At 49.0% G+C, this 122,721-nt stretch overlaps 4 protein-coding genes and 2 long non-coding RNA genes across 11 annotated transcripts; 4 read left to right on the top strand and 2 right to left on the bottom strand.

The window, feature by feature from the left end:
* Window positions 1-35,310: 35,310 nt before the first annotated feature.
* On the bottom strand, window positions 35,311-40,248 carry LOC115615168. The gene is made up of 4 exons (XR_003993974.1): window positions 39,842-40,248; window positions 39,489-39,580; window positions 36,061-36,176; window positions 35,311-35,470 (listed from the first exon to the last, which is right to left on the bottom strand). It is a non-coding gene; the product is annotated as an uncharacterized LOC115615168 (long non-coding RNA).
* Window positions 40,249-40,754: 506 nt separating this feature from the next.
* SLC32A1 (solute carrier family 32 member 1) lies at window positions 40,755-45,118 on the top strand. Its single transcript, XM_030503025.1, has 2 exons — window positions 40,755-42,145; window positions 42,801-45,118. Exons 1-2 carry the CDS (start codon window positions 41,768-41,770, stop codon window positions 43,986-43,988), a joined length of 1,566 nt encoding a protein of 521 aa, XP_030358885.1. The 5' UTR covers window positions 40,755-41,767; the 3' UTR covers window positions 43,989-45,118.
* Window positions 45,119-48,820: 3,702 nt separating this feature from the next.
* On the top strand, window positions 48,821-69,930 carry SGK2 (serum/glucocorticoid regulated kinase 2). 5 transcript variants are annotated; one of them, XM_030503023.1, is made up of 16 exons: window positions 48,821-48,897; window positions 52,566-52,688; window positions 53,191-53,293; window positions 58,880-58,949; window positions 60,158-60,215; window positions 61,060-61,109; window positions 61,706-61,763; window positions 62,366-62,449; window positions 62,761-62,892; window positions 64,346-64,458; window positions 64,992-65,028; window positions 65,598-65,684; window positions 67,369-67,464; window positions 67,836-67,991; window positions 68,372-68,461; window positions 68,680-69,930. In XM_030503023.1, the coding sequence occupies exons 5-16, from the start codon at window positions 60,180-60,182 to the stop codon at window positions 68,833-68,835; spliced, it is 1,095 nt and encodes a 364-aa protein (XP_030358883.1). In that variant the 5' UTR covers window positions 48,821-48,897; window positions 52,566-52,688; window positions 53,191-53,293; window positions 58,880-58,949; window positions 60,158-60,179; the 3' UTR covers window positions 68,836-69,930. The 5 variants fall into 5 exon arrangements, with proteins under 5 accessions (XP_030358883.1, XP_030358879.1, XP_030358882.1 ...); XM_030503019.1 differs by having other exon boundaries at window positions 53,191-53,343; XM_030503022.1 differs by lacking the exon at window positions 67,369-67,464 and having other exon boundaries at window positions 53,191-53,343.
* A 427-nt stretch (window positions 69,931-70,357) lies between these two features.
* IFT52 (intraflagellar transport 52) lies at window positions 70,358-84,528 on the top strand. Of its 2 annotated transcripts, XM_030503017.1 has the most exons (13): window positions 70,358-70,664; window positions 72,116-72,203; window positions 72,450-72,579; window positions 73,514-73,589; window positions 73,672-73,743; window positions 74,650-74,776; window positions 78,050-78,136; window positions 78,907-78,975; window positions 79,691-79,845; window positions 80,826-80,913; window positions 82,149-82,257; window positions 82,776-82,921; window positions 83,467-84,528. In XM_030503017.1, exons 1-13 carry the CDS (start codon window positions 70,546-70,548, stop codon window positions 83,512-83,514), a joined length of 1,314 nt encoding a protein of 437 aa, XP_030358877.1. In that variant the 5' UTR covers window positions 70,358-70,545; the 3' UTR covers window positions 83,515-84,528. The 2 variants fall into 2 exon arrangements, with proteins under 2 accessions (XP_030358877.1, XP_030358878.1); XM_030503018.1 differs by lacking the exon at window positions 82,776-82,921 and having other exon boundaries at window positions 70,362-70,664.
* A 5,926-nt stretch (window positions 84,529-90,454) lies between these two features.
* Window positions 90,455-106,098, top strand: MYBL2 (MYB proto-oncogene like 2). Its single transcript, XM_030503375.1, has 14 exons — window positions 90,455-90,550; window positions 91,216-91,309; window positions 92,425-92,496; window positions 92,861-92,953; window positions 95,015-95,235; window positions 95,395-95,551; window positions 96,317-96,586; window positions 97,831-98,214; window positions 100,373-100,512; window positions 101,493-101,592; window positions 102,229-102,342; window positions 102,881-102,997; window positions 103,424-103,570; window positions 105,346-106,098. The coding sequence occupies exons 1-14, from the start codon at window positions 90,531-90,533 to the stop codon at window positions 105,472-105,474; spliced, it is 2,058 nt and encodes a 685-aa protein (XP_030359235.1). The 5' UTR covers window positions 90,455-90,530; the 3' UTR covers window positions 105,475-106,098.
* Window positions 106,099-113,968: 7,870 nt separating this feature from the next.
* LOC115615257 lies at window positions 113,969-118,133 on the bottom strand. Its single transcript, XR_003994000.1, has 3 exons — window positions 116,592-118,133; window positions 114,746-114,857; window positions 113,969-114,345 (listed from the first exon to the last, which is right to left on the bottom strand). It is a non-coding gene; the product is annotated as an uncharacterized LOC115615257 (long non-coding RNA).
* Window positions 118,134-122,721: the final 4,588 nt, after the last annotated feature.

Raw genomic sequence — 122,721 nt, 5'->3', positions numbered from 1 at the left:
AAAATCCACACAGGGACACAAACACCCTCCATTTCTATTGGTTTTCTTCCTCTTTTCCTTCTTTATCCCCTAGGTAATCACACCTTCAGCTTCACCAGCCTAGCAAGTATGAACAATCAAGAGGGTCAAATAGGTGAAAAAAATCACCATATCATCACTTATGAAGTTCCCTTCATAAAACGGTCTGGGTTGGAAGGGACCTTTAACTCATCCAGTTCCAACCCCCTGCCACGGGCAGGGACACCTTCCACTAGAGCAGCTTGCTCCAAGCCCGTGTCCAACCTGGCCTTGAACACTGCCAGGGATGGGGCAGCCACGGTTTCTCTGGGCACCCTGTGCCAGTGCCTCAGCACCCTCACAGGGAAGAACTTCTGCCTAAGAGCTCATCTCAATCTCCCCTCTGGCAGGTTAAAGCCATGCTGTGTAAGAAAAGCACAGTCAAATTTATTTCAGATTAAACAGATTGTTTAAAAAAACAATCCCTCAGGACTTTAGGGGACTGGTGCTGCCTAACTTGGTGAATCGTCTTTGTCCTGTCCCTTTTCACGTATGCCCATGGGTAGGCTTGTCCTTGCTGTACCCACACCCACAAGCAGCTGTGGTGTGATAAGGGTATTACACCTGATGGGTAAATGGGAACCGGAGGACGTCTGGCTTGGTCTGTAATGCCTGCGGCTCAATGCTTCGGAGGGCCTCGTCATCACCACCCGTTTCATGGTGTGCGTGGCTGCCCTTCGTTCTGGAGGCCAGCTGCATCCGTCAGGTGTTCTGCTGCTCTTCTCTGAGCCTGTCCATCGCTCTCCGTTGGGCATTTCCTCCATCCAGATCCGGAGACATCCCTGGCTGGAGGGGACAGCGAGTCGCTGCTGTAACTGTCACACACATGCAAGGAAAACCCATGTTGACCTGTTAAAGGCAGAGCCAAGAGCATTTGAAAGCTTCATTAGCCTGGCTTTGTTCTGACGGTGCAGTCAGGCGGGGAAATAATGCGGAGAGTGTTATCAGCCATGTGCAGGAGGTGGTTGCGTAGCAACCCTGATGGGGGCTCCGCGCTGTTCGGAGAGGAGAAAGAAACACTCATTTTCTTCAATTTAGAGCCATTGCAAACAGGAATTCATTACTGAAAAGGATTCACTTGGCTTTTACATCTTGTAAAGAGATGGCAGACAGTGTTGGCCTCGTTTTAGCATCATGTAGGTGCAAACTCACCATTAAATGGACCCGGGACAATCCAGGGTTTGTATGTGTTTTCAGATGCTGTTTTTCATCCTTTTGTCCTGCTGGGGTTCAAAACAGGGTGATGACTAGAAAATTCATTGTTGCTTCTAGATCCGATGTAAAGGCATCTCTAGGGAGCCTTCCTTGGTATCATTGATTATTACAGGTGAGAAGGGTGACTGTTTCCCTCTTCCATCTGAGCCCTGTTTAAAGAGTGAAGTGCAGAAGGAGGGTGATTCTGCTACTGCATCTCCATCTCAAGCTGAAGAAGTGGTCAAGTTTCAGAGCCCCTTCAAATCTGCAATACCTGTGAGGCTGTTAAGGAGCACTGGATGTATGGATAGGAAATAGGTTCACCAACCTGCTTCTTGTCTGGGATCCTAGATGGTGAGATTGAGGTAAACAGAGACTGTCCAGGATTGTTTTGAAGAGCGGCATGACTATGTGGCACAAGAATTGCATGCAACATAGAATCCCGGACTGGTTTATGTTGGAAGGGACCTTAAAGCTCACCCACTTCCAACCCCCTGCCACGGACAGTGACACCTTCCACTAGACAGGCAATCCTCTCCCTCGATCTGCTGCTCACGCTCTGGGGGTGCAGCCCAGCACACGGGGGGTTCTGGGCTCAAGCGCACACTGAAGCCAGGTCATGGGGAGCTTCTCCTCACCCAACACCTCCAAGTACTTCTGCTCAGGCTGCTCCATCCAGTCTCCCACAACTTGTGTTTGTGATGGGGATTGCCCTGACCCAGGGGTTGGACCTTGCACCAGTGCATTCCCAACACTGAGGAATGGGATTGCCAAGTGCGCAGGTAGGACAGGGTATCCCACCATCTCCCTATCCTGCTGCAGCTCCATCCATTTCACACTGAAGGTGCACAAAGACCATTTTCAAACTTCAACTTTGGTGTACCTTGTGTAATAGCAGTGGTGGGGCAGAAGCACCTGAAAGAGGAATTGGTCTGCTGAGACATTGTGTGGGCATTCCTAACAAATCTCTCCAGGTTTGGTGACTAGGTACAGGGAAGCAATGGCGCTCTCCATGTGCCATTCATCTGGACAATGTGTCTGGTTTTCCAAACAAACCTGCATGGACTGGAGCACCTACCATTGTACACTCCTCTCCGGGTGCTTAAGGCAGTGCTAGCATAGGAAGGGAATGCCTGAATGATTCCAGGGGAAGTTATTAAATAGAGAACTAACAACTACAGAATATTTATTGTGGTTGTGTGTCTCTGTAGAGTAATGTGGAAATTACTTTTATTTTTGTTCATCTGCTAATATCTGTACTGCCAGATAGCAGGTATGTGTGCAGGCAACAGCAGAAGGATGTTGACACTGGCAGTGGGTTTGGGATCAGTGATGGAGGAGACCTGAAACATCCTCTGTGCTGTCTCACCTACTGAGAAAGTGGAGGCATTTTCTTTCACTGATTAGCTCATACATCAAATGACAGCAAGCCAAAAGAATGGCATTTGTATATTGTGCAACTCCTTTCTTTGATCTGTCCTCTAACTCCAGTCTTTCAATATTGAACAATAATACATCTTCCTTTCTCATTAGCAATTCAGTTTGCAGACTGATTCACGTGAACTTGGACTCTTGCTGTATTAAACACTTTAAGAAAAAAGCATAGGAGCTGAGGATGTTTATGAAAAGCAATTTCCTCAGTGCCAGGCAGTTTAATAACTCTACAGCTGTGGCATTCAGGCTCATTTATTTTAAGCTATGTTTCCAAACTCTGATGGGTCAATAATAAATAAGGCAGTGTGGCAGATTTTGCATAGAAGAGAGCTCATTTCAAAGCAAGAACACAGGCAAGGTCAGTCAGGAGTGCAGAGAATAATGTAGCTTTAGGTCTGCCAAATTAAAGGCTCATTTGAGAAACCAAATCTTCTTATATTCAATATTTCCCTGCTGAACAGGGAGTTAAGATTTGGAGATGTATAAGGCAAAAGGGAGACAATGGTGCTGCTCTCTCATCCAAACAGTTCTGTTTCTTGTAACAGTAAAATTGTTGTTCTCCGTATCGGTCTGAATTTTTCCTTTTATCAAGTTCTCACTGGAGAGAGGCATGTAGCCCCAGGCAGTGTTTTGCACCTGAGACCTCAGACCTATTCAAGCAATAAATACACACATCAGTGTGTTTCAAAGGACTTGTTAAAAATATTGGGAATCAGTATCTTGTAGGAAACAAAGTGGGTTAATGCTATTTGTTGAAAACACCTTTTGCAAACCGCGTGGGACATTCAGCAGGTCAACTGGAATGTGTAACAACATTCACCGATCTCCTGCTTGCCCCTGTGAATATTCAAGCAGAGATCTCAGTCGTTTTAGGTTTTATTATCTCCCTTTGAAGCATGGAGTAGATTTAGCATTAGATGAGCTCTTAGGCAGAAGCTCTTCCCTGTGAGAGTGCTGAGGTGCTGGCACAGGGTGCCCAGAGAAGCTGTGGCTGCCCCATCCCTGGCAGTGTTCAAGGCCAGGTTGGACACAGGGGCTTGGAGCAACCTGCTCTAGTGGAAGGTGTCCCTGTCTGTGGCAGGGGGTTGGAACTGGATGAGCTCTAAGGTCACTTCCAACCCAAACCAGTCTGGGATTCTATGGAGCATGCTGAAGAACCAAGCTGAGTTGCTTTGCTTTGTGCCTGCTCCACTTACAGAAACTTTGGGCTCTCCAGCTCAGGAAGATCTTTTCTTACGTATCTACCATCTTCAGGGGAGCAGATTCACAATGCAAATAAGTGTCAGAAAGTTGGACTAGACAGGCTGTTGTTAATATACAGGGATTGGGAAATTGGTTTCTGGTGGTGAAGTTTCCTTTTGGATTACTCCCTGGTAGAAGGATACCACCTTCCTTTCCCTGTGGAGCGCAAAATGATGTGCTAATAGAAGTTCCTTGCTAATCAAAATTCTGAGCTTGGTAAAAGCGTTATCTGACTCAGTAATCTGAAATATGAAATATGGGGTGACTTGTGTGACTGAGCAAGTAGATTGTTGCCATTCCTTATGACCCCCGCCGGGAGGTTTTGCTGTGGCCGGCCACGGGCTGAGCTGGCTCTGCTTTTATTTTGGTTGAACAGTAAGTTTATAAATCAGCTGCCCAGCATGAATGTCTGTTTAAGAGTCCTGACTCTTCATCCTGTTCCTGAGAGCTTACTTATTAGAAGCTCACACTATGAATCTCCTGGAATTCAGGAGATGTTTTATTTATCTGTGTCATTTCAACAAAGCTCCCAAGTCTGCAGAACCAGAGTAGATGTACTGCTGCTGAGCAGGCTGCCCATGTGAACCACCTTCTCCAGCTTGGCAGAAAGAGCTGCACCAACATCTCCGGGTCTTTTGCTTGTTGATGAACTTACTGGCACAGTTTCTTATTTGGAATGGGCTTCAGTGGTACTTGTGGTGACACTGTCTCCGGTGGTTGTGTGGATAATGGTAGGAGCTGTGATGGGCTGGCCCTGGCTGAACACCAGGTGCCCCCAAAGCCGCTCTATCCCTCCCCTCCTCAGCTGGGCAGGGGAGAGAAAACATAACAGAAGGCTGGAGAGTTGAGATAAGGGCAGGGGGAGATCACTCAGCTCTCCCCCTGTCACAGGCACAATGAACTCAACTTGGGGAAATTAATTTATTACCAATCAAATCAGAGGAGAGTTGTGAGAAATAAACCCAAATCATAAAAACACCTTCCACCCTGCTTCTTCACAGGCTGAACTTCCCTCCTGATTTTCTCTACCTCCTCCCCACAAGTGGTGCAGGGGATGGGGAATGGGGGTTGTGGTCAGTTCATCACACATTGTCTCTGCAGCTCCTTCCTCCCCATGGGAGGACTCCTCACACTCCTCCCGTCCTCCAGCATGGGGTCCTTCCCGTGTGAGATAGTCCTTCACAAACTACTCCAGCATGGGTACCACCACTTTCAGTTCATGACTTTATGTTATCACAAATAATATGGGGATGTTTTTCATGGTGGACAGTGGTCTGCCAGTGACATTCAGTGTGTCATTACTCCACAAGCAGGGGTGCCTACAAACACTCTCAGAGCTGTAGCGTTTCGATAAGGCTGCTTCCGAGGCCAAGACCTGGATCTTTAAAGAAACAAACCCTGAATCCTGACCTTCAAGAAAGGTCAAGTATAAAAATATCTTCACCCCCGCCTTTTTCCTCCCCTCTGTCCTAAGGCCCATGATGTCTATGACCCAATGAATCAGGAGTCTTGGTAAGTATCTCTGCCATCAGAGTGCTACAGCTTGCAGGCTAATGAGACAGAAATATAAGCCTCATTCTCTCACATCCCCTCCACTGCTCCTGCTCAGTGCACACATCTTAGGTGTGGGCATATGCACATGTGGATACCCATAGCAGGGTGCAGATGCAATACACAGGGACAAATATTGCTTCTCTGGTGATTAAAGTATTATAATGATAATTAAGTGCTGTAGCCTGCTTGCACGGGCAAAGATGAAATGGGAAGAAAGTGTTATGCCTCATCCTCCCGCAGTCCTATCCACAAGGATGTCTCTGTTCCCAAAGCCATTTCTGAGTCATGGATTGATGGATTTGGCTGCAGGGTCATTGACTAAATCTCCAGCCTAGTCTGGGGGTTGCATTGCAGTGTACAGTGAAGGGATGCCTGTGTCACCACAGGGAGCATGCACTGCTGACTGCTGCTTGCCTTTTTTTATTCCTTTGATGTAAAGGCATTCTGCGAGTGTGTGGGGGTTCATTTTGCTTAGATATGCTACTTACAGAGTTGTAGAGAGCAAGAACTGTCATCAGAATTGTCTGTAATATTTTCAGGCATAGCCTCTGGTTGTGGGTGCTTCTGTTTTTCTTTTCTGTTCATATTTTGGCTCACAGAATATGAACAGAATGCTTTGCTTTCTATCTAGGTTTGGAGGGATGCGACTTCTTTGTCTGATCTTCCTTCCCATATATCCTGTCTACTGCAAACTGAAGGCTGTGGAAAACTTCTATCTGAAAAACTGAATTTGATTTAAGGCTTCCCTGCCTTAATCTCTGGCCAGGTAGCAGGAATCATATGTAAAAACGATACAGAAAGGAGGTAGTCTGCCAGCTTTAACAGTGTTCAGCTCTGGTGGTGGCGTCCCAGCTGATTCCAATCTTCACCTCGCTAGGGAACCCATTTCCATGATGAGAATCATTTGACAGCTTTTAATCTTCCAGTGCAGATGTGTCAAAATAGTTTCATAATCTGCTCCTGCACATCAGGCTGCTCACTTCTGTTCCTGGAGATCTGTACTGACTAACGTATGGCTTTGCCCCACGGTGTCTGACACAACTGCACCAGCTGGCACTGCTTGAGTCAAAGGGCTGTCATGTTACAGCAAATGCCTCCAGAAGGTGGGTGTGTTGTAAATGCATCACTGTGATTTTTTTTAGTAGAGTTGAAAACTTTTAGCAAAAAGCCACAAAATCCCATGGGTAGAACCCTGAAAAGCTTTGGTATCAATCACTGTAAATAAAAGTCAATGAAGTGTAGTAACCAGGGAAAGAGCAGATGAGGGAAGTTCCTTGTGCTACCATGCTGCAGCATGACCATTCTGAGTAGTGTTAGAGGGAAGGAATGCTCCCCTTCTACTGTGCTCTGGGGAGACCGCCCTTGCAGTCCTCATCCAGCTCTGGGGCAACAGCACAAGAGGGACGTGGAGCCGCTGGAGCGAGGCCAGAGGAGGCCCCGGAGCTGCTGCGAGGGCTGGAGCAGCTCTGCTCTGGAGCCAGGCTGAGAGAGCTGGGCTGGGGCAGCCTGGAGAAGAGAAGGCTCCTGAAGGGGAGGCCTTAGAGCAGCTCCAGTGCCCAAAGGGGCTGCAGGAAACCTGGAGAGGGGCTTTGGACAAGGGCCTGTAGGGACAGGACAAGGGGAATGGCTTTAACCTGTCAGAGGGGAGATTGAGATGAGCTCTTAGGCAGAAGCTCTTCCCTGTGAGGGTGCTGAGGCGCTGGCACAGGGTGCCCAGAGAAGCTGTGGCTGCCCCATCCCTGGCAGTGTTCAAGGCCAGGTTGGACACAGGGGCTTGGAGCAACCTGCTCTAGTGGAAGGTGTCCCTGCCCATGGCAGGGTGCTGGAACTGGATGAGCTTTCAGGTTTCTTCTGCCACAAACCAGTCTGTGATTCTATGATCTATGGGCTTCAAGCCAAAAATAGGAAACAGTGAGTCACTCCTGCTCCAAAAGGGCGCAGAACCGCAGGCAATAGCGTGCTCCACTCTGCCACAAAGGTTCCAGTTACTCAAGAAATCCCCAGAGACGTTTCTGTGAGTCATTTGCTCAGGGATGATGTGGAACAATTTGAACATTGTGTCTCCAAGGTGTGCTATGCTACAAAACCTGTGGGAAGGGGATAAAGCATTAAGATCTAACAAAGCTGCATCAAGAAGAATGTGTGGGAACATCTGATTATACATCTGAATGTTCCACTATAACTTGCAGATGTGATCATTTTACTCTGCATTGCATATATATTTGCACCAACAGTACACTCGTTTAATCTCATTAAAGATGACTGAAAGAATGACCAGACACATATCCCCAGTATCTACACATTCACTTGTTCCTAAATGACCAAGTGCATTCGATTAGAAAATAATTAAAATTTCCATAGGTCTCAGCGTATGGATATCCTCACATTCAGATGAAACATGGCTGAAATATAACCAGTATCTTGATCAATCCTTGACTTTATTTTTCGGAAGTGGCAGTGAGCCCTATGGGGGAAAAAATGACAGAAAAAGAGACCTTTTTCTCTTCAGACCATACCAGATTAAACAAGAAAGTTGATTGATAGAAAGAAAAAGTAATTTCACTTGTGCCTAATGAATCTACTGAAAAGACTGTGAAATATGTGCACAGAAGGTTGTGATAAAGAATCCATCATTTGTTTTACTAATAGTAATAATACTTAGATAGAGGTAAAGATGGAAATTAGACCAAAGCTGAGTCCGGTGTAAATCCCATCATTTATCATCTGTATTCTTTTAGAAACAAGAAATGACTGACATACATGCTTAATTCAAACTAAATAGCTTATAAAACAAGTTCCCCAAGGCTAATAATAATAATATCAGGAGAAATGAATATAAGAATGATTGAATACAGGATACACTGAAGAGTGAATATGGAATATAGATACATATCATGCCAGCGAGAATGTGCTGGTGTTTATGGTATGCTTGAAAGTCCAATCCATCATCTGACCAGAAAATGTAATGCAGTTAGAATCAAAAAAGATGCTTCTGTTCGAAGCAATACAGGCACATTATAAACCAGCAAATGCAAATAATCAATCAAAAGCAGCAAGCAAGCAAAAGGGGAATATCATCAAGTAATAATTCAGATCACAGCTGTGATTATGAGAAATAACTTTAAAATCTGTTATTTAATTAACATTAAGCTTCTGACACCCTCCAGGATGGGGCGTAAAAACCTTCTCAGGCTAATATGGTAATAGTAAGAGAAGATGTTATGTTCCTTAGACATTTAAGAAAGTGAATTAAATTCTCCATTCTGCCTGGAGAAGAGAAGGCTCTGGGGAGACCTTAGAGCAGCTCCAGTGCCTAAAGGGGCTACAAGAAACCTGGAGAGGGGATTTTGACAAGGGTCTGTAGGGACAGGACAAGGGGGAATAGCTTTAACCTGCCAGAGGGGAGATTGAGCTGAGATCAAGCATCAGAGCCCCCACTTCACACTGGGACAATAGAACAGGCACAGTGCCCCAGTCATGGCTGGGGTCTCTCATTTTGTGCTGATCCAGGGCTGCTGCGTGGCCTGGTCTTTGCTCCCCAGGGAAGAAGAGAGAGCACCTGTATGACCCTGCTGAGCGTGACTGGCTGCAGCTGCTCTGCTTTCAAGGCTGGTGATTGAAGTTTGGCTGCCTTAATGTAGGATGAAGGTGCTCAACTGAAATACTGAGCTTCAGAAGAGATGACCAGTTGCCAGGTGTACATGTAGAGAAGTGGCTCCCACCTGCTACCATAGCCTGGATGTTCATCCACATGCAGATCTAAAGAATGGAGCTTCTTCTAGGTGAGTGCACTGGCTGTGGATAGATATATCTTTGTAGTAAGATTGTAGATTTGCATCATTCATGGAGTGACTGTGATTCCCAAACTGGGATTCAAGCAGCTTCCATCCCCTTCCCCTGTTTTGTGAGTGTGTGTGTGTAGTAATGACCTTTGAAATGAAAATATTAACAGAAAAGGAAAACATGATTGTAATTTATGAAATGTTAGCCCAGATTCCTCTAGGGCAGAATAGACCTTTCAGTCTTGCAAGCTGATACATCACTGGAGTGCCTGCATTGACACAGGTGCATTTAAAGAGTCAATTAAGGGGAATCTGTGTATTTACACAGCCCGGATTAATTTCATGTTTTGGCAACTTTCTTTTTAAACAGTTGACACTACTGATATTGCTTAAAGAGGTTGCTTGTTCAGAAAGTACTGGAGAAGGTACCAAAGGAAAGAGGTGAAACACAGACCTCTGGTAATGAAGCACTTAGGTGGACATTTCAGTGTGGGAGAGTATCAGGCTGACAAGACACAGCACGTGCTGGAGCAATCCTTGATGATGGGATTTGGGCTCTTGGATGAAAACAGTGTTGGCAAATGAATCCAAATAATTGTCAGATTTCCAGGAGTGTTATCTCAAGGAGAACAAAGAAAGCAGGTACTCTCCAGTTTCTTTGTGCACTTCAATTTTTTGGGTAAAAGCTCTGAGTTTCTACATTTATTACTGGCCAGGTGCATCCACATAGGGCTACAAAAACCTTAAAAGGCTCTTTCTGAACTTTGAGGCAGATCCATACAAAATGGAATGGGGGAAAATTGTTTATTGCTGCAGAAAACACAGCACTGTAAATAATAAGGAAGAAATTGCAGCTGAGAGCTCAAATTGAATCTCTATTATGCACATGATTAAAGATAATGTGCTAGGAAAAAGGGATTACAGAAAGGTTTGTGTGCTAGGCTGGATGGATGAAAATGTGGTGATTTTGGCTACTGAGTCCTCATTGGCCTGGGCTTGGTATCTAAATTATAGGGCTATTACACAGAAATGAGCTGTCTGAAGTGCAGAGCCCCTCTGCTGCCCAGCTGGCTGGGGAGACTGGTCCTGCTTGAAGCATGGAGCTCTGTGTCTTTATTTTCATTGACAGCTAAGGGTTCGTAGAACTTTGTGTAACCATGGAGCTGGTAGGGCTCCTTTGTCCAAAGGCAGTGGTGATCAGGAGATGAGCTTGTGTGATGCAGGAGAGTAGTTATATTCTCAGTGCTGATCAAACCCCTTCCCAAGCTGCCTGCTTCTCTCTGGTTTCTTGGAACTGAGCTGGTGCCTTGCCAAAGCACCCTTCGGGGCTAGAACTTGAATTATCTGAATTGTTGCTTTCACAGAATCCCAGACTGGTTTTGGTTGAAGGGACCTTAAAGCTCATCCAGTTCCAACCCCTGCCACGGGCAGGGACACCTTCCACTAGAGCAGTTTGCTCCAAGCCCCTGTGTCCAACCTGGCCTTGAACACTGCCAGGGATGGGGCAGCCACAGCTTCTCTGGGCACCCTGTGCCAGCGCCTCAGCACCCTCACAGGGAAGAGCTTCTGACTCAGAGCTCATCTCAATCTCCCCTCTGGCAGGTTAAAGCCATTCCCCTTGTCCTGTCCCTACAGGCCCTTGTCCAAAGCCCCTCTCCAGGTTTCCTGCAGCCCCTTTAGGCACTGGAGCTGCTCTAAGGTCTCCCCTTCAGGAGCCTTCTCTTCTCCAGGCTGCCCCAGCCCAGCTCTCTCAGCCTGGCTCCAGAGCAGAGCTGCTCCAGCCCTCGCAGCAGCTCCGGGGCCTCTTCTGGCCTCGCTCCAACAGCTCCACATCCCTCTTGTGCTGTTGCCCCAGAGCTGGATGAGGACTGCAGGGGGGGTCTCCCCAGAGCACAGCAGAGGGGGAGAATCCCCTCTCTCAACCTGCTGCTCACTCTCTGGCGGTGCAGCCCAGCACACGGTGGGGTTCTGGGCTCAAGCAATTGTTCCTTGAAAATCTCAGAAATACCAAGTCAAAGAAAGGGGAAAAAACTGAAACCTGACATAGCTCAGACTCACGAGATCTTCCCCCAGCAGGACCAGCAAGCTGAGGAAGGGGAGGAGAACCGTGTGTGGAGTGACTGGGATGTGGCTGACAAGCTGCAAGGAATGGACTTCATTTTGTTTTATTATGGACATCATTACCAACTTTGAGTACCTCACTGGCCCTCTCCAATACTGTGGGTAGAATAGGATAACAATATTCCTTTGATGTATTTTGGACTGTGCAAATTATAAGATCTTTTTCAGGAGTGTAAAGGGGCATCAGATTTTGTTGAACTTTCTGGACTGAAATAAATGACAATTACAGGTACAGCAGCCTTGGGAAGAAACAAGAAGTGACAGAGACACGTGGGTCTACAAGTAAACTGCTTCATTTGAACTTAAAACTTCACACTAAAGCTCTTTTTTAAAGCAAAAAACAAACAAAAAAAAAGGCTAAAAGAATCAACTGCTTCGAGGTTCTTACCGTCATCTGCACACACCCCCCCTCCCCCCATGTAAACCACCAGAGTTCATGAGTGACAGCTTTGGTTTAAAACTGGAAGCTTTTTTTGTTTTAGTGAGGCCTGCGCCCCTTTGTTGGTGAGGGCAATGGATGGGGAGGCAGTGCACATTTCCAAGAATAAACTTGTGTGAAGCAGTAAGTGATGGCTGAGGAGTCGTTACGTGGCGAAGCTGATTACATTTGAAATGTATCTGGGTTGAATTTGGGAGATGCTGCTTTCTGATTAAAACAAAATGATTTTCTGGGATGAGAAGAAGATTTCAGTGACATGTTTTTATTTAGGAGGCTCAAGGCACTTTTCACAAACTTCAGAACCATTCAGCATCACAAGCCATTTTCTCTGGGAAATCCTTCCTGCTCTGCATCTGCAGCCCCCACGAGCCTTGATCTGGGAATTGCTATCAGCTGCCTGCAGTGTTCTACTCCTGGCTTATCTTCTGACACAGAAAGGACACCGTCAGCTGCTAATCAACCTTGAGCCCACAGATCTCCCAGGAACATCAACAGTATCTGCACTGTCCACTCTTCTTTCTTTCCTTCTCATCTTACTGGGGGGGAGCATCCTTTGCTCTCTGCGATTTCCCTAAGCTTAGAAATAGGAGTATAATTTATTATGCTCATTAAATTATTACATTGACATTTAGCTGAACCTTACTTTTTAAGCACAGAGCTACTTAAATTTGGAGTTACGTGGCACACAGTTATCCTCTTATTCTCCCAAGAGACCTCTCTCTGGCACCAGTAACATCAGCATTTGTACCATGGCACTGGGTGCTGTAGTTCTACTTCCACCTTGGCTTTGTCACCCCTCTAGGGCATGTGCTGCAGATCCCCTGCCCTTGGAGCCCCAGGCTGGTTGTTGGATGCTTAGTGTCACCGCTGGGTCACCCTCCCTGTTAGTGCTGAGGTTCTGGGATGTGGGTGCCCTTCAGAACTCAGTCAGCACCTCTGCAGGTGCCAACAGTCTGGGATGACAAACTGTAGTTCCTCAGCAAAGGACAAGAGTAAAGATGGTGTGGTGAGAACTACATCTTCCGCAGGAGGACAGGCCAAACTGTAATTTGGCCCATCACCCACACAGGTATTTTGAGCTGGAGTATTCAACTTTAGCATAGTGCACCCTTTCAAGCCACTGTTTACCTTGATGTTCCCTGGATTATTTAGTTTAAAAATAACAAGCAAAACTCAGCTTTTCTTTTGGTATTCCTGTGGCCATTCCTATTTCTTCTGTTGCACTGGCTGCCTTTACCTGGAACATTAATATCACACTTGTCATCATTGTGCCAAAATGTGATGGGAACAGCAAGCATTTCTGCAGGAGAGGCCTTGGGGTCCTGGGGACTGGGGGTGTCCAGGGACAGTATGGCTGATGAACCTAAGTGTGTGTTTGATGCTTCTGTGATTTTACAGAGAAATCGGGTAATACGTATAGGTAAACCTCAAGCTCTAGGTTCTGTGCAATTTTTACTGTCTTTAAAGGAGGAAAAATGGATGGAGGTTTGCAGGTGCAGCCTATGGTGTTAGGCTGTAAAGGCTCCAGGCACTCATGAGCAATGCAGCACTGTTCAGTGTGGTTGAAGACCTGTGGTCAGATGCTGCTCAGCTCCACAGTGAGGACAAGGCAAAGACATCTGCTTTGGTTTATGGGTCTTGTGTGACTGATTCCTATGAACTTTCCAATATGCCTTTGTAGTTAATGAAAATCAGTGTTTGCCCATGGTGAGGTTTAGCCTGGCTATGCTAGACTCCAGCCACTGCCTTTCCATGTCTTGTTATTTAATGTGAATGAACATGGTCAGAGGTACAAGAACTACCCCCTCCTTCTTTCACAGTTCTTCTGCTTTAATCTCTTAAGAGCCAATCATGTGTGAGATCAGGCGAAGGTTAAATTGTAAGGCTCTCTTAGCCAAGGAAAGCTTTGACTCCTAGCCTGAGGCAGGGATATCTAACGTGAGCTGTTACATTGCTTGTTAGATTCTGATTTTCATAAATAAAACATATCAACAGCTTAACCTCACCACTCTTGTTTGCTGCAAGGAGTGAAGCCTTTTAGTTAATATGTGTAAACCTGATCAAAGACACCCTGGTAACATGTTGTCCACAACCCATCCAGTTTTGCGCTGCCAAAAAGTGGGTGGCATTGTACTTTTACTGACTCATACCATCAAGAAGCGGTTTGTTTCTCTGCATCTAGTGTCTGGTGAGTAGGAACTGGGAATTATTAGATGTCTTTTCAGATTTATGTCACTGCAGATGAACAAGGCTTGTGTTGTGTGTGTATATGGGACACAGAGCTGAGTTGTGCCATGGCCCTGAGTGCTGGCTGCTTGCCTCTGCTTTGTCAGGAAATTGAGAAAATTTAACTTCCATTACACCAGTTCACTCACACTGAAATATGTACAGATGCAACCTGAAAGCATATTGCTGCAAGCACCTTAGGTGGCAGCTCTGCTTGGGTGGCCGGACAGGCTGAGGGAGATCCCGTAGCTGAAGAACGCCACAGTTATTCAGTTATTGCTGGTCCTGATGAGCCTTTCTATGGCTTTTCGTATAAAACCAAAATGAAATTGCAGCACAGTAAACTGCCTTAAAACTGCAATGTGGGACCATCCGTATGGACCATCTGGCAGATCCAACCGAGCTGCTGAGCCTGCAGAGCTCTGTGTCCAGTGTCAGGTGGAGAGAAGCCATGCAGAAACAAAAGCATTGCTCATTTTATCAGCAGGAAAAGTGCTTAAATATGACAAAGGAATTTCATAGTGAGAGTCATCTTCTATGAAATCTATTGTAGTTAATTTTTCTTCATGGTGATATAGGCAGACCTCTTCTCTACAACATGCTTTATTTTTCTTGACCTTGAACAAATGCTGCTGTACTCCATTTTCTGGTCCCCTTTCTCATGATGAAGGTAGTGGTTTTTCTACATGATCCTTCCAGAGTGCCTGAATATGGATTAGATTTGTAACCAGGGAGGAAAATTGCAGTAAGTCCAACAATGTTGCTAAAGTCTCAAATATTTTGAGGGCAAAACAGACATGGCTGTTTTCTTTTTGCTTACTCCTTCTAGGCATGCCTGTCCAACTAATATATTCACAACATAGATATGTTGATTATCAGTCCCCACATACAGACTAGCTCCGGGCTTCTTTTAAAAAGCTGTAAGACCCATTTTTGCAATGATGGTGCAGTGGAAGGACAGGCTGTGGTACAGCCGCAGCGGGTGGGGGTGAAAGCCCATCCCTGTTTCAGCTGAGGCTGAAGCCTTGATAACCACCCTCCAGGTGAATTATTGCCTTTCGGTTGCCAAAGTAAAATACTTGGGAAACCAAAGGAACCAGAATTTAAGGCAGATTGAAGCTGTCAGCATCTAAGGTGAATTTCGGAAGAAAGAATGGTTGACCTTTCTTTCCTTTACATGGACTGCTTATTTCTCTGGTGTCTATACAACATATGCCCCCACAGACAGAAAACAATCTTTGCTTTCACATTGGGATTCAGATAAACAAAGGCATCATCAGCTTCCCCCAGAGAGGCTGGGCTGTAATTGACGTTATTAGCTTTGCTATTTTTCAGAGCATGGAGCAGGCTGGCAAGAAGCCAGCCCCTCGCCTGTGCTGACAGCATCTCTGCTGCTCCTATAACCGCTGCATTAAACACCTCCTGCATCCCCCTGGTCTCCACCGCCCCTGCCCCAGACTGCCAATCCCCCTCTCACCAGGAGCCTTGGAAATGACAGAGTGTCTGATTCAAAATAAAATGAAACTTTAATGACTGCAAAATACACTCCCTTTCCACCCAATTCCCTCTGGAGGAAGGGGCGGCTTGGGAAGTTGGGGAATGTCTAAGAGCTGACGCAGGGGTGAATGACTCTCACCTGCTTTACTGGGGGGTGTGGTGGGAGGGAGGAGAAAAGAAATCGAGCAGGTATTTTAATTAACCAAATTATTTTTTATAAATAGCCTTCAGTGTCAGTGATGGAGAAAAGTGACTCAATAATCACTTGTTTGACTTGGGAGTGGCATGCACAGGCAACTGACTCTGCTCATATGGTTGTGGTACAACTGATGCCTGGACACAGAATGGTGCAGGGATTTGCAAACTCCAGCACTTTCTGCTCGAGGTTGATAAAAGGCCTTTCCGTGCCCGCATATCCTTTCTCCAAAGGTTCTAGAATCAAATCTGGAGCATCTGCCCCAGAGAAGAATAAACAGCTGTAGCCAGTTCTGCCTCCTGCACCACTGGCTCACTCAGCAGAGCTGCTGCTGTCCCATGGCCAGGATAGGGCGGCCAGGGATGAACTGTGGTGAGGCTCCCTAGGAACTGAACCTGTAGCACAGCTCATCATGATGGTTACTGAGGAAGGCATAGGGAATTCCAGAGGTTACCCAGCCTCCACAGCCACTCCTCTGCCAGGTACATACTGGCACATTTCAAAGGCTGCAGGACATCACAAGCCTTGGACTATGGAGGGACCAGTAATCACAGAATCCCAGACTGGTTTTGGTTGAAGGGACCTTAAAGCTCACCCAGTTCCAACCCCCTGCCACGGGCAGGGACACCTTCCACTAGAGCAGGTTGCTCCAAGCCCCTGTGTCCAACCTGGCCTTGAACACTGCCAGGGATGGGGCAGCCACAGCTTCTCTGGGAAAAGTCTGTGCCAGCGCCTCAGCACCCTCACAGGGAAGAGCTTCTGCCTAAGAGCTCATCTCAATCTCCCCTCTGGCAGGTTAAAGCCATTCCCCTTGTCCTGTCCCTACAGACCCTTGTCCAAAGCCCCTCTCCAGGTTTCCTGGAGCCCCTTTGGGCACTGGAGCTGCTCTAAGGTCTCCCCTTCAGGAGCCTTCTCTTCTCCAGGCTGCCCCAGCCCAGCTCTCTCAGCCTGGCTCCAGAGCAGAGCTGCTCCAGCCCTCGCAGCAGCTCCGGGGCCTCCTCTGGCCTCGCTCCAGCAGCTCCACGTCCCTCTTGTGCTGTTGCCCCAGAGCTGGATGAGGACTGCAGGGGGGGTCTCCCCAGAGCGCAGCAGAGGGCCAGGATCCCATCCCTGAACCTGCTGCTCCTGCTCTGGGAGTGCAGCCCAGCACACGGGTGATAATCACATTACCTGAGTGGATTCCCCACCTTTCTCTACAAAACACCCATTGTCAGCAACCACTTTTTCATCCTGTGTTTGCTCACAATCAGAAAAGATAAAACCACCATTGTTATTTTTATGTGCTCTGTGACTTCATAGATTATTGTGGCATTTCTGACTGCTGTAATTTGATGAGGAAAACAAGGTATTAGCATCTAGAAATTAGTGATGGGCGCTTTACAAATGTCTGGATACCTAAAAACAGCTGCTGAAGACAGTGCTGCTACTACATTTTAAGCATGAGAATGCTCAACAAAAGCTTTCCTGGAATTGCTGAAGGGAATAGCAGACTTTTTGTTTAATGCTGATTAAATACATAGGTTATGTGAGGACCTGATGCAATCCCTATTAGAAACTGCTGCATATACATGAAAATAGCATAACAACCAGTTGTATGTGAGGGAGAGCAACAATAAATGCTATTCTTGACGCAGTTGCTCTGGATAAATTGGTGGCAGATGCATTATGCTCCTATTTGGTTAAAAGGGCTGTTTTCTCGCAGATGAATCAGTTTATGAACCACAGTGAAATGTCCTTTGTCAAAATAATTGATAAAGTCTGAGTCATTGATACTGGGTATTTCATTTGTGTTTCTTTGGTTTATTTATCCTGTGCTTAATTTACATCTATATATATGTGCGAAATGTACATACTCTTGTAATGACTTTGCTGTATGAATAGAGTTGCTGAAGCTGCTATCAGATCCCCGTGGTTTACTAAGCAGTCACATTGGTCCTGTGAGTTGTGTAAGTTGAATATATTTAACTCGGCTCTTTTTCTGTGCTGGAGCAAGGGATTTGCCATACCGTGAGGTTGGCTGTTTATTAGCATAACTTAATGGCTGGTTATAAAAAGAAATAAAGGTAGGTGCAGAGATCTTCCTGAGCTATCTCTTGGGTAGTTGCCTGTGATCATCCTTTTTTACTGATTTATTCCCACCCCCCCTTTCCACAGTGATAAATAGTTAAAAGGCAATTACAATGTTAAATTGTTGTGTTAATGTGCTACTGCAGGAAGCCAAAGGGAACAGCACTGGTGAGCAGAGAGCCAGTCAGTTCCCATTAACCATCCAGGCTGCCAAGGGAGTCCTCCACCATGGAGAAATATGGAAATACAATCAGGGTCTTATCAAGTCTGACACTGAAAATGATGCAATCACATTCAAGTGTCCCAGAAGGACCACGGCACTGAATAAAGATAAAGCCACTCAGCCCTCTCTTTCTTCACTGGTGTCATTGGGAAGGGAAGGATGTTATTAACCAAGCCATAAATCTCACTCCTGAGGCTTCTAGTTTTGGTTTTCTCCTCTGCAGCTCCTCAGTTGTGCAAGAAAGGGGACGGCACCCAGCAGACCCTCTTGTGCTCTCATGAAGGGTCCTCACCATGGCTGTGAGACGCTGAGTGCAGCGGTCACACAGTGAGCATCGATGGGAGAAGTGTGCCACATCATCCCTCCACAGTCGATCTCTTCCAGCTTTGCTGTTGCCTCTGCCTGTGCTCATCTATTGCTGGAGCATTTCCCACAGAGACCAGAAAGCAAAAGGTCTTGTCTCATCCCGTTCTTGCTGGCAGTGAGCCATAGTGTACCTGCGAAGAAACACCAAAGCTTTGATACCTTTGAAAAAGGCATCAAAAAAGCTTTTTTAAGAAGGCTCTGGGGACACCTTGTAACAGTCTTCCTATACTTACAGGGAGCCTACAAGAAATCTGGAAGGGCCTCTTGTCTAGGGTCTGTAGGGACAGGACAAGGGGAATGGCTTTAACCTGCCAGAGGGGAGATTGAGATGAGCTCTGAGGCCGAAGTTCTTCCCTGTGAGGGTGCTGAGGCGCTGGCACAGGGTGCCCAGAGAAGCTGTGGCTGCCCCATCCCTGGCAGTGTTCAAGGCCAGGTTGGACAGGGCTTCGAATAACCTGGTGGAAGATGTCCCTGATTAGGAGAAAACAATCCTCTCCAGACTGGGAGGAGGAAACTGGTGAAATAACTTGTTCTCCTCTGGCTGCAGTATGGCTGAAGAGAGCTACATCATTCCTTCAAGGAATGGTACCATCTTTTTATTCAAGGGCAGAACAGCAAGTGACTTGCAGTGGCTGCAAGATCTCCATGCAAAAACAGCTGTTAACAGAGTCTCCTCTTGTGCACATCAGGAATCTCTTTGCCTAGCGAAATGTTGGTGGGGACATCAATTTTTCTGGCTTCACATTTTTAAGCAATAAAGAATGGGACTCTCCTACTGCTAAATGTTCAGAGAGAATTAGAAAAGGGCTGTGTGTCTTGTTCCCCTGAGATTGCCTTCTCCTCTGGTCATCCCTTACCTAGTGATGTCCACTGAAATCATTTGGAGTAGAATCTTGACTGAGCTTGAGATTAACGTCAGGTAAAGAGCCCAAGTTGTGTATTGAAATCTGAAATTTTATTCTTGGCTTTAGTGTGGACCAAGACCTCGCTGCTGTACTTGTAGTTCCCAAACCACTTGTTGGGGTTTTTAGTGCTCTGAGCATATGAAAATTGCTTATATATCAGGGTAGTAGGAAGTAGTAGGAAGGCTCAAATTATGGCCTTCAGCTATTATATTTATTCCATTCCACCTATCCTTCCTTTTGAATGTTTACAAAGTCAAACCTGCTCCAGCAGTATTCCTTATAATTTTTTTTTTTAATGACAAAATACAGCCTTAATCAAATGCTTTTTGGTCAGGACATACAGAAATACATAAACCAGTCTCCAAAACAAATGACTATGTAGTAATAGAAAAATCCCTTTTTACTGAAGTAGCTGACCTTCCAAGGAATTAGAACTCATTAGTCTCTCCCATTTAGAAAAAAGATGGCTTTTAAACATCAATTTAGAATCCATTTACAAGTGCTCTCGATGTCCTGTGTTATCACTTGGATCCAGTAAGATGTTTTTCTAATAAACAGCTGGAAAGTGCAGAAAAGCAGTAGAGGAACTGGAATTTCTGAAATACTTTCAATTTTGGGGGGTACTAAAATAATCAATTACTAAATTAACAGCTTAAAACAAATCAAACACCACAAACAGAAAAACAAACAAAACCAAAGAAAACCTACACAAAAAAACAAACAAAAAACCCAACAAAGAAAAAACAAACAAAACAAATCACACACACAAAAAAAACCCAAAACAAAACCCAAACACAAAATCCCCCAAACTTCCACTGGTCTTTTAAAGAGCAGAGAAATAGAAATTCACTGCCAAAATATGCAAATGATGTGAAGTTTGAAGAGGAGAAATGGCACATTCCTGCTCATCTCTGCCTGGCCTGGCATAGTGCTGAGTGCTTGCACTGCCTGTTCCCCAGAGGGGATTAACCAAATATGTTGGTATTAAAATAAGTCTCATCAAGCTAAAGAATATTTATTTTTCACAAATTGCTCGTTAAAGAATACATGCAGAGCTATGGTAATATTTCACCATTTGACACTCTGAGACCTGATTTTCAGTTGTCCAGCTCCTCCAGTCTGCAATTAAAGTGATTAGGGTTCGAATTTTGAAGACACTGGTTGCTAAAGAATATTAAATTCCACTGGAAAAAAGGATACCCCGTGTGTTTCAAGCTGACTATACAATCAAGCACTGTACTTCGTAGGTAAGGCAAGAATAATCCTGCTGGATTGTTGTGTAGATATATTTATTAGTGCTTTAAAAATCTGAGTGCTCTATTAGCCATGAAAAATGGCCTGTGGGGAAACAAACACTCATACATTCAGAATAGCATCTACCTCTATGCAGTGAATGAAGCATGTGGCCACAGCATAAACAGGGAAGATGAATGAAAATGTTGCTATTTCTTCTCTTGTGGAGTCTTACCCTTTCCATGTGCAATGTGAAGCAGGACCCATAAAGAAGTGTGTTGGTTGCAAGGCTGAATTTTGGATCTGCTTAAAGATGCTAAATTAAGGTTGTAGGAATACGTTCAACTCTGATGATATCAGTCTCCTGCATGGTCCACTTTGCAGTGGTCACCAGTGTCTGTGGATATGGTGTGTGCAGGTATTTTTGTTCAGGAGGCAGCATGGCTACTATTTAATAATCCTAATACTCTGTGAGGTCTTGGCTCTATATAACTTAGACGAGGTGCAGTTTTTTTAAAAGCATTTCTATTTTAAGAAGTAAAATGAATGCTGTAGATGTGTGAACACATCTTTGCCCCTTGGGATAACTGATGAAGACGCTGCAGAGAGGATCCTGCTGTTACACATGAGCCAACAGGAGCAGAGATTAGATACTAGAGTATCCTGTGCATCAGGATACTCTATCATGGATACACAGGATACCTGTGTATCATGTCGCAACCCAGAGTATCCTGTGCTAGCTGTGGTGCTACTAAATGTTGTGTGCTATGCTAAGGTGTCGCAGGTGGTGGATGAGGACAAGGGACCATGGGAACAGTCCAGCTGAAATAAACCTTGCCATAGAAGAATATAGGGCATGTGACAGCTTTCCAGGGAGAAGAGGTAAAATTAAGTAAAAAATCTAGACTGAATATATAAATGTGTCAGCTAGTGTTTAAAAAATATTAGTAAGGACTATCTGTGTCCCAATGAAATCTGCAGAAGTAGGATTTGCTCTTCATAAAGTAGCCTGAAAAGAAGAGCAGTGTAAACACATCAGTACATTCCTTGTTTTTACAAAGACATGTAGGGACAGCACAAGATGGGATGGCTTCAAGTTGAAAGAGAGTAGATTTAGATTAGATATTAGGAAAAAAATCTTCCTTGTGCGGGTGCTGAGGCGCTGGCACAGGGTGCCCAGAGAAGCTGTGGCTGCCCCATCCCTGGCAGTGTTCAAGGCCAGGTTGGACACAGGGGCTTGGAGCAACCTGCTCTAGTGGAAGGTGTCCCTGCCCGTGGCAGGGGGTTGGAACTGGGTGAGCTTTAAGGTCCCTTCCAACCCAAACCATCCTTAGGTTCTATGATTCTATGCTTTACAAAGATGATGTCTTGAGATAGCTTCATATGTCTATTCTTTCCCGTTATACCTCATTTTGATGCGTTGGATCCTCTTCACTCTAATATCATCACACTGATGAGCTTATGCTGCTCATACTGGTTCTTTACATACAGTGTCCGAAAGCACCTTGTAGGCAAGAACTTAAGACCAAGAGGTTAAAAAGACCCATCCCATTAGTGAACTTAATGAAACTAGTGACTGCTAACACAGTGTTAATATTTTCCTACAGAAGTGTGTACAGTCTGAGTTGTAGCTGAAGTGGTGGTGATGGGAGGTAGCTGTTGCCTATATCTCTTCTTGTATTGGGCCAAGGGTTTGGCTGCACATATGCAACAGCAGAACAAACACAGCACCAGGTTTGACATTTTTCTGGGGTATATAATAATAAACAGTTGGCTGACTCCAATATGGTGCGATAAACACAGTGTTTAGGACAAAAGTAGATATGACTTTGTAACTCTGGTTTAGTTTGGCTGGGCAAAAGAAAGTACAGGGTCAAACTATGATGTATTTCATATAAATCTCTGTCATAAAATCCTATTAAATGCTGGTATATCAGCATAGTAGAGGAGCAAGTTATATCATTTAGCTATTATTTTTAAAGAGTATTTTCCTCTTTATGTAAACACTTTGCTATATTTGCCAAGACAGACAGACTGTTAAAGGCCAGAGAAACCCTCTCCCACTTGACACTCCTGGGGCTACAGAGCTGGTATGAATTTTAATATCATAATCTTCAATTAAAAAAAAAAAAGGCCAATTTTAGGAAAAAAGTAAATAGTCAGATTTTTCCACAGAGCATGACTCATCCCCCTGCTCTTTACGATGTTATAAATAGAAAACATCATCAACAAACTCCTTCACTGTGCAAGAGCCTAATTTCTTCCTTTCCACTGGGATCTGGTGTGTTTTTCAGAGTCTGTCATTAATTGTGCTGTATTGTGTGCATTTTCTGCTTCACTAGATAGTCAGATAGGCAGCAAATGGAGTCAGCTCTAGGTCAGAGAACACAAAAAGCCAACTCCTGCTGCCTCCCAATCAGGTAGAGATATTGAATCGGGCTTCACATAATTGAAAACATTAGCAGGCCGGACAATAAGCCAATTCTTAAACACACGAGCCTGAAACACAGAACAGAGACAAGGTCCGAAATTCCCAATGGGCTTGATCTGTGTCCCCCTGAAAGCAATAGAAATTCTCCTGCCTCTTGCAATAGGATCAGAGTGCATAGAAAGAAATACTGAGGGCACAGTGATTTAGAGGTAGAGATAAAAATATTTAACTTCCCCAAAATCTGTAAATAAAATAAGGTTTAGTGTTGCTGTTTCTTGAACAGGCATGCTGAGACAGAGAAGATGTTGGGTGTTTAGCCATGTTTTTTAGTGAGAACAAACATGGACTTTTTCTTACCTATGAATAATCAGGCACATCTTATTTGTCCAGAGTTTTTCTTTTCCTAATTTGATGTCTAGAAGTTGCTTTTATTCTATTTCCAACAAAGAGGAGAGCTTTGGAAGGCAGAAAATATCCCACTGTTACCTGGTGTGCATTTCCCCAGCCATCAGCTCTAATTCAAATGAGACTCGGACCTCTAACTTTCCATTACATTGTCATTTCACCCTGGGCTCCGTTTTTAAAGCAAGCACAAAAGCTGAGGGCTGTCTCCCAACACTGCAGATGCTGACTTTGATACATATGCATTTGCTAACCAGGGTCTTCAGCCCAAGAAGAGCCACACTTGTGAATCAGACATTGGCCACTAATTGAGCTGATGGAAACTCCTTTGCTAGTCTCTCTCATTTCCAGCTGAGGAGATATCACACACTGACCCTTTGTTTTCCTTGATATTTTGCAGCTGAGTGGGAAACAGGGACTTTTAGAAATAGACACTTAGAAATAGACCCCAAGTGATGCAAGACAGACACCTTCACTGGGTCCAGTCACAATCTGCACTAGCTGACAGTGTTTACCAGCAGATCCTCCATAGCAGTGGATATTTTGATGGCCCTAGGAAAGTGAATATCCTGCGTAAGCAGGTAAATATTCCCATGTGTATGTGTATAGAATAAGGTTTCCATATGCCCATAGCTATAAGGATTTGACCTTCCTTTTCTTAGCTTGCTTTTTTATTTTCGATGTCTGAGTCTGTGGTGATGAAGATCATCTTGGCCATAGGAATGTGCAAGAGAAGAGGTTACAGTACCCTAAAATGTTCTGCTATTTATTTCTAGTATAATGCAATTGCAGGAGGAAGCCAGAGGCTTCAGCTCAGACTGGGATGTGTTGCAGGTAGGGTAGAGAAACCAGTGCCCTTGAGGTTGGGCTGCTCTGTAGGTAGCATCTCAAAATGCCTACACAAAGTCTCACATCTGCTATTAAAATTGGGGAAGGGAGAGACAGGGAGGGAGACGTGCACCGTGCCTTTTTGTGCAGGCAGTTTTTCTGGGGTAATTGTCATATCGCTTCCTACCAAATACTGTATGCAGCCAGGCTGAGAAAGTTGGGGCTGTTCAGCCCGGAGAAGAGAAGCTGCATGGACACCTTAGAGCAGCTTCCAGTATCTGAAGGGGGCTACAAGGATGCTGGAGAGGGACTCTTCATCAGGGACTGTAGCGATAGGACAAGGGGGAATGGGTTCAAACTTAGACATAGGAAGTTCTGTAGTTGGATATAAGGAAGAAGTTCTTCCCTGTGATGGTGCTGAGGCGCTGGCAGAGGGTGCCCAGAGAAGCTGTGGCTGCTCCATCCCTGGCAGTGTTCAAGGGCAGGTTGGACAAAGCCTTGGGCGACATGGTGTAGTGTGAGGTGTCCCTGCCCGTGGCAGGGGGTTGGAATTAGATGAACTTTAAGGTCCTTTCCAACCCAAAACATTCTATGATTCTATGATTCTATGATGATGGCATTCACCATAAATTGGCATGTTAGCATAACAAGCCTCCATCTTTGGTCTCAACTGTGAGTTGCTGTGACACCAGCAACCACTACATACATTTTAATTACATTTAGTTGCATGTGCTTTCTTACATATCTTCTTCCATCTAAGAAATGAGAATAACAGTTGTGGCTATGTAAAGTATGCAAGGAAAGAAACTGTACAACTGTATGTGATGGAGCTCCTTATCAGGTGAGCAGCACTGGCATATGCGTCCCTCTGGGACCTGCCGAATCGGGGAATGGCAGAAATGATGACGTATGCTGAATGAAGGAGATAAGGCAAGGAATAATTCCCCATTGCCTCCTGCTGCTATCTACACGATCGCAACCCCTTGGTCTGTGTACAGTGAGCTTGTGGCGGTCCCTCACAACAATACCTGCGCAGCATATCAGCAGCACAGCAAAATGTTCTGGGTTCATTGCTCTGAATCTACTGTTGTGAAAGGTGTGCATTGGAGCTGGCTGCTCCTCCAATACTGGCCCCCAAAGAGCAATGTAATTCCCTGAGCAAAGGGACAGCTGGAATCAGCATGGACGGATGTTGATGAGTGGCTGTACCTCCAGCACCTGCCCAGTAACCTACAGAAAAGTGCCCTGGTGAAAATCTAAGGGCATAAGACAAATGAAATGCATCACACCCTGCTGTAACTCCATGGGAAAGAAGACAACTTACTGTGGCCACTGTATTTGTATATACAGCAGTTCCATCCACAAACAGGGCATACCCATACATTTTGCCACCAAAGGGTGTGTGCCCATTCAGAACTGCCTCTTTACAATCTCAGGCATTTATTTCTAATTTTTTTTTGCTGGTGCAAATCACACATTAGAGGCATTGTGCAGCAGCTCCCCCATATCCCTCGTGAGCATAGGAAAGTGCTGGGTTGTGCAGCTGGATGCACGCCGCGACACACTGCATGTCTGTTCAAATGTAGGAAATGTACCGCGGGTCATAAATTCAAAGCTGATGAAATCTGTGAGAGGTGTTAAATGTTCAAACAGTAAAACACATTATAGCTTTGAATTTTTTTCAATAGAACTCTAGAGAGTACCCCCAATCTGTATTACAGTTTCTGATAGTAGACTGCTGGGGAGGAAAAGGGGGAAGCACTGCTATTCTCCAGGTAAGTATATTCGTGCTATTTAGCACACGAGCAGAAATCCCTTGAACGCAGTGATAGAAGGAGGGGGGGGGAACATCTGAAAGTAGCTTCCTGGGATGCTGCTACTCTCCACACACTTTCATGCTGCTGTTCCACGGATTATACAGCTACATGGCTTGTGAGGGTCACAGAAAAACAGCTGTTTGCAAGAAATGTGGACATACAGGTCACCTTTAGTAAGTTTCAGAGTAAATACCACATAGGGTGAAGGCAGTTCACAGTGCTCAAAAAACAGTGAAAGAGATTACTTTTAGGCTCTGCAATGATTTCAGAATGAAGAAAATAAATCTCTACTTTGACCCAGCTGCATGCTATAAACTGACATCAACAGAGTGTTTGTGGGTCAGGATCAAAGGGAGAACAGCAATGGGGGACATTACGGTGGGGGTCTGTTACAGGCCGCCTTATCAAGAAGGCTCTGTGGATGAAGCACTTTACAGGCAGATAGGAGCAGCCTCACGCTTGCAGGCCCTTGTCCTCATGGGGGACTTCAACCATCCTGACATCTGTTGGAGGGACGGTACAGCCCAGCAGAAGCAATCCAGGAGGTTCCTCGATTGTGTGGAAGACAACTTCCTCTTTCAAGTAATAGAGGAGCTGACAAGGAGAGGTGCCGTGCTTGACCTCGTGCTCACCAACAGGGAGGGACTGGTTGGAAATGTGATGCTCCAGGGCAGCCTTGGCTCTAGTGATCACAAGATGGTTGAGTTTGAGATCCTCAGGACGGTGAGAAGAGCATGAAGCAAGCTCACTGCCCTGGACTTCAAGAAAGCAGACTTTGGCCTCTTCAGGAACCTCCTTAGTAAGGTTCCATGGGATACAGTTCTAGAGGGCAGGGGGGCCCAAGACTGCTGGTCGATATTCAAGGATCACCTGCTACGTGCTCAGGAGTGTTGCATCCCAACTAGAAGGAAGTGCGGCAGGAGGGCCAGGAGACCTCCATGCATGGACAAGGAGCTGCTGAGGAAACTTAGAGGGAAAAAAGAAGCTTATAGAAGGTGGAAGCGAGGACAGGCGGCCTGGGAAGAATATAGGAACATTGTCCAGGAAGCTAGGGACCAGGTTAGGAAACCTAAGGCCCAGTTAGAATTAAATCTGGCAGGGGATGTAAAAGATAACAGGAGAGGATTCTATAGATACATAGCAAATAAAAGACAGACTAGGGACAACGTGGGCCCTCTCCGGGAACTATAGGGAGAACTGGCTACCACGAATTTGGAGAAGGCTGAGGTTCTTAATGACTTCTTTGCCTCAGTCTTCACTAGCAAATGCTCTGACCACACCATGAAAGTCTTGGAAAGCAGATGCAGGGACTGTGAGAATGAAGACCTTTGGCCCACTGTAGGAGAGGATCAGGTTCGAGACCATCTTAAGAACCTGAATGTGCACAACTCCATGGGACCTGATGAAATCCATCTGCGGGTCCTGAGGGAGCTGGCAAATGATGTTGCTAAGCCACTGTCCATCATATTTGAAAAATCATGGCAGCCAGGTGAAGTTCCCCATGACTGGAAGAAGGGTAATATAACCCCCATTTTCAAGAAGGGGAAGGTGGAAGACCCGGGAAACTACAGACCAGTCAGCCTCACCTCTGTGCCTGGCAAAATCTTGGACCAGTTTCTCCTGGAAAGCATGCTAAGGCACATGAAAAACAATGAGGTGGTTGGTGACAGCCAACATGGCTTCACTAAGGGGAAATCCTGCCTGACCAATTTGGTGGCCTTCTGTGATGGAGCCCTGGAACTGATGGACGGGGCAGAGCAGTTGACGTCATCTACCTGGACTTGTGCAAAGCATTTGACGCTGTCCTGCATGACGTCCTTGTCTCTAAGTTGGAGAGACATTAATTTGATAGATGGATGACTCAGTGCATAAAGAACTGGCTCAATGGCCGCATGCAAAGAGTTGTGGTAAACAGCTCGATGTCCAGTTGGAAAACTGTAACGAGTGGTGTCCCTCAGGGGTCGGTGTTGGGACCGGTCCTGTTCAACATCTTTGTCAGCGACATGGGCAGTGGGATTGAGTGCGCTCTCAGCAAGTTTGCCGACGACACCAAGCTGTGTGGTTCGGTTGATACGCTGGAGGGAAGGGATGCCATCCAGAGGGACCTTGACACGCTTGTGAGGTGGGCAGATGCCAACCTTATGAAGTTTAACCAAGCCAAGTATAAGGTCCTACACCTGGGTCGGGGCAATCCCAGGCACTGCTACAGGCTGGGCGGAGAAGAGATTCAGAGCAGCCCTGCAGAGAAGGACTTGGGGGTGTTGGTTGACGAGAAGCTTAACATGAGCTGGCTTCAGTGTGCGCTTGCAGCCCAGAAAGCCAACCGTATCCTGGGCTGCATCAAAAGAAGCGTGACCAGCAGGTCGAAGGAGGTGATCCTGCCCCTCTACTCTGCTCTCGTGAGACTCCCCTTGCAGTACTGTGTGCAGTTCTGGTGTCCTCAACATCAGAAGGCCATGGAGCTGTTGGAGTGAGTCCAGAGGGGGCCGCAAGGATGGTGAGGGACTGAAGCACCTCCCGTATGGAGACAGGCTGAGAAAGTTGGGGCTGTTCAGCCTGGAGAAGAGAAGCTGCATGGAGACCTCATAGCAGCCTTCCAGTATCTGAAGGGGGTCTATAAGGATGCTGGGGAGGGACTCTTCCTTAGGGACTGTAGTGGTAGGACAAGGTGGCTTCAAACTTCAACAGGGGAAGTTTAGATTAGATAGAAGGAAGAAGTTCTTTCAAGTGAGGGTGGTGAAGCACTGGAATGGGTTGCCCAGGGAGGTTGTGGATGCTCCATCCCTGGTGGTGTTCAAGGCCAGGTTGGACAGAGCCTTGGGCCACATGGTTTAGTGTGAGGCGTCCCTGCCCATGGCAGGGGGGTTGGAACTAGATGATCTTAAGGTCCTTTCCAACCTTTACTATTCTATGATTCTATGATTCGATGATCTTTAACAATGTGCCTTTACTCCTGGTGGTGTTGCAGCTGGGACCCCACCAGAACTCCCTGCAGGTGATGCCTGTGCTCAGGTCCATGTGGGAGAGCAGTTGCCACCTCAGGGAAATGAGACTTCTCTCCTGGGCACACTGGCTGGGGACTGAGCCTTGTGCCTTTACAGGTGATGGCCCCGACCAGAAGCAAGAGGATCTCTGCCTGTTTCCAGTGACAGATTTCACCTTGTGACTAGTAAGCCCTTCCTCCATCCTTCCCCTGCATGTTTCACAGTAAGACCTTGTGTGTTCCTCGTGCAGTGCTGCTGTGGTTGACCAGAAATCAGCCCTCATCCAAGGGTGAGTCTGCCTCAGGACACTGATGAGTGAAAGAGGCTGAACATAGTGTAGAGGACAAGAAAAGTAGAAAAATCCCTTCTCTGGTTATTGATGTGAGTGCAGGGCCTGGCCTCATGTCGGGACCTCCCTGCAGAGGACCATATGGAGTGGCTTGAAGGCACCTGCAGGTGCCTTTGAACTATCAAGTCTTCAGTGGCAATGTCTAAAGCCAACAAGTTTTGTTGTACAACAGGAAGAGGCTAGAAATATCTACACAGCTGACTGCTGCAACTAGGGTGATGTGTAGTAACTTACTCTGCTGCAGCAACCCACTTGCTGTAGCTGTCCTCAGCCTGACACTCCTCACTCCTTATTTGTAATGTTGGCATTGTCTTGTACCTCTGGAGCACCTACTAAGTAGTTTTGCTTTTATTTCAAGCCATAAAAGTTGTGTAAAGGGCTCAAATGTTAGGCTGATGCTGACATCCAGAAATCTTAGGTCAAAACAATGCTCTCAGTAAGCCATAGATTTAGAGCCTGGCCAGGTTTTGTGTGTGTGCTCACAAAGTGGCAAAAATCAAAGGAAATGGTCCCAGAGGAACAGGGAATGAGGAGGGAAAGAAAAAAAACACCAGCCCAAAAAACCCCCGAGATACAGATTTTGATCATAAAATAAAACTTTAATTCTTATAAAGCCCTGAATAAGACAGAGGAAGGACAATTATTTGTTCTGCTGCTGACCTTCTCAGGCAAATAGCACACCAGGCCCTTGGGGCTGGAGGCATCGTGCAGCGGGGAAGTGAGAAATCACTGAAGGCGAGACGGCTGCAGAGAAGCAGCTGATTACTCAGGGGAGCTGTGATGGATTCCCCAAATTCCAGTGCAGTGAGAAGCTGAATATGGATGAATACACTCAAATAACTGGCTTGGATTTGATAGTCAGGTCTACCCACCGAAGCCCAGCCTTTCCTCGGCTGCTGCTGGCTGTGGGAGGGGAGGCACTGGCGCAGGTTCCAGGCACCATCAGGAGCAGTTCTGGGCAGCTGTGTGATACCAGAGTGCCCTGAGCCCCCTACTCCAGGGGAGCTTTTTCTTATCAATTTGCTTTAAATCTGGAACACAATTAGTGAGGAAGTTCTTAAACAGCAACTGAGCAGGTAGGGAAGAGCGGCTTGGCTGAAAATCATCAGGCAAATACATAACTCTTGAAGAGTAATTTTTGCATAATTAAGAAAACAATTGCTTTTACTTGGATTTACTATAAACTTTATGAAGCTTAAAATGGAACCACCCCCCTGGGTTAATAGTCTTTCTTCCTGTAGAAAAATGATTTTATTTTTGCAGTTTCTTGTTGCTGCTGAAGAGAGAGGAATTCACTTCCAGTGTAAGTCTACAGTTGAAATTCAAATATATATTTCAGCACATGTAATTTTTTGCATGTGAGTGGTCTTGAACTGAAAAATTGTCTAACAAATTTTGGCAGACATCACCATTTCATGGCACCACAAAGCTGATCTTGGCAATGTCTGTGCCTCCAAGGGCATGGGACTGGTGTCACACCAGGGAAAGGCACTCACCTGAGCTGGACACAGTGCAGAATCACAGACTGGTTTAGGTTGAAGGGACCTTAAAGCTCATCCAGTTCCAACCCCCTGCCACGGGCAGGGACACCTTCCACTAGAGCAGGTTGCTCCAAGCCCCTGTGTCCAACCCGGCCTTGAACACTGCCAGGGATGGGGCAGCCACAGCTTCTCTGGGCATCCTGTGCCAGCGCCTCAGCACCCTCACAGGGAAGAGCTTGTGCCTCAGAGCTCATCTCAATCTCCCCTCGGGCAGGTTAAAGCCCTTCCCCTTGTCCTGTCCCTACAGGCCCTTGTCCAAAGCCCCTCTCCAGGTTTCCTGGAGCCCCTTTAGGCACTGGAGCTGCTCTAAGGCCTCCCCTTCAGGAGCCTTCTCTTCTCCAGGCTGACCCAGCCCAGCTCTCTCAGCCTGGCTCCAGAGCAGAGCTGCTCCAGCCCTCGCAGCAGCTCCGGGGCCTCCTCTGGCCTCGCTCCAGCAGTTCCACGTCCCTCTTGTGCTGTTGCCCCAGAGCTGGATCAGGACTGCAAGGGGGTCTCCCCAGAGCGCAGCAGAGGGCCAGGATCCCATCCCTCGACCTGCTGCTCACGCTCTGAGGGTGCAGCCCATCAGCCATTTATCTTACCCACAACTCCAAAAAGTGCTATTTTTTTGCTCTTACCTGGAGGGCACAGCTGGGGGTGACATCAGCCACCAAAGCAGTGGTGGCTCTGATCTCTGCCCATCCTGGATGTTCAGACAGGTTTAAGTTGAAAACAAGAAAGATACCCAAGAGAGGAGCCACAAATTCTAATACCTGGCTGATGGGTTAACAGGGTGCATGTTACAGCTCCTGGTCTCTTCATCGCAGCCCTTCTTGTCCTGGGAGCACCCCTTAGCTGAGCTGGTGTCTTTATTGCGGGCAGCTGATCATCTCTGTAATGATGCCATTTGTGACTAATCTTACAGGATTAAAAATGAACTGTAGCTGCTGCGGCTTCCACCTTTGCCGCATAGCAACGAGAGCAGAAAGTCAATTAATTACCTTCCCACTGGAATCCAGGGGCCCTTTCGTCCTCAGCTCAGCCAAGTGTGTAATGGAAAAGAGAGTGAGGCAGGCGGTGTCTGGCCAGCTGGGAATTGCATGACAAAGTGAAAGATGAGCTCAGGGAAGAGGAGAGGGAGAGTGCTGGGGGAAAATCCTCGTCCTACAGGTTCATTTAAAAAAAAGTAAGATGCCACTGATTACAAAGTTATTGACTTATTTCCCTGCTTTCAGCTGTAGTGATGGTTCTGCAGACACTCTTGTCTCCTTGTGGGGCACCATCTGAGCTCCTGGGGACGTGGGGTTATCTGCTCTGAACTCCTCCCTGCTTTGGAACTCTGCTTTCAAGAAGTTTCCCTCGGTCATGGTCATTTTATGGCTGCCATAGCCTCTCATGTTGCCCCAGAGAGATGCCACATAGCAGCTGTTTGGTTGTTCTGGGAGCTGGTTTCGAAGGTGACTTCCACTGCTCTTTCAGGTGGCCTTCTATTGTGAAGGTTAACAGAAACATCATTTAAAGATTTAATTTCCTCAGAAAGATTGATGGATGGGTATAAACAGAACTGAAAAAACATGGGTGATGATGCAGGTCACCTTGCCTGGGTTAGGACCAGGGACATCACGAATCACACCTCCTGTGGCAGAAAAGAAGAGACAATGGAAGCAAGGAGAATGAACTGGGATATGCACAAGCCTCCAGCATGGCTAGCTTGTGGAGCCAGGCAGAGCCATTGGGTGAAGAGGGGATCCCTGTGGAGGGGTCTGCTGGGATGGCAGCAGCAAGGTGTTAGGAATATTCCCATACGACATCCTTGTCTCTAAGTTGGAGAGACATTAATTTGATAGATGGATGACTCAGTGCATAAAGAACTGGCTCAATGGCCGCATGCAAAGAGTTGTGGTAAACAGCTCGATGTCCAGTTGGAAAACTGTAACGAGTGGTGTCCCTCAGGGGTCGGTGTTGGGACCGGTCCTGTTCAACATCTTTGTCAGCGACATGGGCAGTGGGATTGAGTGCGCTCTCAGCAAGTTTGCCGACGACACCAAGCTGTGTGGTTCGGTTGATACGCTGGAGGGAAGGGATGCCATCCAGAGGGACCTTGACACGCTTGTGAGGTGGGCAGATGCCAACCTTATGAAGTTTAACCAAGCCAAGTATAAGGTCCTACACCTGGGTCGGGGCAATCCCAGGCACTGCTACAGGCTGGGCGGAGAAGAGATTCAGAGCAGCCCTGCAGAGAAGGACTTGGGGGTGTTGGTTGACGAGAAGCTTAACATGAGCTGGCTTCAGTGTGCGCTTGCAGCCCAGAAAGCCAACCGTATCCTGGGCTGCATCAAAAGAAGCGTGACCAGCAGGTCGAAGGAGGTGATCCTGCCCCTCTACTCTGCTCTCGTGAGACTCCCCTTGCAGTACTGTGTGCAGTTCTGGTGTCCTCAACATCAGAAGGCCATGGAGCTGTTGGAGTGAGTCCAGAGGGGGCCGCAAGGATGGTGAGGGACTGAAGCACCTCCCGTATGGAGACAGGCTGAGAAAGTTGGGGCTGTTCAGCCTGGAGAAGAGAAGCTGCATGGAGACCTCATAGCAGCCTTCCAGTATCTGAAGGGGGTCTATAAGGATGCTGGGGAGGGACTCTTCCTTAGGGACTGTAGTGGTAGGACAAGGTGGCTTCAAACTTCAACAGGGGAAGTTTAGATTAGATAGAAGGAAGAAGTTCTTTCAAGTGAGGGTGGTGAAGCACTGGAATGGGTTGCCCAGGGAGGTTGTGGATGCTCCATCCCTGGTGGTGTTCAAGGCCAGGTTGGACAGAGCCTTGGGCCACATGGTTTAGTGTGAGGCGTCCCTGCCCATGGCAGGGGGGTTGGAACTAGGTGATCTTAAGGTCCATTCCAAGCCTTACTATTCTATGATACTATGATAATATCAGAGGGAAATTTGACATGAGATGACTAGAAAGGCTTCCTGGTTTGTAGAAAGACTTAAGCCTAGAGAGACCATGCAAAGCGAATCCCTCTAGTTCAACTTTACCTCCAGGCACTTGTGTCCTGTTATCAGCTGGGATATGAGCTGAACAGGGCTTAAATGATTTATCTACAGTGACAAAGCTCCAGTGACTGAAATGGGAACAAGAAGGTTTAATCTCTGCTTTCCTGCACAAACTGGGATTACACAAGTCTGGGATCCCAAGGTGCTCATTTCCCATTAGGGGTTTGCACCATATAAGGAAGGTTCTGGCAAAACAAACCTCCAGCTTTATCAGCCAAAGACCTCTGGCCAGGCAAGAAGGATGCCGGCTCCTCCTGAAAGGACAATGCAGGTGCTGTGCTCAGCTTGGTAAATTGAATGACATTTGGAGGCCTTGAAGAACAAGTCCTATGGATCTTCTATCAGTACAATCTTCAAAACATGTTTAATAAGTTAATCCTAAAATTAGGTGGTTTAGTATTGGAAGAGAGTTCCTGAATCACAGTCCTGCTTTCAGACAGCCCAGCCCTCTCCTTTCCCAGGCTTTCAGACCTCTTTCACTCAGTTTTCTGACATGCTCCAGGGAGAAGTAGTAAATTTAAGTCTCATTATTAATTTTTCTCAGCCACAGTTTACATGTGTACAGGGGAAGGTAATCACAGAGCGACCTTCCCTGCTGTTCTTTTCCTGAGGTTCAACACTCTCCAAATTTCTTTTTGTCATAAATCAATTAACTAAATTGCTTAAGAAGTGCTTTTCTATTAAAAGAAGATAGTGTTATGATGCCAAAAGGTTTATTATGAGAAGTGTCCATTTAATAGTAGTACTTTGAGTTTACAGGCTCCTGTCTTCTCCTCAAAGTTTAAAGGCTTTGAGTATGCGTAAGACTCCTTTGTGAAACTTATATTCTGGTATGGATTTGCAGAACCCAGCAGAGAGGCAACGGCCTCGCTGCCACCATGAGCATCACTGAGCCTCCAGCAATTGCCCCGAGCTGGCTAGCAAGGATGGAGAGAGCAAGCAGAAATGCTGCATTAGTGCATAGAAAGTACTCCAGGGTACTGTGTAGCCACTGCTTTGGTGGGCTCATTGCTGCAACGGGGTTTTAAGACTAAAGTAGGGTCAATGCAATAAAAAAGGACCACAGAACCATGGAAGGGTTTGTGTTGGAAGGGACCTTAAAGCTCACCCAGTTCCAACCCCTGCCACGAGCAGGGACACCTTCCACTGGAGCAGGTTGCTCCAAGCCCCTGTGTCCAACCTGGCCTTGAACACTGCCAGGAATGGAGCAGCCACAGCTTCTCTGGGCACCCTGTGCCAGCGCCTCAGCACCCTCACAGGGAAGAGCTTCTGCCTAAGAGCTCATTTGTATCTCCTCTCCCTAAGTAGCCTGTGGTCAGATGAAGCCCCAGTCCTGGAGAGATTTTATATCTTTCCCCCCCACCCCTTTTTTTTCTGTCTTAAAAAAAAAAAAAAAAAAAAATTCTTGCTTTTATTTTATCATTCAGGCTGTGGGGGCCTCTCAGAGCAGAGGGGCAGCACCGGCAGCTGGCTTTGCCTTTGGGGTGTTTCCTGTCAGGAGGACTCAGTCTCTGCCAGCTCCATCTCCCATCTGTCCATTTTCCTTCTCCATTTGTGTCTATTTTCAATAAAAGCAGGTCAAAACCACAGACAGTTAACCACATCTCTTGCAAACATCTCCCAGCCCCATCCAAAAGCCAAGACCAGCATACTGGGAAAACCTGCCCCCCACTTTGTGATATTCCCAGCAATTCAGCCAAGGCTAACAGGGGAAGGCAGCAGGCACAGGCTTGCATGTGTCTTCCTTTAACAGGACCTTGCTCAGTGTTTTGGGGTGAGAAAATCAGGTCCACCAAAGCCAGGGACTGGTGCTACCTGGCTCCCACATCGCTCTGTGGAGCCTCACGTAGAGAGGCTGCTGTTTCCAGGGGCAGGAATCAGATGTGCAGCCTGCACGTGCCGACAGCATCAATTCATTTGGGATTTTTTTTTTTTTGTCAGAGGCCAAAAATAAAAGCCACATAAAGTACATGGTCAAAATCTGAGCTGAGAAACACCGCAGGAAGGTACTGCTGTGGCATAAGGAAGGCCAACAAGCAAAGAGAGGTATGACATTGCTTGATCCAGAGCGGAACACAGCTCAGCCCACAGCAATGCTTCCAGTGCTGCCGAGTCGGCTGCTGGAGAGGGTGACACAGAAAACCTCACCTCATACTGTGTTTGTGAGTCCTCTGCATGCCCGCTGGTAGCTCCCGCTGGTAGCTTCTGCAGCAAACCAGGGACCTGGCCTCAGGCAGAACCAGCCTTGCTGGGAGTCCATGTAGCTGAGGGTAAAATGCAAGGAGATGTAGTTAAAAATCTCAGCACCTACAAAGTACCCACTTTCCTAGTCCATAATAATTTCTTATGAAATACAAGAGCATGTACATATATGAATATTTAATTTGACAGTGATGAAGCTTTATATATAAAATGAAAATGCTGTTAAGCTCGTGGGAACAATATGACTTGCATAGTTAGCTGGGAATTTGGCATTGCAAGTAACCAATGGCTATCTCTTAATTTTTATGTCAACAATAAAGACAAACTATGAGTTAAAATTAATTCCAACTTATTGAAGTATCTTTGAGAACATGTTGTGGTCAAATTGCAAATGCATTTTTAGTTTATACATGATAATTGTTTATCAGGCCTCTTCCCTTCTGGGAAATGAAAAGCACAGAAATTCATGCACAAACTGTCTCCCAAATTACAGACCAAGAATTGTCTATTTTGCAAATAATGCAGTTAAATCAAAAAGCTTTTATTTAGTTTTTACATATTTCCAGGTGACTTTTCTTATTGTAAGACTTGTTAATCTAAAATTATGACATTCCCAGCCCTTTATCTGCTATCTTTGGTTTATGTCTCTATAATTTAGGCAGCCATTTTGTGTGCAGTAAAAAAATTAAATAAAGAAGGGACATCCATTGCAGGCTTTCTCCTGGAGACTTTGCTTTTGGGTTTCACTCTGTTACAGCTATCTTTCAGCAAACTATCTGTCATCCTGGCTAAAACTGTCTTTGCTTGAACATCACACTGCAAATTAATTCAGCCTCAGTATCCAGTGCCGAACAGCAGCTTGTGTGATTCTACATCCAGCCTTTCCACTTTACACCCTAAACACTGACATGTGAGCTCTAAACGTGGGCAAGGAGAAGGTGGGACCCAAGGCAGGGATGTTCATTATGCGGTACTAGGTCTACTTTCTCAGCCCTAGTACCATACTGCACACCATACTGCACACTGTAGCCCATCTTCCCCTCCGAAATCCACTTGCTCTGCACCACACACTGACACCAATGCCTTTTCTTTCCCTACCCTCCTGAAATTCCCAGAGCTATTAACTAGGTCACAGGAGCTGGTCCCAGTCCAGCAGTTTATCTAATTGCCTTTTTATAGTATATTGTGCAACTCTTTATTATCCCATCAGAGCCCCATGCGTGGTGCCTGAGGGGGACGGGAGGCAGAGCTGGGTTGAAGCTCGCTGCAGCACAGCCACTAGTGCTCGGGAGCGAAGGATGAGCTTGTGCATCCCTGATGCTGTCGGGATGGCGACAGCCTGGGCAATAAACCCAGGAGGTGCAGCCGGGGGGCACAGTGGACCACTTCTGACGCCTGCAATCGCAGCTCTAGGTACACGTGTATGTGTCTGGGAGGGGCAGCTGCTTCTCCAAGAACAAGTGTCTGTATTGAACTGCACTAGGTCTGCTCTGGGCAGGCTGGTCTTTGGGCAGACGTGGCCTGGGAAATGTTCTCGTCTGGTGCGGCAGAAGGTGCCCTCCGGCCTTGTCTCTGCAGCTAGCAACTCTGCTGATGGCGCCCAGTAGCAGGGTTTGGGGCATGGGGAAATTCTGTGGCATAAAGAAGGAGGCTGAGCAGGAATCAGGGGGTCACATGCTTGCAGTCGAACACCCAGGCTTTCAGTATTACAGAAGAAGGTGAAGCTGAGCACACAGGAATTGCAAGTCCCCTGTTTCATACAGAGAAGATTTGTCTGAGGCAGTTCGCAGCCCACCGAAGCCCATGAGAATCCAGCTCTTTGGGGTTTGGGAGCCTGACTGAGCAGTGAACTACGAGTGATGCTTGTCCTGCCTCCAAAATAATCGCACCTTCATGCAACTGCCACTGCCCTGTGCCACTCAACAGCCTGGAGAGGGGCTATAGGAAGGCAACCCACCGGGGCTGTTCTTTCCTGCTCTCCTGAAATGATTTTTGAGCACTAATAGCTCTTTTCCACAGCTACAACCTCCCACCCGCCGCGTCTGCTTTGCGGAGATAAGGCAGAGTCATTCCTCCAGCTGGACCTGTGGTGCCTGGGGGGGTCTGGGAGAGCTGTCCCCGCCGGAGTGGGGCTGCCCGAGGGGGACAGACCCTCAGCCCGCCCCAGGGAGCGGCTCTCCGGGGAAGGAGCACTTGGGGCAGAAGCACCCCAGGCAGCGGGAGGGCGCCGGCTCGCTGCAGGCTCGCCCTCTACTTTTAGCTTCATCCGAAACGATTTGCAGCTCAAACGCCCCCCTGAGAGCCGCTAACCTTTGGAGGAGGATTTGGCACCGTTATCCTGCTCGGGTTCACGAGCTCGAGGAGCCCAGGAGCGACGCGGCTGCCTCCGTTCGTCCCTCCGTCCCTCCGTCCGTCCCGCACGGCGATGGGGAGGGCAGCAGAGGTAAATGCCCCGACCCCTCTCTCCATCTCTCCGCTTTGCCCTCCCTCTTCCTCTGTCCCTCTGCTCTACCCCCCACCTCTTGCTGTGAGCTTTATCCCGGGTTTAGCCGCAGGTAGAAATTCCGGGGTTCTTTTTCCATCCAGCCGCTGCTGCACAAAGTCTCGTTCTCGGAGCCCGTCCCGGCTCAGGCGATGCCCGGGGGGGGTGTTTCCAACCGGGCAGCGAGGCAGCGGCTGCCGGGGTCGGGATCGGGCTCGGCCTCCCACCGTTAGAACCGAGCATGGGGTCACCGAGTGGTCGCAGAGGCACCCCCGGCACGTCATCCCTCAGCTCGTGAACCCCGCGGACCTCGGCAGCCCTGAACTCCTCAGCATCCCTCCGGCATCACTGAATACCCCCTCCGAACCCCCCCAGTTTCCCGTTTGCTTCGGTGTCAGCTGGTGCCTTGCCGGGTGCTGAGGTGCGAGGGTCCCTGGGCTAGGCGTATGGTCATGCTCCCTGCGGGGTTTGGGGTTTTCTTTTTTTCTTTTTTGTTTGGTTTTGTTTTATGGTTTTGGTTTTGGGTTTTTTTTTTGTGCGTGGTGGGGTTTGGGATTTTGGTTTGTTTTGGGGGTTTTTTTGTTTGGGTTTCTAATTATTATTATTTTAATTTGATTAGTTTATTTTAATTTTGATTGTTTTCTTTTTATTATTTTTATTTAGTCGGGTTGGTTTGGTTTTGTTGTTATTTATTTATCTGGTTGATTGGTTTGTTAGTTATTATTTCTGCCAGAACTGTCTCCCGGCACATCTCAAACACGCCGGATGCTCAACCACCAGCCGAAAGCCCGTCTCCTCCACCCTCGGCACGATGCCGTTGGTGGCTCCCTCGTCCTCTCCCCGGCACCGGGGGCTGCGGAAGAGCGGGGGAGTTTAGGAAATATCCACGCACCGGGGGAATTTTCGTCCTTTCTTCCCTGATTTCCTGCAGCCTCCAGCAATAGGTATCTTCCACGTCTTCGTTCACAATGAACTTGGCTTGGGCTAAATTGGGAAAAGAAAAAAAAAAAAAAGAAAAAAGAGAGAAACCGTTGAATTCCCCCCGAGGTGTCCATCGGAGCAGTCGTTTTCCAGGGCTGTAAGGAAGCGAAACGGCGGCGGCGGCCCGAGCCCTGCGTCCTCCCCAGCTGGATTTAACGTCCCCGTTAATCGCTGCCCACTGGGGCCACGTCGCGGGCAGGACGCTGCGAACCCCAGGCCGAAAAAGGGTCCCGCTCGGTGTTCCCGACCTATTTGTGCACTGACATGAGATAATCCCTCCAGGAAGGAGGGGGTGCGCCTCTCTCCGCCGCCTTCACCCCCTCACCGGAGCCGTTCCTACATTATATCCGCGTTTTGTGGGGACCGTCTGCCTCTGCCACGCTGGGAGCCGGCAGCCCCTCGGGGTAAAGAAGCCGTCACCGCGGGTATTATTTATATAGACAAAAATTTAATAAAGGAATCTATATTATAATATATATACTATGTATAATATATAGCATATATTAATATACATTTTATATACAAATATATTTTATATATATTATATAAACTTTTTTTTTTCTTTAAATGCATTTCGGTCGCTTTGTACCCGATTTCCTTTTGGATTCTGGCAAGAAACAAAAGGGTTGTTGGAGGATTTTTTTCCCAGTAGCGGGGATTCGCTCCCCACCTTCTCGGGTTCCGCAGCCCCCCCGTACCCGCACCTACAGCCCCAGCCCCTGCCCCAGCTCCAGCCCCAGCTCCAGCCCTGCCCCAGCCTCAGCTCCAGAGTCAGCCCCAGCCCCAGCGCTCCCTTCCCGGTCCCCCAAACAACGACATTCACAACAATTCAGCTCTGTCTTTGCCGCCCATCTGTAGTTTAAAAATATTCTTTTTTTGCCTTGCAAAGCAGGAAACGAAACACAGATTCCCCCCACCCCAATGAACATCTATTTATTTTTTATTCCAAATAACTAATCAAACGGTCTCCCCGCAGCAGAGAAACTGTCACACACAGTACCCCAAAATGCCAACGCTCCACCCGCTACCTTGTGCTGGTCGTTGTCACAGCACAGGACGGGGATTTCTCGTTGCCAATGTTCGCTCTGTTGGCTGCTCACCTCGGAAATATTTTAAATAAAGAAAAAATACAGTCAGGCTTTTTCATTACAAATAAATATGAGCGTTTGTGAGCAAATCGAAAATAGCGGTATTTATTTTAAAGGAAGGAGACTCTCTACATGAGATGGGGGTACCGTTTGAAGGTAGCAGCGGAGCCCCGCCCCGGTGCGGGTCCGCGGGGTAGAGCCGCCCGTCTGCGAGCCCGGAACGGGAGTGGGAACCCGTTTCCCTCCGGTGTCGGAGCCCACGGATCAGACGAATCGTTCTCTAGAGCTGAGCCCTGCTCACTGCCCGCGGATTTCCCCACGCTCCGCAACCGCGGCAGGACACAGTGCCCAAGGCTGTGCCCAAGCTCCGAAGGGGCCTTGGGTTTTGGCGGGGAGAAAAAAGAAAGAGGAGGGAGCGTGAGGGAGGAAATTTCGTTAGGAACCGGCCCAGAGCCGTTTGTTCGTCTCGTTAATGGGGATCTTTTGTTTCGCCGTGGGGAAGGGGCTGGCGGCGCGGTCGTGGGGCAGGGTATGGGGCTGGGCGTGGGGCAGGGCGGGCAGCGCAGGGGCTGCGGTGCAGGAGTGGGGGGTCTGCGCTGCGGCGCTGCTGGCCCGGCGGGGGAGGAGGGTGCGGGGGGGGCCGGGCTTGGCCGGGGTGCTGGTACCTCCCCCAGAAATGCAGCAATTCTCCCCCCTCTCCCTCTTCTCTCCGCGAGGTGGGCGCACTGCGATGGAGATGCTGCGCGCTCTGCCAGGGGCTTGCGCTGCCCGTCTGGTGACAGTCGCCGGCTGCTGACAGCCCCCCCCATCCCGGCCCGGCCCGGCTCGACACCCCGATCCCGCCGCGAGGCCCGGCGGAGAGGCGCGGAGCAGCGCGGAGGGGCGCGGGGCGGACCCGCAGCTGCCGGCCGCGGTGTCATGCCCCTGGGCAGCCCGGCGGGGCCCCGCTCGCATCGCACCAGTACGCGGGGGTAGCGGCTCTCAGCAGTCCCCGCCGCCGCCGTCCCTCGCCGGGCGCTGAGGCCCCGTCCGCCGCCCCGCCGCTCGCCCGCCCCGTCGGGTCTGTCCTTCATCGAACAGTGCCGTAGTCCGACCTGCCACCATGGCCACCCTCCTCCGCAGCAAGCTTTCCAACGTGGCCACCTCGGTGTCCAACAAGTCCCAGGCGAAGATGAGTGGCATGTTCGCGAGGATGGGCTTCCAGGCGGCCACCGACGAGGAGGCGGTGGGGTTCGCCCACTGCGATGACCTGGACATGGAGCATCGGCAGGGGCTGCAGATGGACATCCTCAAGTCCGACAGCGGCGAGGAGGGAGCCGAGCTGCCCTTGGAAGGGGACATCCACTACCAGCGGGACGGTACCGGGCCCCCGCCGCCCTCCGCCACGAAGGAGGCTGACGGCTGCCCGGAGCTTTCTGGGCAGGGCAAGCCCAAGATCACGGCTTGGGAGGCAGGATGGAATGTCACCAACGCCATCCAGGTACGACCACGGGCACCGCAGAGAGCTCCCAGTCCCGCTTCTGCCCTTCCCTTCTCCTTTCTGCCCCCTCCTCCTCCCCCGGGCTGATGGCAAACCTGCCAGAGGGAAAAGGGGGAAAAAAAAAAAAAAGGGGGGAAAAAAAGGAGGGGGGTAAAAACATAAAAAAAAAGGAAAGGCAAACCCCCAACTCCGGATCTCTGCTTTGTCCCCCACCCTGGAATGGAGCACAGAGCCATTGAGGGGATGCACAGCCCCAAGCCCTGTCTCCGCACCAGGTGTGCCCCAGCACGGGAGGGACCCCAGGTGGGTGTGGGACTGCGCAGGGTTGGGCCTATGTCTGGCCCCTCCAGGGGTCCCTGGCTTTGGGCTCTTGGTGCACTGAGAGGGTAGAGATTGTGATTGGGGTGAAGCCAGGGTGCCAAAAATGTGCTCCAGAGTGGGATTGTGCAGGTGGGACTGTGCGGGTGCTACATCAGAGAGAAGGGGGGTCTGCAATGGTGTGTGACCATCAGTGCATGGCGTGACTGTGTGACCAGCTGTGTGGGTGCGATGGTGAAGCAAGACAGCGATGGTGCGTGACTGCAACTGTGTGACTGCATGTGACCGATGCCCTCCGCGAGACGAGCAACATGGTTTCCATTTTGTCTCTTTTTAGGGGATGTTTGTGCTGGGCCTACCCTATGCCATCCTTCATGGCGGATACCTGGGACTCTTTCTGATCATTTTCGCTGCAGTGGTTTGCTGCTACACAGGGAAAATCCTTATTGCCTGTCTTTATGAAGAGAATGAGGATGGGGAGATAGTCAGGGTGAGAGACTCCTACGTGGACATAGCAAACGCATGCTGTGCACCCCGCTTCCCCACCCTTGGAGGCAGGATTGTAAACGTGGCTCAGATCATTGAACTGGTCATGACCTGCATCCTTTATGTGGTGGTCAGTGGGAACCTGATGTACAACAGCTTCCCTAATCTGCCGGTCTCCCAGAAGTCATGGTCCATCATTGCCACGGCAGTCCTCCTGCCTTGTGCATTCTTGAAGAACCTCAAGGCAGTCTCCAAGTTCAGCTTGCTCTGCACATTGGCCCACTTTGTGATCAACATCTTGGTGATTGCCTACTGCCTCTCCAGGGCACGCGACTGGGCCTGGGACAAAGTCAAGTTTTACATTGATGTAAAGAAGTTTCCCATCTCCATTGGCATTATTGTCTTCAGCTACACCTCTCAGATCTTTCTGCCTTCCTTGGAGGGCAACATGCAGAACCCCAAGGAGTTTCACTGCATGATGAACTGGACTCACATAGCAGCTTGTATCCTTAAGGGACTCTTTGCCTTGGTTGCCTATCTGACCTGGGCTGATGAGACCAAGGAAGTCATTACAGACAACTTGCCATCCACCATAAGGGCAGTAGTCAATATTTTCTTGGTGGCCAAAGCCTTGCTCTCATACCCCTTGCCATTCTTTGCCGCTGTGGAAGTCCTGGAGCGGTCCCTTTTCCAAGATGGAAACAGGGCATTTTTCCCCAACTGCTATGGGGGTGACGGGCGGCTGAAATCCTGGGGACTCACCCTCAGATGTGCCCTGGTAGTATTCACCCTGCTCATGGCTATCTATGTCCCACATTTTGCCCTCTTGATGGGTCTTACTGGGAGCCTCACAGGTGCAGGGCTCTGTTTCCTGCTCCCCAGTCTTTTCCACCTCAAACTCTTGTGGAGGAAGCTTTTGTGGCACCATGTCTTCTTTGATGTCGCCATCTTCGTTATAGGTGGTATCTGCAGCGTCTCTGGGTTCATCCACTCTTTGGAAGGCCTCATAGAGGCCTTCAGAACCAACATTGAAGACTAAAGAGGGGCCAGAGTCGGATGCTGTAAGAGAATCGCATCGAACATCTGCATAGCCAAATAATTCTGCATCCGTTTAATGGAAAGAGTCATTATTTTCGTTACGTGCATCCAACAAATTCTATGTTATAGAATCTGCAAATTAAAGGAAATAAGAACAGATGGTAAATGCCCCATCCCTGGCAGTGTTCAAGGCCAGCTTGGACAAAGCCTTGGGCAACATGGTCTAGGGTGAGGCATCCCTGCCCATGGCAGGGGGGTTGGAACTAGATGATCTTAAGGTCCTTTCCAACCCTAACTATTCTATGATTCTATGAAAGTGTTTGCCCTTCTGTCTTTTTAAATAAGCTAAGATTCAGATATATTTTTTTGTTATTTAGGATTTTTTGAAGGGAATTATCTGGTCCCCCACCCCCATCTCCTCACTCATTGCTTGAAGCTTGGCCACCCCCAAAGGACCTCTTGGGAAACAGCTGCAGTTTTCAATACTTACAGATATGCAATTCAGTGTTTCAGGAGCTGAAACACAGGTGCCGATCCGACGGGATTGGGTTACTGCACTCACAGATGGAAGTAAACCAGTGTCGGTGCTGGGAGCAGAGACCTTCATTCTACATGGTATGAGATGGATGTAGGTGAGACCTAGATGGTCCAACCAGCCCAACAAGCCCAAGCAGCAGCTGCTGAGCAGTAATGCCAGTTACCTGCCCTGTTTACAGCATAGTTACATGGGTGTCAGGACTGCTTAATTCTGCTTAATTCTTCCATCCAAATCCACATTGAGGAACGACGCTTCCCATCAATTACAATGTTTTGCCTCTGGCTGAAATCTTGGAGTCCACTTCTTGGTGACTTTTGTTTCATTCTGTTTTAACAATTTCATTTCTAAATTATGAAAAGTTAAAAAATATATATCTGTATTGTTGGATTTGACATTGTTCAGGATACAGGAACAAACCAATTAATTCTGTGCAATCTACCAGATCTGTGGAGCTGTTTCCAATGTATGTGTGGTGTCATTGTGGTAAATAAGACAAAAAATGTATAGCAGAAAAAAACCCCAACAAATCTATCTTTAACATATAATGTGGTACATAAATATATGGAACAATAAAGAGCAGACATAGTCGGTGAGGCTGGCCTGGTTTGTGGGGCCTGGGGAGCTGGGCAGGGCAGAGAAGATTCAGCCTCCTCATGCCCACTCGCATTGGTGATACCCAAGGCGCACCGATGGTGAAATTAAGCTGGTTGCAAGAGGTAGGACATGTACATTTTGGGAAGGGGTGGTCCCTGCCCCCTGCCCAGCTTTGCTTTACCTGGTAGCTCAGACTCCCAGGAATGGATGGAATTTGCAGATGTGCCCCAAGATTTTTGTTCTTGTGAAAGAGGGACCCCCTCCAAAACCAAACAAATGCAATGGGGAAAGGTGGGATTAATCAAATAACGAGCTGGGGTACCCCTGGCTTGAACCAAACTCACTCTGTGATCAAAACCACCCCGATTTACACTAATTTAAAAGCCACAACCACTAATTTGTTGTCTGCCCGCTGCCGAGCAGGGATGAAAGTACTCACGGCCCTGCTCCTGCAGCCCAGGCAAAGCCGAGGCCCTGTGGGTCTCCTCTTGCTGTCCCAAATCACGTTGAGCCCCAATACGAGATGCGTCGTCCGTGTCCGGCCCCCCCCCCCCCCCCCCCCCCCCCCCGCCCCCCGAAGACAGCTCCGCATTGCAGTACTGGGGTGAGGGGATGCTGGCAGCAAAGGGCGTGAGAGCGGGGAGGATGTCCCCTCCCTGAAAAAAAACCAGCATTTTGGGCGGTTTCCAGGGCAGCCTCCAAAAGGGAATCACAGGGGAGCTGCGAGGTTTATTCCACGTGGGGACAGGGACGTGGCCACGGGTGGGTGTGGGCGTCATCTGGGTGGATTAGCCGTATTTCCCTCCTTGCCGGCCCCCTTTCCTGGGGGTATCCAGCTGTGCCACATCCTCATCATCTTCATCCTCACCCCTATCCTCACTCCTATCCCCATCCCTATGCCCACCCCTATCCCTATCCCCATCCTCACCCTGCTCCGCCTGTCCCCGCCTGGTGCCGGGGTTACCCGCAGCCGAACCGGCGCTGCCCGGCGGCTCCGCCCTTGGCGGGGGGCAGCGCCCTCACCCGACGGCGCGACCCGTACAGGGAGCAGGCTCACAGCGCGGCCGGTGGAGCTGCGCCAGGGGCTACTCCTTCACGGATGCCGCTGCTTTTCCCTGAGCCGTGAGCTCTCTGCTCCAGCTCTGTTTTCTCCCGCGGGTGCTGGGAAGAGACCAGCACGGGAGGACACCCAGCCCACCTTCTCCCCGAGATAACCCCTCGGATCCTGGGAGTAAGCGGAGAGCTGGGGAGCCCGGGCAGGTTACCACATGCCTCTGCATATCTGTGGTTCCCAGCTGCTTTGCACTCAGTGGTTGAAGGGTCCTGTGCTCTCCGTGCTCCCCACTCGGGCTGCAGGCCTGCTACCATGCCGCAGTGTAGCACAGCTCTGCTCACCTCTCCTCGTGGGCAGCTGCCTGTGCGGGTTGCGGGATGCTCACAGACCGACCTGACCCTTGTCTTTGTGCTTTCCAGGGCCTGAAGGCTCTCTGGTTCAGGGCACACGGTGGTGGAAAACGTTTTATGAAGCTGTAATTTGGCAGAGGTTTTAAACCTAATTCAACACTTTTTTCTCCTTGTGAACAGAACTTGCTTCCTGCTTGGAGCATATTGGGGGCTGTAAGGTGATTTGTGCCTTTTTTGTGACAGCGGGGGAAAGTCAGGGCAGCCAAGGGCTCCTTGCTCCTGTCCCTCAGGGTGCAGAGCAGGGGTGCCCTCAGCTCCAGCAAGGGCACCCTGAATCCCCAAGTCCTGGCCAGGCACAGCCCAGCCCCTGCTTCCCAGGAAGCGGTGATGCTGCCTGGCTGGAGGGGCTCTGCAAGGCATTTCTGCCTCCCCTGTGATGCCTGGCAGCTGGCTGTGTGGGTCCCAGGGATGACACAGAGCATCCCAGTGTCTGCCTCACTGGAGCTGCAGTAAAGCCAGTGATTACCCAGAGAGCTTCAGCGGGCTTTGTCTTGCTGTCAGTTCTGCTCAAGTGCTTCCCTCTGTGTTCCTGCTGGGTGCCGACGCATACTCACAGCTGACGCGCGACAAGCTTGTGAAACGAGCCTGCTCAGCAAGCCTGAGCAATAAGCTGAGGCTTTGTCCTCCAAACTTTTCTGTGGCTGTTGGTGCAACCCTTGTGACTTGGGCTTGAAATACAGGCAGCCCCCATCAGCCTGCCACAGCAGCATTTGGATGCAGTGCTGATGCCATTGAAAGCCTACATGAACCCAGTGCTGTGGGAGATGGGCAGCCTTTAAAATGGGGGATACAGCAGAGGGAACAAAATAAATCCCAAAATAGCAGCAGGTTTAATTTGCACAAAGCAGCCTGAAGTCTGATCTCAGTTCCAAATGGCTTTTGTCTGCAGCTTTGTAGCTCCTGGTCATGTGCTGCGGCAATCCTCTAAACCACCTCATTCTGAAACCAAGACAAAGGCCCTCTCTGCACTAGCAGGGGACAGATTTATTTATCTCTGTGTCTTTACGGTTCCTCAGGTACAATAAGGACCTCTATTTGGGTACATTCACTAAGACATCAGGGTAATATCCAATCTCTCTTATCCTCACGCACCCGCATGGCTATGCCACCCAACAGGACTGTCGGTACAAGCTGGAGCGAGGCGAGGGCAGAGCCAGCTCCTCTCTGCTTGCTGCCACTGGGAATGGGGCTCACAGAGAGGCAGGTATGGCTCTGCCTTCTTCCCACACACATGGAGCCAGAGACCTTGGCTGCGGTGGCTGTTGGATGTCTTGGCTTAATGAACCTTGAATGCTCCAAATCACGTACTCCAAACTGTTTCAGAAAATGTTAGGTTGATGGCAGCACCAATGATAGAATCATGGAATGGTTTGTGTTAGAAGGGACCTTAAAGCTCATCCAGTTCCAACCCCTGCCATGGGCAGGGACACCTTCCACTAGAGTAGGTTGCTCCAAGCCCCTGTGTCCAACCTGGCTTTGGACACTGCCAGGGATGGGGCAGCCACAGCTTCTCTGGGCACCCTGTGCCAGCGCCTCAGCACCCTCACAGGGAAGAACTTCTGCCTCAGAGCTCATCTCAATCTCCCCTCTGGCAGGTTAAAGCCATTCCCCTTGGCCTGTCCCTACAGGCCCTTGTCCAAAGCCCCTCTCCAGGTTTCTTGTAGCCCCTTTAGGCACTGGAGCTGCTCTAAGGTCTCCCCTTAAGGAGCTTTCTCTTCTCCAGGCTGACCCAGCCCAGCTCTCTCAGCCTGGCTCCAGAGCAGAGCTGCTCCAGCCCTGTAAAGTCACTGGATCTGCCCCAGATGCAGTGCTGCCAGGGGACAAGGCTCCACCTCACCCAGCTCCTTCCTTTGGTGCGAAGCTCTGCACATTGCTGATGGATCAGCAGTGGGTCATGTCCACATCTAGGAGGTGTTGCTGGCATTTGGGAGGGGACCCATGCCTCATTACCTCTGCTAGGACTTGCTATGTGACCTGGCACAGCCTCCAGTGAACAGAGCACTTTGTTCTGACCCTTTGCACTTCCCCACTGGCGAGCTGCCCTCTAATCCCCCCAAGAAGGGATTTTCTTGTCCCGCCCCAGCTCCCTTGTGCCTCGGTCCCCTCAGCAAGCAGTGGCAGGGTAATCATTTACTTCCTACCACAAGCCACTCCTGCGGACTTTTCCTTCGACCTTCAGACTGAATCGCCAAAATAAACACAAGAGGAGGGAGAGGGTACTGGTACACACTGCTTCCCGAGCAGGAACGTGGCAGTGCTTGCTGGCCCTGCTGCCGCAGCCCAGGAGCGTCTCCTCACGCCTCGCTCCCTGCAGGTAATGCTGCTTTGCTTTCTCTGGGATGATCTTTCCATGACTTTATGTGACTTTACCTTCTCTCAGTGGTCTCCTGAGCCCCTGTGGGAGAAGCAGAGTTTTTTGTAAAGGATGTAGTGACAGGACAAGGGGGAATGGCTTTAACCTGCTAGAGAGGAGATTGAGATGAGCTCTTAAGGCAGAAGTTCTTCCCTGTGAGGGTGCTGAGGCGCTGGCACAGGGTGCCCAGAGAAGCTGTGGCTGCCCCATCCCTGGCAGTGTTCAAGGCCAGGTTGGACACAGGGGCTTGGAGCAACCTGCTCTAATGGAAGGTGTCCCTGCCTGTGGCAGGAGGTTGGAACTGGATGAGCTTTAAGGTCCCTTCCAACCCAAACCAGTCTGTAATTCTGTGATGTATCCCTTGCTGCCAGGGACCTGGCTGGCACAAGAGAGCTGGCTCACAAGAGAGCTGCTTCCCAGGAACCTGGGTCAGGGTCTGAGGGGCTGTGGGTTCACTCAGCTGTGGGTTTGTTTCACAGCTGTGGAGGATTCCAATGGGGAGATTAGCAGCCTTCTTGCTCCCCCTGGAAATATTGTACTAGGTGGAAAGCTTTCTTGCATTAACTGTGCCTCCCCATGCAGAGTTTCCATCACAAGGAGCTTCCATCACCCTGCTTGTGTCTGCAGCCCCACATCGGCTCCCTGGGGAGCAGCTTAGGCTGCCCTGGGCTTTTGCTGACAGCCCAAGGGAAGGTTTGCTTTGAGGAATTTCAGGTTGCTTTGTCTGTGTTGTGTGTCCCTGGCTCCATCTCTGCAGTGAGGCTGGGCCTGGTGAAACTGAGGGGTACTGTACCCAGCATCCCTTTAACTGGGCATCCCCAAGGGCTGTTCCTGCTCAGTGGCAGAGTATGGGAACAGAGATGGGCTCAGCAGATTCCAGCACAGATCTGCTGCTCTTGCACAGGGACCGACGGGTCCTGACAATACCTTGGGCGGTGTTTGGCCCATTCTGGACTGGGCTGCGCACTGGATCCAGTATATATAGCTCTGCTGGAGACAGTCTACAGCTGTGCCAGAACCAGTTGCAGGTTCTGCACTGTGGATAAAGAGGGTTGAAAACAAGCGTCCTGTGCAGTGGAGCTGGAGCCAGCAGGTCTCAATGCGTGTGGGTTGGGGATGGAGCGGTGCACAGAGGTGGCATTCCCAGGGGCACTTCACTCACCAGCTTTCCTAACAAACCCAGCACTGCGCCAGCAGCGAGGGGCCTGGTTTTGGGCAGCGCAGCTCTCCCAGCCGCCTCTGAGCTGCTAAGCCCTGCTCAATCCGGCCAGGAAACCACCTCTGTCCTTGTCTGCACCAGGCCGGTCACACTCGGGGCTTTAGCTGCGGGTGGTGTCCCTGAGTGTGCACCCTGCATCAGACTGACCTGTGCTGCAGGAGAAAAGAGGTACTCATCCCCAAAAAACAGTTGGGTTTTTCAGAAAGGGTCTACAACATAGGCTATTATGTGTCCAGGAGAAGGGAGGGGAGGAAGCAGGAGAATTGCATCTTCCCCAAGGACAAGGCTGGCCAGGCAGCAGAGGAAGGGTCCCTTAAAGTTAAGCTGCTTCCAACCATGTGTTATTTATTCACTGAGACTGTGCTTACACATAAAAACCACACAGAAGCAAGAAAGTCCCAGTCAACTAATTTAATGGCAATCATATCAGGCATTTATTCCTCTGAAGATATGAAGGCTTTACAAGAGAGTGGTAATATTCTTCCACATCCATATTTGTAGAAACAGAGGCACAGAAAGGTGCAAGAATTGCTCAAGCCTACTTCAGCTTCTTCAGAATGAAAACCTGATCCCCAGCAGCTTCCTCTTGGCTCCTTTTACCAAAACATGGGAAACTTCCCGGCACCCATGTGGGACTCTGGCAAAATGAAGGGCAGCGCCTGAGGCAAAGCCCAGCCCCGGCTTTGGGAAGCTGAGAGAAAAATGTAGAGAGGAAAAAAAAAAAAAGAAAAAGATTTCAAAGAACCTCAGAGGTCACCAACAGTCTGTTTAGTCCTTCATGAATCCTCTTAAGACGAAGAAATAGGCTCTGACCTATAAAGAATATCCTATCCCTATCCTGTCCTATTCTTTACCCAGCAGAGATAAGTGAGTAGCCAAACATTTCAGGTCACCTTTCACTGCAGGTCGATGAAAATTTGCTTTGTGCTCTCTAGAGAAATATTTGTTTTAATCTTATCTGGACCTTTCCCTGCAATTCCGATTGCTCAGGACTGTGTGGTTCCACTTCAGTGATACTTTTACGATTATGGTTATGGGTATTGCTAGATAAGGGGATTAAGATAGCACACCTTTCCCTATAAAATAGCATATTTGCACAGCATATAAAGGATTATAATAGAGAGAGAGGGGTGCCTCTCTGCATGTAGAGATGATGGACCTGTTGACACTGGATGTGTCCTGCCCTGGAGAAGCTGCAAATGTGGCTTCTCCGGCGTGAGCGGCACTGGCCCAGGCTCAGGGAGGGACCAGGCTCAGGTGGTGGCAACCATGCAGCCCTCTACCCCTTACAGAGCTTGGGGAAGTGAAGACAGCTTTCCTCCCTCGAGGGGAAAAGGAAAATGTTTCTAAGCACAGGCCATGTCCGGAGGTTCTGAGCTGTGGCAGTTCAGCTGAAAAAATCACCTTTCTGTAGCCTTGCTCTCACCATGGTCTGATCAAGTCCAGCACAGGCAGAAGACCTGCACAGAACAGGTTACATTACCTGAGAGCTGCTCATCTCCTCTGAATCCAGGTCCAGCAGAGGTTTTCCTAGCATAGATGTGTCCTCTGAAGGGCAGGGGACACCACCCCGCACAGAAGACCAACAAGACCAGCAGGTCTCTGGTTTCACTGGAGTTGGTTAGTTTTGTTTAGGAGCGTGCAGCTGGGCAGGAGAACGGGCCAGGGCCAGTCCTGGTGGAAGGGGTGCACAGCCATGAACGTGTGCCTGCATGCCTGTATATTGCATGTGCCCTGCAAGCGCTCCCTCCTCCAGCAGCCCCTTCAGTGTTGGCACTGATGTGTCCTGCTGTGGGCAAGGGATAAAAGCAGCTGCAGGCTGCTGCTGGCCGTGGCTGTGGATGCACAGGGGCTAGGTAGGAGGGAAGGCCTCACCTCTTGCGTGTGGGGAGGGCTGCTCGGGTGGGCAGGATTCTGGAGGCTAACCCTGCTCACCATGGAGCTGCTGTGAGGGCTGGAGCAGCTCTGCCCTGGAGCCAGGCTGAGAGAGCTGGGCTGGGTCAGCCTGGAGAAGAGAAGGCTCCTGAAGGGGAGACCTTAGAGCAGCTCCAGTGCCTAAAGGGGCTCCAGGAAACCTGGAGAGGGGCTTTGGACAAGGGCCTGTAGGGACAGGCCAAGGGGAATGGCTTTAACCTGCCAGAGGGGAGATTGAGATGAGCTCTGAGGCAGCAGCTCTTCCCTGTGAGGGTGCTGAGGCGCTGGCACAGGGTGCCCAGAGAAGCTGTGGCTGCCCCATCCCTGGCAGTGTTCAAGGCCAGGTTGGACACAGGGGCTTGGAGCAACCTGCTCTAGTGGAAGGTGTCCCTGCCCGTGGGAGGGGGTTGGAACTGGATGAGCTTTAAGGTCTCTTTCAACCCAAACCATTCCATGATTCTATATGATTCTATATGATTCTACTTGTCCCACTTAGGTCTTCCATCACAGAGAAAACTGCTTGCTCAGGACACCTCTCCAGGTAGTCATAGAGTTCTCCAGGGCACAGCCTTCTGCAGCTGCCCCAGGCATCTGGTGGCATCTGATGTTGAATGCCCAGGTGAGGACCTGCCCTACGCTGGGGATTTACTGGTGGCCCATGTCTCCCTGTGATTCCAGAGAATGTCTTCTCCTGTGCCAGAGAGCCTCCAGTGCTGGGGCAGTCACCCTGGGTACAGGGAGGATGAATTGGGTCTCAGCTCCTCAAAAGCATCAAAACCCCAAATCCTTTTCCAAGAGCAGAAATCTTTGAATTCAACAGTTGTAGGGTAAATTTCTTCAGCTGTACAGAAGTCAAACAGCCAACCAGTGCCACCCAGTCCTCTCCCAGTGCCCTCCGTCTGCCAGTCCCAAAGCACTTCCCAAAGGAGTGCAAGGAGAGGGGCACCGGGGTGGTGGTGGAGCACGGGTGGTCTCCACCAGGCTGAGCACTGGGTGGGTGCTGGCCCGATGAGGGTGATGGAGCTGGTCCATGTCCCAGAGCCATTCCTGGCTCGCTGGCAGCCAGCACTGCACCCAGAGGCCTGTTCCTACTCTTATTCCTGTGCCCTTCACCTTTGCAGCCAGAGAGACGCCTGCACGCTCTGCTTCCCGAGGACGCCTCGCTCTGGCCGCTGAGCTCCTGCCCCAGCCATAAGGACAAGGGACGATTTTGGCTGGCTTTATGTACGTGGCCTGGATGGAGCCCTCCTCTAGCGCCCTGGGAAAAACGAAGGGTAATGCTCCTGGCTGGTTTGGTGTCACTGAGCTCCCACAGGACACACAGGAGGTCCAGGTGGTGATTTGTGTGCAAGGGAGGTGGCAGCTCCACATCGCACCCCTGGCCCCGAGTTACACGCAGTGTGTGCACAGCCCTGAGTGTCAACAAGCCTCACAAACGGAGGGGGCAGCATGGACAAAATCAACCCAACCATTGCTTTGTCCACCAGTATCTATCATCATTACTGGCCACACTCCAGATTAGAGATTTTATGCATTCAAAGCCAGGCTGGAGCAACCTGATCCAGTGGATGGTGTCCCTGCCTGTGGCAGGGGTTTGGTACTGGATGAACTTTAGGGTCCCTTCCAATCCAAACCAGTCTGTGATTCTAGGATTCTATGATTCTAGCTGGTAAAAACTTTTCCTTTTGGGATCCTTCTGCTTCCTCTTCTTTGGATAGAAAATGGGATTTTAATTAAAGAAAGATACCTTTCTGTGGAAAATAAAATCAAGTAGATTTTGTCAATAATACCAAGGGGTTTTACTGAAAGAAACAAAAGCAGAAGATACTGATTTGAAAATGCAAGTTAGCTGCTGAAAGTATTCTGAAACTTGACCATTTGAATGCAAGTAGAGGCAAAACCAGAGAAAAAAAAACGTAACAGGAGATATTTTTAAAAGCTGATGATACTCATAGATTGAGTTTGTTGGCTGAGGAAAAACCACAGGCTTTAACCTGAGAATGATATTTCAAGCAATTTGCTGCTTCCCCTCCCTCATTATGCATAGCAATGAGCACATCAGGTGTTTCAGATGGTTTTCCTGGGTCAGGGACCTGTGCCATGGCAGGGAGGGCTGCCCACACCTCAGCCTTCCCCACTCGCACCTACCACTGCACTCACTCCACAACCTTTCCCCTGCTACACCTGCATGCAGGCAGATTTTATAGGAAACAATAACGGAACCGAAAAGCAACTGCTTTATTTTTAACGAAGAGAGAGAAGACACCAGCCCTTCTCTGATGTCTCCTTTTGCTCAGAGCTTAGTCTCTGTTCTCTCAAATCACCGCATGCCTCCAGCACCAGGTTTTCCCTTCCACCCATGTTTATGTTTGCATTTAATACCACTGAAAAGCACCAGCCTGTCCACCCTGGCTTGGTGAAGGACACTGGAAGGAGCAGCTTCTTCTGGGTTTGACCTGAACCAAATAACAGTTCTGGCCTTCCTCCAAACCACAGGAGAGGGGACAAATTTCCAGCTTACTAACCTGTCAGAAATTGTTCTGCACACCTGAGGTGCCTGCGAGGATGTAATTTGCTCCTTCCCACCACCTGCACCCTTCCCTCCATATCCAAAACCATTCCTCCTCCCCTCAAATTGTCACTCCTTGGGTGTATCTAGCAGGTGTATCTTCATTTTCCACAGCTGATGTGCTTTTCCTGCTCCCTTTAAAGGGCTGCCATGAGCCAGCAGCAGTGGTATCATCACTTTGAGGAGGTGTTGTGGGTTAGATGAACTGCTGCAGGAAGCAAAGCTATGCCCCTCTGAGATTCAGGAAAGAGCCTTGGGTGTCTGGTGTGTCGGAGCTGTCAGTAGCAGGGTGGGCTGGTGTGAGGATGAGCAGCGTGGGGGATGAGGGGTCCCTGTGCTCGCTGGCTGTGGATTGCTTCCCATGCTTCAGGACACAGCATCTGCTGGTGGATGTGCTCCCAGGTGTGTTTGATGCTTTCTTCTCTACTTTCATGGGATTACTTTTCTACAAAGCACTGTGAGATTTAGCCACCTGCTGTCCTCTTCCAGCTTTGCATGGAGTTTTTCTCTAAAATCTGGAGGGTTATTTGCCTCTGGGCTCCAGGTTGCCTAGAGCTGGGGCTGTTAGTCTGGGGTTTGCAGAGCTCTTGGGGTGTAGGGGAAAAGATCTGGATAAGAAAAGGGGATGAGCCAAGAACTCTCAAGGGGGCAGCTAAGAAAGCTTCCACAAGTGGAGAAGTCCTTTAAAGTCTTTCCTAACTTTTTCCTGGACTTGCTGTGTGCTATAGTGTCCCAATGGATATGAAAATGTTGGAGCAAGTCCAGAGGAGGCCATGGAGGTGCTGTGAGGGCTGGAGCAGCTCTGCTCTGGAGCCAGGCTGAGAGAGCTGGTCTGGTTCAGCCTGGAGAAGGCTCCTTAAGGGGAGACCTTAGAGCAGCTCCAGTGCCTAAAGGGGCTACAAGAAACCTGGAGACGGGCTTTGGACAAGGGCCTGGAGGGATAGGACAAGAGGAATGGCTTTAACCTGCCAGAAGGGAGATTGAGATGAGCTCCTAGGCAGAAGTTCTTACCTGTGAGGGTGCTGAGGCGCTGGCACAGGGTGCCCAGAGAAGCTGTGGCTGCCCCATCCCTGGCAGTGTTCAAGGCCAGGTTGGACACAGGGGCTTGGAGCAACCTGCTCTAGTGGAAGGTGTCCCTGCCCATGGCAGGGGATTGGAACTGGATGAGCTTTTAGATCCCTTCCAACACAAACCATTCTATGGCTCTATGAAAATGGAGTTCAGTGCTGGCCTGGAGCTACCCCTTAGATCTTTAGCGAGGGAAAGCTTGAGTTTTGGGGGTATTTTTGGCCAGTAAAAGCCTGTGCTTGTAGGAGTCCTCCTTCCTACCTCCCCCTGTGCTCCTTCTCTGAGCTGAAACTGGGGCATCTCCCTCATGCTGCCTGCAGCCCCCCAGGCTGGATGAAAGCTGTGGGCTGCCTTAGGTGCCCCTCTCAATCTTGCCATTCCAAACCCTGTGCTTCTTCCAAAGCATTGCTCGCTGTCCCAGTGACAGTCTGCCTGGTCTCCTTGCCTCTCCATGCTGGCAACTAGCCCTTCCTAGAGTGGGAGCAGATGAGGCACTTACTCAGAGGGGTTTGCAATCTAGGTTAGGTAGGAAATGATGCTGAGAGCAGTGACATCAGGGAGGAGGGTGGGAGGCAGCTTGCAGATGACGAGTCTATGAGGTTGCCTCTCTGTGCAAGGTATGTGTTGCATTAGTAATGTGTTTGCAGCAAATAGTGCTGGGCTAGCATGGGAATGTGGGTCACCACTGGCAGAACTGTTGAAGGAAGAGGGAGCTGCTTGTGCTGTGCTGGGAAGAAAATGTATGTTACTGAGTGATGTTTGGTGGGGGGGAGATTTAGCCGCAGTAATTGCTCCAACTTGTAAATAGCTGCTTTATATTGTGTGAGTGGTTGCCTGCTGCTGGGAAGATGCACTCTGGCCAGGGTGTTGGGAGTGAAATGGTCTTTGAGGAAGGGGTGCGCGATGTGATGGTTTGTTTTCCTGGTGTGTAACAGTCACCTTGTATCAGAAAACTCCAAGACTCACTTGCTGATGCTCTCTGTGGCCCTGGTCGTGCCTGGAGCATCCCTGCCACCCCAGCAAGCATGAGGAGGGATGCAGCCAGGCATGGATAACCAAGGATTCCAGCGTATATTCGTGACCTATTTTTGATTCTGTTGTTCAGTGTGTGTGCACTCAGGAAATCTTTGTGTTTTAGGGGGAGTAGCATTTGTTAGTGATAAGGAAAAGCTTATTTGATTGCTTAGGAGATTTTAACCAGAAGCTTACTTGGCTTTGACGGTGGACTGAGGCTGGGGAAGAAGGCTCTGATCCTGAATAGGAAGTGATACAGGATGGGGATGTACATATCCTAAAAATGTGCTTGGTACAGAAAGAGACTCTTACCTCAGAGCAAGTACATTTAATGAAATAGGTTTGTTGGAAAATGCTGCTCTTGGTCAGCAGGGACCAAGAACGGGGCTGGTGGAGGGAAGCATGGATGGGCTACTAGGCTGTGGTCCTGGAAAAGACCCCTGTGGGGCTGCAGGTCCAAGCTTGCAGGTCCAGCCCTTGCTGGTCCAAGCTCCTCTGAGCAAGCTGGGACGTGTCCTGCAACCTGCACTGAGCCAGACTGATGTTTTTGTGGCTTGCCCACATGCTGCCCAAGATGCCCAAGCTGTGACAAGTCCACCTGTGCCAAAGCCATTATTCTCCCTAAGTCTAGGATCAGAACAGTGTCAGTGGCAGCAAGCTAAAGCCAAGCTTGTGGGACTTCAGATCTGGAGTGAACAGGCTGCATCACCTGATGGAGCTGCATGTATGGAGTGAGATGAGGTGTTGAACTGTGTGGGCTTAGTTGGGTTGCTAAGGAGAGAGGGTCCTGGGCAGGGGGTGGGAGCCCTCACCCCTCTGCATGCTGTTGCCACTTGCACCCTGGGATTAGTTCCATACATCCCTTTGTACCCCTGGCCATTCCTCATGCCACCCTCCTGCCCAGCACTGAGCTTTGAGTGAGCACTGCCCGCTCTGGGAAGCATGGCTGATATCCCTCTGTGGTGGCCATGGTTGTGGCCAGCCTGCCCGCCAGCCTGCCCAGCAGCCAGGAGGATACCTGCAGCCTCAAGTCAGGCACTGGATGACCTTCAGTCAGTGAGCCAGACTGTCAGGGAAGTAAGGACTACACCCAGTGGGAGGAGATGGCGTTGATCTGTCTGGGTGCTGCCTGCATATGGCCCTGCTGGGGCAAGCTCCTGTACCTGCTGCAGGTCAAAGTCAGGGTCTCAGACAAGCCTGATATTATAAGCTCTCTCACTGAATGCTTTGTGGCTTTTCTTTGAATTCCTGCTTTCCCTTTCATATCCATTCAGAAACTCTAAAACTACAGCCTGGTTTTTGGCTCCTTGTCGGATCTGCAAATCTTGTCAGATTTTTTTAGGGGATGAGGGGGAGCATGTTTCCTGTTTCCATGAATGTTTTGATTCTTTCCCTCCAGTAGCAAAACTGGGGCAGAGCCAGGGAGTAAAACTGAGTGTTGGCATTTTTTGTTATCTACTTGCAAGCAAACCCAGGAACTCCTTTGTACAGGTTGCAGTTCTCAGGCTTTTCTCTTGCTCAGGCTGTGCAGTTGGGAGCAGGATCAGGACTTTGCCTCACTCTGAAGGGAGCAGTGGTGATGATGATGATGGTTGGTGGCAACTGCCTGCACAGCTGAGCAGAAGGGATGCTCTGTGGTGGGAATCCCAGCTTCTGGCCCTGGCTATGTGCCCTTGGGCAAGTCAGTTCCTTGTTGCGGGGTGTGTGTGCTGGCTTACCTCCTGCAGGGCCCTGAAAGGTTTCATTCATGTCCCTAACTACTCCCAGAGTCCTGAATGAAAGGGGCAGGGGATGTGCCAAGTGTGTGACTATCCTGGTACAACATGCTCCTTGTGAGCACTCTCCTTGTCCCTCCTGGAGACCTGAGGTGGCTCAGGGAGGCAACAGTGGTGCTTTAGCCCAAGTCCCCTCTGCCACAGGAGAGAGAGTCTGTTCTGCGGCACTGATCCCCATCCTGTGAGCTATTGAGGCTTCTGGCGGGGCTGGGAGGGGAGCTGTCCTGGTTCCTATAATTTCCTGGTTATTTTGGTACTTGAGTGGAAGGGGGAGGAGGGCAGCTGTGGAGAGAAGAGCAAGGTCAGTGAAGAACAAACGTGTCTCTGTGCACTTGTGATCGCGCTGCCAGCTAATTGGTGTTGGTGCTCCAACTTTCCTCACAGAACTCATCAAGCACAGCCGGGAGAGGATAGGACGAACCATCAAGGCCTCCGGCTCCAGGCTCTGCTCATAGTGAGTATGAAAGCCTTCCAGGGATGAGAGCCCTTTAAAAGCTCAGCCCGGTAGCCCCTGCGCTGGCTTGGCGGTGGATGGAGCTGGCTGGCACTAGGCAGATGTGGGCAGTGCCCAGGGACAGCTGCCAGCGCCTGCGGTCAGCCTGGCCACCAAGGAGGGGGCTCAGGGGTGGCCTGGGGTCTGTGCATGGGGGTGCAGAGAGGGAGCACCCACAGGTGAGATGCGGGGAGGCTGGTGGCATCTTCAGGCCCCCTTTTTGGAAGGGGCAGGGCAGATGGAGGAGTGAGAGCTTTCAGAGTATCCCTGCGGTGTATGGGAGCTTTGTGGGGCTGAGGGACAATGGACAAAGCTCTCTGGGGCAGGGGAGAAGGGAATAGTGTGTGGGGTTTTATTTTTACTTTTTATTTTCCTCTTCTCCTCCTGTCACCTCTAATACTGGCTTTTGAAAGGAGTTGGGAGGAAAACCCTTAAAAGCAAAGGGAGGAATCCCTGGGGCGGCAGGACCCAGCTCTCCCCATTGATGCTCGAGCAGGGCAGACCTGAACCGGCAAGTCTTGTTCAAGTCCAACTGCTCCAGCCGCAGCCACACTGGGTAGATGAGAGCCCTGTGCTTTAATGCCTCCACTCACTGGTATGGCCAGCCCCTCTTCCCTGGAGTGTCAATAGCCCCAGGTGGATGTGGTCTGCCCTGGGTGGGAGAATGGCCTCCAGCTGCTGCCAGCATGGGGGTGTGGTGGTCAGACCTGGCTGGCCCCTCCTGATTGCCCTGTGGGGGCACTTGCTGGGCTGCAGGGCTGGGAGCCGCAGGATCCCTGTGCACTGGGGCAAGGGCTGTATCTACCTGAAGAGGGGCCTGGCCACATCCAGGAGAGCTGCAACCTCCTGTGGCCCTGGTGCTGTGCTGCTGCTGGGGCTGTGCTCATCTTCATCTGTTGGTGCCCTGACCAGTTTCTGCTATTGCAAATCAAGGGCTAACTGTGGTATCTAATATGTTTTTGCTTGTTCATGCCCCTCCCTCCCATCTCCTGTCAGCATGTATCCACTGTTCCCTGCCTCCCCCAGAGCATGGGCATCCTCACCCCTTAGGAGCAGCAGTGCTACCAAAGGGGTAGCTGGGGAAGTCTGCTGAGGTATCCCGTGATGGAGGGTAGCAGTTTCTCTCTTGGATTTTGTTTTCAATACTGGCTTGCTCTTCTTTTCCCAAGTGCCGAACGAGTTGCCTTTTTAATGGATCGTTCCCGGAGCCCAGATAAAAGCATCCAGGTGAGATCATGGCTCTGACCGAGCAAGTCTTCACTTTGGGGATGTAGAGGGGCTGGTGCCTGTAGGAGAAAAGCAAGGAGGAGAGCCTGTGTTAGCCTGCCAGGAATCTTGCTGCTGCCTTGTCCCTGTGGATTATGCTGGGTGCAGGTAAAATGAGAGCAGAGAGGACCTATATAGCCTTTTGGCCAAGGCAGAATGCTCCCAGAGTCTGAGGAGGGGAAGATTCCTGTGGAGCAGGGAGAGGAGGAAGACCATGTGTGTATGTACCTCTGTCATCGGGAAGAGAGAGGCTGCACCTCCATGGTGCTGGCTGTGCATAAGGCCACTTCCAAGGCTCCAGACTTGGCAGTTTTGGGGCTCAGCAGGAGTGGGCAGAGGGCTGCAGGGTTTGGGGCAACGTTTATGTCCTGCTGCAGGAGTGCTCCTCTATCTGAGCTGTGCAGAGGGCTTCTTGCCTAGCCTCTAGCCCAGGCAGTGGGGAATGACTTGTCTCAGTGCTGTGGTGAGCAGCTGAGACCCACAGTGGCTTTCCTCTGTCACAGCACAGCAGGTCCTAAAAACCTCAAGTTGGGGGCCAAGCAGTTGCTTAGTACTTTTTATTTGTGCAAGTATGGGATGAGGACTTCAGCACACACTCTAGCTTAGTAAAGGTTCCAGCTTGGGAATGATACAGCTTTAGTGCATAGCTTTGTTCTCCCTTCCCCCTCACTTCAGTTGCCAAAGCATCCGCTGTGTCTCTTGCTAGTGGGTATTTAATGACTCTGCAAGTGATACTGTTCTGAGGGAAGGAAAGCACAACCTGCAGCATGGTCCTTGTGACTAACATTATTGTTATCCTCTCTAGCCTCCAACACCAACTGACAACATCAACCTTGGACCTTCTGCTAACCCAAAGTAAGCTCCCTGCAAAAGCCAGGTAGGGTGTGGGGCATGCAGTGAAGAGATCTGGCAGGGGAATGTAGTTGATCCCTGTGTCTTGCATGGGTGGTGTCTGCAAAAATCTTAACAATTACATTACTTGGCTTTTAATACCATGTGTATCAGCAATGCACCAGCTTTCAAGATGTTCAGCTGCAGCTAGTCCCAGTTATCATAATTGTCCTGTCCGAGTCTGCAGCCCCTTGTTCTGTTTCTCTTGAGAGGTAGTAAGGGAAGATCTTCCTCATCCCTGCTGGCTCCCTGACCACCTTTCTCTAGAAATGGGGATAAACAGTGTCCCCTATAAAGGTGCCACTTGGTCCCACAGGAGCTTTTCCCTGCTGCTGTGTTCAGCAGGAGGGTTGCTGGGGGGTTGCTCATCCTCTGCTGGCTGCACTGACGTAGACAGTGTGAATCCCATGCTGGCCAGGGGTGAGGATCACCCATCTGGTGCCCTTTAATCCCTTCCACAAACACTGGTGGTTCCAAAAAGGAACTCTGCCCTGATGGCACTGTTGCTGTTGCATGTTTCTCTCCCAGAAACATTAACTTGTTTCGTTCTTGCCTGACAGTGCCAAGCCAACAGATTTTGACTTCCTGAAGGTTATTGGCAAAGGAAGCTTTGGAAAAGTAAGTGGGTTTGTACAGGTAGGCTGAAGCTCTTTAGAGGCAACCTGGAAAGCACTTTCTTGCTGAAGGAGTTTCTAGCTGTGTCCTTTGCTTGTACCTCTCCTGAGAAGCTTGTTCTGAATGGGACTGGGAACAGATGAGACCAGAGATAAGAGTTTTCATAGTCCATTCTTACTTTGAGCTGTCCTGCAACCTCTCTAAGGACACAAGTGTGAGTTATCTTAGGCTCAGGATGGTGATGGTAAGGAGCAGTAATTGATTCAAAATAAGCTTCAGACTTGTTCAGCTACCAAAAATTCTCCAGGCAAATCTGTACTTTGAGATAGCAAGGATCCATTTTAAATAGGACTGTCCCCAGATGCTCCAAAACTCTTTTCTACTGGGTATGTAAAAGGTTTATGTGGAGATGTCATGTGCTTTCTTTTGGCAATGAGAAAGTGCTGGGAAATCGGAGGACTGGAGCTTGGTCTTTAAAACTTTGTACTTGACCCTCTGAAGCTGTATTCTGTGTATAGTTGCTCACACAAGTGGGGTGCTAATGAGGAAGCACTAACCCAACAGAAGGTGACACTGAAATCCATTAACAGGACCTTCTGTTGCAGGTTCTTCTGGCCAAACGCAAGTGCGATGGGACTTTTTATGCAGTGAAAGTTTTGCATAAGAAAACCATCCTAAAGAAAAAGGAGGTATGTCTGCTCTCCTTGGTTACTTCTATAAATAGTGGCCAATATATGAGCCATCCTGGCAATGCAATTGAGGTATCTTGTGGCTGGTAATCATGTAGACAACTTGCATGCTAAACATGCATTTCTCTGTGCCACGGGAACATGGATAAGAACTGAGATGACGCAGATCAGATACAGAGCAGTTCCATTCCTGGGTCTGGAGAGGACACTCTTGGGCTCCCAGCTTCCACTTGTTTTGAAAATGGCAGTGAGCCCCTACGGCAGACTGGACCCTTGCCTGAAACTCTAATGCCATGCCTGCTTTTTGATAGCAAACCCACATCATGGCAGAACGCAACGTGCTCCTGAAAAATGTCAAGCACCCCTTCCTTGTGGGACTCCATTACTCCTTCCAGACCTCGGAGAAGCTTTACTTTGTGCTTGACTATGTAAATGGAGGAGAGGTGAGCACACTTACGGGCTTTATTTTAATCCTCTATTTGGTCCTTCCCAAACGTGCAGCTTTATTGCCTAAAACTGTTTCTTGTCACAAGATAAGGATGTTGAAGTGTAGTGTTCCTTTAACTGCTGGCAAGGACCAGCCAGGAGTAGTGGTATGCTGTCGTGGTTTAAACCCAAGCATTAATCCAGAACCACGCAGTCGCTCGCTCACTCCCCCCACTTCTCTCCCCCTGCTCAGGAGGGGTGGGGAGGAGAATCGAAAGAATGTAAATCCCATGGGTTGAGATAGGAACAGTCTGGTAACTAAAGTATAATACAAAGCCACTACTGCTACCACCAATAATAACAATAATAATAATGGAAATAACAAGAGGAGAGAATATGAGGCTAAAAGGGGAGAAGGAAAAGAAAACAAACACAAGTGATGCCCAATACAATTGCTCAGCACCTGCTGACCAATACCCAGCCCAACCCGAGCAGTGATCTGGGCCTTCCGGGTAACTCACCCCAGTTTCTATCCTGGGCATGGCGTGCTGTGGGATGGAATACCCCTTTGGCTAGTTTGGGTCAGGTGTCTTGTTGCTGCTTCCTCCCGGCTTCCCATGCCCCTCCTCACTGGCAGAGCATGAGACTGAAAATCCTTGGTTGGAATAAACATTACTGAGCAACAACTAAAACATCGGTGTGTTATCAGCGTTGTTCTCAGACTGAAGTTGAAAACACAGCACTGCATCAGCTACTAAGAAGGAGGAAAATAACTGTTACAGCTGAACCCAGGACACTATCTCACCTGTAAATTGAGTGAAATCTTGCTGCCTATGACTTGAATCCCAAGGCAAGGATACTGAGAAAAGAGACTGTTGGGGTGCTTTAAAATCCTATGGAGAATACAGGAAATGCTGATGCTGGTGTGCTCCAGGCAAAACCCACTTGTGGGCCAGGTCTGGATCCTAGTCTAATGCTTGGGTGATGCCACTGCAGTTTGCTAGGTTTCATTTTTGTCCTGTAGAAGCCTTTTTTCAGCTGGGGTTTGGTTTGTTTGGTTTTTTTTTTTTTCATGATACCTGAAACTGTGAGATAATGTTAACATGGATGTCTTGCCCAAAGAGAACTTGTATGGAGGATCTTAATAGATTCAGCTCTGTGCATGTACCACTTCTCATGGCCATACTAGCACTGTAATCAGCCTGTGGCTTGTAGCAAGCTAGGAAGCTTAACTAGATCAGCAGATGACCATTTTGGGGGGAATGAATTCTTAAGCGAGAGGAGGACAAATCAAGCAATTTCTAGAAAGGTGTATAGATTGCTTAAAGTCACTTGGTTTGGGCTTATTTGGTGCTGTTCGTGCGCTACTTGCAAATCAGTTTTCACTTGAGTAGCTGGGTTTCAGGCTTGCTCCAGGTATCCTTCAGGTTTTTTAGAGAAGAAATGATCCACTCTATCATCTGCCTGTAGCTTTTCTTCCACTTGCAAAGGGAGCGCTGTTTCCGTGAACCCCGGGCCCGATTCTATGCTGCAGAAGTTGCTAGTGCAATTGGATACCTGCATTCCTTAAACATCATTTACAGGTAAGGTCCTGCCAGGGGGAGTATGGGCACCAACTCTGCACAGCCCAGCTGTGTGCAGTGCTGGGGAGGAAAAGAGCTTCACTACGGCCCTGCAAAATGCAGGACTGTAGTAGCTGGAAAATCAACTACCCCTGACAAGACAGTGCTGCTGGCACTTTATCCTGCAAGAGGGGTGCTGTCTGCATGGGTCTGATGGGCAATAAAGATTCCTAACCTGATAGTGAGAAGGAGAGAAAAGGGTGAAGTGTAAAGATCTAGAATAAACCTGGCTCAATAAGCAAGAATTTGTCTCTCTGTAACAATTTATACGTAGATATGCCAGTTAAAACCTGATTCTGTGTGGCAGGGTCTTGCTATGTTTGTATGTGTCTATACTGATACCTAGCAGTGATGGGAGTCCGTACTTTGGTAACATCTTGGTGAACTGGATTGGGAAGTTTTGTTAGCTCCTGTTCTTAGCTGATGCTGTTTTGGATCTGGCTTTTCTAAATATCTGGCCAAATCTGCTCAAACAGCAATTTTTTGTCTTGCAGAGACTTAAAACCTGAGAACATTCTCCTGGATTGCCAGGTATACTCACAGCTCGTGCTGCCTGCCTTCTGGCTTTAAAACCATCAGACCCATAAACAGAGGGGTATGGTCCTGCGAGCTGGGTTGTAGCTCACTTCACTACATGTATTCTGTATGTATGCACCACTGCCCTTCTGTGCAGGTCCTGCAGGAGGGGGTGAGCCTCTGCTCTGCAGAACTGCACACCCAGGGCCCTCAACTTACTCCCAAAAGCTGGGGTCTGACTTGTGGGCAAGGATCGGCGTGCTAAGAGCATGTCACTGCAGCTATGCTGGTGGTGATTGCTATATAAACTGGCTCTGGGATAAAGCAGTGGCAAAGCACTACAGTGCTGGATCTTCTCATAGCTATGCAGTTGTAGACAAATAAAAAAAAATTCATATAGATTCAACTTTCTCTATAGACTCCTGTACTTGTCCTATAGGATGCCTAGAAGGTGAGGGAGGGGAAGCAGATGAGCAGTGGGGAACTAAAACATACATGAGATGCAATGTGAAGGCCAATGCTTGGAAATCCTCTCTCTTCTCTAGAAAGAGAGGACCAAGCTGAAATGTCTCTCTCTTCTCTAGGGACACATAGTATTGACAGACTTTGGACTCTGCAAAGAAGGAATGGAGCAAGAGGAGACAACTTCTACTTTTTGTGGCACTCCTGAGGTACAGCATATGCTGGGGTTTCTCTGTGACATGGGGCTGAAAGCCTTCAGAGACGTGCTGCTCTGGGTCTGACTTGCATGGGTGCTCAGCGTCTCAAAATATAGGCTCTGAATTAGACTATCGTGGGCTCTTTGAGGTTGTCAGCTTAAAGCTGGAGTTCAGATAAGGCCTTCCCTACTCAGCAGAGAGTTTTACCTGTGACAGCTGTGCTATGAGGGTAGGGATCCCTGCACTGGAAAATGGCCAGTCTTGTGAAACTGGGGCTGTTTGAGGTGGCTGTGGAGACAGCCTTGACCCTGGGAGCCCACGAGCAAGCCTGTGAGCAGGCTGTTTACCTGCTCTGATACCCTGAAGCTGCAGAACAGGGAGCCAGTTGGTACTGACATACACAGGACCTTGCTGTGCTCTTCTGTGTGTCCTTGGTATGCAGGAGCTGCAAAACACCCTGTGCGGAGGAGAGGACCAGGCTCTCCTCTGGAATGTGGACACTGCTCACAGGGGAGAGGAGGAAATGCCTTTTCTCCAATGTACCTCAGTCAGCTTTTGCTAAAACCTGTCTCAGATTTGGCTTCCTGGGAGGCTTTTTTCCTGCTTCTTACTGAACTGGGGATTTTGGTAGTGTTTTGGCCTAGGCAATACACCTGTTCTGCTGTTCTTCCTCAGACAGTGTAAAGAGGGGTCTGTAAACAAGGTACCTTCCAGTATTCAAGCTGAATAGAAGTGGGCAGGAATCTCCTGGTGGTAGCCCTTGGCTTTCAGTATGGACCCACTTGTACAATAGTAAGGCATGAACCAAGCAGGACTGTTTCAAGAAAATCATACAGAATTGGAGAATGGTTTGTGTTGGAAGGGACCTTAAAGCTCATCCAGTTCCAACCCCCTGCCATGGACAGGGACACCTTCCACTAGAGCAGGTTGCTCGAAGCCCCTGTGTCCAACCTGGCCTTGAACACTGCCAGGGATGGGGCAGCCACAGCTTCTCTGGGCACCCTGTGCCAGCACCTCAGCACCCTCACAGGGAACAACTTCTGCCTAAGAGCTCATCTCAATCTCCCCTCTGGCAGGTTAAAGCCCTTCCCCTTGGCCTGTCCCTGCATTCCTTTGTTTGCCATGTGGGGGTTTTTTGGTTTGTTGGGGTTTTTTGGGTGGGTTTTTTTTTTTTTTTTTGGGGGGGTGGGGGTCGTCGTTGTGTTTTTTGGTGGAAGCCTGATCAGTATGCAGAGATAATCCAGTGGGAGACCAGGCTCAATGTGCTGCTTGAATTCTTGCCCGTTGCTCCTCGGTGGTGGTTACTGGCAGTCTTGCTGCTTTTGACAGACTTATTGGGACTGAAAACCGCAGCCTTCTCAAAACCACGGGAGCCTCCTAAAGGTGTAATGTGCTAGTGCAGGATGGGTTTGCTGGTTGAGTTGTGGGGGGCAGCAAATCCTTGTACAAGTCCTCTATAGGACTTTTATGGGCTACTTCTGTAGCCCATAAAAACACTTTGTGGGGGTTTGGTAGGTGGCTTTCAAACCCTTTGCTCTGAAGCAAGTCGAGAGTCTATCAAAGCATAGTAGGAAATGCATCTGTGTGTTTCCTAATGCATTGGCTCAGCTTGAACTGCAGCCAGGTTTGCATACTTATGAGGGCAAAGCCCTTCCTTTATAAGTTGACTAAAATATTTGCTGCTGACTCTTCTTAGTACCTGGCTCCTGAGGTGCTAAAGAAGCAGCCGTATGACAGGACAGTAGACTGGTGGTGCCTAGGAGCTGTCCTCTATGAAATGCTGTTTGGACTGGTAAGTTTGGAAGCGGTCTGTTTTTACTTTACATAGAATCACAGAACAGTTTGGGTTGGAAAGGACCTTAAGATCATCTAGTTCCAGCCCCCTGCCATGGGCAGGGAACCCCCCTGGTAAGAATTTCTTCATGGTGGAGAAATTAATTTTAAAAGTAGTGGTGTGAGGTTGGTCTGGTGTTCACATGGTACCTGTCACAGACAACTGAGTCCTGAGTTAGATGATGTAGTTCAGCACGCCATTGCCCCTCTGAACAGAGGTATGGCAGGTCTCCCTCATCTGCTTGCTGCAGGACTCATTTTGACCTGCCGTGTGCATTCCTTACAGTAGCTCATATTTTACGTGGCTGCTTCTCCTCTCTTTCAAATTAGCCTCCTTTTTACAGCCGGGATGTGTCTCAGATGTATGACAACATTCTGCACAAGCCACTCCAGATCCAAGGAAGTAAGACTGTGGCAGCTTGTGACATCCTCCAGGGACTTCTCCACAAGGACCAGAAGAGGAGGCTAGGTGCCAAGTCAGACTTCGTAAGTGGCCTCCATTATGATCAGGAGGGAGGATGGGTGGGAAACCTTTCTATTCTGAGCCTTTCTTTCATGGCAACAGAACTGCCTTGGAAAAAGCTTTCCACGCAGTTTGATGTCTCTTCAGCCTCTGAAGGGTGTATGGGCTTGACTTGGATTTCCAAAGGGAAAGATACGGTTGCAAGCTAGGATGCCCATGTGTGATGGTCATCTCCCTTCAGGGGATTACTGGACCATGACCCTCATGTGTTAAGGATTTGCTGCACAGCCCTTATGTTAATATGTGGTAGCTTCAACCACTTAATGCTATGAAACCAGCTAGCAGGTGCTGGAAAAGAAGGGTTGGCAGAAGACTGACTTTTCACCCTTTACTTTCTATGCAGCTTGAGATAAAGAATCATGTATTCTTCAGCCCAGTAAACTGGGATGACTTGTACCACAAGAGGATAACTCCTCCATTCAACCCCAATGTGGTAAGTGTGTATTTCTGTTGGTATTTGTTATAGTGGTACAAAAGGAATCCTTTCCAGATGCCTTACACTGACACTGACGGGTGCTGAAGTGCAGGTTAGGAACTGTAGATACAGAGGTGCTGACTCTCTTGGAAGAGCAGCTGTGTTAGACTGAATACAAGTGGCTGGTTGGGGTCTGCTCACTTGAAGTGACTGTATGTGTCTGTTCTTTGGCTTAGGCTGGTCCAGCTGATCTGCGACACTTTGATCCAGAGTTCACCCAAGAAGCCGTCTCCACCTCCATTACCCACACGCCTGACCTAGCAGCCAGCAGCTCCAGTGCCTCAGATGCATTTTTAGGATTTTCTTATGCACCGACTGAAGAGGGCATCTAGGTTTTATAAAGGCTTTGGGAAGTCAGATTTTTAACTGAATGGGTTTTATGTTTGGGGTGTGTTGGTTTTGGTTGTGGGTTGAGTTTTTTTTGTGGGTGTGGGTTTTCTTGTTTTTGGTACTGTCCTTTGCTCATGGTTTAAGGAAATGGGGACTAACACACTAACTGGCTGGGATGGAACTGTGAGCTCTTAACTTCTGCTGTTTGAATTTCCCTCTAAGTAACTGTTTCCTCGCTGGTAGGGAAAGTGAGACACTGATTATTATGATTTCCCCCTAGAGTGTCTTGTGCTACTTGGCAGAACTGTATGCATTCTGTGGTTGTATTTCTGGTAGAGGTATGTACCATCACCCACATCAATAGCTGTGTGCCTGAAACCGGCCGCTCTTAACTTTTTTAATCTTTTGTGTGGCGCTAACTCTGCCCAGCTGTGTCAAAGCTGCTCCTTCCCAATATTGAGGAATAATTTCCTAATATTGAGGAATAATCTCACTATTACCCAATAGTGAGGAAAACTCTTCACACTACCACAACCTCTGGCTTCTTTCCTTTAAGGGGAGTGTGCTGGAGCAACCAGAAAGCTGTTATGGAGAAGCCAGTTTGTGGGTTGAGGAAAGGGCAGAGTTGCTTGGAAAAACCAAAAATAACCTTATGGCTAAACCTGGCTTGGGATGGGGAATTCTTTCACAGCACACAGGCCTGAGGTACACAAACACTACTGCGGTGAGCATGACCTGAAGCATGTGGGGCAGAGGACAGGCCATGGCGATGAGACCCTGCATGTTCTGGTGCCTGTCTGAATGTGCCACTGATGTAGAACAGTTATTTATTTTGCCTTAATTTAAATGCTGGTGTACTCACTCAATGTCACTTTCTACTTTTTTAAAGTCATTCTGTTGTTGTGGGTTGGAGAAGTGTACTAAGAGCTGCTCACACCACCGTGGGGCCAAACACAGGGTTTCCTAAAAGCTGTGTGATGCTCATGCTGTTAAGAAGCTTGTGCTGGAACAAACGTTTGTTTTAACAGAGGTACTTGTACGTGCTGCAGTCATCTGCATTATGCTGTGGTTTGTATTAAAGCACACACACGGCTGTCGTTCCGCATCTGGCCCGTGTGTAAGGGGGGGCTGAGGGAGGGAGGGGCCTTTCCGCTGAGCCTGAGCGCGGATGTGCCCTGACACCTACCTGCACACGGAGTCACTGGGCTTTTTTCAGTTTCAGTAACTAAACCATCCCTATCTCGGGCTCACGGCGCTGGGTTTGGCTACTCCTATGGCTCAGCAGCTTGTTGCTGAAGCGTGCAGCTGCTTGAGGGCACGGCGGCTGCCACGGGCGGGCTGGTCGGGGGCAGACAACCTGCGGCAGCCAGAGGCGGCGGGGCCAGGGCGGAGCGTCCAGCCCAGCGGGGCGGTGCGCGGAGCGCCGCTTCCGCCCCACCCTGCCGCAGTGGTACCGTCCTGCCCCCCCCCCGCCCCCCCCCCCGCCCGGGGAATGGAGCAATCCGCAGCAGCGCTGCCGCGCTCGGGGCGGTGCACTCCGCGCATGCGCCTCCGCAGCGGCGCGTTGCCCGGCGGAGCGCGGCGGTTGTCGGCGGCGGTGGTGCGCGCGCAGGCGGAGCGCGGGCGCGGGGGGTCGCGTTCGCGTTCGCTTCACGTCAGGAGCCCGGAGCTGGCGTCCTTCGGCGTACCGTGTAGCAGCCCCGAGTCACCGTATGGAGAGGGGCCTGCGGAACGCCATCGTCTTCAACGCGTCCAAAGGGGAGGCTTTCACTCTCGCCAGCAGCTACAAATCCCTACGGAAAAGGCTTCGCGGTAACTGGAAGGTTCAGAGGTGAGGGACAGCGTCCTGAGCAGCTCAGGTGATGGGCCGCCCCTGAGGGAGGGGACTGGGCGCCTCACCCCCACCGCCCTCGTTTGCCCGCAGAGATCCCAAGATGTATGTGATCCTCCTTGGGTGCCCGCATAGTCTTCGGGAATGGGCATCATAAGCAGAGAGCGTTTTTTGCATTGATTGTGCTGTGTGGCATTAGCTGCAATTTCCTTGTGCATAGATGACTTTGGAGCTTCCAGCTGTCGTACCTGGTCCTGCCTCTGGGTTGTGTCAGTCCCAAGCACAAACAGTCCGGGGAAGACTGGATGGAGCAGCCCTGAGGAGAAGGACTTGGGAGTGTTGGTCAATGACAAGCTCCCCATGACCTGTCAGTGTGTGCTTGAGCCCAGAACCCCCCGTGTGCTGGGCTGATCCCTAGAGCCTGAGCAGCAGGTCGAGGGGGTTGATTCTGCCCCTCTGCTACGCTCTGGGGAGACCCCCCCTGCAGTCCTGATCCAGCTCTGGGGCAACAGCACAAGAGGGACGTGGGGCTGTTGGAGCAAGGCCAGAGGAGGCCCCGGAGCTGCTGCGAGGGCTGGAGCAGCTCTGCTCTGGAGCCAGGCTGAGGGAGCTGGGCTGGGTCAGCCTGGAGAAGAGAAGGCTCCTGAAGGGGAGGCCTTAGAGCAGCTCCAGTGCCTAAAGGGGCTCCAGGAAACCTGGAGAGGGGCTTAGGACAAGGGCCTGTAGGGACAGGCCAAGGGGAATGGCTTTAACCTGCCAGAGGGGAGACTGAGATGAGCTCTTAGGCAGAAGTCCTTCCCTGTGAGGGTGCTGAGGCGCTGGCACAGGGTGCCCAGAGAAGCTGTGGCTGTCCCATCCCTGGCAGTGTTCAAGGCCAGGTTGGACACAGGGGCTTGGAGCAACCTGCTCTAGTGGAAGGTGTCCCTGCCCGTGGCAGGGGGTTGGAACTGGATGAGCTTTAAGGTCTCTTCCAGCCCAAACCAGTCTGGGATTCTATGATCTGTGGAAGAGATGGACTGTAAGTTATAAGGGTGCAGCTTCTAATACAGGTTTTGAGTCTATCTTGATTTAGAGTTTTGAGATAAAAAGATAGCAGCCCGTGTACATATGATACTGCCTATCTGTCCGCTACAAAATGTGCCCAGAGGAAAAAGTTAAGAAAAGAATAAGAGGAAACTCATTAGGTGGCAAGTTTAATAGCAGCTGTGGCAGTTTATGCCAGTTCTGGATCTGCCACCATACCTTGTTAGAGGAGCTTTACCTTTTAGTGGGTTGAAATTTGTAAGGATTGTTTTTGCTTGTCAGCTTTAAACCCAGATAAAAAGATGCAAAGTGACTGAAATGATTTGCTGTGTGTTTGATGGTCCTTTAAAAAAAACCGCAACTATATAAGGAGAGAAAAGTTGTAGTCCAGGATTAGATCCAAGAATAACGCATGTCTTTATTCGCAGCTTAAAAGATGAGATCACATCTGAGAAACTGTTTGGGGTAAAATTGTGGATTACAGCAGGCCCAAGAGAAAAGTTCAGTGCTGCTGAGGTAAGAAGTCAGTAGTTGTCTGCAAATTAAGTATGTTTTAAGATTTGCTTAATGCAAAATAGAAAAGAACAACCCAGAAGAATTTGCAGTGTACTGCTTTAAATGAATTTACACCAATTGAAATGTGAATTTTTCATAGGATAAGTTAATTGCAAGTGGTCAGAATCATTTACCTTCCCTCTTCTCCATATAACTTCTTGCAGTCTTGTGTGTAGTTTTCATGTTTTTTTCTTTGTTGTTTTCCAGTTTTCCCTTCTGAAGAAATTCCTGGAGGATGGTGGAGCCATTCTGGTGATGCTGAGAGAAGGTGGAGAGTCCCGATACGGCACAAATATTAACTTTTTGTTAGAAGAGTATGGGATCGTTTTCAATAATGGTAATGGGGCTTACTGATAGCTCATATTCATCTGTCCTCAGCAAAATCTAAAGAGCAGGTTCAGCCTTTGTAGACGTAAGCCAAGCAGATCCCTCTCATAAAGTACCTGTTGGTCTAAGAGATATGTTTTTCTTGAAATCTAGATGTACCTGGCAGTGTAATACTGGAGCACACCGAGGGCTTTCCATGGGCAGAATGCCTTAATAACATAGCCATCTCCCTCCCTTTGCTCTAGTTGTAGACTTAATGGTATTTACTAAGAAAAATTAATTCTAGTGACATTTCTTGGTTAAAAAGCCTTTCAAATATTTTTTCATGTGTTTTATTGGATTGAATCACTCACACTGAGTAAACAGTGGTCCTTTTCTTTAGCAGACCAACAAAATACCACTCATTAGTTTTTCCACTGCCAGTGTGGAAAAATACCCAAACAAAACAGCTGTGTCTCAGTGTACATAAAATACTTTCAGTGTCTTTAGTGGCATTTCTAGACTATGCCTTTTTTGCATCAACAGTGTTTGATTCATCATGGTTTTGGAAGGTGTATAAAAAAAGAGTTAACTTAGAACCATTGAGTGGTTTGGGTTGGAAGGGGCCTTTAAGATCATCTAGTTCCAGCACCCTGCCACTTGTAAAACTTGATACATACTCTTTTAACTGGATCCTTTCACCTCTTCTGCTTTGCAGAAGATGTGGGAGAGGTGCTTATTTTTCATATTTTTATTTGAACTTGCAAATACATTCTTGTTCTAAATCTGTATGTCCAAACGGAAACAGTAGTGAAGGCTGGTTTGGGTCCTTTTGGGAGCCGCATGTCAACTTTCTAGAGTTAGAAGCAAACAGGGAATCCAACAGTTAAACTCATTTTTCATTGCTGTATCTATCACACTGATTAGCTAAGACGTAAATTTCTTTATTTTTTTCTTTCTTCAAGATGCTGTAGTACGAAATGTATATTACAAGTACCACCATCCAAAAGAAGCGCTAATCTCTGATGGAGTTTTGAATAGGTAAATACTTGGGGTATATAAGTCTTTAAACTCTTATGATCCATATTGTTTTCAGTAAGTTTTGCTTTTCAACGTCTTGTAGGAGTATCAGTGAAGCTGCAAGAAAAACAGTGCTTGAGGCAACAGATGAAGATGGAAGTGGACGTGACTCACAGTAAGTGTTTTCCCTTGAGGAAGCTGATGTGAAGATACTGTGAATAACTCAGACAGTTTGTAACCTCGCAGGAGTATATTGTGCTTGCATTGAGGTTTTCCAATGTATTTCTCTGTCAGCTTCTTGCTCCTCAAGGTTTTATGTGGAAAGGAGGATCTGTTTGGTAGTGCTTAATAACCAGCGAAGGAGCAGGAGTGATAGATTTTTGAAGGGAATTATTACTCTCCCAACCGGATCTTTTTATCTCTATTATGTGGATTTGAGTTTGATTAAACAATGTAAATATGAATAACCTCTCAATAGGGGGTGGTCTGGCTACAGGCATGAGCAGCTCTACATGTTTTTAGAGTCTTAAGCCAGGGTAAGATAAACATTTCTTGCAGTTTCTAGCTTTTCATCCTTTTGTGCTACAGAGGAGAGAAAAGGCATTGAGAAAAATACAGTTTTTCTGTAACTATAAATGTTTGTATTCTTCCTTAGTAGCTATTTCCTAGAACTAATAAATGACCATGTGGTTGATTACAAGGAAAAATGTAAGTGTAAAACCATTTCGGGCTGGTTTTTGGGTTTGTTTGTTTTTTTGGTGTTTGGGGTTTTTTGGGGGGGGGGGGGGTGTTTTTTGTTTGTTTGTTTGTTTGTTTTTATTTTGTTCCAGAAATATATATTCATCTGTGAGTTAAATACCCCTCAGGTACAAGAGTGTGATTTGTTCCTTATTTAAGACAAATCATCAACCTGGAAAAACCTGTAGAAGGAGACTGAAATGTCATTATAATGATGTAATTCTTGGAAGGCATTGGCATTCCAGCACCAGCCCAGTTACAGTGTGTACTTCAGGCAGACAGACTGAGTTTTATGCTTACCTGATCCATGCAGGTACTTACGGAGTTCCTGTATTTTCTGCAGAGCTCTCACTTTTGTGTATCCATTTGGTGCCACACTGAATGTGATGAAGCCAGCAGTAGCTATTCTGTCAACAGGATCTGTCTGCTTCCCACTCAACAGGCCTATTCTTGCTTTCTATCAGCATGAGGTATGATTCTGCATGTAACAAACCATGCATTCTCCTACCCCCCACAGAAATTGTGAGTGTATTTTCTGGGAGTACTTACAGACCCAGTTCTTGCTGGCTGAACATGAGCCTGCAGTGTGCCCAAGTAGCCAAGAAGACAAAGAGCATCCTGGCCTGTATCAGCACCAGTGTGGCAGCAGGGCCAGGGCAGTGACTGTCCCCCTGCACTGGGCGCTGGTGAGGCTGCATCTTGAATCCTGTGTTCAGTTCTGGGCCCCTCACTACAAGAGAGACATTGAGGTGCTGGAGCGGGGCCAGAGAAGGGCACCAGAGCTGGTGCAGGGCCTGGAGCACAAGTGTGATGAGGAACGGCTGAGGGACCTGGGGGGGTTTAGTCTGGAGAAGAGAAGGCTCAGGGGGGACCTTATCGCTCTCTACAACTGCCTGACAGCAGGATGGAGCCAGGAGGGGGACGGTCTCTGCTCCCAAGGAACAAGGGATGGGACAAGAGGAAACGGCCTCAAGCTGCACCAGGGGAGGTTTAGATGGAGATGAGGAACAATTCCTTCCCCAAAGGGTGCTCAGGCATTGAAACAGGCTGCCCAGGGCAGTGGTGGAGTCACCATCCCTGGAAGCGTTCACAAACCATGTAGATGAGGCCCTCAGTGACATGGGTTAGTGGTGGCCTTGGCAGTGCTGGGAACAGTTGGACTTGATTATCTTAAAGGTCTTTTCCAGTCTGTCTGATTCTATGATTCTGGTTTTGATGTGTCTGCAAACTCCTGATGAGCCTGTCTTCTTTTATGGTAAACTTCTTTGCATGGAGTTCAGAGGATAATTTGATGGTCAGCAAAGATTATATTTGTTTGGTTGATAGACGGATATTTTTAGTTTTTCTTTGAAGTTTGGGGGGTTTTTTCCACTGCTTTAGTGGTCATTTATTAAGTAAGATTATAATTAGCTTCATCAATACACCATATTGTGTTAAGGAAGAGGACTGTCTCCTTGGAACCAGTAGATGTTTGTATGTTGTGTAACCCATCCAGCCCTGTTAATTTATAAAACCAACCATAAATCTAGTAGTAGTTGATAAATACAAAGGATTAATATTGTTGGCAAAGGTAAACACATTAACACATTTTTTACTATGTAGATGAGTTTCTAACACTACTATGTTTTTTCATATCTTTGTTAGTTGGGCATCTGAGGATGCCCAAGTTCATCCCCCCCATGTTGTGGCTGAATAAAGTCCATAAAACAAAGACAGTACAGCAGCATGAAGTGAATTTGCAAGTACACTTACTGCTTGCATTTTGTCTGCTGCTGTCAGAGTAAGATGTAATAAAATCCTTCCACGCACAGAGTATTTGCACATAGATCCAATGGACTCCCCAGACTTATGTCTAGTTCTGAACCCATGATAATCTGAAATTATATGCGTTAATGATGAAGTTGTCTTTTTGCAACGTAAGTCACCTAATTTCTACAAAACCTTAGCTCAAGGCCAGATTGGATGGGATTTGGCCAGATTGGATGGGTTCAAAGCCAGGTTGAATGGGGCTTTGAGAAACCTAGTCCAGTGGAAGGTGTCCCTGCCCATGGCAGGGGGTTGGAACTGAGTAATATTTAAGGTCCATTCCAACCCCAACCATTCCATGATTCTATATGACAACTCTACCAGGATGATAGAGCAGCCCTGCAGAGAAGGACTTGGGATGTTGGTTGATGAGAAGCTTAACATGAGTGTGTGCTTGCAGCCCAGAAAGCCAACCGTATCCTGGGCTGCATCAAAAGAAGCATGACCAGCAGGTCAAAGGAGGTGATCCTGCCCCTCTACTCTGCTCTCGTGAGACTCCCCTTGCAGCACTGTGTGCAGTTCTGGTGTCCTCAACATCAGAAGGCCATGGAGCTGTTGGAGTGAGTCCAGAGGAGGCCGCAAGGATGATGAGGGACTGAAGCACCTCCCGTATGGAGACAGGCTGAGAAAGTTGGGGCTGTTCAGCCTGGAGAAGAGAAGCTGCGTGGAGACCTCATAGCAGCCTTCCAGTATCTGAAGGGGGTCTATAAGGATGCTGGGGAGGGACTCTTCCTTAGGGACTGTAGTGGTAGGACAAGGTGGCTTCAAACTTCAACAGGGGAAGTTTAGATTAGATATAAGGAAGAAGTTCTTTCAAGTGAGGGTGGTGAAGCACTGGAATGGGTTACGCAGGGAGGTTGTGGATGCTCCATCCCTGGTGGTGTTCAAGGCCAGGTTGGACAGAGCCTTGGGCCACATGGTTTAGTGTGAGGCGTCCCTGCCCATGGCAGGGGGGTTGGAACTAGATGATCTTAAGGTCCTTTCCAACCCTTACTATTCTATGATAGCCTTGCTGGTTGACATGCTTGTTTCAAGACTGTGCCTGTTTATGTGGGGCCTCATGTGCTTCACCTAATGGGTATGGAGAGGAGTGCTTTTTTATAAGAATTACAACAACTACATTATGCTGCAAGTGAAATCCATATAATGTGTTTTGCGTGAATTGATTACTGAAGTGTTCTTCCTTTGATCTAGTACTGTGACATGAATGTCACATACGTGGCAGCATTTTTCCTGTCTACCTCAAGGATATTATAGGCACAAGGGTACAAGATGAAGACAGAGGCAGAGGTTCTCAGGCAGAGCAGAGAAACTTGGTAGAAGGAAAACAAGATCTTTTGGAGTGAAAAAAAGATACAGTAAAGAATAGCAACTGGAAGTGCTATTGTGGGTAAGGCATGTAGAACTTGGGTTAAAACCTTGCAAAACAAGGAGTATGAGACATCAAAAATTTTTTGAACAAACTGGAGCTTTGTTTCATGTATCTTCAAATTTGTTACAGCAGTATGCATGGTTATATCATGTGATGAGTTTCATAGTCAGTGCAGGAGCATTACAGGGTTCCTTGTACTCTTGAAAACTTACTGTTTCTTGTGTGTCTTCCTAGAAGGATTAAGAGTAATCTCAGAGAAGAATTCCAAAGATGTGTCATGAATATCTTCTTAAGGCTCAGTCACTTGTCTGTCTGCTGTTACGAAATGCAGATCAGTATTTTTAATAAATTTATGAACCTTAACACCATATACGCTTAGAACGCTGCTGTGCCGTGCTCCTGTGAGCTTGCCAAGTTTGAAACTGCTTTTGCCACTACTTATTCTGAAATTACCTGTTTATTTCTTTAAATCACTTTCTAATTAGACGGCATTAACAATTCCCCCAAAACTGTGATTTGGAAGATCTGGAAGGATTTTTTGCTATATTGTTTTCTTTGTTGATAGAATCAAGGTGGAAAGATGGCAGCGCTGGGCTCTTCCCACATGTTCAGTGATCAATATTTAGATAAAGAAGAAAATGGGAAGATTATGGTAAGTTGTGGGTTTTGGGTTTTGGGGGGGTTTTTTTGTTGGTCTAAGTTTGGTAGTTTGTTTTTTTGTTGGGTTTTTTGGGGGCTTTTTTTATTTTTTTATTTTTTTTTTTTAAGAACACCTTAAGAAATGTTCACAGAATTTCCAGTGAAATCTAAGCTCACTCACAAGCTTCATGTTAGAGCAAGACAGCTTTAAAATGGATTCAGTATGGAGATTCTAACCCAATACTAACATCCTGAGGAGGTTATCACAGCAGAACTAACAGGAAGAAGTTTTTAAAGATGCAGTTTGTTATTTATCTTTAGGACTCTGAAAAGTTTTTCCTACTTCTGTTCACCACTTTAGTCATTAATATTGAAGTAGTTTGTTGGGGTTTTTTGTTTACTACTTTTTCTTAGCTTCTTTAGCACTTCATTATGGCCACTGATTAATAATAAACCTTTGCATATATGGCTTCTGATACCTGGAGGTTGTAATGCGCTTTCCAAAGTGGCATATGTCACGTTCTGTGTAAGAAAGGGAGTTTCCTGCTGAGGTGTTTCTGAAAGTATGCACCTTGTACAGAATGCGCTCATTGCCATGACTCCTTGCTTCCATACATAAATACAAATAAAGTTCATATTTTCCCCATAAATATTCTTTGATATAGTACCCTTTTTTTCCTTCTTTTTCATAGTATGTTATGGAATAGATTTAATATGAATTTTAAGCATAATGTAAGATTACTTGGACCCTCCTGAAATTAACTAAGTTTTGCCCTTCTCCAGGATGTGCTTTTCCAATGGCTCACAACATCAGATATCCATTTGAACCAGATGGATAAGGAGGACCCTGAGGTAAGAGATCCTTTATAAGGAGGTAAATAATAGTGTGATGTAGCAGCACCAGTTTTGGCAAAGTGTGTATTTAGCACAAAATGGTTCGCAGCTGCATGGAGGCTGTTGTTGCAGACCCTTTATTCAGGGTCAAAGATTGAGTAGACAGTTAGGTATAAAAAGTAATGGTATTGTATCTCTCAGATTTAAGTTGCTATTCTTTACAAGATTTCGTTCGTGAAAGTCTTCCCTCTGAGCCCTCAGGCAAGATGAAGGTGCATGAAGTGAAGGCAGATTTTCTGTGTATGGGTAGGGATCAACCTTCGCAATTTTTGTTGGGTTTGTTGGGTTTTTTTTAACTGACATATGCAAACACTATTTTTTTTTTTTTTTTTTTTTTTTGAAATATCATATGGGATAAAATTGTATCCTCTGTATACATAAAAAGAACAACAGTCTTGCACAGGTGACTAGTAAGTTGTTTCTTTTAATTCTAACAAATTAACAGAAATCTAGATACAATATCCATGTGGTAAGTAGCTTTACAGCCGAGAGAATAGAGTTTGTGCAGATTCCTAGTCTAGTAAGCTGTACTGCTAAGGGTCCTACCTGGTTAAAAGTGAAATAATTATTTCTAGATGAAACTTTAGGTGAGAGATAAACTAGAAAGAGGCTATATAAATGGGTTGGACTTTTTAAACCATACGTGTGTGTGTATCTGTGTGTGTGTTTTCAGATTTCAGACTATACCATGCTCCCAGATACAGCCGCACTGTCTGAGCAACTGCGAGTCTGTCTGCAGGAAGGAGATGAGAACCCAAGAGACTTCACAAAGCTGTTTGATATGTCCCTTTATCAGATGGATACAACTGCCCTCCCTTCAGTTATCAAGTCAGCAGCTGTGATTTCCTTTCCTTTCCATTCTTTTCCCTTTCCCTTTCCTTTTCCATTCCATGTTATGCGTTATCTGTTTGTGCTTAAGAGCAGAAGGGACTGAGCTCTTGGCAGCATTCTGATTATGGATGTACCAGAAGATTGATTTGTACAGTGACAGTTATATTTTCTCTTGCTTCTTGTCTTAGCTGTAGTTTCTGACATTGATTCTTTTTTCTGTCTACTGCTGATTCAATTAACTGATATTTTAGGAGAATTATCTGCAGTGATGTTGGGCACTTTCTGGAGGGATAACGAAGAGCTGGTTTTTCCATTTTTTAATTACTTGGCATTTACTGAATTGCATTTACCAATAATTGTGTCTGGAGATTGCTACTGTTTTACCAGTTCTGTATTGCTGGCAGCTTTGTCCCTCATAACTCCTCTGTTGCCCAGCTCATGTATGAACACATTAAGTAGCAGCAGCCTTAAAACAGATTCCATTAAATTCCACTTTGTTGTGCACACTTTCTTCTTACTCTGTATTTTTTTTTATATTTTCACTAGATGTGAATTCCTAGTAAGATCTCTCTTCCGATCCCATAACAATTTTTTTTTTTTAGATAGCTTTTGGTAGTGGAATTCCTGAAAAGTCTTTTCGAAATCCCAGGTCTGCTCTTTTTGAACAGGATTGCTTTGTCCTGATGCCTCTGTTTAAAAGTTGTTTTACGTGTAGAGGTGTGATACCCTTATTTTTTTATCATCTTACATATGAACTTGTCATTACTCTCTGTCATAGTTTGAACTAATTTGCTCGCTGTAGAAGTCAGTTATTACTGATGTGTAGGTTCTCTGCGGTCCTTCTAAAGTTAGATACTCCTGAGGTTTTATGCTGTGACTGTGCATAATGTCGTAGAGACTCTGCATCTCTGTAGCCTGCAAATGGAAATAGATGTTGTCGTTTCTTCTCTCACACTTGGTCTTTTTCTGTGCTGCAGAGCTTATGAACAGCTGAATGTGAAACATGAACCTCTCCAACTCATTCAGCCTCAGTTTGAGACTCCGCTACCTGTCCTCCAGCCAGCTGTGAGTAATCTCCTGGCTAATATAGCCATGGAGAACCCTTCTTTCATGTAAACCTTGGTGTCGTATACATAGTTTTTAAACAACACCCTCCCCCCCCCCCCCAAAAAAATCAAAACAAAACCCAAATAGTGAGAAATACTGTAGTAATAATTATTCACTTTGAAGTTGAATACACTGCAGGAGCTATGTTTTAGGGAAAAGCACTTATTTACACTTCTAATTTTATCAACAGAGCTTGAAAATGTAACACCTGGTACCATAACAGAATGTCTTGTGTATATAAACCTTCAGCTTCTCCCAGTCCTGTGAGGTGGTGGTTCAGCCTTTGCTGTGAAAAAAGAATGTGGTATTTCAGACAGTAGTGGTGGTGTAAGTCATGTGCTAGCTGCTGCCAAGGGAGGAGCCAAGCTGTCCACTCTTCTTCCATCTCCAAATCCTCTGGGAAGTAGAAAGTGGAGTGTTGGTCTTTTACTTGCTGTAAAGTTTGGGCTGGCCAAACTTTTACCAGCAGAGATTTGGGCTGGCAACAACAACATGAACTATGGCGGTGCCAGACCTGGTTGGAAAAGCAAGTACCTTTTGAGTTTTGCCATCATGGCTCTGCCCTTCCTTACCTTGGCAACTGAGGAAGGTAATCACTTGGATCCTTGTAGCTGCAGGGGTGCAACTGACAAGTAGCTTCATGCACTGCTCTTTAAAAACACAAGACCAACTTCATGGAATCGTAGAATGGGTTGGGTTGGACAGGACCTTAAAGCTCATCTAGTTCCAACCCCCTGCCATGGGCAGGAACACCTTCCATTAGACCAGGTTGCTCAAAGCCTCATCCAACCTTGTGGCGTATGTGGTGATTGCATGCAAAAGAAAATACTCTTACCAGAATGAATGTGTTGTATGTTTCCAGGTTGAGGTGTTATGGTGAGCTTAGTACCTCAGCTCCCTCAGCCGTCACCTGGATCTCATGGAGCAAAACTGGAAACAAGTTGCCAGTGCAGAATGTCTAGTTGTGATGCTGGGTGATAACTCTGGCATACTTGTGACTATTTTGGAATATTCAGTTATTTTTACAAAATATAAATGGAAATTTTAAAGAGGGGTCCCTTGTAATGTGGGCTTTGGAGTTGCTTTTGACTTTACAAAAGGTTTCTTAAGTCCAGCCTAAGTCCCAGACTGTTGTCTTAGACATCTGTAGAATAAATATGTGGCAATAAACCATGCTAATTCTTCTCTTCAAGGTTTTTCCACCTGCTTTCAGAGAATTGCCTCCTCCCCCTCTGGAGCTGTTTGACTTGGATGAAACTTTTTCTTCTGAGAAAGCTCGTCTTGCAGAGATTACAAACAAATGTAAGCAGAAAGACTGATCGTTTATACATTTCTATAGAAAGTCCAAGTTTTGGGGGGAAAATTGTTGTTGTATCTGATTTTAAACCATGAGTCTCATTTATGAAAATCCACTGCTATCATTCTGAAGTGAGAAATTGGAAGGTCTTGGAAATTGCTAATAGGACTTAATATACCATCGCTTTCTACTTTGTTTCTTACATGACATTTTATTATGTTTCTGCCTGCTGTTTCCCATATCATGCATGAATTGCTTTGCACACTCTTGCTGATTATTATTTTTATGCTTTGAAGCTAAAATGTGAAGATTATTCTAAACACACCTTAAGTCTAAACAAGATGAGAAAGTACTAGCTGGAGTCGTACTGATGGAGTACATCATGGCTAGTCCACTCGCCTTAGTTATAGAACTTAACATCCCAGAATACCAACACAAAACGGAGATTTGTAATAAGCTTTTGCTCAGTTGATACAGAGATGTGTGATATTCAGCTGCCTTCTTCTCTGGGATGCTTGTTTAGGTACTGATGATGACCTGGAGTTTTATGTACGAAAATGTGGCGATATCTTAGGAGTAACAAGTAAACTCCCAAAGGAGAAACAAGATGCCAAACATATTCTGGAGCACATCTTTTTCCAAGTGGTTGAGTTTAAGAAACTGAATCAGGTATTTTCAATAACAGCATTACAAATGAATAGTTGATAGTATCAGCACTGAGGCTGATGCATCTTTGTAGCAGCCACACTTCTCACAGGCAAGCGGGACAGTGGAGTGTTGTTTGTTGTGCAATAAATTATACCAGTGAAGTGTGGACTGTTAATCTGTATAGAATGTGTAGTGCTCAGTTTATTAATTCTCTCATTTATTTTAACTGGAGGATTAATACATGTAGGTGTAGTTTTAGTAATTTCAGCTAAATACAGTTCATCAGTGGTGCATGGAGTAAAAGCAGTGTGCCCTCATGAATGGTCATAGGGCTCCCTAGTGCTACAGTGTGGATGCAAAACCAGGAGTGTTACTCACAGGTGGTACTGTGTGCAGAAATAATTCTTCATAGTAAATTTGATGCTTCAAAGTTTGGAGCTTATCGGCAGATCATCTGTTTGTACTAACAACTATTCCCTGTTTCTCAAATAGCCTAATTCAGACAAAAATCAGACATTTCTACCCTATTGTTAATTATCTTTTTTTCTCCTCTTCCCTTTCCTAAGGAACACGATACTGACACAAGTGAAGCTGGATTCCAGAATGGTAGCTGAGATGTGGCTTTCCCTAATTTGAGACAGGCCTTTTAGTCAAAATATACGTGGTGTGTGTTTTTGGGTTTGTTTTTTTGTTTGTTTTTTTTTTTTTTTTTACAACCTCCATGTTCAGTATATTGATTGGGACCATCTCAGTAGTTCACTGAATATTTGAATCATTTATGTGTAGTAGTTTGGATAATTAATGCCTTTTTAATGCCTTTTATGGAAAAACTTGTATTTTGAAAGCACTTTCAAGTAATTTCCTATTTTTCTACTTCCTTATTAAAACTGTAATTTTATAATATATGGAAAAAAAAAATCTTGTACAAAGAAAATGTGGGTTGGGTCCTTCTTCCTGGGTCTAGTGTTTATTTTCTTGTAGTAAAGCTTACTGTGGGTTGTGTTTGTACACATAGTCCTTAATTGTGGGAAAGATTGTTCTTCTGGCTTGTGAACTGTAGAGAAGAAAATACAGCCATAAATACAGGAGCTGCTGATAACAATGGCAGTCTGTCACCCTGAGGCAGTCTCCTGTTGTCTCTACCAAACTGAACCAAGGAGAGGTGTGTTTGTTACAGAAGGGAAGGGAAGAATTGAAATTAAGCAGTAATGACATCATTGCAGATCGCTGCCTCACGTAAGACTGGAACCACATTGTTTTGAAATGAAGGGACAGGATTTGGATGAAAAAGACTTTAAGATTCAAAGGATTATTATTAAGAAAATGTGGTACTGTGCAGAAACTTGGGAATATTTTTGCTTACAGTTATGTGATCTCTAGCCCATTCCCAGAGGCAGCGAGCTAGGTAATGCACAAGAGTGGAAATTCAAGTGCAATTTATCAACCATGAAATGTTGAAGCTCAGTGCACAGCCAAAATAGAGCCAAGTGTGTGATTGGTGAGATTTGTTGATGTTATTAACACTGAGTGTCTTTGTTGCAAGGACTTGTAAGATTGCACTTTTATACCACATTTTGGATGTCAGTCTGATACTTGAACTGTTAAACATAAATCCTTTCCCTACACAAGCCTTTTATGTGGCCTTTGTGATACCTGGGCTTTATCTTCCTCTGCCATGGTTTTTAACATCAAAGCTGCTTTTTGCAAGAGATCTGTTCATCTTTCATCCCACAGAAAATCTTTCCATTTTACATTGGTTCATGCTTCACATGCCAGCTTGGTGCAGGTTTTTCTAGAGGAGGTGTCCCAAAGCACCAGCGAAGTTACTAACCAGTGGAAACGGTTAGTAACTTCTCACACTGCAGACACACACCTTTTTCATAGCAGCATCCTTGACATTTTTCATTTGTTTCTCTTCCATTTATTTTTCTTTAAGGCCATGGTTGTTTGTGACACAGAACACTTTGTATATTCCAGCCACAGATTTACATAATACACTTCATCTTCCCTCTGCAGTATGAACACCAACCAGTCACCTAACACAAGCTGTAGATGAACCAACCAACCATGTGATGCTCTTGCTTGTTATAGATCTGGTCTGTGGTGTTTATAGTTGTCATGGTTTAAGCCCAGCCGGTAACTCAGCACCACGCAGTTGCTCGCTCACTTACCCCCTTCATCCCCCCTGCTCTGGGCAGGATGGGGAGGAGAATGGAAGGAATGTAAACCCCATGGGTTGAGATAAAAACAGTCCAATAACTAAAGTATAATACAAAACTACTCCTACTAATAAGGGAAATAACAAGGAGAGAGAATATAAAACTGAAAAGGGAAAGGAAAAGAAAACACAAGTGATGCCCAATACAATTGCTCAGCACCTGCCAACCAATACCTAGCCTGACCCAAGGAGTGATCTGGGTCTTCTGGGTAGCTCTCCCCAGTTTCTATCCTGGGCATGGCGTGCTGTGGGATGGAATACCCCTTTGGCTAGTTTGGGTCAGGTGTCCTGTCTCTGCTTCCTCCCGGCTTCCCATGCCCCTCCTCACTGGCAGAGCACGAGACTGAAAAGTCCCTCAGGGTAAGCGCTACTGAGCAGCAACTAAAACATCGGTGTGTTATCAGTGTTGTTCTCGGACTAAAGTCAAAACCACAGCACTGCACCAGCTACTAGGAAGGAGAAAAATAACTTACAGCTGAACCCAGGACAGTAGTTCAAACTGTAAATACCGGGGCCTTTCTCTGAGTTGTTTTGTCACCTGTTCCTGATGTTGTAGTGTGGTTTAGAAAGAAGTCAACCGGGCAGCCAGAGAATACAAACAACTCCATGTGCTATTTGTCTGTAGTGCCTCTTACAGCTAAAGTAAAGGAAGAGATTTTTCACTGAATGGATGTTTTTTGCCAGAATTCTAGTGTGTGGAAATACATGTGGAGGAAGTAGCTTGCATCTCTTTCAAAGTTATCCCTTTATCCCTCTGGAAGTATTTAAACTGCTATTTGGTAAACAGAAGTGCTTAGTTTGGTCATGGGAGTGTGATAAAGGTGATTCAAGGCCAGGTTGGACGGGGCTTGGAGTAACCTGCTCTAGTGGCAGGGACTTGGAGCTGGATGAGCTTTAAGGTCCCTTCCAATCCAAACCATTTTATGGTTCTATGATGATTCTGTGACTGCTCTTCTCTTAATCTATCCCTAGAAGAAGACCAGCATATGTTGGTTCTTAAGCAAACCAAGAAGGCCCTGGGCCATGGTTTTAACAAGTAATTCCCCAGGTCTGTGTCTGCTGTAAGCAGCGACAGGAGGGAAGAAGCCCGGCGGGCAGGGGCCGTGCGAGGCGGGGTGCTCTGACGGGAGAGCAAGAGACCGTGTTGGGGCGGTTGGGGTGGGTTCGGTTCTTCCTCTCAGACCGGGCTGCGGGCGATGCAGAGCGAACCCGGGCCGGCAGCTGGGGCGAGGAGTAACCTGCGCGGAGCTCGAGCGAAGGGAGACCCGCTGCAGGACGGCGGTCCGCCGGCGTTCCCGGGAGGCCGCAGCCTTCCCCGTGACAAGCGGCGCGGTGTTGCGGGGCCGCTGCCCGCCCGGTCCCCGGCGCTCAGGATGCTTTTCTCCCCGCGTGCCAGAAGAGGGATCCCCAGCCGCGCCGCCTCCCTGCCCGAGCTCCCCGTGGGCAGCGCCGCCATGGCCCGACAGCGAGGGCCAGCGCCGCGCTCCCGTCCCCGTCCTCCACCGAGACCTCCCGGGCCCCTCTGACAGGTAAGGGCGGGCGGGGCCGCGCCGCGGGAGCGGAGCCGGGCCGGGGGCTGCCCGGGGCTCCCTGCCCGGAGCTCGGCCATCTTGTCGCGACGTCTCGCCTTCCTCAGCCGGCCGCGGAGCTCCGTGGCGGCCCCGCGCCAGCCTCGGGCGCGGAGGGCTGCCCGGGCTCTCCTCACGGCGGCGGAAAGTGCTGGAGGCGGCTGCACCCGCCGGCAGCTGGGCCCCAGCGCGGCCCAGCGCCCGCGTTCAGCAGAGCTCAGCCTTAGGCCAGGAGCAGCAGAGACCAGGCACGGGGTGAAGCTCATACCTTTATTGCATTAATACAGAGGTCAGTGGTCGGGGAGGAGGGGGGCGGGTCTCGGGGCAGGCACCCCACAGCCCACCACTGCAGCGAGGAGCCGGGGCAGCCTCACGGAGCCTGATGCAGAAACACGGGAACAGGGTCCAGATCCTTCAGCTGGGCCTCGGCGGTGTCAGATGTGCAGGTCAATGCAGGTGGCCTCCTGAAGACACCAGGCCAAGACAGAGGAATTACCACAGAGGTCTTCAGCGACGCTGTGTCTGGGTTGGAGCATCCCAGGAACCTCAACTCCTCGGTGCTCACATCCAGGGACAGGCTGATATCCAGGGGGCCTTTTACTGCAGAGATGTCCCATGTGGGTCCTGGAGGCTTCCCAAGGGTTGAGAGGTCACTGCTGAGCTCAGTGCTCTTGGAGAGCAGGCTCTCCAGGGGTTTGGGATGCTTTTCTTTCTTGCATGGCGTTGAGGTCTTGTGGAACACTGCATCCATCAGGCAGCCAGTTCTGCTGTGGTGCTCACAAGGCAAAGGAGACAGGTCAAAGGCAGCCTCGCTGTGGTGGGACTTGCACAAGCAGATGAGGCTGAGGTCAGAGATGCCCTGGGTCAGGCTGTGCAGGTCAGTCTTCCCACAGCTGCTCAGAGACTCCGACTGCTTAACAGCACACAGAGAACTGCCCTTTGTTATGTTGTCCAAGTCCATGAGAAGCTCCCATGTGTCTGGTTTGGAAGCACTGCTGGAGTCCATGTAGTAAGTGCAGACAGGAGAAGAATGGGTATGGCTGGAGGGTCCTGCCACAAACGTGTTTTCTAGGATTTCCTTTATGGTCAGGATGTTAGTACCATGCCTCTTGGTGGACAGCATGATGCAGAGTCCCACCACTGTCAGGTTTATGGAGATCAGCACGTGTCTGTCAGAATAAACAGGTTACTGTTCATTACTGTTCACTAGCAAATTGTACACTTAGAATAGCAGGACCACTCTGTAAAATCCGGCCTCAGTCTTGCTTCGGAGAGCGAGGAGCTGAGCAGGCTCCAGGACAGGTAGGTGGGCATCTGGCCTGTCACTGTCTTGTAGAGCAAATCAGTTGCACCACAGCCTGCTTATTTCTTGAAGGTCATAATGGAGCTTCCCTAGAGTTGTATTAATTCAGCATTAGCCTGTATACCACTACTTCTAGCTTTATATGGGGTATAGAGAGCCTCAGTAAACCTCTCCACCTGTTAGTGGTACTAAGAGGGAGCAGGTTTTCCCCAGAAGTCCCTTTGAGGACTCAAGTCCTCATTCCTCAAGTCCCTTTGAGGAAGGAGCTAAACCCATGCTCTGGTTATGATGGGAGAGGCTGAGGAGCAGCTTTCATTTTACCCTTAGTCCTACACATGATAACCCCCACCCACAGACCTGAGGGGGTCCCACAGCCCACACAGGGCACCAAGAGAGGTCTTCAGGGTCAGGTCCTCCAGGCAGGCCCCATGCCATACTCTTCTACCCTCTGTTCCCCCTCTACCTGGGAGGGATGGAGGTTCTCACCACTCGCTCAGTCAGCAGTTGCCTTCCAGCCACCCCTAAAGGGGATAGGGGAGGGGAAGGCAGCCACTGTGGTCCAAAAACATTTTTACACTGAACACACTAAAAGAAGCAATGAAAAGCTCTCAATTTTGCTGCAAAGGAGTAATGTATGGTCAGAAAGAAGGAAAGTCTTCTTTAAAAAGCTAAAGTACTTTTTCCTTAAAGATAGATAAATCAGGTTGTGAGAAATGTTAGAGAAATGAAAGCTACATACCAAAAGAATGGACTAGAAAGCACTACTTATCCCCAGCTTCTACAGAAACACCTCCCACCCCTCAAAATCTTGATCCTTTTACTACCTGTGTCACTTAAAGTGGTTTTATACTTCTGGTACTTCATTAACAGGCTAATTGCCTGTATGGCTAATTGCCTGTATTAGCTAGTATGGGAGAGTGAAGGGGTTTTGGTTGCTCCTTTTTAAGCCCAGGGGCAATGAGCGTGGGCCATGGCCAGCTGCTGGAGGTGGGTAGATCCCTGCAAGGGCCTGGTTTATGGTAGCTGGTCAATGACTAGCCCTGAAGAGTAGAGGAGTGTGCCCATGGCCTGTGGTCCTCTGCTGCTGCAGTAGCAGGAGGAGAAGGATGATAACACACAGAGCCTTCCTCCCTAGACCAGCACTCAGGCAGGGTCCACAACAAGGTGACTCCACTCTGGGGAGACCCCCCCCTGCAGTCCTGCATCCAGCTCTGGGGCCAACAACACAAGAAGGACATGAAGGTGTTGGAGTTGGAGTGAGTCCAGAGGAGGCCATGGAGGTGCCACGAGGGCTGGAGCAGCTCTGCTCTGGAGCCAGGCTGGGAGAGCTGGGCTGGGGCAGCCTGGAGAAGAGAAGGCTCCTGGAGGGGAGACCTTAGAGCAGCTCCAGTGCCTAAAGTGGCTCCAGGGAACCTGGAGAGGGGCTTTGGACAAGGGCCTGTAGGGACAGGCCAAGGGGAATGGCTTTAACCTGCCAGAGGGGAGACTGAGATGAGCTCTGAGGCAGAAGCTCTTCCCTGTGAGGGTGCTGAGGCGCTGGCACAGGGTGCCCAGAGAAGCTGTGGCTGCCCCATCCCTGGCAGTGTTCAAGGCCAGGTTGGACACAGGGGCTTGGAGCAAGCTGCTCTAGTGGAAGGTGTCCCTGCCCGTGGCAGGGGGTTGGAACTGGATGAGCTTCAAGGTACCTTCCAAGACAAACCAGTCTGTGGCTGTATGATTTCTCTTAAGTTTTGTTTTGTTTGCCCTGAAGCACTGGCCAGGAGCATCCATGCATGCAGGCTGAACACAGGTGTTGTCGATGGTGTGTGCGTTGTGTGCACAGCCAGCATGAGAGCAGCAGGACTCCAAAATGCAGGTGTGCGAAGCCCTGGGGTGTTCAGAGCTGGCTGTCGCCGGGGAGCTGCTCCCGCACTGTGTACCAGGATGACAGTGACAGGGGGGCAGCGCTGCTGCCGGCCGCGGGACCAGGGCAGAGCTGAGCTTTTCCGCGCTGACTGCCCCTTCTCTCTTCTAGGAAGTGCCCGGCCTGTGCTGACCCCGCAGCGCGCCCCCGGAGCGAGCGGCACTGCCGGAGCAGTGTGCAGGAGGTGCTTGATTTTTATTTTTCTGCCCGTTTTGGGCCGAGCAGCGGCTGCCGGGGGTCCCGCGGTGGGGCCATGGGGTGGCCATGGGGAAGCAAACCCCGTCCCGGAGCTGAGCCAGGCCGCGTCCTCATGGGTTGCCTTTGCACCCCAAACCGCGTTCCCGGAGGCCTGCTGCGGGTTTTATCGGGGTGTGTGTGTGTGCGCGCGGAATCCTGCTGCCCCGCGCCCAGGGCTGCCTCCTGGGGGGGGGGCCGCTGGGTCCTCGGGGGCGGGGCGGGCGGGCTCTAGGACCGCGGGGACCTCCCTGAGGACGGGGCGGGCGGGCGCTCTTTCCGCGCGCGCCTCTTTGTGCGCGCGGGCGGCGGCAGTGCGCATGCGCGGCCCGGCCCCGCGCGGCGGGGGGGCGCCGTTGGCGCGAGATAGGAAAGCGCCGCCGCCGCCGCCGCCTGGCCTCGCCATGTCGCGCCGCGGCCGCGGGTGAGTGCGGCGATCCCGGAGCCCGCCCGGCCGCGGTGCGCGCGTGTTCTGCCACCCCCCGCGCTGCTCCGCGCCGCGCTCCGCCCCGGGCGGCCCGTTCCCGCTCTCCGGCGGGGCGGCGGGCTGCAGCAGGGCCGCGGCCTCGCACCCCGGTCTCTGTGTTTCTCAGGCCCCGCTCTAAAGGCTCCGTTTGGCTCTACCTGTGAGCGGGATTCGCGGGCCTGGCTTTACCTGCCCGGGAGCAGGGGGGTGATAGGGCGGGCCTCAGGCGCCACGGCAGGCAATGGACAGAGCTCGGGCGGAGTGCATTGCTCCTGTCCCTCCTCTTTACTCCAGCAGTCCGGGAGATCGGTGAGCTGTAAGGAAGGGAAACGGTGCCAGTCCCTAGATGCAAAGTCCTTCCAGAGACGCAGAAGGGGGAGGAAATAAAGATAAATGCTCCTTCCCCTGCTCCCAGCAGCATATGAACTGCTGGTGTGCACCGAGAGTCCAAAGCTGAGGGACTGCTTTAAACTCGTGGTGTCTGAGTGAATGTGAGGTGTTAGGGCTCAGTGCTGGAAGAGAATAGATCCAGAGCTCTGCTCTGGGAGGTGCAGGTTGCTCTTGGAGCTCTGCTGCCTTTTTATCAGAGGTGATAATTATAATCCTCATTTATTCATCTCTAGTGAGGACCAGGATGAGCTGCATTACCAGGACACTGACCAGGATGTGCCAGAGCAGCGGGATGGCAGGTGCAAAGTCAAGTGGACGCAAGAAGAGGTGAGTGAGAGCTTGGCACTAGCTGAGAGCAGGTACCTTGAGGTAGGCCTCTGGCATGGCACCTGGGGCTAGGGTGCCTCCACCCCAGCCCTCACTTGCCAGCCACGACAACACTTCCTGCTGTCTTGCTACTGGAGAAGACCCTGTCTGTTCTGCTGGTGTGAGCTGAGGTCTTAATGAGGCCAGGGGTCTCAGGGGAGTTTGAAGTGTGGCCTGGAGAGCAAGAGCACCAACTGCTTTAGCTTAAGCTTGTGAGCCCTGAGCAAAGGAGCTGTTGCCTGCAGCACTCTGGTCAGCAGAGGGGTTCCAGAGGATGGCTGAGGCCACCAGCAAGCTGAATGTGAAAATATTCTCCATTTTTTCTAGCAAAAGAAGGGAGTGTTGGGACTATTGGGATCTTAGCTTAGTCATCCTGGCTGAGAGCCTGAAATTAGTTCTCTTCCATCCTCACAGATCCTCCATCTTTGTTCTGTGTGAAAACTGAAAGATGTCCTGTTTCCTCTGGGATATGAACACCTTATGCAGAGATCAAAGCCTTGGGCTCATGTGGGACAGGGAGTTATTTCATGCCTCTGTTTGCCCAGCTGGAGCACACAGGCAAGGCACCTAGAGCAGGCTTTTTGTGAGCTGGACCCCACAGCTGGACTATAGCAAGGTTTGTAAAAGAAATGCTGTATAGCCCCATAGTGCTGAAGGACAGTAAACCACTGGGCTGGTGCTGATACACTTAAACCATTTACCTGTCTTGGCCAGGCAAGAGCAGTGGCTGAGCTGGGAAATGGACTATCTTGTCAGGGTTGTGCTGGGGCTGGATAAGCAGGTAGGCTTGGTCACAGGATTTGAACCAGACTGTACTGGAACAGAGCTGAGCTCATTTTACTCACTGTATGAGCTCACCCTAGTAGAGAGTCCAGAAACAGACAGTGTATTCCAGTTGGGTTCCACATACTGGAGCACTGCTAAAGGATGGTGTGAGCTGCCTTTGTCCTCTGAATGCAGAATGCCAAAAAACCCCTTCTTGACAGCTCAAAAAATCTAGCTCGTTCTCTTGATGCTGTCAGCCCAGGGGTGCCTGTGGTGTGTGTTGCCTTAGTGGATGTCTTTGTTCTTTGCAGGATGAGCAGCTGAAGATGTTAGTAAGACATTATGGACAGAATGACTGGAAGTTCCTGGCCAGTCACTTTCCTGTAAGTGACCCCTTTCTCAGATGGGAATGTCAGTATTTGCATGTTGCTTCTTGTGCTCATTGCTGGTTCTCTGTGTCTGTGCAGCACCTTGCACAGTGGGACTTTGCTCTGTGACTGAAGCCCCAGGCTGTGAATTGGTGCTCCTGCAGAGCAGGGAGACATCCTTGTATAGAGGCCTTTCCAAGGCGAGTCTGTTTGAGATGGGGTGAGAAATTGAGGTTCCTGTGCCCTACTCATAGTGTGTATTGCCCATGTACTTCTGCAGGCTTTGTGTGGGCCAGCCCATGTGTGTGGAGACTACAATTGCTGTAGGTGTTGTTGGAGCCTCCAGTCTAACACGTGCTATTCTCATGCCTTTTCCTAGAACCGCAGTGATCAGCAGTGTCAGTACCGGTGGCTGCGAGTCTTGAATCCAGACTTGGTTAAGGGCCCTTGGACCAAAGAGGAGGACCAAAAGGTGAGTCAGGGCTGAGAGGAGCTGAGTGTTGGACTGTGACTGTCTGGGGAGAGGAAGGAGGTGAAAGACTCTTGGGTCTTTTTGTAAACTGTGAGTAGTTTTTTCCAAGGGTGGGTAACGGTTAAAGCAGCAGTCTGACTTGTTCTGAGCAGCCTAATGCAACCATGGCTGTGATGTGCAAGAGCAGGTCTAGGCCTCTTCAGCTAAACATCATCTTCCTTTCACACATGGTACTGGTACAGTAGGCTACCAAGTGAGGGAGCAGAAAAGGGAATTAATTCATGTACCTGCTGGCAGATCTCCACCTGACCTGGCCATGCTGGATCTAAGAGACAAGAAAACTGGTATTTCCTGTGCCACAGTAGGCCTGCTAGGTGAACTATGACCCCTGTGAGCCTCTTTCTCTGCTGATTCCAGAATGAGCTGAGAGAGGCCAGCTCAGACAGACTGATCTTGATGGGCTTAAGAGAAGCTGGAATAGATTCTAACTTCTACCAAGGTTTTTTGCTGCTAAGTGTCCTAGTTTGGCACATTCTCTGTAACACTTCTGCTCCACCATTTCTTTCCCTTTTGATCCCATTACAGGCTGTTACAGTCCCCCTTGCCTCCCATCTGTGTGTTATGTCAAGCACATCCTACGGAAGGTTCTCATGATGTCCTTCTACCTTCCTACAGCAGAGCAGTCGCTGCCTGCTTTTCTCTTCCCTTGGCATGTCTTGGCTCTGCCACCCTACCCATTCCGGCCAGGCCAGGCTCCAGCTTTCCCCTGACTCAGCATATTGCTTTGCCATGCAAGCACTCCAGCTCCTTTGCCTGTGCCTCAGTTTGGTATCTTGGGTCCATCTATCTGTGCTTGATAGTCAAGAGTCTGTAGTAGGAACACTTGTTATGAGCCAAGAGCTCTGTGGGCATCACCTATCTACCAGCACCTTTCAGCTGAGCACAGCTGGCCAGAGTAGAAATGCTCTTTGAGAACTCTTCAGCCTCTTCTCTAAGTTTTGGGGAGACCTTATAACAGTCTTCCAGTGCCTAAAGGGACCTACAAGACATCTGGAGAGGAACTTTTGACAAGGGGTTGTAGTGACAGGACAAGGGGAATGGCTTTAACCTGCCAGAGGGGAGATTGAGATGAGCTCTGAGGCAGAAGCTCTTCCCTGTGAGGGCGCTGAGGCGCTGGCACAGGGTGTCCAAAGAAGCCGTGGCTGCCCCATCCCTGGCAGTGTTCAAGGCCAGGTTGGACAGAGCCTTGGGTGACATGGTCTAGTGTGTGCTGTCCCTGCCCGTGGCAGGGGGTTGGAGCTGGGTAAGCTTTAAGGTCCCTTCCAAACCAAACCATTCTATGGTTCTATGATTTTTGTGGGCTGAACACTGCAGGCAGTAAATTGTTTCATCCTGACTGTGCTGTTGACATATTGCAGGGGCTCAGAACAGATTCCGTGCTCAGAAGCACTTGCACTTGAGCCTCAGGCAGAAGTGATAAAGTGCATGGTTCTTAAGTGAATGTGGCTTGTTTATGCTTTGGAGCTCTTACTGTGCATCCTGATGCTAGCGGGGCATGGAGCTGGAGCCCTGCCATGTCCTTGCTATAGCACACTGCTAGAGGGAGGCTGCACCCAGTGGGCAGACCAGTGCAGAGCTGGTGGGGGCTGTTTTCATGTGGCCTTGTCCTTGGTAAGAGGGAGGGCAGAGGAGCTTTGGAGCATGTGGGACTTGACCCTTGCTCAGAAATGGGCTTGCGTTTCTACATCTGGGGCCCTCTGCCCCTGGTGTCAGTCTCCACCCCGTCTTCTGTGAGCAGTCCTCTGCCTTCACACATGCCATGTGGCAAAACGTCTGCATGGAAACAGCCTCTTTCAGAAATTTGGCTGAACCGTTGCTCTCACAAGTATTGGTACATCTGATTGTTGGTGCTGGTTCCCTCCAGCTTTTTCTCCAAAGGGGCCTTTCTCTGACTGCCCCTACCTGGTCCCAAGAGAGGTGAAGAGCAAAGCTTGAAGATGGCTGTATTGAACTTCCCTTCCTTTATTCCATTTCCTTATTTTCCTCCCGCTCTCTTCAAAGGTAATTGAGCTGGTTAAAAAGTATGGCACCAAACAATGGACCCTGATAGCCAAGCACCTGAAAGGGCGGTTAGGGAAGCAGTGCCGGGAACGCTGGCATAACCACCTGAACCCTGAGGTGAAAAAGTCCTCGTGGACAGAGGAGGAGGATCGCATCATTTTTGAGGCCCACAAGGTGCTGGGGAATCGTTGGGCGGAGATTGCCAAGCTGCTACCTGGGAGGTAGGACCTCTTTGCTCACTGGTGCCTTCACAGCTGGGTGGCCTGAGGAAATCCATGTGTTGAGCTCAAGGATGGGGCTGGAGAGCACGTAGGAGCTGTTAGCTGTGCTTTAAAGCTGCTGTAAATGGTGACTCCTGTTTCCTTCTGATCTCTTGGCAGGACTGACAATGCTGTGAAGAATCACTGGAACTCCACCATCAAGCGAAAGGTAGACACAGGAGGCTTCCTCAATGAAACTAAGGAGTCCAGGTCACTCTACTTGCTCGTGGAGGTGGATGAGAAGGAGAGGCAAAGTCAGACAAAAGCTGGGAGCCAGGTACTGCACCAGCACCTTTGCAGCATGCAGCTGGACCAGTCCCCTGCTCTGCCAATGTAGATCAGAGCTGTTCATCCACCCTCCTCCTGCCTCTCACGCTGCCTCTGCCACAGCCTGGTGTCTTCAGAAACAGTCTGTGCCTTCTCCCAGCCTTTTCCAAGAGACTGGCTCTTGGGGAGATCTCTCCCTCCAGGAGCCAGAAGTGTAGTGTGAGCCTGAGTGTGTTATCCAGGCAGAGAAAAGCAATCCGCTAGTGCTGGTATCTTGCCAACTCCAGTATCAGATCTGTCTCAGAGACAGATTGTTTTTGTTTCGGCCCTGTAGTGCTGTTGCTGGTGGAAGAAGGAGGCTGCTCCAGGCAATGGGGGAGGTATGGTGAAGAGGTGTTTTGTTCCTTTCCACTAAAAAAAGTGAAGCAGGGAAAGTATACCTTTTTTCATGAAGAAAAAATGTAGTTTTCCAAAGCAGGCTCTTGGGAATTAGGAAGTGCAGAATTAGTGCTGCCTGCTTAGCCTTTGTTTAACTTTCTTCTGGGATTCTCTTAAGTAAAACCTTCAATTAAACATGTTTATCCTTTATGGACTTCTTTTCAAATGATGTATGGGACAGAGCAGTGAGGAAGAACAGGAATGGGAAACAAACTGAATGGCTAGTGGGAAAGCGGGTGGAGCTGAATGTGTCCAGGGACCCTTGCTCTTTGTCCCCAGGACATTTATTCCCTTAGTTTGTACTAAAGGTTGGACTTCCTTTGTTGTATGTGCAAAGAGCATCCTGCCCAACTGGCCAGTCGATATCTCTGAAATAAAGGAAGAGGATGTCAGTGACGAGGAAGTGACGGGTGTACAGGAGCTGCCCTCAGAGCTGCCAGCCACGGAACTTGCAGAGCATAATGCTGCGGGGACCCCAGATGATGCGGTGCCTGAGGATGCCTCTTCGTTTGTCACATCACCATACAAATGGGTTGTTGAAGCTGCCAACTATTTGTACCCAACATCTGGACCAGCCTTCAGTGAAGCTCTGGACATGATTGAATCTGTAAGTGACAGACCCTTGCTTTTCCAGGTAATGTTGAGAGACCGAACCTCAGCCTTTCCCCTTGCTCATCACCACGGGCATCCTGAGGAGGACTGCGTCTGTCACTGGCTTGTGGCTTCCCACTGGGTGCTGTGAACCCTGTCTCTTTGCTAGGGCTAGATTAGGCCTTCCCAGCTCTGCAAGTATTGCTCTGGGCTTGCAAATTCTCCTAGGTTGATGTCCTTGTGCGTGGGCTCTGCTGGTGTGGGAGGCTGTAGATGCTGGTAAACCTGATCTCAACCCTCCTTTATCGGCCAGCGTCCCCAGCTCTCCCTTTCGTAACGGTTCAGGCCTGTGCTTGTTGGCTTTCCTTTTCCTTCTGTTACGGGATGGGATAGGACAGGACAGACTGGGAGTAGGCCAGGTCCACTTGTAGTATGCAGGACAGACCATACTGGGGTGATGCCACCATTTGATTTCAGTGGAGGTAGCTTTACTGAAACTAGTAATTTTGGGCCAATCAAGCAGTGCTGGAGGTCCCTAGGGTGACAGGTATGCCAGGGCACGAGGGTGGCTAGAATCAGCAGAGCACTTTGCTGCTCTCAAAGGGAAGATGTCTCTGCAGCACCCAGCCTGCCTGAGGAGCTTATGAGCTGATTATCTGTGAAGGATCCACTTTGCATTTGTACAGGAGGACTGAGAGTCAGTTCCCAACGCTTAGTGGCCCATCTGGGGGTCCTTAGGGGCCTGCTTGAATGGTACTTCGGCTGTTGGTGGGCTTGAGCTGTGAAGCAGCTGATCTCTGAACTGGTCTGGTTATTTTTAACCTGCTTTCAGTCGAGCCCTGTGTCTAGCTGTATTGGTGTGCCAAAGACTATGGTTTGGTGTTGGGTGACAGCCACTTCGTTCAGCCCCTGTCCCCAGAGCTATTCCCAGCTGCTTCTTTGTCCCCTCTGTGTGGGGGAGCAGCTGTTTGTGCAGCTGTGCTGTGAACTGAACTGGGAAACCAACCTTCCGTAAATAGAAAAAATCTGCCCTATGCACAGGCAGCAGCTTTCAGCTGGGTCAGTTCCCTGCTCATGTTCTCGGCTGTGCTGGCAGCAGAGAGAAGGAGGGCTTGAGCTCTCCTCTAGCCAGGCTTCTTGCAAAAGCTGGTGCAATCTCCCCCCACCGCCGCTTATTTCACCTCCCAGTTATATCTGCATCTATACCATCTGCTCAGCCTTCCTTCCTGGGCTGCTTCTGATGGTTTCCCTTGTGAGCAGGACCCAGATGGGTGGTGTGATCTGACTCAGTTTGACCTGCCTGAGGAACCCTCTGCCAGCAGCAGCAGCAGCAGCAGCCCGGTGAGGCAAACCCCCAGCAAACCAACATCGTCCCTGCCCAATGTGACTGAGTACCGCCTGGATGGCCACACCATCTCTGACCTGAGCAAGAGCAGCAAGGGGGAGCTCATCCCCATCTCACCACATGCAGAGGTGAGCTTTGGCACGCCGCCCTCTGTGCTGAAGAGGCAGAAGAAGAGGAAGATCACGCTCTCCCCTGTCACAGAGAACGTCACCAGCACCAGCCTTTCCTTCCTTGACTCCTGCAACAGTATGACACCAAAGAGCACCCCGGTCAAGACACTGCCCTTCTCTCCATCTCAGGTACGGAACAATGGCAGAGCCCAGTCGAGCCGCTCCTCTGCTTGGGCTTGGTTGTGAGCTAATAAGCATATTAATGCTCTATCTACTCGCCTTAATACTGTGTGTTCCCATCAGCTCTGTCAGTTTCGTGCTTCTCCTCTCTTGAACTGAGGCGGTGCCAGTGTGCAGCCTATGTCTCTTTGCTAAAACAAGGTGTAGAGCCTGGGTACTGGCACTGCTTGTCTTCAGTGCTGCCCTTCCTGGGGAGCAGCAGCTTCTGCCTGCCTCTGGGAGTGCTTGCAGCGTCAGGGAAGCCCAGCCACCCTGTGTAGTGGGCAGGGCATGTGCTCACTGTGAGGAAGAAGCACCACTGTGCAGATATACATGCCTGCCCACTGCAGGATTGCTTCTATCCCCAGGGCATTGCTGCCCTAGCTGTGGGTAGCAGAGTGGCAACAGTGACAAGGGCTTTCCCTGTTTGTTTCCAATTATGTCACAGGCAGGCTCAGCAGCATGTGCCTTGTGCAGATCTTTGTGTTGCTGTGCTTAGGAAAATGCTCCTAGACTTGTCTTCATTGCAAAAGGAACTGTGATCTTTCAGCCTTTGTCATGGCTCCTACAGTGTCCACAAACATGGTGAACAGAGTCACGGAATCAACCAGGTTGGAAAAGATCTTCAAGATCACAGAGTCCAACCGTTCTCCCAGCATACGCCATCTTGGAGCACTGTGGTGTTCAAACCCACTAGTGTCTCACATATTGATATGGCGGAGTTCTGTCTGTATAACAGAATAAAGGCTGTTGTGTTCTCCAGCACAGTTCCCACAGCTGCTCTGTTGTTCAGACCCTGCCTACCTGTGCCTTAATTTCTGCCATTTCTGCAGCCCTGGGCGGTACATGGGAAAGTACCACAGGGCAGTCTGACACCTCTGTGGAGGGTGAGACCCCCTGCAGTCTGGTGTCCAGCTCTGGGGCCCCCCAACACAAGAGGCACGTGGAACTGTTGGAGCAGCTCTGCTCTGGAGCCAGGCTGAGAGAGCTGGGCTGGGTCAGCCTGGAGAAGGCAAGGCTCCTGGAGGGGAGGCCTTAGAGCAGCTCCAGTGCCTAAAGGGGCTCCAGGAAACCTGGAGAGGGGCTTTGGACAAGGGCCTGTAGGGACAGGACAAGGGGAATGGCTTTAACCTGCCAGAGGGGAGACTGAGATGAGCTCTTAGGCAGAAGCTCTTCCCTGTGAGGGTGCTGAGGCGCTGGCAGAGGGTGGCCAGAGAAGCTGTGGCTGCCCCATCCCTGGCAGTGTTCAAGGCCAGGTTGGACACAGGGGCTTGGAGCAACCTGCTCTAGTGGAAGGTGTCCCTGCCTGTGGCAGGGGGTTGGAACTGGATGAGCTTTAAGATTTCTTCCAAGACAAACCAGTCTGGGATTCTATGACCTCCAATGCTAAGCCAGCAAGAACTGTGATATAATAGCAGGACCTGAAATGTACTGCTCTGTAGGGTGTAAAAGGCCTCGAGTGAATCCGAGAAGGCAAACGGCATGTCCTGCCTTGCAGGCTGAGCTTCTGCCATTAATGAATGTAAGACATAGAGCTCTTCTCTCCTCATAGGTTCTTGGGTACAAACCTCATCCCTTATGGGAGTAAAATTGTCACTTTTTAGCTGTCATGAAGTAAAATCTCAGCAGAGATGAGACAGTTTGTAGTTTTCTCACAGTTCAGGCTGAAGATGGCTCAATGCAAAATCTATTATCTTGTATGCTGTTGTATTACATCCATGCTTGTGTCTTCCTTCACATTTGTCAGCCTGAGGCCAGAACAGACCTTTGGTGAGCTGCGATTACGCCTCCTTCACCATTTTGCATGGCATTATCTGGACCAGTGCAAGGAGAAGCTTCTCTCCCACCTTGTAGATGCCTGTAGTCGTATCAGTTCATCCCTTATGGGAAGTGAATAACCTTTACAGGTGTGAGGCACCTTCTGGCAACTTTCACATCTGTGTCCATGCACAGGACTGAAAGAGTCATCAAGGTTTATACTGGGACAGATCACTCTTGTGCCACTTAATATGGGAGGATTGTTCCTATTTCAGGTTTCCCCCATATTTAGGAAAAAATTAATGACTGGAGATACTATGCTGGGATGCTTGAGACTGAGTGTCTTCTCTTTCTTTCCTGTGCTGTGCAGTTCTTAAACTTTTGGACCAAACAGGATACACTTGAACTGGAGAACCCATCTCTGACCTCCACGCCTGTGTGTAGTCAGAAGGTGATTGTCACCACTCCTCTGCACAGGGACAAGACCCCTCTGCTCCAGAAGAACTCAGCGTAAGTCCTTTCCTCCTACTCTCCTGAGCATCGTCCTTTTCCACACAGGAGTCTGGTCCAATTCAAGCAGACTTGTACTGGCACAGCTGAGAGAGGGCCAGGGGACTTCTTTAAAGCAGCATTTCCCCCCAAAGATGGCTCTTCTCTGAGCTGCGGTGATCAAGTGTCCAGGCTGATTGGAGCAATAGCCCAGTAACCACCATTGTGCTTGGCTGCTGAGTGGGTTGTTGCCTTCTGTGTACATCTTTGAGAAACACTGCTGTGGTGTGAGCCCTGCTTCCTTCCCTGTGTGCCAGCAGGGAAGGGATTTGATTTTCTAAACAAGAGCTGTTCAGATCCATCCCTTGAGCTCTGCACCCTCTGATTTGCCTGACCTGAGGGGCACTCCAGGGTGATGGTTACCCAGGGCACTGTACCTGGCAGGTGAGAAGGGAAGGTCTGCACAGGGGGTGTTTTGCTGGTGGACTGAAGCAGCACAGTGTTAGGGGGTGCTGATTGTGTTAGCAAAACCACTCTGCTGTTGGCATGGCCCAGAGCAGCTTCCCCATCCAGGTGATGTGAGCTGGCTGGGCTGCTCTCAATGCATTTACACCCATGACTTCTGCTGGTCCAGCTCTGACTGTCACAAGCCCAGGCTGGGCCTGAGCAGACCCACCAGCAGAAGCAGTGCAGAATAAGGTTGGGCTGCTGAGCTGTGTGTTGCCTGTGTCAGGGTGCGTACTGCTTTCTGACAAAGGTGCTTTGTAGCTGGTAGGGTGGAGCAGTAGAGCTGACATGTCTAGAGGATATTTTCCCCACTAAAAGCTCCTCTTTCGCCTTGTTTACACCCCAGGGACAGTCCAGCCAGGTCAGGGTGGCTTCTGCTGCTCCTTCCATATGAGACTCTGCAGGTGGCTCATGTCATGATAGGGCTTGGAAGGACAGGGGTTTACTTTGTGTGGGTTACACCATGTCTGATCCTTTGCTTTTTCTGCTTCCAGGTTTGTCACACCAGATCAGAAGTATGTGGTGGACAACACACCTCACACCCCCACGCCTTTCAAAAATGCCCTGGAGAAATACGGACCAATCAGGCCTCTGGTAATTATTGGGCAGGTCTGCCGCTGGTGGCAGAAGCAGAACGAATGCAAAGGGGACATGGGATAGGTTGCAGCAGAGCCATGAGCTAGCTGTTAACTGTGCCATAACAGAGCAGTTTCATAGTGCCAGGCTGAGGTGGGAGGGATAAAGGGGACCTTCTCATGGTGAACATCTCATGGTAAGTAGCCACAGGACTTTTAGCTCCTCTGTAAACCAGCTAAAAATGCCAAAACCTGCCCTTGAATCAGGCTGCAGTGCTTGACTATTGATGACTTTAAGGGAAACCAAGGAAACAATCTACCTAGGCATCCTAGAGGAACTGGGTCTCCTAATGTGGGTGTTGTGGGGCTGGCAGTTTCCAGCATCCCAGGCCTTCTGTGCATACAGGTCTCTTGATGGCACATTTGGGATTCAGCTGATAAGAGTCTCTCATGCCTGGTGATCCTGTAAATCTGTCAGGCTAGCAGAAATCTTGTCTCATCTTTTTCCAGCTGGGAAGTAAATAAGTCATTGTTGTGTTTGTTCTCCCATTGTGTGCTCCCCTCACCCCATTATCCCTTGAGGGAAATACCTGTGAGTCTGCTCAGCATACAGATTTTGACTGTCTTATGTTCTCTCTCTGCCTTTTCACACCAGCCGCAGACTCCTCACCTGGAAGAAGACTTGAAAGAGGTGCTCAGGAGTGAAGCTGGCATTGAACTTATCATAGAGGATGATGTGAAGCCTGAGAAACAGAGGAGGAAACAAGGAGTGAGCTGATTTTGCATCTAGTACCTGTGGCTGAGCTGTCCTATGCTGTTTAGGGGTGTTTTGCTGGTTTTGTTCACCCTACTGTTGATGCCCAAAAGTTTTCGGCCTGTGGCTGCTGTCTTTTAATTAGCAAGAGGTGCTTAAGGTTAAGGCCTGCTTAAAATCCTGCCTGCTGTGTCCTGGTTTATGCTGAGCTTGAGGTATGCTAGGAGAGACCCATGTCCCTAACCTGTAGGAGACACCATGGCACACTTGGAGCACCTGTGGAAAGTTGGCTCCCAGAAGGCTGTGGGCATGTATGCAGTGTCTATTGGCTCAGTTCTGGTGGCCTTTCTTTCCTACTGAAAGAGGCTTCCTCTTATAAATCTGTGGCTCTTGGTGCCAGGAGGAGAGCTCTGGAAGTTGCTGTGCCATGTGGTGGGGAGGTGTTAGAGCAGTGCAGACCTGGGCTGACATGAGCATGGTGTGCACCCTGGGCTGTTAAGATGGCAGTTCACAGGTTGATTCATGCTGACACTTGTTTTCCTATGTCCCCCAGTTGCGCAGGAGTCCCATCAAGAAGGTCCGGAAGTCTCTGGCACTGGATATTATGGATGAAGATATGACACAAAATATGCCTGCCCTCCCCAAGACTGTCTGTTTCAAAAGAACTCAGGTGAGGGGTGCTGTGCTCAGAGCAGGGGCGCAGTTAGCTTCTGCTCCAAAGAATCATAGAATCCCAAACTGGTTTGGGTTGAAGGGACGTTAAAGCTCATCCAGTTCCACCCCCTGCCACGGGCAGGGACACCTTCCACTAGAGCAGCTTGCTCCAAGCCCCTGTGTCCAACCTGGCCTTGAACACTGCCAGGGATGGGGCAGCCACAGCTTCTCTGGGCACCCTGTGCCAGCGCCTCAGCACCCTCACAATGAAACACTGTGCAAGGCAGTGGTGGGAGCTTTGCCGCCTGGAGCTGCCTTTGAACAGGACATGTGAATGTGGATGGAGGGCTGGAGTTGTTAGCTGGTTTTCTGGCCAGGCCAAGTATCAGCACTGTTTGGGCAAATCAACTTCTTTCCTTAGACTTTTTTTTCCCCTTTGCAGCCTGTGAATTTCCTGGCAAGGTCCCTAAACCTTTCCTCCTCGAGCAGGAAGAATGACAGTGGTTTGCTCAACAGAGCCTTTGTGCAAGTGCAGCCAGAGAAAATGTCCTACAGGAAAATGCCCAGCCATTTCAGACCACCAGCACCGGTAAGCCCTGCAGCTACTCCTCCCCCAGTCAGGAGCTGAGCTGCTAGGGCAGCCCTTTCCCCCCACTCAGGAGGAGGAGTTGAAGCTCCAAAATGTATTTCCCACCCCTGTGATTTTTAGGGTGTCTCTAGGTTGTGGTGAAGGCTGTGTACTATAAGCAGCCCAGGCTGGCTTTATCCTGCCGTTTACTTGAACCCGTGATGAGTACATGGTGCCACCTTGTGGCTTATGCTGACGTTGATGGTGTTACTGCTACCCTGTTCCACACAGTTGTACCTGTGTTGAGATAGAGTCGCAGCAGCCTATAAATGCTGTCTGGGGCATAAACAGTTTTTTGTGCTCTCTTTAAAATCTTCACCACTTGGAGTATTTGCAGGCAGAGTGCATTAGTGGCGGGGGGGGGGTATCCTTGCTTTGTTAGCCAGTGTGGCATAGAGATGGGATTTGGACCATGATTGTGCAGGTGTTTGCTTGGGCCAAGTCATCGGGGCTCTCGGGTAGCTTGAATGAGGATGGAAATATGTGCTCTGCTTGGGGGCGTGGGAGGTGTGAAACTGCAACTGGGGGCTAGAGTGGGCTGTTTTCACATCCCAGGAAGAGCTCTAGCGCAGTGTTGTCTTCACTGGAAAGCATTGGCTCAGTCTTAATGAAACACTGCAGTGAGGGGGGTTGCATCCATCCCTGGATTAAAGCTGTTGCGAAAGCTCTTTCTTCTGACAAATAAGTACTCCTCAGCCAGAGTAATTCTTTCCCCTTCTCAAACCCTACTTAAACACTTCTGTTTCTTCTCCTGTCCTACGTAGGGTCATATTGCTCTGAGAGCTAATATATCTGCATAAATAAAGCTTTGGGACTGACTTGAAGGTGACAGTAAGGCAGCTTGTGTGGTGACAGAGTACATATGTGCTGTGAAACCCCATTGCCCAAGAACAGTAGAGCTGTCTCTGGCATTGCAGGGCTCTTGGGATTTTTTTGTACTGGACTGCTGTTGCTAGCAGTGGCAGTTATTTACTAAGGAAGCTTATCTAGCCCTGGCTGAACCCAAAGCCATATTGTTGGCTGCACAGGCTGTTCTTACTGCAAGTGCTGAAGCTCAAGCTCTGGTACCTTGCAGTGCATGTCAGTGGGTATTTCCAGGACACTGTATCTCTTGGCTTCATTTATCAGAGAATTTGCAGGGGTTTTCCTGGAGTGCAAAACCATGTCACAGGTGCCCTTTCTGCATGCAGCGACTGAAGCACACCTGTTTTTTCAGCTGTTCCTTTGTGCTGTGTGGCCTTTGTGCAGAAACTGAACGCAACAAATTGCAGTTATGGATGGTCTTTGACAAATCTAGATCTGGGCTGACCCTCTCCTGTAGGAATTGAACTGGTTAGGAATAAACCCCAAAGCTGTTCTTGGATTCCTATATCCCCCTGGAATCTCTTCCCCACAGGGAGCATTAGTGGATTTGTGCTTTGTGGGTTTTGTCTCAAGCCAGGTAGGGGCAAGCCCCGAAAGGGCACGAGACTTGTCCTGAAATGGAGCATTTGCCTGGGAAGCTGCTGAATGTAACCTTCCTTTGCTTGAATTCACCACCTCAGCTGAGATCAGTAACTGGCAGCGTGCAAGTTCCGCCTGGTTGAAAAATGAGTGCTCCTAAGGCAAATGTTTTATTTCTCTTGGATAGCAGATAATTGTTAGTTTTATTTATCTTTGCAGTCTTGAAAAAAAGGAAGTTGACATAATCCTCTCCCCTCACTGTGTTGTACACTTGCTTTCTTTTCCCTCTGTAGATGACCAGGGCTTGGAAAGTGGTAGCCTGTGGTGGAACCAGAGACCAACTCTTCATGCAGGAGAAAGCTCGACAGTTTTTGGGCATGTTGAAACAGACTCACACATCAAGGACCTTAATCTTATCATGAATGATTGTTCTGCTTTTTTTATTTTTAAATTTTTTTTTATAAGTGGAGGGGGAACCACAGGGAAAAGCTCTCCTCTGCCAGGCCTTAGTGTGGGGGGTGGATTTTTTCCTTTCTGTTCCCAGGTAGATCTATATTGTAATAAATTGGGCTAACTGCTGGCTAATGTATGGAATGCAAGTTTGGGGACCATTCTGGAAAGACCAAGGAGGCAGGGTTGGAGAGCAAATAGCAAGACCTCTGTCTGCAAGACCTTGGCAGAAGCAGCAGCAGACAGCGGCGTTCCACCTCGGAGCAGTGTATGAAGCAGGCAGTGGAGGCCAGCCTGGCCTCTCCTCACAGTCTGCCTGGATCTCGTGCTGGTACCTAGGGAATGGCTTTTGTGAAGGTTCCTGCGTGTCTGGTGTCTGACTTTCCCTAGGGGATGGAGCGGTCCCCCTTCCCTCTGGGAGGAGGGGGAGGGTGTTGTGTGCTTGTGGAAGATGTGCTTTGGGGTAACCTGTATTGGGAGCTGGCCCCTTGCTCCCTGTGGGCCTGTTCTGTCCTACCATGCTGCAGAATGGGAGTATCAGCTGCCTCTCCTCAGAGCTGTGCTCCCTCTTCAAATAAATGATGGTGCTGACATCACCCTGTCACTCAGACTCTGACTCTGCCAGGGCCCTGCAGTGCTTGGAGGAGGAGGCAGTGCTGTGCTGGGTGCTGAGATGCAGCAGAGCACTGTTCTACATGTGCAATATCTTGTTCCTGGCACACTCCTGAATTTGTGTTAGCCTCTCAGCATGGGGGAAAAGGGACAGTTCCCCCAAGCCTTAGTGGGTTAATCAGCTGTTTAGAAATTATTTTGGTTACTTTATGGAGAGCTACCACTGTGTTTGAGCTTAGTGTGGCTGGGATCTCTGCAAAGCTGTGGGAGTGGATGGAGGCTGAAAAGAGCAATAGGCTGGAAAGAACACCAAATATGTGGGATGTAGCAGAACCTCTGTTCCCCTTCCTTTGAAGGCCAAAGCTGCATCCATGTACTGTTCCAGTGTTGTAACTCTAGTGCGGTGTCCTCTTTTGACATACCCAAGGATGAAATGGGGTGATTGTAGCAATATGTTAAACCTCTGCAATTGAAAAGGTGCTGGAGAAACTGAAGAGCAACTCCCTGATTAGATGTTTCAGGTTGGTTGACCCAGCAGCATGTCCTTGCAGCCCAGAACCCCCCGTGTGCTGGGCTGCACCCCCAAAGCATGAGCAGCAGGTCAGGGAGGGAGTTCTCCCCTTCTGCTGCACTCTGAGGAGACACCCCCCCCCCCCGCAGTCCTGATCCAGCGCTGGGGCAACAGCACAAGAGGGACGTGGAGCTGTTGGAGCGAGTCCGAAGGAGGCCCCGGAGCTGCTGCGAGGGCTGGAGCAGCTCTGCTCTGGAGCCAGGCTGAGAGAGCTGGGCTGGGGCAGCCTGGAGAAGAGAAGGCTCCTGAAGGGGAGACCTTAGAGCAGCTCCAGTGCCTAAAGGGGCTCCAGGAAACCTGGAGAGGGGCTTTGGACAAGGGCCTGTAGGGACAGGACAAGGGGAATGGCTTTAACCTGCCCGAGGGGAGATTGAGATGAGCTCTGAGGCAGAAGCTCTTCCCTGTGAGGGTGCTGAGGCGCTGGCACAGACTTTTCCCAGAGAAGCTGTGGCTGCCCCATCCCTGGCAGTGTTCAAGGCCAGGTTGGACACAGGGGCTTGGAGCAAGCTGCTCTAGTGGAAGGTGTCCCTGCCCGTGGCAGGGGGTTGGAACTGGATGAGCTTTAAGGTCTCTTCTGACCAAAACAATTCTATGAACAGCACAGAAGAGGTCTTTACGTGAGCTGTGTTTGGGGTTGTGCTGTGCTATGCTGTTCTTTGAAAGCAACCATGGCAGGTCTGCCCCCGCTGGGGGTGCCTGTTCAAGCCTGTGCCTCTTACTGGGGTTGCTGTCCCCAGTCCCTTTGAGGGTGGGAAAACAGAACAGGGCTATATAAATGTCACTTCAGGTTGTGGCTTATGTTGGACATAGAGTAAAAAAATCCTTGCTGAGAAACTTGTTAATAAAGCCTGTGATCCTGGGAAATGAGGGAGTGTTGGAAGCCCAGCTCATTTCCAATTTTTACAAGCTTAGGGCCATGGCAAATCCATGAAGTAATTTTTATTTCTGTTTCTCAGTGCTGTAATGTTTGCTTTGGGAAGAGGGCTGTGACCACTGGGCCGAAAGCCTGGCTTCAGCAGCTCCTATGTGGTTATTGTAAGAGAAATCATAAAACCATCCTCTGGTCCAGGGGCAGGCTGGGCCATTCCTGCCCTGGGTGACTTTACAAAACTAAGCCCAGAACTGCATTTCCTTCCCAGAGCCGAGGATTGCTGGGAGCCCTGAGCAGGCTGGGTCTGCTGGAGAAGAAATTGGTATGTGAGACCAGCACAAACATTTGGAAGCTGCCCCTAAACTAAAGGATTATGAGTCTGGGAAGCACTAACTGCTGCCCTCATGCTGTAAATACAGACAGCGCTCAGTGTCCTGTGTTGCAGAGGACTTATTAGGAAAGATTGAGGGGCAGAAAAATACCAAGGAAAATGAGCAAGTCCTAGCACAGTTAATGAGTAAAAGGACAATTAGCTTTTAATTGGAAATGGAGCTCCTGGTGTGATATTACCAGCCCAGCCTGGCTGTCCTGGGGCTCAGGAATAATAGGCACCACATGGTGGGGAAAAGCCCCACTCGCTTCATTTTCATGTTAATTTGGATGCTGTGCTTTGTTTCCAGTACAAGTCTCTCAGAGGCTGAACTTCGTGCTGGCTGTGGAGTCCATGGGCTGGAGCTGGAGACCCCAGGAGGGAGTTTTGCTGGAGACTCCTCTCCATACAGGGCTCCGTGTCCCTGGCTGTGGTCCCTTTGAAGCCTCTGCAGGAGCAGCCCTCTTGGGCTGTACAACCTTTTTTCACAAGGAGAAATCTGGAAATTTAACTTGGCTTTAAACAAAAGACCAGGATGAAAGAATCCCAGGAACCTCTGCTGCGTGGGAGAGGAACCCCCTCCCAATGCCCTGACTTGCTGGGAAGCTGCAGAAACCCTGGGCTGCTGCTTTATTTTACACTTTATTTGCTCTTGTTACCTTGCATTCCTCCAGCAGAGGCGTTGCCTTGTCTGAATCCAGACATGGAAAAAGATTGACTTTTTTTTTAATCAGGGATGAAAGGGGAATAACAGACCTGGAGCTCCTGGGTCATGGCGGTGCCACGGCTGCTGGTAAGGATGTTGATTCCAGCTGGGACAAGCCTTAGAAAAACTGAGGAGAAGAAAGATACTGGGGAAAGGAGAAAAAGAGAGGACCCCCAGGGTTTTTTATTGACAGGCTTCCTTCAGGATGGGTGCCTGATGGGGCAGGATGGTGCTGAGTGTCAGTGGCCTGCAGTGGGAGCTGCTGTGTCCCCCTCAAAGGGTGTTCAGCTGCTGGGCTTGGTGGAGGGATTTCACAGCCTTTTTATCCTGTTTTCACAGCTAATTCTGCTGAAGCGGGGGGGGGGCAAACAGCAGGTTGCTCCAGGGGGCTTCTTGGCACAGCACCCATGAGGGGCAGAGCTGTCTCTGTGCGCAGCTGTGGAGCAATGCAAACAGTGAATAAAGTCGTTTTTCCTACTTTGGGTATTTCCTATAACTAAAGGAAATAAGAGAGAGGCAACTGCAGTGATGTACCCACAAAACCAGCTCTGGTAAAGCGGGTGCTGGGCCTGTTCCTGTGCAAGGGCTCAGTGGTGGCCAGGTGCAGGGTGAGCACTGATGCTGCATAGCCTGGACTTGCCCCGTTGACCTTGCAAATGCACAGTACTTCACTGCCATTGCACTAGGTGCTAAGTAAATTGCAGAGCATTAGAGCCACAGAAATGATCAGAGGGCTGGAAAACCTCTCCTATGAGGAAAGGCTGAGAGCGTTGGGGTTGTTCAGCCTGGAGAAGAGAAGGCTCCAGGGGCACCTTATTGCAGCCTTTCAGTTCTTAAAATGAGCCTATAAGAAAGATGGGGAGAGACTTTTCAGCAGGGCCTGTTGTGATAGGACAAGAGGTGATGGTTTGAAACTAAAAGAGGGAGATTCAGGCTGATGTGAGGAAGAAATTTTGTACAATGAGGGTGGTAAAACACTGGCACAGGTTGCCCAGAGAGGTGGTGGATGCTCCATCCCTGGAGACATTCAAGGCCAGGCAGGATGTGGTTCCTGGTCTAGTTGAAGATGTCCCTGCTCATTGCAGGGGGTTGGACTAGACAAGCTTTGAAGGTCTCTTCCACCCAAGCTATTCTATGATTCTATTGTGTGATTCTATAACTGATGGGTAACTAGCCATGGTATGAAGGTTTGACTTTTCGGATAACCTGCTGATGGCTGATGATTCCACAAAAGCGCAATGAGACTGTGGCTCGCATGGAGGACATCAGCAGGTTTGTTCTCCTAGAGCTGTGGTGTGATCCTGGGGCTTCTGGCTGTACTGGGGGCACCTCCGCTCCATTGAGGAGCTGACCCTGCTTCACAGGGTGTGGACCTGCTGGTCCATCCCTGCTCTCCTCTTGCCTTCCCGCATGGAGTGGTGGGATTCGCTGGGCTGTGCTGCCTCTGGGGCCGTGGGTGGGCTGTGTTAGGATGGAAAAAAAGATGATTTTCCCACTGGTGCCTCAATGTGCGTTGGTTCCACCTCGGTGATGTTTCATGAGCTCTACTGCAGCTGGGTGTAGGAAGAGAGGCTGCCTTAGACCCTGCGTGAGACTCTGATGGGTACAGGATGTCAGGTGGGTGTCTGGGGCTTCTGCTTTGACCCTAAGGATTACTCAAAGCAGCAAAGTACCTCCTCTCCTGCCCTTGCTTATGGTATTTATTGAGCACTAGCAAAGCCATACCCTTGTAAAACTTTCCATGTCCTTCCCCCCCCTCTCCCCCCACTTTACCCTGTGGATTTAGAGGTTTAGGAAATTGAAAGGACAATTTTAGCCTGGTAAATACATGCTAAGGGTTAGCTCAGCTGCTCCTGGATTTTGCAAGAGATGGAGATGTCGTGGTTTAAGCCCAGCTGGTAACTCAGCACCAAGCAGCCTCTCTCCCACTCCCTCCTTCTTCCTCCCTCCACTCCCGGAGGGAGAATCAAAAGAATGTAACTCCCACAGGTTGAGATAAGAACAGTCCAATAACTAAGGTATAATACAAAACCACTACTGCTACCACCAATAACAATAAGGGAAATAACAAGGGGAGAGAATACAACTGCTTACCACCTGCCAACCGATACCCAGCCTGATCCGAACAGGGTCCTGAACCCAGGACAGGAGACCACTTGTGTTAGGAGCCAGCTGCAGGTGGACAGGAAACCGTGCTTTGGGAACTTACTGCTGCTTACTGCTCAGCAGGTAATGCGTGCCGAAGTTGGTGTCAGATCTGCCTAAAAGGAGTAGATAAAGGGGAAAGTGGGAATAATAATTTGAGATTCAATTCCACTGATGTACTTGTCTATTCCCAGGATTAGTGTAAATCAAGTTTTGAATTAACCAAAGCAGCCCCAGTTAATGTCTAAATCTGCCATTTCTTGGGTCCTGCAGGAGCAGCCAAACACAAAATCGATACTTGCTCTAACTGTTTCTAAGTTTTCTTTACAGATTAATTTTGCCCCACTCATCCCTGCAGCTGTGGCTCCCAGAGCCCTCCTTGCATGGGGCCATATCCTGCCCCATGCTCCCTCCAGGTGGTGATCCCGGGATGCGTGACAGAGAGAAGAGATGAAACCTGCCTTACCCCTAGGTATGGGGCTGCTGGGCTGCAGGTTGAACCCCTTCTGCAGAACCAACCCTGCTCTGCCTTCAGGGAGCGCTTAGCATCCTTCCCTCACAAGGAGAAAAATCTTTTATCACCCCTCTTTTGATGTCAGGCATCTTTTTTCAGAAGGCTTTGGTAAGCACCACGCTGTGGGAACGCAGCTGGATTAACATTCACATTTACACGCTGGACCCATGCTGAACCAGGAGATCATTTTGCCCCTATTAGTTAGTTCTGGTCTGAAGGCTTATTCTCAGCTCCTGCCACTGAGAGGGAGTGTTGCCACACCGCAGAGCTGGCTGTGGGCTGGGATGAGGTCAAAGCATCCCAGTCCTCTTCCTTCCTTGCAGCAGCTACTTCCTCTGGGAGCGATGGGAAAGGCAGAAGAGAAAGACTCATCACAGCATCACCCAAGGGAGGGCAAACACCTGCTCCTTTGATATGAAAGCAGAGTGACCCAAATTTCAGACCCACCTTGGACAATAAGGGCAAGCATTGTCCTTCCCCTGAAATCAGGTGGGTTTGACAATGTGCCGTGAGAGAGACCGGCTGACCCACAAAGCACTTTGAGGTCTGAGGAGCACAGAGGCTGGCAGAGAGTTGGGAGAGCACAATAAGGGTGCAGGTTGGTGGATGAACTCTTGGCAGTCTGGTGAAATAGGCTTTCCTGCTACAGGAATGAATGGATCAAGAAGAGAAGGAATGCTCTGAAGCCTGGTGTGGAAGTGGTCCCTCCTGGCCTGGAGAAGAGTTAAAAATGGGGCTTAGTGACTTGCTAGGGCAGGGCAGTCCAGAATCTCTGCTTTTGAGCAGTTCATATGGTCTGATGCTCATGTCATAACTTAGGTGCTCAAGTTGATCGCAAGGTTATTCCCCTGTCCTGAGATACACTAGGTATGTACAAACAATGTGTCTTTTTCCTTCATTAGGACCTCAGTCCCTATGGAATGCAGATAACACCATTCATTTAATTTTTTTACCTCTCCCTGCTGAGCTCTCACCCCATCACCTCTCTGCTTCTCCCAACAGAGAGGCTCCCTCTCCAGCTGCCCATGGCATCGGAGGTGCCTGGTGTGAGCTTCACTGCTCCGGCCATGTCTCCTTATGTGTGCTGCCCTCTGTCCCTGGGCTGCTGGTGTCCTTTGAGCCTGTCCAGATCCAGTGTGTCCCCTACCAGCCAGTGCAGGGGGTGTTAAGGACCCTCAGGCCCCTGGGGCAGGTGGTGCAGCTCCCACCCGTGGCACAGCTCCCCTGCACCCCTGCACAGGAGGTGGCCTCCATCAAGGACAGGGCAGCCATGGAGGACACCACCCCGCTGCCAGTCTTAACACTGTGGACAGTGAGGACACCATTGCTCCTCTGAGGCAAGCTGTAGGCAATGATGGTCCAGTCATGATAAAGATTCCCTTTACTATTGCGTGGAAGACTTATCATAACCAAACTACCAGTGCTTTAGTACAGACTCTCCAAAATGGCGTAAGTGGTGGAGGCATGGGTCAAGGACCCGGGAAAAGGAGAACTGGAAGGGCAGGCCCAGGACAACGTGCATACTGTCAGCAGGAGGGTCACTGGAAGAGAAATGGCCATCACCTCAGGGCCAAAAACTTTTCCCAGACTCTTCTCATGAACATGGAAACAGCATGAAGGGGACTGGAGACTTCCTCCCCAGTGTAACCCCCTCTGGTTACAGTACAGCTGGGAAAAAAAGAGGTAGAATTTTTAGTTGATACTGGAGCATCCTATTCAGTGCTATATACACTAGTGTCAGTCTTCTCAGTCTAAAAACAGTAACAGTCATTGGTGCCACAGGTGTTGGGGAGAATCACCCATTCTTTATACCAATCAAGTCTAAATTAGGAAAGCACTGGGTGACCCGCCGATTTTTGTATTTGCCAAACTCACCCAGAACACTACTAGGAAGCGACAGACTAAGCTCTCTTCCAGCCACTGCGTGGAGGGGGAGTCCCTGCAGAGTCCTGTGGGTTTCTCTTCCCTTGGATCCTCTGCATATTTTCTTCACCTTCCTGATTTTGCAGTCCCACAATGCCTCCAGTAAATAGACTGTTCTGCACCTGATCCAGCTCTGCCACGGAAATGCTCTTTGCCTCCTGGCATTCAGCGCCTGCTCTGGGCTGCTCCTGGCATCTGGAGAAAGGACACTGATCTTAGTTCAGGGTTGTTCTTGCAGCTTCCTCATGGCTTCAGGCCCATCCTGTCTTCTTCTGGCAGCAACTTGATATGACACGAAGAAGGACTGAACCAGCACTAGGTGCTGGAAATGGAGCATGGTCTTCCAGACAGGTCTGGCCCTTTCAGAGACGTAACTCACCCTGATACCCTCTCGGGCCTCCCTTTCACTTCTTTTCACAGCTATCCAGCCTCAGACAGCAGACAGCTAGCAACTGCAAGAGAGCTACGCAAGTGCAAGAGAGCTACACAAGTGCAAGAATTTAGTGCCAAGCAAGGATGGAGAAAAAAGAACCTGAGGAACTGCAGAACAGACAGAACTCAACTAGACAAACAGTCCTTCTAAGGGAGAAAGCAAAACCGCTGGAGAACAGCAACCACAAGATCAGGAACAGGAGAGGGACTGTATTCTGAACACCCTTTCCCACTTGTTCTTACCTGACACAGAAGAGTAAATACACACGCTGGCAGAGTACCGTCTTGATATCACAATGAGCCACAGAGCCATCGTTCATCTCGTACCAATGTCCATCAGTAGCCTGCAAAGAAAGGCAACACCATCTTTGGATGAACTGCAGAGTTTAGGAACAAAAACACAGGACACTGCTGAAGGACACAACACACCAACACAAATCAAAGCAAGTACCCCCTGAGAATTCTCCCTAAGAACAGTGCTTACCAGGAGCACCTGCATCACACTTCCTCATTACCAGCACTGATACTTGTACTGCTGGAAACAAACTTGACTTTTACCTTTATGAAGCAGTAATAGCGTCCTGCCTGAGGGCTGAAACCTTTGTGTACCAGGACAGCATACAGGGAATAAAGCAGAGGTTCTCCAACTTCTTGACACATGTATGTGCCAAGGTCCAAGTATTCTGGATAGTGCACAACCTAAAGAGACACCAAGAAGATGCAAAAATTATCTTGAGAGTCTCTAGGAAACAGCCTGAGAAAACCTTGTCACCAAACATAGGCTAGAGGCTGGAGAGAGAGAGAAATAGATCTTCATGGTTCATCAAAAGTAGGTGTTGACATCTCTGCAACTGAAATGGCAGAAAACTGGTCTTGGCCAAACCAGCTCTTGACACAAACAGCAGGTGCTTATCTTCACCCTGCAGCTTCCCTCTTACCACAAGGGAAAGAGCGAGGCCCAACTATTTCCCTAATGTTTCTCAGATGTCTGTGCTCAGATCGCATCATCTGCAGCCACTAACAACTTCCAAACAAGGATTCCCCTTTGGGGAAGGTCTTGTTCCAAGCAGCCAAAGTGGCAGTGCACTTGTATACGTACCTTGCTAATCTTTCTGCCAGAGAAAGGATCAGATCTCTTCAAGCACAGTGTCAGGATGTTGGAAGAACGATGCATCGTAAGCCTCTTGGATGCAGCAGCCAGCTGTTCACACCTTGAAAACAAGCACAGACCCAATAGTTGCAACCTATCTTCTCATCCCTCCATCCCCCATCCAACAAAAGAGAATAACTCAGAACAGGTTTCAGGGATCATATGTGCCTGTGCCTCCCAAAGCATGTTTTCTCGCATAATAGCAGTCATCTTTTCATTAACCCATACAGTGCTCGTCAAGCTTGCTAGCACAGAGAAGATTGTGGGCTGTAAGAGGACAGCCCCGCAGCAAAATAACGCTAGTGCCAGCTGTCTACCGCTGCTTGCCCAGAGATGGACCGTACAGTCTTAGCCAAAAGAATCTGGGCAAATCAACATGTTGCCACATGACCAAAAAGCTATGCTATCCCTGTCGTTAGTGTCTGTAAACCCTGGGCAGGGCAGCTCTGATTCCCTAAACGCAGACCAACACTACACACAGGCACCGCAAGCAACATGACTGTGGGACACGAGAAGACTGCACACGAGCATGACTCCACAGGTGAGATGCTGCTGGCAGAGAAGCCCTACAGCACCATGATAGCACAGACGCTCTATAGCGGCCCCAAGAAAGAGAGGCTGCTCGGAAACATCGAAGCGGCATGCAGACAGATCCACTCTTTGAGCTATAATCTCAAGGCGAGAAGGGCTCGACAGGCGCTATGCCAATGAGGCGATGCATTTGAGACTCAGGAAGGCTACTGAGGTGCCTGTGGATCACAAAGACCTATGGAGATGCCAAGACCAGAGGAAGGTATGTAGAACACTCAGAAGACAGACTGCATAAGTACACAACACAGGCCGGAACCTGCCCTGCCCACACTAGTCTCGCTCCAGAAAGAAACCAACTCCCTTTGCCTGCTCAAGGGGACTGCCTTGGACAGCCCTCTCCCCCATGCTCCATTTGAAACCCCTCCCTGCAACTCCCCACCTCATCCCTTCCCCCCATCATTCCCCTTCCCCTGTCATCCCCACAGCATGCCCATGACTACTTGATCAGAGATGATTGTACAATCATTGCCTAAACAGTGTAGGCATATCAACACATTCACCACAGACTCCTACTGCTCTCCCACTCTATGCCACTCTCCAACTCTACATCTCCAGGCAGAGCAGCTCTAAGCCAAACACACAGGCACAGACACTGGCACTAGACAGAATAGTGCAGATGATGCAGCTCAAAAAATGAGAGAAAACTCTCGGCAGCAAGAATGACACCCAGACCCGAGACTGTCTGGCAAGAAGACCTATAGGGCCACCATGGTGAGGCTGGGAGGCTCTACAGCAGCTCCAGAAAAAAAATGAATGAAACAATATTGAAGAATGAAACTATATGAGATGATAAGGGGGAAAGGAAGGAGAGAAAGCGAGGGAGAAAGCAAAATGAAATTAAACTTAATTAATTTCAATGCAGGAATGAAATTAAATTAAATGATGGAATCATGAATGATTTGGGTTGGAAGGGACTTTAAAGCTCACCCAGTTGCAACCTCCTTCCACAGGCAGGGACACCTCCACTAGACAAGGTACAGGGAAAGCTCCACAAGTCAGACGTGGTACCCCATAATGGCAAAACATGGCTCTTCACATCAGTTTTCTGCATGTTCACGTTAGTTCTTTTAGTCAGACACAGAAATCAAAGTCATCTCTTCTTCTATGGTAGAAGTAATCAATCTTTCAAGGAGCTATTGTTAAACATTTCAGAAACAACAAAAAGAAGTTAAAGCAGGTCCTTTTCTCCTTACAAGATGCTTACCATGGAAGTGTTTCTCATATTAAATGTTCTTCTCTACCATAAAGGGTCCCCATTTCCTCTGTTCCCAAGGACATCTCCAAAGCTATTGATGAGGTTTCAGAGAAAGGAATACATAGTACAGTCCTCGGGGTTTTGGATGGAGAACATTTACAAAACACTCTAAAGGCAAAGAAAGCGGAGAGCAAACCTTAATGGGAAAACCTGGGAGCCAAAGGACGAACACCACCGCAGTAAAACTGTCCTAAGCACTTACTTATGCCTCCATCAAGGACCACAAGCCTGGAGGCTCATGATGGCTGTTGGATGGGCTTCCCTCCCTCAGATGAAAACACCTCTCAGTCCTCTGTGCTCAGCCAAAGGAAGGAATAGGCGACATCCCCCCCACCTTGACATCCATAGGCATGCCACTATAAGAGGTCATTTCTTGTTGCTTTAGAGAAACTGCCTGGCCAGTTACAACACGTACAACATACTGACTTCATGCACCCCTACCCACGCAAAGCTGTGACATACTGAATAAATGTGGAGGCTCAGGTGGTCTTAGACACACACACTGCTACCATGAGACTTGTTTGTTGAACTACTGACATTTAGCTGTCGCCCTGAAGCTGCCCAAGGGTCAGGGTGGGAGGTTCTTGTTCTATGGAGGTCATAAGGAAGACATTTCTGGTGACAGACTATTTCAAATAGGTAAAGCACAGCAGAACATGCTGTTTACAACCTGATGAGAATCATCCCCCAGGCATATCAGGAACAAGCACAAAGGTTGTAGATTTAAGTTGCACTTGAGTTACATTACCATTAAAATACACCACTACCAGACACTTCTCTAAACTGAAGGCTGACAGCAGCATACAAGGACAGTCCTTTCTGGACACCTCACTCCTGGGTAGAAATCCTAGAGACTTCCTTTAATGACAGAAATCCAAAGAGCTACAATAAGCTTTTTAACTTCAGCACAGCAAAGAAAAAGTGACAGGTAAACCCCTGAGGCACTAATGAGCAGCACAAGGTCTCCCGCTGAGTCCACTACCCCTCACATGTCTTAAAAAGAGATTCCTGCGAAGAAACCACAGATGGAAGATAACCCTGGTAAGTCCAGCACAAGCGACCAGCAAGGAAATGGCACTGTTGACCCTTCTCCTGCTCCTCCCATGAGCTCTTCACCAGCCACACAGAGGCAAAATCAAAGACAAACAAATAAGATTTGAGAAGAATTGGCCCCCAAAAACTCAACAAGATCAAGAAGCCTGTTTGAAATATGAATTCACATCCACTGTTGCGTATGATGAATCTCGCCCTAAGCACACGTTGTGCCTTGAGACAGAAACTGACTGTGTGCAGTCACTGCCACAAGCTGACGTTCAAACCCAAAGCATCCAGAACAGGCAGACAAACCTCTACCATTTTTTCAGCAATGTTTCAAGTCACATGATAGTCAGTCAAGGTCTTCACAAAACATCCCTAAAGAAGAATAGAAGCCTCTTTGAGAGTTTCTCACTGAAAGGCAAAACCAAAAAGCCACACAGCCTTGGGGAAACCCTTGTCTGTCTGTGTGGTTGCTGCCTTACCGCGGCTCTTCCACAAAGTAGCAATGATCATGGATTCGGGAGTCTGCACAAATTCAGAAGGACACTTAGTCCTCCGGCAGTCATCACCTCTGGGCCAGAGTCTTCCCACACCCAGCAGTGCCCTTCGCTGTTTCTGTCTTTCTCTCTGTCTATTGTGTAGCCTGCTGCTATTTCCACCTTCTCCACATCTCTTTCCCACTCCCATTTCCTCTTCCTGGCCTTGCTTTCCCTCTCTGTCCTGCAGCCTGCCTCCCCCGTTTTTCCTGGATCCCCTCGTCGCCGGGCCGTGCTTCCCTCTGGGCTCCGTCCTGCCCGCCGCCCCTTTGGCTCTTCCACCCTAGAGGGCATCGCTGCTCTGTCCCTCTCCGCCTCCTCACCCCGGCTGACAGTGCTGCTCCTCAGCCTCTCCGCCTCGAGCCTGCCCTTGCTCTCGCCGCTCCCCATGCCCGGGGGACGGTGTCCCGGCAGGGCCCGGCTGCGGGAGGAGCGCCCCGGGGCACGCTGGGAGCTGCAGTGCTGGGGCAGGGGCTGCCGGCGGCCATGTTGGTGTCGGTGGGGAACAGTCTCTGCTGCGGCTGCGGCCCAGCTGAGGGGAGGGCCGGGGCCACCGCTGAGGCAAGCGAGCCCCTGGGGAGATGGAGACAGACCCGCTGCGGGCAGAGGCACCGGGCACCCTGCTGCCAGAGCCCCCCGAGCTGCCCCAGCCCCGCCTGCGCCCTGCAGCTGGCGCTGGAGCTGCACAAGAGGAAAGGGGGAAGCACTGACAGGCAGAGAAAGAAGGGCCTCGGCTGAAGAGTTTCCCTGGCAGGACAGAGAGCGAGAACTGCGGTGAGTGCCAGGTCCTTGGGGCCGTGTCTGCCTCTCAGTCCTTCGAAGCTCCCCGCTCCCTTTTCCCTTGCTGTCATTTGTTTCACTTCCCCGTACCTCTCTTCTATTACTGTGCTCTCCTCCCTGTGCCTCTGTTCTTCAAGTCCCTCTTTCGCTGTCACTCTACCACCCCCTTCTCCTTGTTGCAGCTCATTCTGTATCCCACTGTCCCTGTCTTTTTCCCTGCCTACTTCTCTCTGTGGCTGTCTCTGCTGCTCCCAGACCCTTCCTCCGTCTCTCTGCAGGGCTCCTGATACCTCTCTTTCTTTCTCCATCCCTCTGAGCTGCTCATTGCTCCTGCTCTTCTCTTTCTCTTAGTTGTTATTCTTGTTTGTTGCTCTGTTTTTAGAATCACAGAATAGTTAGGGTTGAAAAGGACCTTAAGATCATCTAGTTCCAAACCCCTGCCATGGGCAGGGACACCTCACCCTAGACCATGTTGTCCAAGGCTCTGTCCAACCTGGCCTTGAACACTGCCAGGGATGGAGCATTCACAACTTCCTTGGGCAACCTGTGCCAGCGCCTCACCACCCTCACAGTAAAGAACTTCTTGCTTATATCTAACCTAAACTTCCCCTGTTTAAGTTTGAACCCATCACCCCTTGTCCTACCACTACAGTCTCTAATGAAGAGTCCCTCTCCAGCATCCTTGTAGCCCCCTTCAGACACTGGAAGGCTGCTATGAGGTCTCCACGCAGCTTCTCTTCTCCAGGCTGAACAGCCCCAACTTTCTCAACCTGTCTCCATACGGGAGGTGCTTCAGTCCCTCACCATCCTTGCGGCCTCCTCTGGACTCTCTCCAACAGCTCCATGACCTTCTGATGTTGAGGACACCAGAACTGCACACAGTGCTGCAAGGGTGGTCTCACGAGAGCAGAGTAGAGGGGCAGGATCACCTCCTTTGGCCTGCCGGTCACACGTCTTTTGATGCGGCCCAGGATACAGTTGGCTTTCTGGGCTCAAGCGCATGCTGGAGTGGCTCATGTTCAGTTTCTCATCAATCAACACCCCCAAGTCCTTCTCTGCAGGGCTGCTCTGAATCTCTTTGCCCAACCTGCAGCTGTGCCTAGGGTTGCCCTGACCCAGGTGTAGGACCTTACACTTTGCATTGTTGAACTTCATGAGGTTGGCATTGGCCACCTCTCAAGCCTGTCAGGGTCCCTCTGGATGGCATCCCTTCCCTCCAGCATATCACCCAAACCACACAGCTTGGTGTTGTCGGCAAACTCTCCCTGCCCCTATTTTTTTTTTTACCCACTCACCTTACTTCTGCCCACCACAGGTCTTTTGGTGATCTCTGTCAATCCCCTAGTCCTTACTTCTCTCTCCCCTGCTTCCTCTCCCTCTTTTTTCCTCGCTTCCTCTTTCCCTGCTGCTTCTTTCTCCATCTCTCTGCAGATCCCTGTCCTTTTTTTCCTCTTATGTCCTCTTTCTTTGTCCCATTTCCTGTCCCATCCTTTCTCGCTAAGCCCCTCTGCCCAGCTGGCTGTGCCCTCTTTCACTCTTGCTCTGTAATTTTTCTTTCTCCCTCTCTTGCCCTTATGCCCAGCAGTTGGTTTTGTCCTCCAGTGCTGCCCTGCTCTCTCTTCCTTCTCTCTCTGTCATTCTTGCTTGCTCTCTGTTCCCATTTTTTGATTCTTTCATCTTGAGCCTGCAGCCCATCAGGATTTTCTTTTCCATCACTTTGTCTTGCACTCTGTCCCTGCTTTTTTCTCTCTTTCCCTTAGTTCTGCTGCTTGTCTCTTCTTTCCCTTCTTTCTCCACCCCTGCCCTGCTCCCTGTCCCTCTCATTTTCTCTCTGTTTCTGTCCTGCTCCCTGTCCCCCCTATTTTTCTGTCATACTTCCTCTTAGGGTTCCGCACCACCGCTACCCTGTCCTGCTCCCTGTCGCTGTTATTTCTCACTCAGCAGCACAGTGTGGTTTTTGTCTTCCATCTCTCTGTCCTGCTGCCCAGCCCTGGCTTTCTTACCTCCAACTCTGTCCTGCTCCCCATCTCTTATTTTTGCCTGTCTTTCCCTTTGTCCTGCCTTCCTGTCCCATTTTCCCTCTCTCTCTCTCACCCTGTCCTGCTCCCTGTCCTTTTCTTGGAGAATCTGTGTCCTGCTCCCTTCCTCATCTTTCCCTCTCTGTCCCCTGCCCAGGGGCGATGTTGGGGTCTGGAGGGTTGCCTGGGACCTGCTGTGAATCCCAGTCAGTGTGAACTTGAACTTACCTGAACTTGAATGAAACCAGGCTTGACCGTATCTGGTTTTCTTCCCATCTCCAATTCCAACCGACTTTGTTGGCGCTAATGAACATGAGACCCTGAGCTGCAAGTATGCTGACAACATCACTCACTCTGATAATGGGGCAGGTGGTCTATGACAAGGGACGTGTACTTGCGTGCTGGTGCTTTCATGAGCATTCTCTGGTCTTGCCACGTCCTTTTTTGCCAGAAATTTGAAGACTGCATTTCTTATTCTGGGGTTCACACTGGAGGTGGACTGAACACCTGGTATAATGGGCTCTGTCAAATGGGAGAGAGAACCCTGCTTTTTTGTTGTTTTCTAATGTTCTGTGAACTTTGGAAAGCAAAGGGAAGAGTGGTTGAAAGAGTCTCTTGAGAGTAACGTGTTCTTACAGCGTGCCTGTCTTCACCTTATGGTGGAGGTTTCCTACAGGAAGTATGATTTTGCTGAGCTATGAGGTTGCCTTGGCTTGGTAAATGTAACAAGCGTTGTCTTCAAAGGTAGTGAAGCTGTAGCAAAACTAGTGGGAAAAGCTAGTTTCTTCCAAGAATGCTGCCTGATAAAATAGTAGCAGGTAAAGGCACTTGCAGTTGGCTTTTCTATGCAGTCTTTGTACAGAGCCTTTGCCACTTTTGCCAGGGATTGATTTCCGTGAAGCAAGGAGGAGTGAGGGAAAAAAAGGTGCAGCTTGTCTGAACGGTTGCTTCACTGCAGGCAGGGTTTGAGTCTTCATACTAGAACAGGTCTTTACTATAGTTTATAAACACGGAAGATGAGCTGTCTGTAAGGAAAGCTTCATTAGAAGTAAGGCTAAATTTGCTAAATTTGGTCCTCTGTTGCAAGTGAGAGATGACTTGCCAGTATTTACATCCCAGCTGTGTGCCAGTGTGTTAACACAGGCCATCAAGGTTTTTTCAGGGGTACTGCTGGACTGCAGGTGATGTGCCTGGGTGGTACCGAGACCCTGGATGAAGCAGCTCTGCCGGCTCTTAAAGCTCAGAGGATGTGACAGCATGGAAACCATCCTTGTAGTGGACCCCAAACATCAAAGGTGCAGATGTGCTGCTGATGTCCCACCAGCCTGGAGATGTGGGGACTTTCACTGAGAGCCCAGTAAGGATCCTGTTTTCTGCTCCAGTAGAGGCTTTTCGTGCGCGCAGTCCCAGGAAACGTATTAGCCACAGTTGCTTCTTTGAGATCTCAGAAAAGATGCTGCCTGATGCAGAGACTGTGGTGGCATTGCTGGTTTAAGGAGTTTGGTGTTATCTTTTGCCCCTTGCCTTTCTGTGCCACAGTACAATGTGCCCTTTCATGCCAGTGCAACTATCTGGAGCAGCACAGTGAGCGGTCAATGTCTTAATCAGGGTTTTAACACACACCCCCTGCCCTGTGTATGCTTTTCCATGGCTCAGGGTGTAAGTGGAAGACGTTTGTAATTGTGCAGCTTTCTAAAACCTGGATCA

This window comes from Strigops habroptila, chromosome 13 (assembly GCF_004027225.2).
Source record: "Strigops habroptila isolate Jane chromosome 13, bStrHab1.2.pri, whole genome shotgun sequence".
NCBI classification, from domain to species: Eukaryota; Metazoa; Chordata; class Aves; order Psittaciformes; family Psittacidae; genus Strigops; species Strigops habroptila.
The sequence above is the reverse complement of the archived record's forward strand: the minus strand, read 5'-3'. Positions and strand labels throughout refer to the sequence as shown.

Coding starts and splice junctions, on each gene's coding strand:
- SLC32A1 (XM_030503025.1), top strand. CDS start 41,768: ATGGCCACCCTCCTCCGCAGCAAGCTTTCCAACGTGGCCACCTCGGTG. Junction 42,146..42,800: donor ATGTCACCAACGCCATCCAG/GTACGACCACGG, acceptor GTCTCTTTTTAG/GGGATGTTTGTGCTGGGCCT.
- SGK2 (XM_030503019.1), top strand. CDS start 53,292: ATGTACGTGGCCTGGATGGAGCCCTCCTCTAGCGCCCTGGGAAAAACG. Junction 60,216..61,059: donor GCCCAGATAAAAGCATCCAG/GTGAGATCATGG, acceptor TATCCTCTCTAG/CCTCCAACACCAACTGACAA. Junction 64,459..64,991: donor TCCTTAAACATCATTTACAG/GTAAGGTCCTGC, acceptor TTTGTCTTGCAG/AGACTTAAAACCTGAGAACA.
- IFT52 (XM_030503017.1), top strand. CDS start 70,546: ATGGAGAGGGGCCTGCGGAACGCCATCGTCTTCAACGCGTCCAAAGGG. Junction 73,590..73,671: donor TCTGATGGAGTTTTGAATAG/GTAAATACTTGG, acceptor AACGTCTTGTAG/GAGTATCAGTGAAGCTGCAA. Junction 78,976..79,690: donor TGGATAAGGAGGACCCTGAG/GTAAGAGATCCT, acceptor GTGTGTTTTCAG/ATTTCAGACTATACCATGCT.
- MYBL2 (XM_030503375.1), top strand. CDS start 90,531: ATGTCGCGCCGCGGCCGCGG. Junction 91,310..92,424: donor TCAAGTGGACGCAAGAAGAG/GTGAGTGAGAGC, acceptor TGTTCTTTGCAG/GATGAGCAGCTGAAGATGTT. Junction 102,998..103,423: donor TCTGTTTCAAAAGAACTCAG/GTGAGGGGTGCT, acceptor TCCCCTTTGCAG/CCTGTGAATTTCCTGGCAAG.